The 144,179-nt window shown below is 38.5% G+C and overlaps 1 protein-coding gene across 1 annotated transcript; it reads left to right on the forward strand.

Annotated features, from left to right (window-relative positions):
• The first annotated feature begins 8,249 nt into the window (after positions 1-8,249).
• ntsr1 (neurotensin receptor 1 (high affinity)) lies at positions 8,250-74,463 on the forward strand. The gene is made up of 4 exons (XM_053317658.1): positions 8,250-9,015; positions 56,669-56,870; positions 65,098-65,182; positions 74,208-74,463. Exons 1-4 carry the CDS (start codon positions 8,341-8,343, stop codon positions 74,461-74,463), a joined length of 1,218 nt encoding a protein of 405 aa, XP_053173633.1. The 5' UTR covers positions 8,250-8,340.
• Positions 74,464-144,179: the final 69,716 nt, after the last annotated feature.

The raw sequence follows: 144,179 nt of genomic DNA on the forward strand, positions 1-144,179 counted from the left end.
TTCATTGATATTCTATCTGCAGCACCTGTTGATTTTAGGTCTGCTGAGGAGGACCAGTTTATTGAGATGACCTCTGACTGCACCCTGAGGCTGAGGTTTAAAGCTTAGACTCTTAGTGAATTCTGGTTTGGAGTGGAGAGGGAGTATCCACTCAGCGGGCAGTGTGCATTCTTCTTCCCTTTGCCACATCATATCTCTGTGAGATGGGCTTTTCAGCTGTTGCTTCACTGAAAACAAAATACAGCTCTCAGCTGAACATTGAGCATGACTTGAGAGTGGCAGTATCAAGCCTGCAACCCCGAATTGAAAAGACGTGCAATGCAAAACAGGCTCATTGCAGCCACTAATGCAGGGATAAGACTCATATGTTCACTTGCTCACCTGTCTTGCCAAATGCATTTCTCTTCTCAGATTGCAAAGTGGCACTTTTGTTTTCTCTATTTTTGAACTTGATACAAGTTATGACACAGCTGCACTTTTATTTTCTCTATTGTTGAACTTGGTTTAATTTGATGTTATTGAGTTAGAATTTCGATACAACATAATGTTACTTGATGTTACTTCAATAGATTTGAAAATGTTAAGCTTGGCGTATTTCATTAGCATTGTGTTGGGGTGATGGGGGCAAAGTGGGGAATGACGTTATGAATGATGATAAAGTTTGAGAACCACTGCACTAAACAAAGGAGATGATTGTGTGTTTCAGGACACGGAAGGAGGATCCTGCACCATTACACAAAAGAGGAGATATTGTGGAGCAAGTGCCTACTTTTAAGTCTTAAGCACACACATCTCCTAAGACCTCACATGGACGCATAACACGGTCGTCAAGTCGGCCTAAAACATGACTGGAACACAACTACCAGCACTTGAGGACTTGTACAAAAGTCACTGTCTTCGTAAGGCCACAAACATAATCAGGGACTCTTCCCACCCAGGACACTAACACTTCACCCTGATGCCCTCTGGAAGGCGATACAGGTCCATGAGATCTCGTACTTCCAAAATGCTTAACAGTTTTAATCCAAGTGCTATCAAAATTGGACTTTTTCCTCCATCTGTCATCAACCTTAGAGAGCTTTACAGCAATGAATTAACCAATTAATTAAGTACATAAATATTTCCTCCTAAACATGGGGGTGTTGCCCCTGATAACGAGAGCTCATAATTTTAAACATCCAAAATTGCTACACTATCTACTGGAATTAAACACACTATAAGGACTGATTATGCAAGCTAATACCATGTGCATTGGGTTCTCTGTATTTTAGAGGATTTCAGACTTTTGAGAGAAAAGAATCTGACACACACTGTCCATTCATGTTACAAAATCATTAAACTCACAAGTGGTCCTGTCCTACTTTCTAAACGCCACAGTCCATTCTCTCTTGAAAAAAAGCCTCATTTAAACTACAAATGAAGATAAATCACAGGCCAATTTGTAAGCTCCTTTTCTTGCCAAGGTCCATGAGGAGACTCATTGCTATCCGTTGATTGCTCTTAAGACTGTATGGTCCATCTGCAGAGATCACCTCAGCACTGAAACTGTTATAAATTAGCTTCATTTAGATGCTTTATTATGGTGATTCATCGCACTTAGTTCTGTTTGACCTCAGTGTTCAGTCTCTCAATCCATCTTGTAACCAATCATCTACTGTACTGTGCAGTCATTTTCAAGACATGTTGTCTAGATCCAGTTGCTATAGTTTAGTTCCATTGTATGCTTATTGTAGCTTTGGGTCATTGATGCACATCTAATATGATCTAATATGATGTTTTGCACTAATGGGACACATCTGGCATTATCTAATGCCTTGTACATTTAATGGGTAACAGCAAGATTAACATGCATGGTGACGTTGCTAATATAATATCCAGAATAAGGGGGGTTTAGTTCTCTAAACTTGTGCAGCAGACAACAGGAATTTAATACATGCTAATATTTCACTACACTACACTACAATATTTTTCTACTATGACAAGTCAAAATGTCAGCTGTGGAAAAGGTCTATTCAGTGCTGACGAGTAAGACTAAACCACATTATCTGGTCACAGGTTTTGAGCTTCATTAATTACTACCTCACTTGAGTTAAAATGAACAAATACGGTTTATTTCTTAACGGGACTATCACCAAGTTGTTGCTCTTTGTTAAATTTCAGATATCTCTGAGTTATTAGCAGTTCCACCAAACAGTGATGTCCACTCAGATCTGGACAAACCTGCATTAAGAGGTCATTTATGGGAATTGTACAAAAGTGCCATTGGAATAAGGTTCACTGCTCACCAGGTGCTGCTGAACTGATCAAAGACATTGCCAACATGACATACAGTATGTTGCTCCTTCCATGACCAGGTGAAGCTCAGAGTATCATCCCATCATAAATGTAATGAGTCTAACCAAGGCCCAGCTGATTGAAGTCTATAGCTGTGTCCCAATTCATTGGCTGCATCCTTTGAAGGACGCATTTGAAGGCCGATTACGTCACAATTCAAAGCCTCCTTCGAATGAACCCTTCAAATACGGCCTTCTTTTCCCTCTTTTTGGAGGATACACTGCTACTATCCTTCACGGCCTCCCATATCCCAAGATCCTTTGTGCGCCGATGCTCAATCCCGAAAAAAAATCGGCAGCCGACAGAGCCGCTTCTCCTCTTCCTGCAGAACAAGGAAGATTAAAAATATAATCAAAAATTGCTCTGGCTCCATCATTTTTTAAACTTTCTTTCTACTCTTTCACTTCTTTTTGTTCTTTCTCTCTTATGTGTGCAGAAGTACCTCCATGTTCCTGGCGAGGCTTTGGAGTCATTGAAGATCTATCCAACAATTAAAGCCCTCATCTTGAAGTACAAATCCATGGTGCATTCAAGTTCCCCTGTAAAGAAACTTTTTAGTCAGGGTGGACTTATTTTCTCCCCACATCATAACCAGATAACCAATGAACACTTTGAAAAGACTGTTGCTGCATTACAGAAGTAATATAAAGTACTTAGAATGTGTTACTTTAATCTTGTATACCTTGTAAACCTCTAATATATAATAGCCTGAAATATGTTACAAATGACATTTTAGGGCATGTATTCAATAATCTGTAGTGGTTTATATGTTTTAAAAGAAACCCAAAGGAGGCAGTAAGAGTCTTTTAAAAGATACTAGTGAGTTGCATTGTGGGAAATGTAGTATGGATGTTTTAGAGCATCTCAGACTGTGGTGCTTCAATTTTTTCTTTTTTTAAAGTGCCTGTTACGAGTAATCTGATTGTTAATTGTTCTTTTGTTCAGCACATACAGTATAAATATATACATTCAATACCATGTATGCAGTGATTTACAGTATCACAAACAACAGAACTGGGAAGTGTTTGGTTAACTAACTAAAATAACTTCTTTTTGTTTTATCTCAGTCAGTAATTGGGCTTTTTCTTCATTTATTTTTCCTTTCTTACTGGGCTTTCCCTCCAGAAGTGTACATTAAGTGTAAATGTACTGGGCTGAGTATGTTTGCTTTAAGCTGCAAAGGAAATGGCTGTAAATGAGGAATTCAGATTAGATAGCAGATCTTCAGTCTCTCGGCCAAAGAGCCATTCATCTCACATTGCTGCTGTCAGGTGGAAAACCAAGTGAAGGAATTCTCATTGTTTGTCACACGGTAGCTATATGTGGACTGTCCGAGCCATTTCCCAGCTGCTTAGTTTATAGATTATTTTTTGCCAGTATATATTTAATGATGCCAGGTTCATTTTTCTTCTGTTAGCTACAAACGCTGACAAATAAGAGCGCACACCAGCTGGAAAATGCCCATCCTGTTATTTCCTGGAGACAAAAGGAATTGGGTTGAAGTGTGTTTTATATAACACTGCCTGTGTATTCCCCCAAACATGCAGCAAATTACATTACAAATTACTTGAGGCACACAAAGAGAAGAGGTTCAACTTTAATACTGTATGACTTTCATTTTGAGTGACTAGTTGAATGCCTTTGTCTAGTTTGCAGCTGATGCATGATGGAGAGAAGTTTGTGTCATCAGCAGTTGTAACAAATACAATCAGATTAAGACTATTCATAACATCAGTACTTTCCAAATATGTGTTTTTATTTATAAGATGCATTCATGTGAAGGGGATATTCCTGAGCAGTTTCAGACTTACTTTAAAGCAAATTCACAGGTAAAGTTCTTACTCACTTCGTCAGTCTTCAGATCTTCATCCTCTTAAAGCTCTTACTTGCAGAAGTCAATTTTCAATAAGATTTAAAAATACTAAATTATGGAATAGCTCTTTCCACCTGACAACAAACTGTTCCTCTTTAAAAAGTTATAAAAGGAACATTTAACTGCTGTTTTGTAACTGCTTTTCTAGATGCATAGTCTATGTTTTATTAGTTTCACTCAGAGAGTCATATATCATGGCCAGATGTTGAGTTCAATGCCCTCCTCACAAACACACACATGTTGTTATTGTAGATATAAATATATGTATCGTAATTTGGTTTGCTCTCACATTTATGTGGTCATATTATTTTCTGTAACATTGTGAGATTTTAACTTTTTTTTTTTAGGTGGCAGCTTTAAATAATGATCATAACTTTATTTATATAGCACCTTTCAAAACAAAGTTACAAAGTGCTTTACAATAAAACAGATAATGCAAATAAAAGATCCAAGGTAAAAATGTAGACATATCCAATAGTTACGAAAAAAGCTGAGATTTAAAAGATGACACTGAGTTTAACTTGCAAACTAAACTAAACCAAACAAATGTGTGTTTAGGGATCCACAATAAGTTCAAGCCATGGCACTGACCATTCACTAATGAATGGAAATGTTCACAAATACTTCATATTTACATTTTTGAGATTGTTGCATGTATGTACAGATAACTGGTGTGTTTGTTTTAATTATTATGAAAGAAGCTTTGTCAACAAGATCAGCTGTGTCAGTTATGAGAACCTACATGTGTGTATATATATAATGAAATGTCAATGTTTGGAATGTTTATATATGTCAGTAACGGAGCAAACGCAGTACAATCAGTGAAGATGAATTAGGCTAAAATGAATAAATAAATAAAACTGTATGTATGTATTACATTCAGTGTAGAACATAGTGACTTACAGTAACATATATTGTTTGACCGGGTGCTCATGATGACTTACTGTATATTTTGATATAAAAGAAAGAAAAGTTTCCCACACAAAAATTCCACATGGATGTGCTGAAATGTTATATGTCTGAGCCTCTGAGGTTTTGATTGGAGGATGTGCAAATAAACTTCAAAATAAACTCATGTGACCCAATCCTCATATATGAGAAGATCTATGCCAACCCTGTCTCCTAGAAATGACCCTTTAAATACTACCGAACTGTGTTCCCAATCATGTTGTGATGACAAATGTAATCCCCAGCTGAGTTATGTATTTTTAAATGAATGTCGGGCTACATGTTTGTATCACATGTAAAATACAGAGCAGAGTCTGAGGTTCACATGCTGAGCTCTGTGTGATTAGGTTTAGGTAACAGCAGCACTGTGCTCCGTTTTTTCCTTAAATGTTAATAAACACTCTTTTTTTACTGTATTAAACCAAGATCATGATCTTTCCCTAACCTTGAAGATCCCCTCCAGATATGTAATAACATAAAACACACGGCATAGAACAGTAATGTGTGTCTGATGTATTCTCTTCCACAAAAAAGTATAATGACCACATTAAAATCCTTAAAAAGCCCTCTACTCCTTTCCCCTCTAAAAAATTCAGAATCTATAAATATGCAAATATATTTAATTTCAGAGGTTTAAGTGCTGGATAAAATGTCTCATACTTTACTGGAGTGTGTGTGTGTGTGTGTCTGTGTGTGTGTGTGTGTGTGTGTGTCCTGGAGGTTTTGAGTTTCCACATCACACTTGAGGAAGTTGCATTCTGGACCGTAACGGTGGCTTCCAAACTAGTGGTGACGTCACGAATCATGCATGGGAGTACACACCTCGTAAAATTAAGATTATTGGTGAGCTCAGAGAAAGTTTCCACTCGCAGCAGATGAATGTGCAAACAGCCAGCTAGTGTCACACGTTATGCCAGACATTCCTCACAGTGACGCTCAAACATTCAACTGTGAGAACAAGAAGAAAAACACTTTTTTGGGTCAAAAGGGTTCTTGTCAGGGTGCAGTCTGCTCCTCCTCCGTTCCTGGTGTTTCTGTGTGTCTCTGTGTCTCTCTTCAATTCTAATATTACTTTTGTTTTATTGCATTATTTAATATTGCCTTACTCTTACTTTATTGTTATTCTTATTCCTATTATTTTTTTTAAAACCCTGTCATTTAACATTTTATTCTTTCCTTTTATTCATTTGTAAGTTTTGTTGTATTGTTATATATTTATGTGTGTGTGTGTGACTGTGTGTGTGTGTGTGTGTGTGTGTGTGTGTGTGAGTGAGAGAGAGAGAGAGAGAGAGAGAGAGAGAGAGAGAGAGAGAGAGAGAAATCGATAGCTATAAATAAACCATAAATACCAAAATTATAATAATATACAATCATAACAATCACACAAAATAGAAGAATAGAAACAATTTTAGTTTATAAATATGAATACAATAAAGAATCAAATTATTATGAATTATAACATTACACATTTAAAAAAAGGAAATAATAGTAAATTGCACAAATCCTATATAACACAATTACACAAATACTATAGAATAACTCTTATAAATTGTGGTTTCTTTGGTAGTGTGCCTCATGTTTTATTTTTGCATCAGTAGACTACCGTACCAAATTAGGAGCTAGATTCCACGGCTCGTCCTACCTGCTCAGGGTTTCAGTAAAGAGACTGAAAGAATGTGACGTCTTCTATTGTTAACATGAAAAGTTTCACACTAAATGTAATACTGATCCTTTTTTTCTGGTGTGGCAGCAATAAACTTCCGTACTGGCATGCTGACAGATGTGCCATTCTGTAGATAAATGCAGCTAAAATAACTTCATACACATAAATCTATACAGGAAGCTTTTCAAAAGCAATTATTATTATTATTATCATAGGAAGATACATTTGCAAACACCATCTATTTCCCACAAATCACCATACTCATTTGTAAATTAGATTTTATGCGTGGATCATTAAACACACATTTGTCACTAATCTTCACATTAAAATGCCTCCATAATGACACAATGAGGAGAAAGATTTAAAAAGGACTCCCACACACTGTATGTGTATTTTACATTGTTTCATTTACTCTTTAATATACTTAAACAAGTGAATACATCAATTAATGTGTGAATACTTATTTTATATTGTCTTTTCATTTCTAACCTATCAGCTGACTCCCTTCTGAGGGAAGTGAATGAGATAAGGGAAAAACCATTAGTAAAAAACCACACATCCTGTCCCACAGTAAACATCATATTTAAAGGTAGTGCAGATGTACAGAACATCCACTTATCTCACTGGAACTCCTGGAAACTGTCCAAACTGTGACTTAGCTGACAGTTATTATAAGTAATGATATTCCTCTCTGTGACAGCCTATCAGCTGAACATACATTAAACTCTGTGTGGGCTCCGGGCCCCGGGCCGGAGACATGAGGAGATTTCCTACTTAAGAAGAATAGCATTTTCTCACAATCTGAAGAACATCATCATCATCATCAGGTTCTTGATGCTGTGCGTAATGACACGTAACACACACACACACACACACACACACACACGAGAACATGTGCCACACTGTGTTCAACTATCTGTACAGATGTGTGTGTGTGTGTGTGTGTGTGTGTGTGTGTGTGTGTGTGTCTTGCTATATTGGTCTCAGCAGTGGCAGCTGTGATAAAGCAACTATTAAAGTCACATTTCCTCTTGTCTGTCCAGTGGTTATATATTTCTCCTGAGTGAGCGTGGGTCCTCACACACAATCTTAACTGTGATCTTTAACACAATCACACAATCAGATTCTCTATAGTGGAGCTCCAGCTGTTGCCTTACATTATTCCTTTGCGCTTCTGTGTCTGTGTGAGAGGGGAACAAGGAATGAAAAAAACAGAATCTCTTAAGACAGCGTGCTTGGAATTAAATACTTGTGATAGTTTGATATGTTGGTCCTTCGTGTTATTTTTGGTTTCCAAGGTGAAACATGAACGGACTAAATAGAGAAAGCTCCACTCGTTGAATGACCGTGCGTCATCGCAGCGGCGCCAATAGCGAGCACGCCTCCTCCTGTCGTGCCAAATATAAAAGCTGCTCTCCTCCGACTTCCACACACATTTAACCTGTTTCGCTCAGGTTGACGTTGCAAATGAGAAACAGCTCATGTCACTCACTGTTTCTATGTGTCCATACATAAAGGAGTCATGGATTTAAACTTCACGCTCGCCGGGCGCGACTTGTCCGGTTTTGGCGCACTGGCGCAGAGACTTTTTGGGATTGGGAATAACTCACTTTTTCCATTTGAAAACACCACAGCTGTTTCTAAAACAGACGAGGAAGATTTGGAAGTGAACACGGATATTTATTCAAAGGTGATAGTCACGATTATCTATGTGGCTCTGTTCGCTGTGGGCTCTTTGGGGAACTCCATCACCCTGTACACCCTGCTGACCAAAAAGACCCTGCAGAACCTCCAGAGCACCGTTCACTACCACCTGGCCAGCCTCGCCGTTTCCGACCTGCTGATCCTCGTCCTCTCTATGCCCATTGAGCTCTACAACTTCATCTGGTTCCATCACCCATGGGTGTTCGGGGACGCGGTGTGCAGGGGTTACTACTTCCTCAGGGACAGCTGTTCTTACGCCACCGCGCTCAACATCGCCAGCCTGAGTGTGGAACGCTACATGGCCATCTGCCACCCGTTCAAAGCCAAGAGCATCATGTCCCGCAGCCGCACCAAGAAGCTCATCAGCGCCATGTGGCTGGCGTCCTTCGCTCTCGCCTCGCCGATGCTCTTCATCATGGGCCAGGCGCTGCGCAATGGCGAGAATATTTGCACCACTATCGTCTCCCCTGTGACCATGAAGACTGTGCTTCAGGTGGGTGTCAGACCAGTGTGTGTGTGTGTGTGTGTGTGTGTGTGTGTGTGGAGGCTTAACGCGCAAATATCGAGACAGTCGCTCTTTACGCACCTGAAAGGATGAAAAGGGGAGATATACATATAAGGATGGAGCCACCTTTCACATTTTAAGTGTCTGTTGGAGATTAAATCTTTTTCTTTCTTTAAGTTTTTAAAGTGCTTAATGCGCACTGGTGTGTTTGATTAAAAGGCTTTGCGCGCAAATGTCTCCAAAATGCGTTTTTGTGCACGTGGATACCTGTTGATTTTTAGTGGACTTTGTTAAAAAAAAAAAGGGGGGGGGGGGGGGGGGGGAGTAGACTCTAACAAAATATTGAGGCTTTCATTCAGAATAGTAATGTTGACAGCAGGTTGTCATTTCAGTCTTTCTACAAACAACAGGACGATTTTTTTATTCGCAAAACTGATCAATAACCATGCACTTGAAATGATCACATGTTCAGTTCTTAACTCTAAATCATTTCTTGATCTAATTAACACTGGAATATGAGGGAAAATATCAAAAAAGTGATCAAACCTGCATGCTGGGTGCCACAGGTGTGATGCTTGTTGGCTCAGTTACTGCGCATCGTTGGTGTTCATGTGCTGAAACAGTCATTCAGTTAGTGGTTAAGCGGAGTTTATGATGCATCATTTAAACCATTTGTCAAGCAAAACTGGCGTCGTTTGATGGTTCCAGCTTCTCAAACGTGAACATGTGTTGCTTTAGCTTTCTTTTTGCTTATTTTTTTCATCTTTATGATCTTTGAAAAAACCCAAAAGAGAAACCCTCTCCTCCTCACCAGCTTCCTCTGCTGCAAGATGAATGCAGATTTGTCCTAATCCAGACAAAGATGATAGCCTGAACCAATATTAATTAAAGTATTATCAGTTATATTGTATGCTTCAGTGTCGTAATACTGTCAAATATAATCACACCTTAACATTTGACCTGTGTTTTACAAACAGAATAAGAACATACTGTGTGCTATGTACAACTACTTGGACAGAAACAGTTGCAAGTTTGGAAAAGGGTAAAAAAAAAACATGTTTCTATTGTACAACAGACAGAATGTTCTTAATTAAGATACCTGTAAGTGATCAAAGAGATGAGATTGTGTATAAATTAAAAATGTGATACTTACTGTAGCTCTGTGACTCATGTGTGTTATATATTTATATAATAATGCTCAAGAGAGGAAGAAAGTGGGGGTTATTTGTATTATATGACTGAAATGTGCTGTACTATATCATCCAGTAGTCACTGTAACCCAAGATTGTTATCATTCAAAAATACGACAAACACTTATAATATTCATTAACAATGGTTTGCTTTTCTTTTTTTCTGAACATTTTTAAGATGTTCTTTATTCTTAACTCTTATGGACACTTTCTGATTCTTAAACTGCCAATCATATCCTGCCAGGATCTCACAGAGGTTTGATATTATTAGCATTCAGGAAGCTGCGCTCCCTAAAGCTTAAATAAAAATCTTTTTTTATCACTCATTTATGAAGCTTTGACCTAATGGTTTGTCATTTTATCAGTGTTACCAGATTGGCCTGCTGGGCTACTTCTTATTTAATTGAGTTGAGGGTTGTGATAATGTGAGCTGTTTTTTATCCCATTTGGGGAAAGATTCCAAAAACCATCCTCTTCTCTCATCCAGTATAGCTTGAGATTGTGTGTCAAGCTGAACACACTGAATCACTGCCAAAGAAAGAAAATGCCCAAATTCGATCTTTAAGTTATGGACAAAACAAGACACTTAAAGACATCACCTTGTACTTTGGGGAAGAGTTACAGCCAAACACTTTATGATATTTTATTGAAGCCTAACATAATTGACTGAATTAATGGATAGTGAAAATGACCGTTAGTTGCATCACTTGCTACTTTTATTAAAGACCATGTAAAATTAATTCAGACATTTTCTTCTAAACACATTAAATAGGTCATAAATGTATTTCTAAAAAAGACGTAAAAAGCATTTCAACCATTTAGATTTGAATTGTGGAGCTAGGCTTCACACACTGTGTTTCAAGATTTCTGTTGAGTTAGCCGCCAAGCTATCAACCGAGTTAGCTGTTGAGCTAGCAGCTGAGTCAGCAGCAGAAAGCTCTCAGAAGTAGAGTCCATGTTTCGGGTAGAGGTGGTGACTTTGATTGACAGGTGACACTTGGTAGGGGGCGGGGTTTCAGTGAACTCGGCGGGCACTCCCACAGTGTTTGGAAGCAGAGAAAGAGGCTGATTTTTACGCAATTTTTTTAATCATTCAAATTTGGCACTTTTCTGTGGTATGTCAAACTCAGAACATATTTTTTCATACTTTACACTGCTTTGTTAGTCCCATTTGACAACACTGGATCCCACATTTCTTTGTTTCTCATGTTTTTATTAACGGACAAAATGAATGAAGTTTTAGACATTTTACAGACCACACGATGAATCGATTCATTACAAAAATAATCATCAGTCAATAAATAATCATTAGCTGCAGCCCTATGTCCACGTGAAGGAGAAACATACTCTGAGTACAGCAGCTCCCTGTAAGTAAATAGGCTATTTCTCAAGGCTGTCCCCTCTGTCCCCACTACTCTCTAAGATATATGACATTGCTCTGCAGGTCGTAGGTCATATAAATGATTCGGGCCAATCTGTGAGGGCTTTACAATGCACATACTTGGCATTCAGTCAGAAGCCCAGGAGAGTTGTCCATGCCGTGAGAGAATAGGAAATGATTAAGGATAAATGTAAAGGGTTGTGTGGAAGTTCTGTCACTTCGGTGCAGCTTTACAGACACTTGGCACGAGACAAAAGCAGAAGTAGACGTGACATTAGCTTGACTTTTTTTAGAATCGCTATGATCATTATTATTTCCTCTGCGTCTGGGTTTACTCTCTCCTGCTTTTCGACACATGTTTTGTCTTTTGTTTGTCCTTCCACGCATGTCATTTTTCTTTTCTTCTCGTCTTCTCAGTGTTTTTCTTCCCTCTTCTATTCATCACTCCCGCATGACAATAACCATGTGAAGCATTGCCAAGGCTAACAGTTCTTATCTTCTAATGCTTTTGGTTTGGAGGCTATTGTCAGGCTCAGGCAAATAGTTTGTGTCAGTGAAGAAACATTTTCCCACAAGAGGTCATATGCCATAAAAATCACATCAGACTTTGTTAGTTTTTCCACTCGATGTAAAGACAAGATCAGCATGGGACAGTGGAGCCTGAGGGACATCATTTCACACACTTAGACCGCGCTGGCAAAGAGGAAACGATGAAATTGCTCCCATAACATTTCATAAGCTGGTGTGTTTGTGAAAATAGTGTGCCGTGTGTGTGTGTGTGTGTGTGTGTGTGTGTGTGTGTGCGCAAGATTCAGTGGATATCCTGCTGCTACGGAGAGTCCCCCGAACACTCTGCTGGCTGTTTTGACAACATTGAGTGACATTGAGTGGAGAGAAGGTGTGTCTATTTGTGTGGGGGAAAAAATTGAAGTGTAAGGGGGAAGACAGAGGGGAACACCTGTGGAGATCATTATGAGGAGAAAGGCAATAACACTGCCAGGAGAGGGGAGTTCAATTCCCCTCGCAGTTATTCGGAATAAAACTTGCAGCACTGTCTGTAAAACTTTATGCTAAATGGGAAACATAAATAATGCATAAATAATGCAGAACACCGTTTGAACCTCCTAAAACCTTTTAATTCCCAATGAAGTTAAATTGCTTTTTTTGCTTTTTCTTTTTTTGGCTGCAGCATACTTCACCTTATCAGTCATATATCCAAAAAAATGAAAGCCAAAAGGGAGAAATTCATATTTTATATTTATTAGTTTCATAATGGATGAACCTTTAATTAATAACCTTTATTTAATGAGGAGCAAGGTTATACATTTGAAGTCTGGGATGGCAAATCAAGTAGTGGAAGGCACTTTACCTAAGTAGTATTTATCAGAGCGGTAACTATACTGAAATCACATTTTCTTCAGTTTAGAAACGACGTGATTTTGTACTTCACTTCTATAGCGTTGAGGGGCTAACAAAGGATAATGAAGAATGTTAGGGGAAAAAACAGCAAAGACTGAGATACCCTGAGGTCTATAGTACAAAGGAAGAGCATTTTTCATTAGACCTCTTCTGTCATGGTAAAATGAATATCACTGGTGCTGCACTGTTGGTCGGATAAAAAAATCATTTGAATCGAACATGCCACTTTGGACATGGAAATGTATGAATCATTTAATCAAGGAAATAATCACAATCAGTGCTCTAAAGAATGATTTGCATACGCTACCAAAGAACAGTGCTAAATACTCGTGCACGTGTGTAAATTATCTACCAAGAGAAAGGAGGAGTGAATGAGGGAGGAAGAGAGAGAGAGAGGGGCTAAGGATTAACTGAGCAAGAGAGGATTTGTTTTTCATTTCTTCAAGGCTGCAGGATGTGAGTAAACTGAAAGAGAAGGGAACTCGCTGCGTTTGACAGTCAGCTCAGATATTTCCAGTACATTTACATTTCACATGCTGTGTGTTTAGCTGGCACTGCTGTGTGCACTTACCTTGGTCCGTATACCTGTGGGTCTGTTTGCTGTCAGTGCACTGAGTGGTCTCATGCTGTGCAGGAGCCTCTGCTTTAGTTGCATATGGTCATGTTGTCAAGGGCAGAAGGGTAAATTTGTACTGCCAAACAGGCTGAGACTATTTACATTAAGCCGGCTAGATTATAAAATGCTTTTCTGTGCAAAAACCTCATGCATCCTCAGCAGGAGTTTCAGCTCCTTTCTACAAATAACTCTGGCCAAATTAAAACGCCATTCCCTACTGGGCACAAGCACGGACGACAGAAAGGCAAGTCTGCCACAGAAATGATGTTCTATACTTCTACTATATGATTTTCGTTTCCATTCATTTCCAGCTTCCTGACATTTTGTGTATTGCAAGCAGATTACAGCAATTTCAGCCAATGAAAGGTGGTTGATAACTATGTTTTAAAAAGAACACTTGCATGAAGCCATCCGCCATCGTTGTGATTGTCATTGTGTTACTTCTTCCTCTACTTACAAAGCTCATTTTTCCCTATACCTGCTGTAAAGCCAAGCAGGTAGTGGCTGTTGAGGAAAAGTTCTTTTGTTGCTCCTTCTCTCCAAAAATGGAGAGAAGAAGCATTTATTTAGCTCAGTGTGTATGTGGTCTGATTCCGCCAGTGGTGAAAGAGAATGTTTTTCTATGTTTGTTACAAATGTATTTCGCTTCCTCTTAGTAAACAAAATTATTATTTTTTTGCCCATCTGAAAATTGTTGTTCATTTTGTGATACCACCTTATAACAGACATCAGTAACTACAGATAAATGAAGTTTGAGAGTGTGACAGCTATATTTTCACTAGGGATGGGAATCAAGAACCAGGTCCAGTTTAGAACCTGCTCCACATTGTCCGATCCATCGTGATCGTATGCCTCCGAGCTTATCAATTCCTCTTATCGATACCCAGGCATGTTGATGGAATAGAAAAGGTGGAACTCATCTGTGAGGGTAGAGCAGCACTGTTTACAGCGTGGACATGCTAACATTATCTTCAGCTATCTTGTATTTCATCTTCAAAAAGGGCAGCGGTTGTGAGAATGCTTTGATTTAATGACTAAATAATTGCCTTTGTGAGAGGAAAGTGAAGTGATACTGTGAACTTTCTACCCCGTCAATCAGCTAACATTAGCAGAGCGCAGCAGCTAACTCCAGCCGTAAAAAAACGAGACAGCTTACAGGGGTGATAGTGAAAAAAAATCCTGAGCCTGAACTTTTTTCGGGGGCAAGGGGCGGGGGCGGGGTCGGTTGGGGTCTGGCGATGACGTAACATAGGTTTAATTTTGACAAATTATTCAAACATTTAATAGTTTTTGTATGACCATTATAGATATGTTTTCATTTTTGCTTAATGGCTATAGTGTTATTCACAAAAACACAGATCATTTCCATCTTCGTATAGCACTTTAGATCGACTGGAACAAACTGGACACGTTGGGTTCTATGTAGAAATACATTCTAGGCTTGTGCTGTTGCAGTATAGTTATAATTGAGGTGGGAATTTAACCCCAATTCAACAATTCAACACTAGAATGTATTCCTGAAAACATGGTGAATGCTTTACCAACTTGAATGAATTCAAAGCTACATATGCAGCAGCCATACCAAGACAGGTCAGTAGGGGGCAATACTACTCCAAAGTACAGTAGTCCAAAGTACCATGTCTAAAATATAGGTGATTACCAAACAATGCTTTTACATGAAATGGCATACCTTTGTTTATAGACAACTATTGTGTAACAAATATTACACAATATGGTTTCAACAGTAGGACAAGAAAAATAACAATCGTTTTTTCTTTCATAAGTTTAATTCAGAAACTATTTACATTGAGCACACCATCCTAAATAAATATACTGTAAAAGACAAAGAATGAACGAAATTCTTTCAAAAACAAAACTGAAAAGGCAATGCAAAATACAAAATATGCAAACAAAAGTAGTGGTTAAAGATGCACTGTGTAGGATGTGGCCAGAATGGGTACTGTAACCAAGTTCTGCAGCTAAAAAAAACTATTTCTGGACATTCAAAATGGCAGACCACGGAGAAGAGCCCCCTTTTCATGCATGAAAATTGCAATTTTTCCAGTCATAATGAATACTTAGAATTTAGTGGTGGCGTTAAGTATTAAATGAAAAAGGTAACATTTGTAAATGGGCAGCATGAATACTGGAAAGTACAAAAAAATATTGCACGGTGCACCTTTAACAAATGACCATTTCTCCCATTTGGCTACTATTTCTTCTTTGAAGAAGATTCCTTGTCCTTGGAACTTTTCTTTTTCAATGTGTTTGAAGATGGCTTTGTCTGATAAAACAGAGAGAAAAGTCATGGTGCAGGTGGCGTGGCTTGTGTAGGGTTAGAGGTGGTGCCTTGGTTAGATGTGGTAGCTTGAGCAGAGGGGTTGTTTTGAGCAGTGGATGCTTGACCAGAGAGGGTGGTGGCAGGTGGCGTGGCTTGTGTGGGGTTAGAGGTGGTGGCTTGAGAGGTGATGGCTTGAACAGACGGGGTGTTTTGAGGAGAAGATGCTTGACCAGAGAGGGTGGTGGCTTGTGCGATGTGAGCTGGTGCAGATGTGGGTTGGGCTCTTTTCCTTTTCAAGGGCTGGGGAACAGAAGTGGCCGGTTGGTGAGAGGTGGTGGCTTGTTGGTGAGAGGTGGTGACTTGTGCGATGTGAGCTGGTGCAGATGTGGGTTGGGCTCGTTTCCTTTTCAGGGCCTGGGGAACAGAAGTGGCCGGTTGGTGAGAGGTGGTGGCTTGTTGGTGAGAGGTGGTGGCTTGTGCGATGTGAGCTGGTGCAGATGTGTGTTGGGCTCGTTTCCTTTTCAAGGGCTGGGGAACAGAAGTGGCCGGTTGGTGAGAGGTGGTGGCTTGTTGGTGAGAGATGGAGGCTTGTGTGGTGAGAGCCGGTGCAGATGTGGGTCTCTTTTTCCGAGCCTGTTGTACAAGTTTGCTTGCCTTTGAGGACAGCACCCTTGTTGCCACACTCAGCCTTTGCTGCTGTAGGGCATGTGCAGCATCTTTTTTTTCCTCAAATGTTGCTGATACCTCTGAAAGGAAGCTAGGCAGGATCGCCTCAACGACTGGTCGATGCTCATGGTGGAAGCAGTCCATTCCCTTGCCTTCAGTGTTGACTTGATCACTGCCAGGCCCTCATACGTCTCCACATTCATGGAGCACCTATCAGACTCCAGAATATCATCCATTAAATTGAAGGACCCTTCCACCAAGGGCCCTGTAAAAATGGAAAGAAGAGCCCTGACAAGCTTGGACAGGGTTGGGTACCGGACACCTGAACTGCCATCCCTCAACTTAAACACATGGATCCACTCGACACTGCTCCTCATTATAAGTTGGTAGTCGAAGCAGCATGTCCATGTCTGATTGATAGGTCCTGCATTCCTCCACAAGTTGGCCTAGGTCATCATGAGGGACCACATTAGGCAAGGCCTTCCCTAACGTGGTGAAAGCGCCAATGACACCATCAGACTGGATTAAGGAAGGCGTCAGAGCGGAGAGGGAGGTCAGTATGGTGTTACTCAGCGGAAGGTTTTTAAGCAAAAACTCTGCGCTCTTCATGTATCCCTCCCTGAGCGAGTCATAGACTTGCCCCACCCATACCTTCCTTTGCACCCGGGCTTTGTTCATGGCATTGAAGGAGAACTGTCCAACCGAGAGCTTCTGGTTGGGCAGCTGTGAATCTCTGGTGCGTACATCCAGCTTGATGATGTCCTGAGGAGTGAGGGGAATCGCCTTTGGTCTCATGAATTTGCTGAGGAGGTCTCTCGTGAGGGCCACCATCTCGACATGCAACAAATGCACCATTGGCTTTTCATGCTGAAGTTTTTTGACAAATTTCTGGAATGTCGGAAGAACCCCTGCAAATAGAAAAGACAAAACAAATTTAATTTCATCAATTAAAATTCCCAAATAATCTGAGTTATAATTTAACACAAGTATGCATTTCAAATTAGAGTATATAATTTCAGTCATTCTTTTTCACTTAAAGTGAGTAATATTGCCATCAAGTTAGCTACTGATGCTGTAGGAAAGGCTTTTCTATTTCATTTGCTAGATATTTGATCATATTCCAGTGGACTACAAAAATTTACTAACCTAAAATAAAGACATTTGAAGTGCAATAAGTCTGTGCACAAAATATACCTCTGTATAAGTCAATCATGACTTTCATTCGTTCAAACTCTGAAATCAGCACAGAGATGCGAGCCTTTCTGTCTTGGTTAGCCTGTGTTCCCGTTCGGGATGCTGCTGCCTGTTCTTTCTGGATAACTTCTACCCTGGCCTTCTCCTCAACTGTGAGCGCATGTCTCTCAAACACTTGATGAAGAAGCCTTCTGTAGTGTTCTCTCACACACACACACACACACACACACACACACACACACACACACAGCCTATTATCTTAACATACTTCTGCTTTGCTATATGCATTAGCTAACCATTAGAATAAACACTGTATGAACCTTAATACATCTGTGTTGCTATTATTATATTATTATTACTACAATTATTATTGCACATATTTATTATTACATGTATTACCTGCATCTGTGCTCTTCATTGGGGTCAAGGGTGTGATAGTAGTGCAACACAACAGCATCCAAAAGCTCATTCATCCTGTTACAGACCTCCAGCATTTGAAGAAATCGGTTGCTTATTGGCCTGATCAGGTTCTTTGGCGGAATATGCAACAAACGCTGATATTGGGAAAAAATCTCCTTCTGTTTGGGTGATTTTTCAATGTCATAAAAGACATCAGAGCATAAATCCTCCAATTCCGACCGAAAAGGGCTCAGGAGGGCTTTTGCTGCATTCGAGACCATATGTACCGTGTCACCCGAGACGTCAAGTAGATCTGGATTCTGCTTTCTCGCCAGAGTTTCCAGCCCTGCCCTTAGAGAGTAGAGAGAGTAGACAAGGCTATAGGCTACAGCCTCCAATCAAATGAGTCATTGTATTATATATATATATATATATATATATATATATATATTTAATGTTATGGCCTATTGTTGTTTTTGATCTAACTGTGAAGCACGTTGAGCAGCAGTCTTGTGTGAATTGTGCTATTATAGGCTATACAAATGCAATAGGCCTAATAAAAATAATTAGAACAAAAAGACTAATAATAATAATAATAATCCTACGTTATTATGCGATATTTTTGTTAAGTTATTATTAGGCCTACTATGAATCATTATTGTTACTGATGATTTAATAACAAGAACAGAAATAATAAACTAACCTTTTCCCCCTCATCACAGCACAATTGTCAAGTAACATACTTGTCACTTGTCTCCAGTCGAGGCCGTATGTGCGCAGGACGTCATTTAACTCTGCTGTTAACGCTTCTGCATTTGCGATGTTAATTATCCTACTGGCAAGATGCTGAGTCTTCACGCTCCCAGCATCCTCGTCAAAAAAACGGACAAGGACATTCATGATCTTGTCCATGTTTTTGTCTGTTGCCTCGTCAACATTAAGGGAAAACATACAATTCTTAAGTTTCTCAGACAGCTGGCGTTTAAATTCTGGGGCAATGCCGTGGGTGAGCAGATAGCTCGTATGCTGCCTTGAAATTGCCAGGTGTGACAGAGCGGCAAGGTCTTGTGCCAGCTTCTTACAGAGAGCCACGAGCGGCGGTGCAATTGTAAAAGACAGATCATGCTCAGCAATGAAGGAGCACAGTCGAACTTTTAAATTAGTCACTCGATCTGCCATCGAAGGCGGAATGTCCGCCGTAGCTGATGCTCCTGGTAAAAGGGTCGTATGCTGCACTGCTCTGGCAGCTGCTTTATGAGCGGGGTCTTTCTCGTGCCGAGTGAGAATTTTCTTGCTGCTTGTACCATCAGCTTCTTCGAGCACAACGTACAATAACACGCACCTGCTTGTCGAAGCTTTTGGCACCAGCTCGAGAAGGGCTTTCCATCACTCCCCACATCCTCAATCCATGCCCAACGCCATTTGTTCTTTATGGTTTTATCCAGGACTTTAACATCTTCTCCGGGCTTCATAAACCCCGTCATACTGGAAAACTTTGCGATGGTTTGACACGCTAACTAGCAATTGCAAACTACCAAAGCAATAGCAAGGTGCCTCACGCGCGGTGATATTGCGTGCTGAGTTTCTTTTTTTTTTTTCTAAACATCGGTTAACACTTACGACATTCTTCATATAACTTGTCTGCTTGCTGACATTTAAGTGTGTTAAGGTACTCATAAACAATGTTTAATAATGTATTAAAATTAGAAAGCCGTGAGGCAATTTTAAGCTGCAACAGGACTGTCTCTGACCCAAACAGCTTTTTCCCCCAACTACATGCCAGGAGTACTACTCGAGCAACCAACGTCTCTTATTGGCCAAGACAACCAAGACCCGCCCCGTCCTATTTCTGATTGGATTGAAGGGTTGCGATGCGCTTTACATGGTCTGCAGCACACAGCAAATGGAGCGGGGAAAGGGACTTTTCGTAACGTGGATCTGCGTTCTTTGATGGGATGGGGAAAGCTTTTTTTTTTTTTTAACAGAGCCACGCTACGCCGGATTTCCGGCGCGGCGCCGGACTGCTATCACCCCTGAGCTTACCAACACACACTGCAGCTTTAAACAACTCAACTCAAACCAACTCTGAGTCTCATCTCAACATCCCTGCAGCTGCTCAGCGTGTTGGACAGAGATGTGTTTTCCTCTGAAAGTGCATATAAACATAGAGATATGTAACATTAACATCAATAACAATGGAGCATCCCTAATTTTAACCCTGGAAAACGGGGGGAAAAGTCATGAAATCAGATTTGGTACTCTATGTTTGGAGGCTCTAAGCTAGGCTAGGGCATGTAAGCTAGGGTAGCTAGCTTTTAGCTGGCCTAGATTATCCGGTGTTAAATACTGCCTTGTTTATGTGATATAACACATTCAAGATTTTGTAGCATCAGAAAACTTTCACTTTCAGGAAACTGTATGGAAGAAGTTGGTAAATTAGTTTAATAGCTAGCTAGCATGTAACTCAATCCTGGCCAAATGTTAACTATGTTTGACTTTGAAACTTAAACTTTTGTGCTGAATTTAATAAAGTTACTTGTTGCTAACCTCTGAAATGATGACTCATTTAAGAGTTATTTTGCTATCAGACTGCATAAAGATGCTCATAACAAGACGGAATAAAGACTTCTGATAATGGCTTTAAAGCTAAAGTGAGAAGTCTGCTAAAGCTAACGTAACTCAACCCTGCATTGGCTTTTGCTTTGTATTCATCTTCAGATTCCAAAAGGCATCTGAGGTGGTAGGGCCGGACTTCCTCCCAGCGGTCTGAGGCTTTCTGCTGCCGAACAGACCATGATAATGCTGAACCTTTCTCAGGCTCAGCAGGACATGGACATGAGTCCAGTATGGCAGAAAGCCTCTCCATGTTTTGTTATACAAAGAGTACATGAATGATCCACAATGCATATCTAGTATTTTGATTTCAGAATAAATTATTGTATATTTTTCTAAATATTTCTTGAGGATTTAGCTGCACACTGGGTGATGGCAAGGAATCCTCTGCAGAAAGTTCTAAAACCTCAGTGCCCATGCCTGTAAACAGTACATGAGAGTTTGAGACATCACTGCACCATTAACTTTAAAAAAAAAAAAAAAAAACATATATATATTGATGAACCTTTCCTGAAATTGCAAAATGATACAATTTACTGTATGATTTTCAGTTTAATTTAGCAGCTGATTATTTCTTAAACTATTGGACTACTCTCCATAACTGTATTACATTGAGCTGTTGTTTCTCATAACAGTGATCTACTCTGACTTTGTACATAAACAAACCTTTTTGGCTAGTTTGGCTACTACAGCAGCCTGCATGGCCTCCATAGCCTCCACGTCTCCTTCTGGGCTTGCCACGTCCGTGGCAGACCCTTGGTGAGGCCCCTCTAAGTGCTAGTTTGCCATCCTTTGCAGCCTTCTGTTAAATCGATGATCTTGGTAGATTGAGTTGCTGAGGTACTGAGACATGAAATTATGGACAAAAGGATGTTAAAACCTTTGATCATGAATCAACCCAATGGCAAAGTGTCTTCCTTCTTGGCACTGGGGGTCATGGGGGTCAGGATAAAAGTGGGCCATTGTAAGTAAATATGGACGGAGGGACGGACAGATATACAGACAGATAGACAGACAGATAGATAGATAGATAGATAGATTGATAAAAGTGCCTTTGGGGTTCAATAGGGGCTGATTCAATCAGGGCTGAGTTGATGCTGCAAGGGGGGAAAAAAGAAAATTATTCATTAATAAAAATGAAAGAAATAAGTACTGAAACACGTCACAAATCACTCAAATAACAACATTACTTTTTCTTTTTTTTATTAATCTAGTTAGAGGAAGGACAATACACATTCATGGACATTTCTGTAAATGTGCCTGTATTAGCTAGGGGCTAATTTCCAACTCTGGCATGCTGTTCATCCTGCACATATAGACATAAGCAGCATTATAAAATAGACAACAGCTGCTAGCATAGACAACAAGGTCAGCAACGCCTGTAATTCATTATCTGTGTGTAATGAACCTCTATAGTCAAGGCTGATGTCGTTTGTTTACATCCGCTCTTGTTTTAGAAGTACAGTATATTTCCCATTCATTTTCTCATAATCCTTATATAATGAGTTTTATGCCTGGAATCAAGCCAGCTAAGAATCAGCTAAGAGATTAATCATGACCATAAAACGTTTTATTCAGGGCATTGTTTTTTTGAAAATGGAAAAAAGACAGCGATACAAGCCTGCATAGATTAATTATGTACATTAATAGAGTCTGCTAGTAAACCTGGAAGTCTGTTAGCATTTTTAGCACATCCGGGTCCCTTATCTAAAAGTCAATAAGGTATGTGGTTTACAAAAGCTTAAGCGGGTTTAAGGTTTTGTTCTATGAATCAATATTCTGTTAATACTCCTCAAACGTTTTCAGAAACATTTAGAGACTATTTATCTGTAAAACGAGAACGTTTTGGAACTGGCTGCCATGTTGCAGCAGCCTGAGCGGCAATTTCCATGGTAACAGCCAACTCCACCAATCAGAGACGTCGTCACACTTAAGTACTACACTTGTGTAGTGTAGTACTTCTCCGTGACATCGCGAATAAAACGTAGCGGTTTTCTTAAAACAACGTTTATCATATGGATTTGTGGCTTCTAAACGAACATACCGTTTATCATCGTTTTACACTTACACAGATAAACTGGCTATGCAAAACGGCGTTAGCTCCGGGGTGAACTCTAGGCTGTTAAAGCTGTTATGTGCGGTACTGTAAATTAAAAAACTAATTAATTGGATTGACTCGAGCCGTGACAATGTTGAGAAAAAAGTTGGCAAACTTTTCAAGTAAAGACGAGCACCATAGACTGACCTTGGATATGTCCTCCTCACTGTTTTGCTGCACTAGCAGACCAGTGTGCGCATGCGCAGCTCCAAACGAGCCTCTCCCTCTAAAATACATGGGTTTAAATTTTGTTCTGTCCAGCACGAAAAAAGTCGCCAAATCGTGCTCTGGGACAAGATTCAATACATTAAATTTCGTGATGATGAGCATGAAACAGTGAGATACCGTGTTGTGTATACAGATTCATTGCTGACATGGTGTTATTCAATTTGCAGTTTGAGTGCAGCTCAAGTCTGATAATTATCATTTTAATAATTTTTTTTTTCTTGGATTAAATTAATCAGATTAAGCTTGACTCAATACATCATTCAAAACTATGACTGTGCATATTTTTGCCTTAATATTCCCTCTGGGTTCTCTATCAGATGCATCAGTCCTGTGAATGGAGAGAGATGAGCTACAGCTGAAAAACATCCTTTCTTGGTTAGGTTTCCATTCAGAGGTCCTCCAAATGGTGGACTGTAAATAATCTTTCATTGTCATCATTCATAATTGTTATGGGAGCTTCTTGCTTCAATAAGTTTCATTATATTTGGACAAAATATCCTCATAACTCCAAATGGACAGTTTTGTTCTGGTGCAATGTATAACCTTTTAATGAATATTTTAACTTTTACCTAACTTTACATCACTTATATGAAATATATGGAATAATGAACAGCTCTGTAGCTTGATAAGACTGTAGTCATGAAGGTTGGTAGCTTATTTCTCATTGCAGCCTGAATAAAGCTAAAACTGCTCATAAATTCTTTTGTGTCCTGCTGTTCACATAGAGCATGTCCCTATCTGACTGGTGTTTCCTGAGGTGAGCCTGTTGGAGGTGATTTTTCTATTAACCTTTGACTTTCATCACCTGCCATTGCCTGAAGTTATGGACACTTGAGCTCAGATTTAACTGAAAAGGCTTTAGCTCCCTCTTGATTTGTGCCAAAATCAATCCCTCCTCTTTTCTTTTTTGCCACGAGGCACAGCAGACAATTTCCCACCAAAGTCGACCCGGCAGCACACGATGTATAATCCAGTGTATGGGGAGGAGCTGGCAGCAGATGTTGGTTATAGTAAATACACAAGTACAGTATGCTCTTGAAATGAACATAGTGGTGATTTATTGATTTGAAAGTGTTACATGTAGCACCTGTTTTTGAAAAAGAGGTGTTAAAGTCAATGTCAAGGAAACAGACTTTTGCTTGATTTTGTATCTTTTCTGCTGACAAAACTAGCTGGGATGTGGCCTTGTGCATTATGTATATTACCCCTATTCATCAGTCTAAAGCAGATGAGGCCTAATAACTGTCTAGTGAGTAAATAAACATATTAATAGCTTAAAACAACAACTCAGGGCCTCTACTAAAAGTCAGTCTTATATACATTAATGTATGTAGGGAGTGTTGGGAGTCTTCTTTTAAACATCCTTCCTGGCTGCAGTATATCCGGTTTGCCTTCTGTTTGGTTTTCCCTCTTCAAAGGAACCAGTGCAGTGTGGATAACTGGCAGAGCAGAAGTCTCTGTTGTGTTTACATCCTCTCTGCGGCAGTAGCTGAAGTGAGAGTGACAAATAGAGCTTCGACCTCACAGACAAAAAAAAAGATTCTGGAAAGTAAGAGGGAACATTTATGCAAAGTGCTGCACGTATGTAAACTATGCAGATCCTTAGTGAAGAGACAAACAACATAATGCACACAGAACAGATGATGCAATAACTACTGAATGCATAACTGAGCTGTACCAATAGAGAATTATCAGAAATCTGGATACTGCAGGGTCCATCTGTTGGTCATGAGTTCAATTACCTTCTTCCAGACTGAAATATTTCAACTGTTGGTTATATTGTCATGAAATTCTGTAAAAAGATGAAACTCATTGTACATGGTAAAAATTATTTGCATGCTGATGTTAGGCCTGTCACAATAATTACATTATCCACTTATTGTACAATAATTATCAACATTATCATGTCTATATATGAACTTATCATATAATACATGGACTCAGTATTGCCACACTTCACATTAGCAGCTAAGAGGCTATTCATGTCACATTGACTAAACAACTAGTGTCCTCCATTCCTCACTGTGTACGTCCAACAAAAGCAATTATTGAGACAGGCGTAGCTGGCGGTAGTATTTAGGCATTGCGCTACGCTTCTCGTCTCTATGACACTCCTTCCTCCTCCCATCCACCAATCCACAGTCTGCTTAGCTGGTCACATGAACTGATAGTTCATCCAGCTAAAAACATTCACACCCCAACCTCCTCCAAATCTATCTCCTTCCTCTTGTTCATTTATTTCCGAAAATACAACATCCATTTCCATTGTTACACGGACAACACCCAGCTCTACCTCTGCTCTAAACCCACCTCCACCTTCCCGCCCCCCTCCCCCTGTGTCTGTTTACAGGAAATTAAATCTTGGTTCTCCTCCAACTTTCTCAAACTCAACAGTGATGAAACTGAGGTCCTCCTCGTTGGTTCTAAATCCTCTCTCACTAACACTCCCAGTTCCACCATCTCCATTGACAACTCCTCTGTTTTCCCCTCCACTCAGGTTAAGAGCCTGGGTGTCGTCCTTGACAGCGCTTTGTCATTCCAGACCCACATTAATAATGTTACCCAGTCGGCCTACTTCCATCTTCTTCACAATATTAACCGCCTCCATCCATCCCTCACTTCCAACAGCCTGCCTCCTGGTCCACACTCTAGTCACATCCCGCCTAGACTACTGTAAGGCTGCGCCAAAATCCGATTTTCAGCCAATCTAGATTGGAACCACCTTTGGGAGGTAGTTTCAAATCTCATTTGGACAGATGTGTCTGAGTCTGAACAGCTCCAAACACTCATATCGGTTTTGACTGTTTGTGACGTCTCTCTACATCTCTACGCTACGTCACTCTATGCGACACCAGACCCGCTCTTATTCCAGTTGTTGTTGCTAGGTGATATCACTGGAGGCAACGGAGGACGTAAACATCAGACCATGGACAGGACCAAACCATATTCTTAATCTTTGGGGAGATGGCTCGGTTCAAGAGAAGCTTGAGGGTTTGTTGTTGGTGTCGTTGTCGCAGTTATATGACATCACACAATATACGCTAGATGACGCCTCCACTCCGATGACGTTGCCACAGCTGTTAGATTTTTCATTAATGTGGCCCAATCTGAACAGAGCCAAATCCGATTTTGACACTTGCTAAAAACAATGTGGACAGATTTGCCTGCAGTGTGAACGTAGCCTAACTCCCTCCTCTTCGGTCTCCCCCACAAGTCCATCCATAAGCTCCAACTGGTGCAGAACTCCATCCATCAATCATATCACTCCTGTTCTCTAAGAACTCCACTGGCTTCCTGTCAAATTTTGCATAGACTTTAAAATTCTGCTCCACACTTTCAAGGCCATCCACTACCTCGCCCTCCCCCAATACCTCTCTGACCTCCTCCACATCAACACTCCCTCCCGGACACTCAGATCAGCCTCCTCATCCTCACTGTGCCCTCTGTCCGTCTGTCCACCATGGGGTCCAGAGCCTTTTCAAACTTGGATACTCACTATAATTTGTCATCCACTACTGCAGATTTCAGATTTTATTTCAGATTTTATTGATATTTATATTATTGTGTCCTTTGAAATGTATTATTATCATCATTATTATTATTGTTATAAAAACTGACCAGAGCAAATGTTTGGGCAGCTGCAATATAACCTGAGCAGTCCACCTCTGTGCCCCTTTGTTCTATGTTAATCCAATCTTTTATTATTAACACTACAGTTAACTTTGTGAAACATTTATGAATGGTTAACTTGCTGAGTCACCTGTTTAGCAGCTCTGGATGTAGGCAAGGGATTGTTGATTCTTTTCTTTAAACATAGTAATAGTTTTGTCGAGCACACTAGACACTTTATGAAAATATGAAATGTAAGGAAATGATTCCTATTTTTAGATAAGGAGGATATGCTTATTTCCGTTACTGCTGTGTTCTTCTCTGGCTGCATAATCCCCTGACAAGCTCACTCACTGCTGCTTATTAGGCTTATTTTTATGAGCACATAGTTAATGATTGTATCAACACATTTTGAACAGCTCCTCTTCTCTCTCTCATGAAATCTGGCTGCAGGATAATAGACTGAAGAATTACAATATTAAAGAAATCTGATTTGTATGTCCTACTCACTGAACCAATTTTGTCTGTTTCCTCCCTCTTAATATTTATTGAAGTTGGTTCAAACACTGTTTCATGACTTATTTAAACCACAATTGTACATTCCAATCAATCAATTCACAAATCAAACCCCTTCTTCCTGTGAAAGAACAAGCAAACCATTTTTAAACTGTCGTTTAGCCTGGTGAAGACTGTTTGTCCTCTAGCTTGTCAGGAGCAGCTGGTTCTGTTGACAGAGATGTGAAGGCAGGTCAGAGTGAGCGTGGATTGATGGATAGAGCACTTCAGTCACACTTCAGAAGGCTTATATCCAACAGACAGATGTGAGACCGGTATCGATATTTGAATCTAAAGCGTATTTCTGAAAATGTCTAACTCTTCCTTTAAGAAGTAACTTCAATACAGCTCACATCTCACTTTCTATGTGGATTCCTACATTGATAACATGCACTTTAATGGCTGATGTGACTATTTGGTTCAGAATCTTTAGGTTTAACCCTTACATAGAGCTGGGTAATATACAGATATTATACTGATATCACGATATGAGATTAGATATCGTCTTAGATTTTGAATGTTGTAATAAGGTGATATGATAAGTGTCTTTTCCTGGTTTTAAAGGCTGCATTACAGTAGAATGATGTCATGAACTTACCAGACTGTTCTATTTGCTTTCTTCATTATATCCACATTACTGATGATTACAGTATTATTAAAAATCTCATTGTGTAAATATTTTGTGAAAGCACCAATAGTCATCCTTACAGTATTGTTTCAATATCGATATCGAGGTATTTGGTCAAATACAGTATATCGCAATATTTGATTCTGTCTATGTATTGACATTTGACAGCTGTAAAAACACCCCAAATGTTGTTATTTTACTCTGAAATGTAATGACTTTCCTAAAGTGGCCCAAAATGGACAAAATATTTTATATTAAAAATATTTTATGATGTTAAGTCTTAACATGAGATGTTTCAAATTTGTTTGTCCATTGAGGCTGTGCTGGGTCACATTTGAGCCGTATCTGTTGACATGTGTTTTAGTGAAATGAATAGTTAATAGTTTTAATAAGGATGTATTTTTATGATGTAGCAGTGAAGACTGATGACTTCCATAAAGTTCTGCTCATTTTACCTTTACATTAAATACATTTACATCATTATTGCTATGTTATATTTTCATGTCTTAGGTCAAATAGGACATGATATTGTGTGATAGCAGATGTTTAGTGGTGTAAAAGTTAAATAATACACTCTCTCTGCTCTCTGAAACATGAATCAAGGTCAGATCGACTATTGATGCTTTCTAAACACATCTTGGGTTCAAAATGTTATGAGGAGATTCTGAGGAGACATACTGTGAGGGTGTACAATATGAACAGTATGTACAACCATGCTACATATGTGGCTCATTATACTATAAATATTCGCTGCTTACACATTTGAAATATAAAACAGCTCAGGAGTGTTACTATGCTGAACAACACTATCTTCTTTAGTCTCTTTCATTTTACCTGTGTGGTGTGATGAATCCTTTGAGCCCAGCTGTTTGTTTGAGACACCAGTTGTATTTCTCCTTCTGTTATTTCTCTGACAAAGCTGATGCTCAAAGCACATAAACATGTCATTTCCAAAAAAAAATATATATTTTCCCTGGAATTCTTGTTCATTGCATACTTCACAATGTATGTTGCAAGTGGTGAAATGTGTGCAGAGAGCTTGTTTGTGCTTCTCGCTCTCTGCTGATGGGACAGATGAGACCAGACAGGAACCATCAGTGACTCTATCTGTGTGCAATCCTAAAGCACCACGTGACGCGTGGCTGGCGCAGAGACCGTTGTCTAAACATTGTCAGTCAATGCAAATATTTGGATTATTCCGTGCTGAAGATAGAGATGGATGTTTATTTAGATATGAAGAGCAATTATGAGAGCAGCGTGCTGGAGGAAAAGATAAATAGGCTCTCGACTGCAAACAGCATGCGTGCCCTCACTGAAATACAATTAGTTAATTAAGGGTAATGAAAGTTAATCAGGGGTAATAAAAGGGTACATTATTTTATGATAGGATGGTAGAATTTGAATTTATTTTACATAGAAAAATGATAAAACATGCTTTGTAATCTGAGCAGTAAATGAGCCAAAACAGTTTGTTCAAACAAATGTTATTCATCAGACACAAGAGGATATTTAAGACCGTTTTCATTTTAAAAGGACAGATTTTAGTTTTCTTTTTCAAGAATGTGTCATACCCTTCCTGTCCACTAAGTGCTCAGGCTCATTCTTTGCGTGCACATCTGTAACCTTTCACCTCATCAGGCCTGACCCTCTGCTTGCCTCCACATCTGCACATCACTACCTCATTAGTCTTTATGCACATCTCCACCTCGGCCACCAGAAACTCTTTAACATATATATATATATATATATATATATATATATATATATATATATATACATATGTAGAAAGAAGCATGAATCATCCAAAGCAATTAAAAGGTCATTTGGCTTTTAACACTAGAACCGGTTTTTCAATTGTACATTACTTTGTGTTAATAAAATATTCATGTCCTCCACCCTGTTGTGTTAAAAGTAGTGAAGATGAATCTAGATTTTTTTTTAAAGGGGCAACTTCCTATAACTGCCACAGGGTCAAATTAACCCATATATGACATGCATTTATTCCCATGTTAAGTCATAATTTAATTAGAAAGAGAGCAGAGGAGGATGACCTGCAAAACCTCCACCAAGTGTGTGAAGTGCAGGGAAGCTGTGTGTGTGTGTCAGTGTGCCTGTTTATAGTGTGTTTGAGGGACATGTATAATCAGAGGTGTTCAAATGAAGATGATTAAGGCTCCTCACAATGTTGTTTTTAGTTAGTAATAGTAGTAGTAATTATTAATTCATATTGTTTTGCCATGTTACCATTTATTGTAATTGTAATTTGTCTTCATGAAAGGAGCTAAATTCCTAAATGAATAATTGATTAGGTGAAATTGTGCATTTAACTTATTCATGTTGAACCTCTCCCATAAGTGCTATGGTTGTTTATTGTTATTATTATGGATCATTATTGTCCATTTGGGGGTAATTAAGCTATTTGAGTTTCCTTTATTATGATTTCCTTCTAATGGCCATTTCAGCCTGATTTATACTGAAGGTCATGCAAAAAAAGTAATAGTCTGAAAGATGATTATAAAACAAGAGGATCAAAACACAAGTAATGATTAAACCAGTGGTCTCCTGTAGAGCTACTGCCCTGCATGTTTCAGGTATCCCCCCCGCCCCCCACTCTATCACACCTGATTCTAATAATTAACTTGATATCAAGCAGCTGAAACTCATCAAAGGGCAAGGATGCTAGAAAGAGGAATCATGGGAAACACTTTGTCAGAGTGAAATGAGATGTCTGCTCCTCTTAAACATCATATGAAATCATCTCAGTTTTTGACAACAGCACAGCTAGACACCATGCAGTTTCTCTGGACCCCCCCCCCCCCCCTTCCCATTTTAAAACAATCCTGTGTCGCGCCTGAACGAATAATTGAATCAGTAAGTAAGACAGTGGTGATGAAGCTGCGGCTGATTCTCTGACTCTCAACCTGAGGCTGGTGCTGCTTCATTAATCAGCAAGATAACTATTGTGATGTGAGCCAGCTGACCATGATACATACTAATATTCAAGCTGCGCTCAACAGCGCTTTACTTTTTTTTAAAAGACAGGATCGCTTCAAGTTCACCTGAAGTTCTCACCACCAGCAGTAGAACAACTAGTGTTTGAAGACTCAAATACAAAAGACAGTCTGAGCTATTCATTAAGCCAACAGTAATAAATTATGTAAATAAAACAACACAATTACATGTGAAAGCTTTCGTATCCCACCAGGACTTTGTTTGTTTGAGTTTGAACTTGTAGTTCAGTCCCTGTTTTATTCTGAAATGTGTTTTATAACCCTGACTTCCTGTGTTTTTCCACCTTTGTTGTTTACCTCATGTGTTCCACCTGTGTCTCGTTTCATTCATCTCGTTGCATGCACAGCAATAAAGGCTTTTTTCCCTGCAGACCTGATTTTCCCTTCACTCTTTACAATTGGGTCCTCCTGCTCCACTCTCCATTGTGACAAATACAATCATTTTAATGTATTTCAGGCTTTTTTTAAGAGGGTCTTCCCATGTTTGGGCAACTCTAACTTCCACACTTCCCCCCACACTATGGTTCAGTTCCATTCCACTCCCACTCCCCCCACGCCCTCCACCAAAACTCACTCTGTTTATGGGGTCTGTCACATTAAGTGCTATTCCAAAGTCTTCAATCACCCAGTCTGCTTCCATGCTTGCTTATTCGCTACACTCCTCAAAAGTGCAGCAGCTTTTATTTATGTCCAAGACTTCCAGAATTCATATAAACTATACAATTCTTTTCATGTGCTTTAGATAAGAATAAAGACAAGTGGGAGCATTTCAGAAAGTGTTTTATAGGTTATAAACGCTCCAATGTAAGTGCAACATAATAGATACGACTACCTACTGCTGGTACATTCACATTAAATGGTGCCTTAAACATCTGTACCTTCTGGCAGATGTTTCTTGGTGCATTACAGCTGCTTGTAGATTAGTGAAACCATTAGCAGGACTGTGTATTGTGCCACCTACATGCATGAGACAAACAAAGCAGAGACCCACTCATTATGTTAAAAAACAAAACAAACAAAAAACCCTCCTCCAGAACTAGAAAAAGGGTGCTTTTAAAAAAAAAGAAATAGCTGTACAGTGTGTGCAGATCAATCCAACTACAGTGAATCCAGGATATGATTAGAATGGGTCATAACATATTTACTTTTGGTAAAACATTTCTGTTAATATTACAGGCTGAGCTTTTGTTTGGTATGCATTTTTAATCTCTTCTAGATATTTGGGATTAGTAGGACCTGATAAGTACAAAAACTAAGCATTGGCTTTGAAAATGAAGTAGTTAAAAATATATATGTATATATGTATATTGACAATGGGTTTATTCTACTGTATTACATAATTACTTCACCAGTGTATAACACTGTTTCTTTACATTTACGCCTTCTCTTTGCACGAACGATAAAATCCCAATGTCCTCAAAACAAGTACTTCCTGATTAGCGGTATCGTAGCTTGTTGCTATTGCTAAAATTTGTCAAATTTGTATAGCGTATCAAACTACAAACATTATTAAGTGTAAATAAACACGTTTCAGCCATAAAATCTGATCAGGTTTTGCACCTTGTTCACTTTCGTCCGTTGATCTCGTTTTTACACTGATTCATGTATTTGCTTCCACTAGGTGGCACAAAAAAGCTTGTTCTCTCTCAAAACCACTATCACAGATGCAATTGCAATCGACTTCTGTAAACTGTGCTCAATGCTCAGTATGTGTTGGTATGGTAGGAGTCTTACTGCTGCTGTCATATTCCTGCACTGTCTGCATGCATTGTTTTGACTTTCCTTCAATGTTCCATCACTGCAGTTTCAGTGCTGCTCATGTTTTACTACTGTACTTATGTGCATATTTCTCAGTGTGGCAAGTTCCTCCGTTGTCACTTTTTTGTGTGTTATGCACTTTATTATAATGTTCTGTACATTTTGTCCACTTCTGCATATGTCTAAAGCCCATATGCATATTCTTCTGCATATGTCTGTAGCCCAATGAACTATTAGAGCGCCCAGTATCATTTTACCAGGACTTACACACGTCTGTTATCTAACTGACATTCACGCTCTCTCTCCCTCTCCCTCCTTCAGTCGCTCACACACACACACACACACACACAGTCCTCTTAAACATCTTATTGATTTATGCAACCACCCTCCCAAATGCACAACCGGCTACTTATTGCACAGCACATATTTGATAGTAGATAAAAGAGGCGAGTTCATTCACACCCCTCAATCGGAAGATGTTAAGTTTTACGCCAATGTCAAACATTACTTGTTCGCCGTATGTGACATACACACAATACTTTCCACTTTTCCTTATAGTTTCATAAATGTAAATGTTTATTTTACAGCATGAGCTAAAAGACAGCAACAAAACAACCAAGTACCAGAAGCTATAACAGCTGACATGTGCATCTATTCAGGTAGCCCGGTCCTTCACAGGTGCTGATTTTCTCAGCGTAAACAAACACACAGTAAGCAATATAATCCCATCAAAAATAACACACATTGCACATATGTCAAAAAAGAGACAGGGCCAGAAGAATAGCAATAGAAAGTCCGAAAACCTTTTTTTCCTCTCTGTACATGTTAGAAAGAAATGAAGCTGGACACGATGTTGCTGGCTTCAGGTTCAGACTGTAATGAACGAGCCGTCAGCAACACGCCCCCTACAGGCAGAACTCAGAAGACCAGAACAATCAATCAAATCACATCTCTCTACTGCAATAATGGATTAAAGATAACTCAAACACCTGATAATTAAACCTGGAGAAATAAAGAACATTTTAGAATATTAGCGCATTTTCTCAAAACATCAAAGAAAGAAAATTAGAGTGAATTTTAACTGTTGTCGTAACCATTGTTTCTTTTAGTGCACATTTTTATATCCATTATACATACGTAGCTCTAGTTTCAGTGTTGTCTGATTTAATCTTAAATTGCTGCTGTAGAGGTAGTTTAGTAAAATATATTTTATACTAAATACTCCAAATCTCCTCCCTCCATAACTGCTGTCTTTGCTAGCCTAACTAGATGTCAACACAAATGAACAAATGTCCCGTTATTTCATTCAATGACGTTGATAATAACGATACTATGATTTAATTGGTGTGATGCCAAAGGGTGGGTGGGACACTGTCCTGACTAATCACAGGTGAGCAGTGTTGTGACAGTATAGCCTCACCAAGTTTTCACTGCTCATTCACCACCTAACATTTAGAGGGGGCGCTGTTACACATACAAAAGGCTCAATAATTAGAGAGGAGAAATGAGGAGACGACACAGGAGAGTTATGTAAATTGTTAAAATGACAATTACTGTCTGAAAAAAGTGAGGAATCCTGGCTTCCCTTGGCCTCCGGGAGAAAACGCCACTGCTTTGAAGTTGTCTCCTACCTCAAGACCACACTGTTGCTGTAGCATTTCTTTTCTATATTTTTGAAGTAGACATTGTGCTACCTCAGGCTCATTGCACAGAAAGAAATCTAAAGGTCAAAGTTCATTAAGTAACTTTCTTTGCATTCATTTGATCAAGATACACTGGTAAGAATTGCTTTACATTGTTAATATGGACTTAAAAACTGTTGTGAAATGCAAAATAATAGATTCTGAAACAACGTAATCGAGATTAACTATTGAAATTCAGCGATTAATCGTGATTTATTTTTAAATATTTGTTTGACAGCCTTAGTTAATATATTAAATGACAGATCAGTTCCTAACCAAAGCACATTTTCTACCAATTTTTAGTGTCACTTGTGACTGAATGAAAATGACTGCAATAGTTAATATTTATTGTTGAAAGTCCAACCTCTCTGATGCATGATGAAAGTAGTTTCAAGGTTTAATATGATACCTGAGTCATAGCGTTTCCTGCTATAAACAGACAGCAGATGCAGGGTCAGAGCAGTCCAATCACAGGTGTCCAATAAATCTGATGAAAGATCCCCACATCAGCTGGTGTATCCTTGCTCCTCAGAGAAGAAATAAGGGCATCGGAACGTCCTTCATGGTGGTGAAATGGGCTGGTTTCTGCATGACCATGAGAGTATTACCCAGTGTCTAGACGGCAAGCATGTCAGACGGGCTTTTTCATGTGCTCACGAAGCGCAACAGATACACTCTCATTTTAATCTATGCGGCTGTCTTCACAGGCTTGTGTCTCAGCCATGACCTGAAGAATTTATTCATGCTTCAAGTCTATTTATTATTTTTTATGGCCGTCACTACAATCATGTGTGTTTGGGCTCTGAGCGATTTTAATGAACTGGTGACCTACGTTCAACAACGCACCTGAACGCCTCCAGATGATGTGCTGTTCACGCTACACTTCCTGTTGAGATATATGCCGTTGAGGTGCATCGGTGTTGTTATTGCCATAGATCACTGCTTATTGACTGCCTCAAATATCCCATTTTTAAGAGTATGCCTGCAGTAAACCATAGACTGTATATAAGAAATGGACGTAACATCCGTGACGTCACCCATTGGTTTGTGGACTGCTGCTCGGAAGCCAATAGTATCGAATCTAGGCAGCGCCATCTTGAAAATTTCAGGTGCATGCTGGGAAAAAAAGAACACGGATTCTACTTATATGGGCATGAGACGGAGTCATGGACGGAAGTATGGGCGGGACCAACGGCGGAGCGGGGAGGCTGCGATTGGTTGCGAGGGCTGGATCTCAAGGACATTGGTCAATCAACCTGTCAATCACAACGTAGCCACCTAGCCTGCTTTATCGTCAAATATAAAATCAGAGAGGCCAACATTTCACAAATGAACACCAGACTGCATTGAAGAAGGCTTTAAACTAGCGATTGAGACCATAAACACATTTTGAAAACGTTTACTGAGGTTAGAAATCAAGTGAGAAGTTGGTGAATTCTCCATTGACTTGTATAGAGCCGGAAGTCTTTTTGAACACAAAACGATCGCCCCCTGGTGGCCTTTTGATAGAATGCAGCTCTAAATTACTTCCGCATTGGCTTCTTTTCAGAGGACAGGAACTCCCCGCCTGCAGTAAACAGAAACGGGCTCGGGGGTGAGACGCTGCAGAGCTCAAAGTTTATTATTTTATTGTTTAGTTTGTCTATTGGTCGAAGTTTCTAGCTTCATTCTCTCTGTAAGAAAAGCAGAGCAGATGCAAAAGTTCAAAAGAGAGAAGTTGCTGTCGTATCCACTTTAGACTAAAGAGAAACGCCTCTGCTCTCGCACCAATTTTCTCTGGGAGAGAAAGACGTCCTGCTGTTACTTGGAGCTTAACAGGTCTCCAATCTGTGTGATCACACCGAACACAATTCTGCACAAACTATGACTGTAGAAGTTATCAGAACTTAGAGAACCACAAGGACACCCATAAATATACACTATATACATATATGCCAAAAATATATACAATCAGAAATGTAAGAAGAGCAGAAAGCAACAATAATAATATAATACAAATAAAACGCCTCTGCTCTCGCACCAATTTTCTCTGGGAGAGAAAGACGTCCTGCTGTTACTTGGAGCTTAACAGGTCTCCAATCTGTGTGATCACACCGAGCAGATCTTGTAAGAAGCCAGAAAAATCTACTCTAATCAGAGTGAGAAAGGTTTTGAGTAAGCATGTCAGCGGTTGTTAATTGAACCTTCATTCTACCGACACAGAGGTTTACTTTTTGTCATATCTCACAGGTGCCTTATTCTATCACTCCAGATTTTCACAACTTTGTCAATCTGTTTGTTCCTAATGACTTCATATTGTTCTTGTGTCTGTTTGTGCTTTCTAAAAAATATATTGGGATCCTGGGGGACCCAAGTCAAAAACATCCAATTTCGCCTCTTCGTTTTAATATATGGAACTATCTATTGAGTTCATGGGTCCTAATTTAAAGTATTGCACAATATCAAGGGAGGTAGGGAAACTTCATCAGTCATTTTAAAGGCTTGGGGGAAAGATTGTAGTTGGGATAAAAGCTGCAATTTGTAAGAAGAAAGAAAAAAAATCATCTTCTTCTGTGTATAGATTGCATGTTCTCCTCCATGTCTAATTGGACTGCACATATAGCACTTTTCTAGCCTTTTCGGCCACTTAAACAGCTTCATGTCACATACACAGTGGCGGTTCTAGCTTGAATGAAGCCCTGGGTTAGACCCCCCCTCGAGTGCACAATCACCACCTCCAACATTGCCACAAGACAACGAACACAATTCTGCACAAACTATGACTGTAGAAGTTATCAGAACTTAGAGAACCACAAGGACACCCATAAATATACACTATATACATATATGCCAAAAATATATACAATCAGAAATGTAAGAAGAGCAGGAAGCAACAATAATAATATAATACAAATAAAATATAGAATAAATATTCTTAATAGCACAAATCCTTCTTACACAAATGGGAAAAGACACTGGAGAGAATCTAATTATTGCAGTATTGCACTTAGAACAGCAAACACACTGTTTAAACCATGCACAGATTGGTTTTGTATTACCTATATTTTTAGCCATTTCACACAACCCAGAAAAATAAAAATGTGCATGAACTATAGGCCTGTATTTATAATATTATGAATGAAATGTGCTGAGGAAAGTCGAGGTGTGACTGACTTTAGCCCACTAATTCCATTAGAGTATTGCTCTATTAAGCGGATCCCCCGTTCCCCCCTGCCCATTCCAGTAGAGAGACCCAGAGGTGAACTGCCCCTTAACTTCTGATTAATGGATGACTGCTCTACCTCCTGAGCCTCAGCCGCCCTATCAATGGATATATTTTCATTTTATACCATATGCAAATGAACTAACTTTCTTAAAATAATGATTATCTCTTTTTGAGATAACATTAACTACATAACTAATAACCTTTTTGAGAAGAAAAAGCTATGATGGTTGTTTGTTACCATATTCATTCTTAGTCAGTAGTCCTGTGGTAAAGATAGATAGATAGATAGATAGATAGATAGATAGATAGATAGATAGATAGATAGATAGATAGATAGATAGATAGGTAGGTAGGTAGGTAGATAGATAGATAGATAGATAGATAGATAGATAGATAGATAGATAGATAGATAGATAGATAGATAGATAGATAGATAGATCCTAAATAGAGAGGGTGTCGTTATTCAAATGATTCCCCACTTGACTTAGGAGGGGGAGGCAGATCTGAACAGCTTTTTGAATCCTGTTTTTTGACCTATAGGTGGCCCACAAGAAGCCGTCTTTTTACAGTTTGTGTGTTTAATAGCAACACAGCTTTTCATAATATGAGACCTTTTTAAACCATTTGCAGTAAATTACTTTTCTGCTCCTGACTGATAGAAAAATGAGGAATGCAGCTGTTTCATTGCCATTCCAACGACTGAATGTGTACAGAGAGAAATGGAAGAGTGACTCACAACAGACAATAGATATTATATAACTGTGGAGACCATGTATTTATGTTCAGGTAACATGATGGTAGCAAACAATTGTGAAGATTGTCCTTCAGGCTAAATGCTGCCATTGCTGAAATTGCATGAGGAAGCAATGTGACAGAATGACAGAAATGTGTGGTTTGAGATAATAAGGACATACAGTATGATGTTCTGGATATTCTGGTAAACAGTATCAATCATGTCAAAGAGACTGTAATTGAATATGAATGTAGATGTAGATTAAAACTGAATTTATGGAGAAGAAACCAAGTAAAAAAAATGTTGGTCGTTTGTCTGAGTTGTACAAACGATGATGAATAGCACCGAGCTGCCAATAATGCAACAGTGTGAGGAATTGATCGGTACACTTAATCAGAATTAGGAAATTGGCATACTCTTAGGAGGACATACTTTAATCTTTCCATCACTACTGCCAATATGTTTCTGGAACAGAATTGCAAAGGATCTTTCATTGTTTTCCAATCTCATACAGCGCCACATCAAATGACAGCATTTTTAATTGGTTATCTAGTCAACAAATGACAATGAGCTGCAGTACATTACCTCTCAAGGTTCATTGGGTTCTGCTGCTGTGTGACCACAAAGAGATGTCAGCCAATGTCTTAGATGTTCATTTTAAAGAATTTTCACCAATAAATTCCACACTGACTGGATTTATATCTGTGTGTGGGGGTGTTGAGGTGATTTCAACAATACCTGCACTGGTCATGGTCATTTTTCACGACCAACCCAGAAATAATTACAGCTGCAGTAAACTACTGTTTTTCAGCAAACTCACTGATCCCAATGTCATTTAACCAACGTCCTTGTATTTCAAATTCGATCTTTGAAGGTTTGTTTTGGTTTGGTTTTTTTTACAGAGGAAGAGCAGATTGTCCTTCCACTAATCACAAAGCATAGCTGAAGCAATTGGTGAATCACATCAGTTTTAGAGGTCCTAAACCAAAGTGTTAGATAAAGTGAAAATTTGACATGATGATAAAATGTTAAAAGGGACTTAAAGAATTTTCAGCTCTATATTTTGGACTCCATTAGAGTAGTTTTGCATGATTCACTGTCCAAAAACTGCTTATTTATCTAATACAGGCCCTTTGTGCAACCTTCGAGTTGAGACTTTCTTTGAGACAGGCTGGTTTGGATTCCCCTCCTGTCTGCCCCCGTCTCTAAAAGCCCACACAATCTTTTCGGAAAATACGACTTCATATAGCGACAATCTGGAATGATAAGTTTCAAAATTGGCACCTTAAAGAACCTCTAAATTGTCAAACGTTAAATGTGGTTTTCTAGTACAGATGAATTTTAATGACCTTCTATTCAGAGAGAAAGTAAATCCTTTTTTGTTGCTTTGCATCATTTGTACATATTTAGCGGCTGGATTGTTTGTTTTATATGTTTATTGCTGAAAGGTAGCGAGAAACAAACGTATGCTGAGCCTTTGGCTGAACTCAGAACTCAGCAGAGACTCCAGTTATTTCCCTCCAGTCTTCTTTATCCACTGTTCTCTGTGCATTTATGAAGCAGGTTCATTCTATTCTATCTGGGATTTGAATTCTTTTTTTTCCTTTTATCTTTTTTTTTTGTTCCAGTTGAAACATTTTCAACTTTCTCTCAGACACATCTTTGTATCAAGTCACGTCACACCCGGGGAATTATTTTCAATAACTTTGTTCACATTTTGTCTGAACACAGTTATACTGAGAGCAAATCTTTTATCTTGGAATTAGCCTGCAAAGTTATAACAGAGAGCAAGAATCTTCTCGTAGAAGAAAGTAGAGAGATTAGTGATGATGAAAAACAACTTTTCCAACAAGTTAAGAGCAAAGTCATTTATCTTATCGTTAACTCCAGTCATGATGCAGTAAGGTGACACAGCAAGGAGGTGGAACTTGTTTGGTCCTCCTTTTTTTTCTTTTTTTTTTTACATTTCAACCACTACAGTAATTGGCTTCAAGAAGAAAGTTAGAGACTTTATAACACATCCACGGTTTGCCTCCTAGTGGACATTTGTTACATTTGACACCACGCACTCTCTACTTGTGTTTCCTGTCTTTCCCAATTTAGAGACAGTCAAACAAAGGCAAAAAAGCTCCCCCCAAAAAAGAGACAATGACTTTGATTTTGATCCATACTGATAGCTCACATGCATGAAAGCAAGTCTGTTCATACTGACCAAACATCCACCATCTCCAGTGAGAGTGGTCAAACTCAGCAGCAGAGCCAGACACTGTAACATTACTGGCTCAGCCCCCCCCCCCACAAAAAAGCCTGATAAAATGGCCGATTGTGGCTCAGGAGGTAGAGTGGATTGGTGGTGAGATTTCAGAAACCCTTCAGTCCACATGTCAGTGTGTACTTGGGCGAGATACTTAACCCCAAAGTGCTCCCGATGGCTGTGCCAAGTGTTTGAATGGGTGAATGGGAGTAATGTAGTGTAAAAGCATTTTGAGTGGTCAAAAGACTAGAAAAGCGCTATATATAAATACTGTCCATTTACTTTATTTGATTCATTTCCCACAAATATGGAGAGGACTCAAATAAGCCTACATATAGGTCTGAGTTTAATTTATTTCAAAGTAGACTTTCACATGCCAGTGAATTTTTTTTTCTCCTCTTTCCTTTGTTATAAAAGGAAATAGCAATAAAATAATAAAACCGTTTTCTTTATTGTAGTTCTATTGTTTCATTAATGATAAGCTATAGTTTTTCTATTTATTTATTTATTTATTAACCTTTTATTTTACCTCGAAAGACCATTTACAATGCAGACGAGAAACATTACAGCAACACAACAACATGCAAAACAATATTAGGTAAAAGAAAAGAAAAGAAAGAAGGAAATAAAAGAAAAATAAACACAGTTAAACAAGATATGATGATGTTAGAAACCTTTACAGTCTAATAAAATGGTCTGAGATAAGGCTTTTGAACAGCTGTATTGATGGTAAATCAAATTTTACGGCCTTTCGCAGATTGTTCCATGTGCATTATATATTGTATAACTATATTTATTATAGGATTTTTTTATATGATGTATTTGGTAGGAGGGGGAAATGGCTCTTTTGATAGTAAAGGACTCAGACTCCTGCTCTAGAGTCTACATCCTATTTGGTATCTCACTATTGTCCAACTATCTTCCTCATTCTGGGAACCATAACACAACAAATGTTGAGGATGACAACTTTTCTCTCTTGCCACCTTAAAATAGGCAAAAACTGTCTGATGTTACTATTTTCAAGTTACATAACATACATAAGTAGGGTTGGACTTAGGCCTAAAGAGCATTTACTAATCTTTAAACCTACTTTTGTTATACTCTGCTGGAGTAGTGCTCACAGAATGATTAGCTGACTGCATATGCATTAGCTGCTACATTTGAATACCATAATAATCTGGGCTGCTTTAAATGCAAAGCAGGGATCCCCAACAATGCCAAGTCAATGTGTTCTTCAGAACTCTGAGTTGAATATCAGGCGAACAGAAGAACATTCATTCAAATGATATTAGAAAGCAGAGTAAGATAAAAACATTGGCACATCTTATTATCTTATGGTACTTAATTTGATCTACTCCTGTCCTCCATCCCTGGAAATGTCCTTCACTGAAAGAAGATATGAAACAAACAAAAAAAGTATTAAGATTTTTTTAAGATGCAAAAAGGTTTAATGTATGACTTATTCTCTTACATTCACTCCTACCTTCGCTCTCATTTACTCCTTTTGTTCTTCACTCCTTTCTTCTCAATACATTTTCATATCTTGCCCCTCTTCCTCACCTGCTTTCTTCTCGTTTTAACATATAATTTCCTGTTCTTTCATTCATTCTTTTTTCTCACTTTCTCTTTCACTTCACCCTATCTTCTCTTTCTCACTTCTCAAATCCACATTTCCACTCTGTCCTCTTCTTCACTCCTTGTCTCCTGGCTTCTCATCACACATTTTACTCCTCTTAACTTCTGTTTTTCAGTCTTTTCTCCCTCTCCTTGTCTCTCCTTCGCATATGTCCTTTTTTCCCTCCTTTATGTTCTTCATTTTCTCTTTCATTCCTTTCTTTTCTCGGTCCTTCTATCGGTGGAAACTGAAGAACTTTAAATGTCACAAATAACTATAAAAGCTTTGAGTAACTGGTATATTATTATCACCAGCACAGCCAAGACAGTCTAACATAACATTTGAGTTTTATAAAGTGCAAATAACTGTTTAAATAAAAACTAACAAGCCTTTACACCTACACATTTTCCTAAATATGTGTTTTTGATGTTTTCTGAAGCCTAGAAGCTACTAAAGTAAACAATACAAGACTTCTGGCCTGAATGCAAACACCAACACACTACAAACAAAGCTGTAGTCTATCTTGTTCATAAAAAGTAATAAATCTTAACAGTGCAAACACTGGCAGCTATTAAAGAGAGTGCGCACAACATATCCAGATACAGGTCAGCTTATTGGAAAATACTACCAACACGCAAATGGTAGACTACACAAATATGTGTGGACCTATCTCTGAAATTTAAAAAAATGTCTACAAAGTAAATATTTACCTTTATAGTCTATGACAGTGAAAGTAGACGGGCAGCAGAAATGTGAATTAAAACAATATAGTAGGCTACAAGTTATATATTGGTGTAGTTGTTTTTTAGCATCGTAAAACCATTTACACAGAAAAGGTTGTGAATTTGAATGGGATGATCTTGCTCTGTGCTACGTGATATTTTTCCCATCATTTCTACTAACTTCATTAAACAAACACTTTATTGATGAGCTTGTGAACATGAACCATTAAGTTATCATCTGTAGGCGGTGCTAGAATGTTGGTGCTCCTAGTATTAAGCATTTCCACTCTGTCCGCTGGTTTACTCTTTACCCCACTTCTTTACTGCCCTATGTGCACTCTTACTTCAACTTTTTTTTATAGTCCTACCTAACTGTCGTCCCTCCCTTCCTTCTCTCCCTTCCCCTCTCAATCTTTGCCCTCCTATTGTTGTCTGGGTCAGGGAGTTTTCTCTTGTTCTATTAACATGGCACCAACATAAGGCTGTAGCAACATGTTTCCAATTTAGCGAATGTGTCAGTAAAGTTATCAGGGTTTATGGAATCCAGATTGCCCTTCTCAACTGACATGATGGCTAGGTTGATGAGCCTGTTTTGGCCCATGATGGTCTTTGGCACAGTGTGAAGATGGCACAAGGCACTGGAGCTGCTGGCTAGAACATCAGAGCCCCTTAGAAGACAGCCTTCAGGGTGGGAAACATGCCCTAACTTGTTTTTTTCCATCCTTCTCTTAATGACACTTTTAGCCACTAGGAGTTCTGGCTTCAGTTAGATTTTATAATGAGTAGCAAGTCTTTTGAGGCCCTCTTGAGAAAGAAGGATCTCTGTGGTTGGGTTGAAGGCTTCAATACCTGTCATGAGCTCTTCTCCTACAAAGCCATCAAATATTTATTGTTTCTTCTTGGGACCAAAAGGGAACTAGATGTCATTTGCCTCACATAAGGTCATAGCCCTATTGAACACATCTTCACTACCAGAGTCTGTGCATAACTCTGTCATAGTTTGAATGACTGCTGTCTTGTACCGAACAGCTTTGCCCAACTCCAAACTTTCATCCTGTAGGTACCACTGTAGCCCTTTAGTTATGTTATAGGAAGTTGTAGGAAGTTTGGAAAACATCACCAGCCTGTAGAATGTCTTTGGCCTGCAGAGCTTTGACCTGATCCCTAAGGCCATGGATGTGTTCATGGTGCTGAGACATGTTAAAAATGCAGGACATCGACAGACCTCACATGGCACACCCATGTTGTTCTGGAGAGCTGCATGACTTCAGATGGTATTAATCCAAGTTGTTTCTGGATTTCTGCAAAGTTGTTGTGGTTCACTGAAAAATGTACACAATCTCCAGTAATTAATAGAATGTGGTAGCTTCAGGTGTAACTTTACATATGTACTGTAGCAAATGACTAGATTGAGTTCATGTGTATAGCAGTGCACACACACTGCTTCATGGTACTGTACTACTCTCTGAAGTGGGCTTGGACTTCCCCTACTGCTCCAGTCATGACTGATGCACCATCATAGGACTACAACATGCATTAGATCAAAGTAACTTCTGTAATGTAAGAAAACATCTTCTCACTATGCCCTCTTGCTTAACGAACTGCACAAAGACTGCAAGCTGTTCTGTGCGTCTTTCTCTGGCATCTGCCAACTCGGAATACATCTTTGAGATCTCAATTTGCTTGATCAGCAATTTAGAGATCTTAATTTGCTTGAGAGTGGTGGGTGGTATTAAAAGGGGGATTATTTTCTTGTAAAAATGGGTCAAATCGTGGAGCTTCATACATTCAGTAAATCTGCCTTGATTCTGACTACACTCCTGCTTTGCTGTCCTAAAGAGGTAGTCACTACCACAATGTGATGAAGGTATTGGTGACATGTGCTTGTAAAGCTCAGTCAGCATGCCATGGGTGTGCCATGGATATGTGGAGGGGCACTTATCTCATGCTCCCAGAAGGATTCCAAAGCCCTCTTCCAATTTGAAAACCTTGAGGACCCCCTGAGGGCATCTTATTGGTGCAAATGATCTGCCTTCCACATAGATGACATGAAAAGCACAATGTAGAGTCTCTGGCTACAAAGCATTTAAAGTACAAAGACTGCTTCAACCAACTCTTGTTAACCATGTTTTACTGAGCTCCAAACTGGCCGAAGGGGTATTGTGGAAGATAAAACTGCTTCAAGCCACTCTCTGGAGACCCTAGATCAGTAGATGCAGTTAATCCACCTGCTACCCCCTGCTGTAATGCCTGTCCCTCCTCTTCTCCATCTAACTCACCTGTGTCTCAAAATGAAAATGATCAAAGTAGCTAAAGTTAGCTAGCGAGCTGAACTTAGCTAACTTTAACTAGCTAACCAACAATCCATATTAAGCTAGAAACCCAACAAAACATCAAGCATCATGGGCCAAGACAATATGCCCTCTTGCTTTAGGAACTGCACAAAGACTGCAAGCTTTTCTGTGCGTCTTTCTCTGGCATCTGCCAACTTGGAGTACATCTTTGAGATCTCAATTTGCTTGATCAGCAATTTAGAGATCTTAATTTGCTTGAGAGTGGTGGGTGGTATTAAAAGGGGGATTATTTTCTTGTAAAAATGGGTCAAATTGTTTTTGGAGCTTCACACATTCAATAAATCTGCCTTGATTCTGACTACACTCCTGCTTTGCTGTACTAAAGAGGTAGTCACTGCCACAATGTCATGAAGGTACTGGTGACATGTCCTTGTAAAGCTCAGTCAGCGTGCCATGGACGTGCCATGGATATGTGGAGGGGCACTTATCTCAAGCTCCCAGAAGGATTCCAAAGCCCGCTTCCAATTTGAAAACCTGGAGGACCCCCTGAGGGCTCCTCAACCAACTCTTGTTAACCATGTTTTACTGAGCTCCAAACTGGCCAAAGGGGTATTGTGGAAGATAAAACTGCTTCAAGCCACTCTCTGGAGACCCTAGATCAGTAGATGCAGTTAATCCACCTGCTACCCCCTGCTGTAATGCCTGTCCCTCTTCTTCTCCAGCTAATTCACCTGTGTCTCAAAATGAAAATGATCAAAGTAGCTAAAGTTAGCTAGCGAGCTGAACTTAGCTAACTTTAACTAGCTAACCAACAATTGATATTAGGCTAGTAACCTCACCAACTCACGGCTACTAACGTAAGTGTTGCATGTTACAGGTGATGCAACTGAATAAAACATGACACACTTACCATAAAAATGTTAGGACGGACCTGTACATGGCAACATTTCCCCAGTAATAGAAGTTTTGCTCCATTGATTTGCCGGTCCAGACGGAGAGACTGAGGGGAAATGACATCAAGTTTAAGTTATTTTAAAAACTTAAACTTGATAAAACATTCAGGACTGGAACCTATACACAAAGAAACACAAGTAAATGTACAGGTTTGTCTGTTTTCCTTGCGTCCCAACTAACAAGCCTGAAACTGTTAACCAATAACATGTTTAACAGTGATTGAAATCAGCAGGTTATGAAAGCTTGGGCAAGAAATGGTTGCAAACATTTAGAGGTTGTCTGCCCTCTTCTCCAGTAATTGTTTGGTCTTGTGTTGCATCATTAAATGACATCTCATCAAAAAGGAGCCTGCACGTCGTGTCCCTACTGTATGTGTTAGTCATTATTCAATATAAATCACTCTTTCTCTAATCTTTATTTAAAAAAGCAGCAGCTGCCAGCAGTGTCTGTATATCAGTGTTGGAAATGTTTCTGGTGACTTCCACATAAATTCACTCTGTAGATCCATTTTAAGAACCTTGATATACTACCACATATTATTTCAAACAAAACACATTGTATTGTGGTCCTTGATAGCCACCAATTTAATTTTTTTTGGTGCCCACAAATAAAGTTGTTTGTAAAGATTCACCAATCGATTGGCCACCCATCAAAACCATCTGGTTTTCAGCTGATCGGCCATGACCAGTGTCTGGCTTCGATCTGTCTCATATATCCAATTTTTTTTGCTGGTCGGATATACACATTAAATGATATGAACTACAGCAGAGACTCACTGTTGACTAGTGTCATTATAGCACATCAGCCACAGTGAGTGGTAGGTTTAACAAGTTCAGTGGCACGCAGCCAGTGCTCATTTCCATCCCTATTATATGTGCATCCTGTTGCATTCAGGATCATCCAGGTTGTTGAGGTGATGCTGGTATGGAAACAAAACAAAACAAAGCATAAAAATAAAATGCGTTTCAATTTGTGGCTGTTCTTATGAGAAACTGGGAGAAGGTCTGTTTTTATTTCCCATTACCTTTAATGGATAATCCAGGTGAATGTTTTTGCTAGAAGGCAGAGAATGTAGGTAGCTAACATGGTTAGAAAAGCATTAGTCCTCTTTGTGTTTATGAGCAGCAGCTTACACTCCCCCCTTCAGTCAAATCATTTTTCTTGTTGCAGGCTCTCTGGGTTTACACCCACATAATAAAATCTGTGCAGAGCATATTATGTCTTATCTGCTGCTGTGTAGATAACACTTTATATTTTGGGGCCCTGTCACCAGCATTGAAAGGATAAGGCTGGTGATTTTTTTGTCGACAAATCTCATGTACAGAGCCTGACAAACAATGAATTGATCTACTTACAATGCGTGTATCCATGTTTGATATATCTTATTCCTCTGTGCGGTAAACCTCTGTTGTTGTCCAAAAACTGTGAAAAACACGTCCATGAGTCAAGCTGCTGCACCGGGTTACATGTTTCTTCATTATGAAAGGTCTAATAGGGACTAACAACAGTGTTCACATTTTCCGTCACCAGAGAGTAGTTCTGTTTACTGAACCTCTGGACTTTGTAGTAAAGGCCTTTGAGAAATTTACAATGCACTAATTTACAATGCACTAATACAAATAAAGGAGGTTTGTCAAAATAGCAAAGGATTGGTGGCAAAATCAATTCATTTCAATTGCCAAGATCAAGTGTTTTATGTCAAGGTAAACTTTGGTGGACGTTTATGCTTGATTTTGAGAACTTGAGAGTTCAAAACAGAGGACGATATCAAGGTTCATCATTCATGGTTTATAGACAGTTATCAGATGAGATATGATGACAAAAATACAGAGAGTTGAAACAAGCTGGTTACATTGTATAAAAGCAATATATGCGCAGTATTCTAGGTGTCTGGCTCATTTTAATATAAGAAATACTAACAAAAGAAGTGTATCCTGTTAACCCATTAATGCTCTGTTTTTTTTATTAAGTTCAGTGTTGTATTAATAGGGTAATATCCTTTTTCTTATTGTCACTATAGACCTGGAATGTCTTTAGGTATTAACCATTCACATCTTGTTGGGCATCCAGTTGAAAAATGCAACAAGAGGAGTGTTTTGTTCAACAGCACAGCTCTGTTGACAGGTTGACATTTTCTCACATCTAACTAATTAATGAAGCTGTCAATCAAACATGAGAGGATATGTATTTCTGTCACAGTTCGATATGGGTCGTAACTCTTCTCACCACCACTGAGAGGCTGAACAAACTCACCTGGAGACTCAATATTGCGCTATCTTTAAAGAGGTGTGGTAAGACATATGTGACAGTCAGGGTTATGTCTAAACAGATGTGTTGCTAGAAACTGAGCATCCCAACATATTTGCTTTGAAACTGGGGAAGTAAGACTACCCTAAAAAACAACCTGAGGCCATACAAGAGCATGGACATCTGGAGACCTGTATAATATTTAATGCCCAGAGCTAGGCAGTAGTTATTGAGTGCTCAGGTTGAGTGGGCGTTTCTTAGCACATCTGCTATTTTGGTTCACGTAGGTGCAGGAGTGCAAAGTGCAACAGGGTTGAGTATAGATGATGTGGCCTTGACCCATTTCCTCTATACTTACTGGTGATTAATAAATACACTCTCAGCCAGTCACATCACTGCTCTCATTGCTCTGAAACAACTGAGCCAATCACAGTGACAACAATGGCTCAACAAGAGCAAAGAAACTTCTGCAGGAACTCATGACAGATTGTGTGTGTGTGTGTGTTTTTTTTTTAATTATAAATGAGTATAATGATGATAGGAATAGATCATAAAAATGTTGGTGAAGCCATTTATGCTGATATGATACCATCAATTCAACACAGTTTTTATTGTATCTCATATCTCAGATGTTCACTTCATATCATAATTGATATGGCAACTTTTTATTTTTATTTTTACATAAAATATTTCAAGAATAAAATATGAAATGTCACTTTTTGGAAAGTTGGAAGTTTTGGAAATTGGAAAATGGGTAATAATGAACTGGATTTATGAGCCCATTTAATCCAGTGTCTGTCACATAAATGGACATGGACACATAATACCCTACTGAGTTATGATCAACCAGTCTAGTGTGTGTAGTTATAGTGTAACAGTATAGAGATGTCATATCCATACACTGTATTCACAACTGTTCTGAATAATTGGATACAGGACAAATGACAAAAAAAAATAAAGTAAAGCAGCATTTGGGAAGTATTTAATGGGTAATAGTAGGAGTGAGAAGGTCAACAGCTCTTAAGATAATAATTTTAAAACAGTGATATGATGCCACATTGATTTTTATGACCCTGTTGACCAGCTGTCTGCCATGAGCACTCAACAACTACCTAGCTACCTGGTTACTTACCTGAAATGGATGTGGTTGTTTATGTAGAAATAGGTTTAACTCACTGTTTGGGGTGTTATAAAGTGCAAAAATACATAGCTGACTACTTTTTTTAACATCAAAAATGAAACTGAGCTGTGTTTCTTCTTCCTACTGGCACTGTGTCCTGAGGGCCAAAGACAGCAGCTCATTGTGCAGTCAGCTCCTGGACTGAACCTGGCACTGCCCTCCAGCTCTACAGGTGCAGTTCAGAGGTAGAGTTCTCCCAGGAAAGAAAAGCACAGTCAAAACTTTCAATTTGGCCACAGCTCAACTCCAGCTGTCAAAATAGGCTCATGCTTATAGAATTAAGCATATAGTACCAGCCAAAAGTTTGGACATCTCCATGAACTTCAAATTCATGAAGAGGTCTCTGGCTGTAGACCTCCTTATGGGGACGCTTACAGTGGAGGCTGTTTAGAAGATGCAAGACATACACAGTTGTTTTCAACAGCCATACATAGCAGTGACTACATGAATGTGACTTCATGGGGTCCAATCCAGCTCACTAGATAACAATATATAAAATAAAAGATGCATGCAACAGTGTTATTTCCACCCTGATCAGAATACAGTTATCTGAAATAACAATGAATACTTATTGTGTTGTATTTAAATCATTCATATATTGAACATTGTGCAAAATGTTGTCAAGCAGCAGCTTCTGTGCAAAATAATCTGTAAAACAGACATAATATTGTTGAAACTGCACTCATTTTTCTTACGGCATCTCAGGTTGTTCATCTGTTTTGTAAATAGATGGTTTATTATAGTAAAACTGTAGTATATATATTATATTTTTGTATGTTATTATGCAATGGTTTTACTGGTCTGGCCCACTTAAGGCCCCACTTGAGGCCCCTTGAATTAAATGAGTTTGACACCCCTGGTTTAAAGTAATTAAATAAGACAATTCATGTTTAGTTAAAAATGTGGTATTTAAATGTGACAATTTATGGGAAACCTGGTAATGGTATTTATTCAATATTATTTGTATATGGACCATATACCAAAAAAAACAAAACAATGCCTAGTTATGTACAGGAGTGTTTTTTTTTTAAAGTTTCAGGAAAGTAAGCCACCCTGTGCTCTGTTGTTCATTGTAGTGATATTTGTGTGACAGATGGCAGGTGTTTCTTTCTTTTCTGTAACACTGCAGCATATTGTGATGTAAAATGTTCGGTTTGAAAGACACCTGCTTTGGTCTTTATCTGAAGCTTCCTCTACACAACAGTGACTGGAAAAAACTGTATTATCCAAAATATCCAAAAAAAAGTCTGTTCTGCTTCATACTGGTTTGCTGTTAAAATAGTTACTGTGTACATCTGACAGCTGATAGGGATTTATGCCGAAAGCGGTCATATTGACTTGTCTGTATTGCTTTTATTTTGGTGGCATTTCCTGTCCTAAATAGTCCTAGTACTATATACAGTACCAGTCAAAAGTTTGGACACAGCTTCCCATTCACATCGATGAGAAAGTGTGTCCAAACATTTAACTGGTACTGTATATAATTATCAATCAAAAAACATGTTTGGGGCACAAAATAGAGATGAAGTAAATAAATCAGCTGATAGCTTAGCTGGGACCTGTTGCACACCAGAACAGTCCAAACCAACACACACACACACACACACACACACACATGATGTGCTGATGATGATCCAGATAGTGCTAATGGCCAGGTTCCAGCAGTCAGTTACATTCATTACACACACGATTTCAGCCTCCAGAGGGTGTCACGGCTTATCATTATGTCCAACTAGAGGGTCAGGTTCAGTCAGAAATAGTAACCTCTTAATATGCTGACAGAAATAGCACAAAAACATGGCTCCTTAGTGTTTTGGAACAGTAATTAAAATATATTCATAGTTGTAAAAAGTAGTAGTAATTTGCTAGATCTGGTGTAATCATTTTTAGAATTGAATTGGCTGGTGTTTGTATAATAACATAATAATTATAATGATGTGGTTCATTTATATTATTCATATTATTCCCCTCACTGCCTTACTCTTTCTCTTTCTCCACCTCTCTCTCATAAACAGGGATGTTTCTGTCAGTAAGGTTATTGGTGTTGGCAGTGAGGGTGTGGGTGATGAGTTATTTATTGCAGTCACCTGTTGTTTATGCTAACAGTAATGACAACAATACAATTCCCCACTCATCAGAACCACTCATCAAAACCATACACATGTGCGAGGGCGTAGAGGAATGGTTTGTGGTGGGGGTTCTCTCTTCTTTTCTTTTTTTTTTTATCTCCAAAAACATGCTGAGGTGGTGGTAGTACTTGTTTTCAGCACAGCAAACAGCCTTCACTGATTTGGAAGCCTTGGTTTCCTTGAAAACATGTGATGTGACCTCATCTGAAAACATACATGGGTAATATAAAAAGCCTGTGGTCATCAAGAAGGGTGATATGCAATAAATAAAAGCTAAACAATGATAACAGCTCACACTTCAAAGCCATTCATAGTGTCAGTTTTACACTATAAATGTAAAAATTGTGGCTTGCAGTCTTCTAATTGCAATGGAGAAGCAGCCCATCAAAGATACAAATTAGAGCTGTTATGGATTCACACCATAGTTGCTGAATCCAAGATGCACCCAGAATCTGAAACTGAATGAATTTAAACTGCAGATTATATTAAAGTATGGAAATGTTTTTAATTTTACTAAGAAAATTAAACTTTTGAAGTTGGCTGGAAAAAATTGATTTTGATAAGTCAAGGGAACATGTTTTCCTCATCTGCAATGGAAGTTACGACTGTGCATGTGGTACACTTTTATTATTTTATTCGTCAAATTGATGGATTTATTCTTTAATTATTTGTTGGGCATTTTTTTTGCCTTTCTTAGTAGATAGTCAGTAGCAGAGAAGCCAAAAGGAAACGAGAGCGAGAGCGAGAGCGAGAGCGAGAGAGAGAGAGAGAAAGAGAGTGAGAGAGAGAGAGAGATGGGTATGACATGCAACAAAGGTTCCTTACTGGACTGGAACCAGGGACGTTGCTGGTACATGGCATGCATTGTAACCACTTGTCTACAGGACCCTCCACGTTTAAGGTCAGACTACTTTAAGCCCGCTAGACCCCTTTGTCGCCATTATAGGAAAGAAAATGGCTTGGCTAAATTATATAGATTCCAGTATTCTTTATTAGAGTAGATGGAATGCACTGGCACTGCATCACCTTGAAATATTGGCACTGGACTGCAGAATGATCTGGTATGAATGTAAGTGTCAGGCGAATGAGCTGGATCCTTCCAAAGCAGACTGTAATTTGCGGGAAACCAAAGTGAGCCGTGGCTCAGACTCAAGGGGCAGCACAGCAAAATAGCACATTTACCTCATGCATTAAGAAAATGACTGGCCTACTGATGCTTTCTCTAGAAGCACACGCCCTCACAGGACACTGTTCATCTAATTGGAAGCCTCTTTCATAAATCACTCAAGCAGCATATAGCCTGTTAATGAAAAAGCTAGAATTCTACCACATTAAGGTGATTCAAAATCCATAGTCCATCTAGTTGCATCTGTTCTTCTGCAATTTTGTCTTTTTTCTCCAAATACAAATAATTATGCTGGCTGAACAAACTGTCCTGTTTTGTACCTTTATCCTATGTTGTGTTTAATGACTAACTGGCACAGGGTGTCAAAATACTAGTAACTTGAAACCTTCAATCAGCTTTTACTGTACTTTGTGTTTAGTGCTAATCTATATTGCCAAATGTTTTCAGTGGAAAATAGCTAAAGCCTGTTCAAAAAGTTACTATATTGAATATCAGTCACATTAAGATTTTAAAAAATGTCCAGTCTATGAAAGTGTTTAGGTATTACAATTAAAAAGGAAATCAGCAGGATTGACATTATAGATTTGACCAGGATGAGTAAACCCCTTCCTCAGGGTCTAGGGGCTGCTCACCAGAAATCCAGTCTCTTAAACAGTTTAGGTATTAAAGAAAAGAAGTGTGTCTAAAGTGGGTTCATTGTTGTACCTCTCGTGCCCCCCACTCCAACATCCCGCACACACCCACACACACAGACTGTAGCTGTATAGATATATGTAATTTATTGTGATGGTAATATGTTCTTTGTTTTATTTATGTAATTTCTTTTGTGTGTGTTTTTTCAAGGTGTTTTTGTTGTTTTGTCCACATCTTTCAGACCCTCTGTTTTGTATTCACACCCTTCACTTCCCCCACATTTTCTTATGTTACAGCCTTATTCCAAATTCTCATTTTTCTCATCAATCTACACACAAAACCCCATAATGACAAAGCAAAGAAGTTTTTTTTGCAAATGTATTAAAAATAAAAAATTGAAATATCGCATGTACACAGGTATTCACACACTTTACTCTGTACTTTGTTGAGGCACCCTTGGCAGCGTTTACAGCCTCAAGTCTTCTTGGGTATTAAGCTAAAAGATTTAAACACCTGTATTTGAGGTATTTCTCCCATTATTCTCTGCAGATCCTCTCAAGCTCTGTCAGGTTAGATGGGGTGCCAAGCTTGTAGCTTCATACCTAAGAAGACTTGAGGCTGTAATCGCTGCCAAGGGTGCCTCAAGGCTGTAACAAAACAAAATTTGGGGCAAGTGAAGGGGTGTGAATACTTTCCAGATGACCTGTAAGCATAGAGGTTTCTGTGGTTATTTTTGCAACAGTCTGGTACTGATTACCAGCAGAACTGGCATATGTAATCATTAATAATCATTGTTTAAACATATCACAATATTTAGGCAAATTTACATATAAAACATTTGACACATTTCTTGTTAATTTTCTATATAGTGAAGATCTAAGATAGAAATGTTTGCACATCTAGCCTGTTTTTGGTAAGCTCGTATGTAGTGATATGATCCTAAAACCCCACAAACTAAATGGGATAATGAAGCTAAAAAAACACACACACACACACACACACACAAAAAAAAAGAAAATACACAAATAAAAAATACACACAATTCTTGTATGCATGCTTCCCTTCACACACCTGAAGCAAATCTTAATGTGTTCACTTAAACACTGATGTTCCCAGCAAAGTACCATGATGCTGAGCTCTTATGCCTCAACAACTCTGCACCCACAAATGGAGCAGGGTTTCCCATTGAAGTTCCCATTGAAAACATCTGAAACTCATTAAGTTCTAAACATTGTGATGTTCTTATCAGAGTTTTCACTGTCCACTCACTGCAAATCACTCACTTCCCACAGACAAGACAACTGCAACAGCAGTTAGTCGTAAATCTCCAGTGACAAGGAGATAAATTAGAAAAATAGGCTCTAGACATGCGATTAGAGTTATATATTGTACTCTGATGAAGCCTTGGCAGCAGTCAGTGAAGGGAACATTAAGTAGTTGTGGTGTGTCTACTGATACCTACATTTTAAGCCTTGTATGCATCAAAATGTCAAAATTAGTCATCTCAAAGTTTGTCAGACTTCTAATTTCACTGTTCCAGAGTCTTTCGTCCTTTTCCCCTCCTGTCATTCTTGTCTAATATTTCAATTTCCTTGCACTTCAGCCCTAATTATCCACATTATTCTGCCAGTTTTTGGCTGCTTTTCACCTTTTTTTTCTCCACCTAATCTGAGATTTTGTCTCACTCTGCAGTAAGGGCATGCCTTGTTGCTTTTTTTCTACTCTTCTTTTCAACTTTAATCAGTCATCAATGTCTAAGAAGCAGGGGACCCTCAGGAGTCAGCCAACCTGTTCATTAAATCCATTAACATTTTTCATCCGTGATTATCCCTTGGAAAAACAACAGTGCTGCATCCATGTGTGTGTGAGAGTGTGTGTGTGTGTGTGTGTGAGTATGTAGTAGGTGGAGAGGGAATGCTGTAGGGAAGATATACGTTAAAGCTGTTAAGGTTACCTTGATGAAGCGCATACCTTTACAAATGAGCTTTACACACATCCCTGCACGATTCCTCTTTTCACCAATCCTCTTTCTCTCATTGCTGTTCACATTTATACTCTGCAGTCACACAGTAGCTCCAGCAAGAAGTCTGCTGTCATAAATGATGTCTAGCAGCACATCCTCCCTCTCTTTCAACTTTGATCCTTTCAACTCTCACTCCATTCTTCTGACTCATTAATCCTCACCACTCAACTTTATTCTGGCTCTTTTATGTTCTATAAACAGCGAGGCGGCACAGTGTGCAGAAAATGATTCACGCAAAACTTTCCATTCCCAATTTGATCAAAGTCGCCACTCATAAAATGTAATTTTCGCCAAGTGTTTTGGAGTGGTTCTCAATGGAAGTTTTGAATTGTTAAAAAATGACAGGGAAGTCAATTCATCATTTCTTTGCCCAGGAAAACAAAGACAGAGCTAAGAGCTATTGCTTCCACTTAATTAACTCAATCAAAGAAAGACTGCACGACGTTGATTATAAAAAGGTTCACTCAGTTTGTTTTACTGCACCCTAATTTTCTGTCTTAGGCATGTGTCGTTGATATATCCTACTCTCACCCAATCCTCATTCACCTTGCTGCCCTTCCTCTCCTCTCTTCCTGTTTTCATACCCTTTACATCATCCCTCTCTCACTATAGTAGGTGTCTGTTTCATGTTTCCTTTTCAGATTCTCTTCGTACTTTCTCTCTTCTTAATGGATTTTCCATGATATTCGTCACATTGGTTGCTTTCACTGATTTGTTGTATTTGCATATAAATACAAGTTTGTTTTTGATATGACGATATTCATTCCAGTGACTGACTTCATGGAAAAAGCTGAAGTGAAAAGAGAGACAGAAATAGTTGGTTTTTAATTTCATTATGACAGAATCAAACATAGGGCTTGGCAAATTCTGCCTCGAGGATATATCAATATTTCCTCTTGAAATTAAACAATGTACTCGTTTGATCCTTTGTCACAGGTTGCATTTGAGTCAATTTTATCCTCGTTGACTTGACTCTTTTTGTAGCTTTAAGAGGTAAATATATTCTGTATGTCATGAAGGAAAAAAAGGAAATACATCTGATTTTTATGTTTTTTTACCCAGTAGATAATGTTTGTTATATCTCACCCAGGCTTGTAACCACTTATCTAGAAGGTCATTCTTAGGATGTGATATGTTTTACCTAACCTTCAGCTGTGTGTTAGCTCCAAAATCTAACCAATGTTTTGTCCCTGAACAGGTAAACGCTTTTCTGTCCTTTGTGGTACCCATGGTGGCCATATCAGTGCTGAACGGGGTCATAGCCAATCAACTGCTGCGTATGTTCCGTGAGGCAGAGCAAGACAACCGTGTCTGTATCATTGGCGGCAATCCCACCATGCTGAATGTCACTGTGGAGCCCAACCGTGCTCAGTCACTTCGCCATGGAGTTCTTGTTCTTCGTAAGTGAATACCCCCCCCCACTCCCACAACATACACACAAACCAACACATCAGGTTCAAGTCCAACTCATCCTCTTTGTAGATGGAGAGGACAGTTTCTACAACCAGTTTGTCAGGTTGTCTACAGTATGTGGCCTTTGTGCCTTCATTCAAAACACAAAATTCAGAGTGTTGGAACTTGCAGTGTCTTGACACTTCTCAAAACTTAACTCTAGCCCCATGACATATCAGGTGAATTATGGGTCCAATTTCTAGTTGCTCCTTTTACAGAACCTCTGACTTATAGTGTGTTGTGGTGTGCTACAAGTGTCTTACCATTTTGGGGAGATAAATTATTTGGGAACAAGGCCTATCACACAAGGAAGTTTAACCGTTTAGGGAGAAAAGGAAGACACCTGTGAATACTGCTAATTGTCAAATATGCTGATTCACTCCTCCTGAAATTCATGCCCATGATTAACTTAAGTTGTCATGGGGCGAGGAGTAAGGTTGATAAAATGTCATATGATTGTGAAAAATACCATTAATAATTTTCCAGAACCCTGGTTACGTCAGTGAGGTGACATCATCACAGTGACACAGCAAAAATCAACAGCATGTCTTCGCAAAATACATGTTATAAGTTAGCTAGCTAAGTTTCTTTGTACACTGGTTGGGTAAAACATATAAATAGATTAAATTTCCTTAAGACATTTTGACAATATTTGTCAAACATTTGACAATGTCTTGGTGTCAAATGAAGGAAATAAATGTATAAAGGAGTCATAACATCTGCTTACTAGCGAACAGTTAACAAGCTAGTTTGCTTAGTTGCTTATGGAACAACAAGCTCACATAGTTCATTCAAGAGACATCTGGTATTTATACTATGGACTCCTGTCTCATAACTATCTGGTTTTATAGGCTTATGTAACCCTTGTCAGTCAATCAATTGATGGTTTAACAAAGCAAGCTACAATAGGGTTTGTTTTGGACTCCCCTGTTTTCTGTTCTCTTTGCTAATTATCAGTGGAACAAACCTGGATGTCAAGGTTCACCAAAGTTGAATATGACACAAGAGATTTGCACACGTTTATTTTGGGGCCCCGCACATAAATCCACTTAACACTCCAATTCAGTGTATGTTGTTGAGTCTACACTTTATCAGCGATGTGGCAGGTGAAGCAGACAATACAGTCAGCATATTCTCCCATACATTCACACACTTAAAAGATGAGACTTTCACCTATCAACTTAGTTACTCCATCACACTGTAATCTGCACTTCACTCATTCCAACTGAGCACGTGTCACCAAAACCACCATATTTATCACTGTTATCTAGTCAGTGATGTATTGGTAGTCAGATGAGGGGGATCTCTGAGCTGCAGCTGGTAATCATCATAAGCCCAAACAACCAATGGTATAATTTAAAATGCTGATTTATCGTGTATATGTGTGTCTGTGTGTGTCCATGTGTCTTTTAAATTGTAATGAGGCACTTACAAAGACAGATTTTCTATTTATGTTTATATTTCCATCAAATCAAGAGACTCATGACATGAACTCTTACAGACAGGCACAAAAATTTGGAAAGAAAATTTGGGTTTCGGTCAAGTTAGGTCTCATTGGCTGGCCTTGGGTTAGTACTTTTACTTCAGCTGTCCTCTTTTTTTCCCCCCGGGTTATCCCAATTATAACATCGTAACAATTGTGGGGGCTCGTCTGGGATAAATCCATCGTAAAACAAGATCGGATCACTGAATTCTAGCTGCGGTAGTTTTTGTGTTGAGTATCGTCTGAGCACTACTTGATATGGTCATTGCATAATGTGTATTCTCAAAAACATTCTACCTATAGCCTATAAAACAGTGCTTTTTGACAGTTATTTGCAAGGTACCTTTATATGTGTCATCAAGCTAAACAGGCAACATAAACTCCATAAACATTGACTACGTCAGACTCAGGTCAGGTTCGGATATGGAAAATAGAACGTCTTTTGGTTTGGTCGAATTCAGTTTATGCAGCCCAAGCGCCACTCTGTCTTTCTATAATCATTCTATTCTCATTAGTCTGACCGATGTCATCATATTGCAGATTGAATTTAAAGCTTAATTGGATCAAAGTGGATGTAGGGGCCAGATTGGTCCAGTTTAGGTTCTAATATTTTCCAATTACAGCAGTTTTTTTACTGATATCTGTCCATATTTATACAGATGATGAGTAGTGTTGTACTTTAGCAACAATCCAATTGGTTTTATAATGTCAAGCCATTTTAAATACGGAAGAAAGAATTTTTAAGTGATTTCTAATGTAACCCTACCCTATCACATAGAGACAGAGTAATCTTCACTATAATGTGCCTCACGTTCTGTATTCATAAATTATGAAAGCAGACTGGGACGCTGTCCAGAATGGGGCAGATTAATTTCCTATTTTATCCTCTCCCAACCCCCTCTTAGTCTCTATAGATCTCTGTCATTCTCTAACTTGATTAGACTAGCTGTCCTACAAGTGCAAGTTTGTTTCATTAAAGATACAGATTTGAATGGCTCCCAACTTAATCAACTTTTATTTATCACTCTAAACTACTCTATGTAACCACATATCTAACCAATAGTAATTAAAGGTCTCCACAGTGAGTCATGGTTTCTAGGAATAGCCACAGATGTCAAGAAAATAGCTACCCCTCAGGCCCTTGCAGCTCTTTTTTTTCTTCACCACAAAGCTGTGGTCATCTAGTCTAGTATAGTATATTTGCCCAGCGGCTATCCAAAAGTTGTAGCAGCCAATAACTTTCTAACAGCTGATAATGTAATAATGTGCCAACAACGTAATAACATTTCTGAAGAAGTGTGACACTTTATATCCAATAAATGAAACTTAAATAAAGTGATATTTGTATATTATTACGTTATCGACACCAGTTATTACATTTGTAAAAAAAATGTTTTACCTAATCACATAATAACTTATGACATTATTGGCAAAAAGTTATTGCGTTATTGGTTCACAAATAATTACGTTATTGGCTAGTTATTACATTATCGGCTTTAACACATTAAAACATGCAATGTTATCGGACGTTATTATATTATTGGTCATTATTACATTATTGGCTGCTACAAGAGTCATGATTGATTCTCATTAGGTATATGAACCCACAACACACATGCATGCCAAAAATGTAATTGTAATAGAAAATAATTTTTTCATCATACTTCCAAGAACGTGGATCCCCATTGCTTCATGGCTGCAAACTACAGATGTTCCTTCCTACTGTGTACTTCACCTTAGATGCAAATAATAAGCTTTTGTATCTTGAGGATGCAGAGAGTTTGCCAAAGGACATAATGAAACCCCTGAACATAAACATAAAATCCCAGGCATTTTCTTTTCGTACATCATTTGGATCTTTATTGTTCAAAATTATGCGACAGCGTCACATATTCAAGACACAAACAAACACATTTCCCTCCTTATGTCTCCGGGCCAAACTCAACACTCAGACAAGACCTTCAGCTGTATATTAGGAGACAGCAGAGAATTTCTAATACATTTAAGGTCAGGTTTAATAACAGGAGGATGCTTGAGCATTTACATATTCTGCTCTTTTTCTGTAGCATTTGATTATGGACTTAAAAACTGAATATGATGAGTGGCGACTGGTTTCAGTAATTAAGTTGAAACAGTGAGGTGTTCGTTGATGCCTGCCCTTAAATCTGTCAGGCTTGCCAGGGTGTACTGTCTCCCTAATTTTGAAGACTGGACGAAGGAGTAAAATTCCCTCAGCATTTTAATGAGGGCATCCGTGTTGTATGATTGCAGGTCTATGTTTATTTTCATAGAAGAAAATCCATTGACATCTTGACTTCCCAATTTGTTTTGCAGTCTTATTGAGCTGGTGGTTTTTCTCAGATTGATCTTCCTCCAGTAGTTCTTGGATACCTTGAAGTTTTTCCATTTATTGTTCATTAGTTGCACCAAATGTTAAATTCCTCTATTGTTTAATTCAGAGTTGTTATGTCAAAGGTGTCCGGTAATACTGTGCAGTTATTAAAAGTTAATATGCAGCTTAAAGCCAGTCAGAATTGAGAATTTATTGTGGACATGGTATAGCAAACCTTTGAACTCACTAACTTTTGTTTAAACAAGAGACCAGTTTAATTTCTTGGTACAACTTAATAACTAACTTAAACTTCTCTCTGTTTTTTAGTTTTTTCCATGTGTGAGATAAAACTGGACACACAACATTATGATGTGAAATAGAACATTTAAATAAGATGCAGGGGAATGTTATCTACTAGATTGATAACAAAAGGTATAATGTAATGAAGTCAGCTTTGAATCATCACTCAGCATTCAAAATAAGATGTGTGTAGCCACTCATTCAGAGAACTGTGACAGCAGCAGGTGGGTCACCATTCTGTCAGTATTACTTTTTATGAGAAATGGTTGAGTGTGAGTGTGTATGATGACCAAATGACCAATTGATACCGACTGAGAGTGACAAATAGCAATGGGTAGTGAGCCATGGAAGGAGCTGCCATGTGGGAATAGACTCCAGACAAATGAGATCCCAGTCTGTCACTGAGCTATTGATGTACGTTGTAAGTGTAGTACAAACACACACACACATATACACACTCCTTAACACATTAGAAACCCATGCTGGCTCCGTCCTGTCCCATCGCTTCTTCTTTTTTAAGAGTTTCTGTGCATTTTTGCTGTATTTGTATCAGTTGATATTCTTTGATAGTTCAAGGCAGCAGACTGACAGACAATTACCCTTTTGAGCTGTGCTGACAGTACACAAGTAGAATAGAAACATAAAAAGAAAAGAAAATTACTTATACATTTTGGCAACATCATGGGTTGAGTTTGTCTTGACTGAAACCAAAGTGTCACTTGACACCCCTTTGCATTATCATTACCATTACCAATATTATTATATTATCATTATATCAGTGGTATAAAATTAAATTCAAATGACAATAATATCATTTATCGCGATTATTTCTAGGATATCCTAGATGTATATATTTTATAGGATATCCTATACATTGTGAATTATCTTTAGATACATGTTTCATGGTTAAAAGCGTTCAAGCCTGTGTCCAGGAAGCAGTTTATTATTTATAGCCTCTGTGTTCATGAATTTTAAGCTTGCAGCAGCGATGATGAATAGTCAAATTCTGGAAGGTTGTTGACTCTGCAGGAAATAATAAAAAATCTTGGATAATTTATTGTGCAGAGGTGACAGTTCATTCACAGATACTAACAAAGACACAGTCCAATACATACAAATGCATACATATACATGAGGGATTTGATTTATATATGTATGTACTCATTCAGAGAATTCATGCTGTTTTTATACAAACTTACACCTTGTAAAACTTCTTGAAGATACAGATTGGGTGCTGTGAATGACTAATCATATAACGTAGCCCACTGAGGAAGACAATGATGCAGATTTCACAGGCACACTGAGATACTGATGTGGAGACATGAACAATCGATAAAGTCATACTGGTTTCAAGATATTAAAATGTATTAAATGTCCCAACACCACTGCAGAGCTGTAAAACATGTTAAATTTAAGAATGGATAGCAAATTGAACTTTATTGAAGTTGAATCCATTATTCCAAAGTTAATATAACGTGGTGGGATGTGTGACGGTCGTGATGACATTGCTATCGACAGATGTGTTTCGACAGAAGGTACATGGAGGACTGAGCCCAGGTTGAAAACCAAACTGTTTGCAGGATAGTTTGATACAGTATACCACCCTGTCATCCAATCACAACTCTATGGATACTATTTTTTGAAAGAAATTCATGCAAGAAGACAAGAAATGGAAGAGGAAGAGAAAAGAGGAAAAAAGAAGTAAAGCACATAGAACACCTGGACTCATGCAGTTTGAATTGATTCATATTCTCAGCTCCCTGCAAAGCTCATTTTGTGTTATTTTTGGTGGTATAGATTTTTGTGTGTTATGTTGAAGTTGAGACACTGTAACAAATGTAGGTACTTACTCAGGATGTGAACAAATACAAATATATGATTGGGGTGTGAACAATGTACTCTGAATCTTTGTCACCTGATTGGCCAGTTTGTCATACCACTTCTCAGAGTCATGAATCAATAAAAGCTCATTGTGACTCATTCTTTGTAGCAGTAACAAGATCTCTGATAGCTTCTGTAACTCAATGTGATGTCTCATCAATTGCATTTCTTCCATTTGAGTTTACTTTCCATTCTAAGCACCTGCTATCAGGAGTTGCAAACTTAAAGTTAAACAATGATTACCCAATCCACCCATTCAAAGTTTTACATAACTCTAACTTTGCAGACTTGCTCAATACTTATATTGAGATGTTATAATAGAACACAGACATGCAACAATCTGCATACAGGGGAATTCACTATTTGATGGAGGACTAATACCCTCTATGAGAAATGTGCTAATGGCCAAAATTCCTTGGCCATTAGCACATTGAACTTGAATGTAGGCAGGGACGGTCTTTACACACTGTGGCAGTTCCAAAGACTCTTACAAATAAGATGAGAGTTTAAGTAAATGACAGCTAGCTCACATAACAGCTCTGTCTGTGTGTGTGTGTGTGTGTGTGTGTGTGTGTGTGTGTTTCCTCCTGATGAGCAGATGGCACCCTGCATTACTGTTTGAATGGGTTAACGTGACATGTAATGTAAAAAGCAAAAAAGCACTTTGAGTGGTCAAAAGACTAGAAAAGTGCTATATCTATATATATATATATATATATATACAGTCCATTTACCATTTAGATGGGTTCATAATGAAAGTGCAGAGAACACACATACAGCTCATTCAAAAAACAACTTTCATGTATTTTGCTTCTTTCACTCTAATATAAAAATGTAAGAATACAAATATTAATGTGACTCAGGCAGGTCTGAAACATGAATCATTCATGTCTGACTCTTACAATAATGTTCAGATCCAGGACTTCACAGAACCATCAGTACTGATGTTCTGTTTGTTGTCCACAGCTGGCTGTGTGTCACATCTGGCTGCAGCATCACACAGCAGCCATAAGCAGCATAAGTTCATCTCACACTGAGAAAGAGAATGTGCACATTTACGAGATGGCACAGCAGCAGATCTGACCATAATTAATGTATAGGGGTTCTGCTGCACATGTACACAGGTCAGCTGTTACACACAGGTTCAGGTTTATACGTGGGATTGTTTATAATAATGAAGCCCTTATGGATGAACCCTGAGGTGCTTTTGCCTATTCCCACAATTTTACTGCAAAAAACGTTTCCATTAAATTCTGGAGTGTTTTTTTTCTTCAACTTTCTAGCTGTAAATGGTTACAGAACTGTCTGAACTCTTAGCAGTCCTTCAACTCATCATGGATTCATGCTGGTGACTTCAAGCAGTGATGGTCTAGGACAGGCATGTCCAAAATATTCCATAAAGGGTTGTGTGCTTGCATGTTTTTGTTCCAACCAATCAAGAGCACACATGATTCATCCAAATCAACTGTCTGACGCCTGAGATCAGCTGATTAAATGAGTCAAGCCTGTTGTACTCGTGCTGGGTTGGAATGAAAACCTGCAGCCACATGAACCCTTTATGGAATAATGTGGATATCAATGGGAAACTGTGTTCAATACAGGAATAACCACATAAACTATTATTTATTTATTTTGAAAAACCATGAGGTAACCACACAACATGACATTCATCTAATGTTTAAGATTTTGATTGAGGTTTTCTTACTTTTTACTTCGGGACTCTACTCATTTTTTTCTTAAGGTATAGTTTTATTATTTGATGAATTAACCTTAAATAGGTTAAAATATCTTTACTAACTTTATTTTGTGTGCCATGTTTATGTATGAGGGGTACATTTTTTATATATATGATTTTTTATATACACAGATAATAGTAGTTTTGCATTACAGTTGTATCAATTTAACTCAAATACAATTTATAAACAGTTCATGTGTTCGTACACTGGAGCAATTTATGTCCATTGTCATTAGGTTGTTGAGCATGATTAGCTAACAGCACACTGTCACTGGTTCTTATGTCTAATCAGACACTTCTCTGTATTGTGTGCTCTGCAACACAATACAAACCTACACCTACATTTATAGTATTTGATAAGGTTAAACATTCACATTCACCTTCTGAACATTGTGCTGACTTCTTCTTGGTTCCTGATGTCATCTCTGTTTTCCTTTTATCCAGGAGCTGTGGTCATAGCCTTCGTGGTCTGCTGGCTGCCCTATCACGCTCGGCGCCTCATGTTTTCCTACATCTCCGAGTGGTCCGAGTGAGTAACGATTCCTCTCAGCCTCTAATGCGAAATGAACCTCTGAGTACTTTGCTCACTTGATCTCTACAGAAACATATAAAGTGTAGACACAAACACATATACACACACAGGTTGTCACACTGACACAACACAGAGGTGGACTTGCCGTCAAAATCCCGGTGGGCTGCTGCATCGGTGGACCTGTGGAGCATCAAAACAATTCGGAAAAGTTTTCCTGGCACTGTCTCTGTGTGTCTGTGATTTAGGGTGCCACCCAATGCTTCTACCCCCCATGGTGGGTCCCAGCAGATTAAACCAAGGCTAAATTTTGCTCCCAGTAGACCCCTGCACACACATATAAGGTCATCAGTTAAGAGCATCTGACAAAGAGGAGCAGGCAGATACATCTTCCTGATTAGATTGCCTTCATTTAACATTCTCATTCTCATACAGAGTATAGACAAACACAAACACACAGGCCTGCTTATGCATGATCATTCACACACACACACACACACACACACACACACACACACACACACACACACACACACACACTCAGGCACAAACCCATGGACACACACACACACATTGGCCATAGCCATCATTTATAGGGTCATTAGTTAAGAGCCTCTGACAAAGAGGAGCAGGACAGATACATCTTCCTGACTATACTCCAATCATTTAGCATTCTCATCCTGTCTCTATTTCTCTCTCTCTCTCTTAATCTCTCTCTCTCTCTCTCTCCTCTAACGGTTAGCAACGGTTTCCAAAGTATATATTGTTCTCCTAATTAAATCAAACAGACACCACTTCAGTAAATGGATGTCAGTCTTGAGAAAGCCTCTTTCCTCCACACTGAATGAAGGATGGACAAACTGTATTTGAATGGAGGGAACACACAAACATACAACCTCTGTACACAGTACTAGTTTAGTCAATAAATCTGGTTCAACTTCAAGTGTCATTAATGCAGGAGTAGGTTTACATAATGCTAAAAATGTAAGTATGACTAATTTGTTCCAAAGACTAATTTAAATTTCAATTAATTAGTTTTTCTTTATATGGAATATGGAGTGTGGTTGTAACAGAACTGTCTCAGTGGCTCACTCTTTCATACAGCGTGGGACAAACGTGACACTGAGTGTGGTGGAGCTTGACAAAGGCACACAGCAGGTGTTGTAATAACATGATTGCTTGGTTCTACTCTTTGAATAGCAGCAGTAGCATGAAAAGGGGGGAAAATCAATTATTGTTTATAGACTATAATTAATATAGATCAAACATATATAATAAGACTTGTATCAGTAGAAATTCACGTTCCCTCATCCACTACTGTTAAAAATTGTAAGGAAGAATCCAGATTAAAAACATTTATACCTATAACCACCACTGGCCAAAATTTTACCCGTATATGAAATGCATTCATTTCAGCTCGGAGTGCATGATCCGACATCTACGTCAATTCATAACTAAATTATAAAAGAGAACAGAGGAGAATAAGCTGCAACAAAACCTTTGCCAAATGCCTGAAGTGCAGGACAGCTGTGTGTGGAACATGTGCTGCATGTCTTCTCACAGTGTGTTTGAGTTGAGGGGAATGTATAATGTATGTATAATTAGCCTTTTTATGCCCGTTTGCTTACTCTATTTTCATGAATGGAACATCAAGAGAATCATATATTTGTTTTATAAATACAGTAGCCAGAGCCACATTTTGCTGTTCTAGTGTTAAATTAACTCCCACTAAGGTTAAAAAAGAACAGCTGATTCACAAATGCAAAAAATCCCCACATAAAACAAACTCATTTGTTGACTAATATTTAAAAATAGCATTAAGTTGGATCCTATTCTTCCCTTACGCCATGCTAACGTTAAAAAGCTTATTTAACAAATCTCTTAACGAAAGAGTAACGTTTATTTGCTGAGTAAAACTTGAACATTTCACTCTGTGTGACTTATTTTGTCTAACTTCTTTCACTAAACATTTTCATCTGTTACATTTGTTACTGTCTCAAACTAAAATGAGATTTACTGTAGATTGCGTAAAACACCAGAAAAATTAAAGTAACATTTTATGTTTCATCTGTTACTCTCTGATTCTGAGCAAAACAAGTTACATTAGTTGTAAATTGCTTGGATGAAAAGTGATTGTAATTTTAGCAGCAAGTTGGAGCCTATTTTTTCCCACACCTTGCTAACGTTAAAATGCTAATCTTAGTGACAAAAGTTTTTTTAATTATAAAAGAATAAAGCTTATTTGCTGAATAACACTTGACACCTTACTCTTCTTTTGTATTATTTCTTTCACTAAACATTTTCATCTGCTAACATCTGTTACTGTCTCAAACAAAAACGAGTTACATTAACCGTAAATTGTGTGAAACACCAGAGACGCACAAAAGTAACATTTTATCTGTTTTATCACCCTCTCATATGAGCCAAATCCAGTTACATTAACCATACATTTCATGGAACAAAAGTGACCCTCCTCATGCTATGGGTGAATCCTACTCTCTTTCCATTGGCTCACAGAGATGGACCCTCTTGACCCTGAGGCCACAAACATGTACGAGCAATTCTCTTTTCAAAATGGAAAATTATGCTCAATAGCTGAACCCAAGAAACCATAGAGCACAGTATCAGCATGACTGTCATAAGCAGCGTGAGTCAACTCTCCAGCATGATGAAAGGACAGCCTTCTTCAGTTTCTCTACATTCCAGCTGTAAAAGGGTTGTTATTTGGGAAGGCAGCAATGGAACAAGGTAGTCAGAGTCAGTTGGAAAGAGTATCACGAAAATTAGATTTCTCTCTCTCTCTCTCTCTCCTCTGCTCACCTGTGGAAATATCCTTAGCTATCAAATATGTTAGCCATTCCTGGAGACAGAAGACAGACAGAGCCAGCGAGGGAGTAGATGTGGTGTCTTCCCGTCTTGCTCACTAGTGGATCGTGACAGGTGTGACTGAACCAGCCTCCTGTCAGCAATAAGACACTCGTCCTGCATTGTGTCAGTTACCAATAAATGTCAAGTAAAAATGTGTGCATACAGGAGTGCTTGTATTTGAGACAATAATAGACACTTGAATCAGTGGTGCAAAATGTGGATATCAAGGAAAATACTGCACTTTCCAGAGCATTCAGGGCATTTTCACTGATTTTTTGCTAATTTTGTGCCAAGAAGCACCCAGCACAGATGGACTTGGATTGGGATTAGGAGGAATCAGTGAGTGTTGTGAAGGGCTGGGAGCAGTCACGACCCGTCAAATATGTTGCTTTTCTTTCCTGGTAACAGCTGATGAATTCACGGCAGCGACTTCGTTCCAGAGTCATTCTGACTCTTTTGTGCACAAAATACAGATTTTCCATATTTAAAAATGCTGCACCTGTGATTCACAGTTTGCCCAACATTGTGTGTAATTATAATTAAAAAATGCCTCCTGCTTGAGGGATTCTGATCAAAGACTAGCTCGCAGCTCATGTATCATCCTCCATTACATTAAAAGAAGCCACAGAATCACTTCAGTTATAGCCTATGCATATAAAAAGAAAAGGTCGTTTTCAATTCTATCCTTATTGTCTTTGTCAATCCCAGCCTCATTCATCTCTAGTGGTGTCCCTGCATTCAGACAGACACACACATCATTGACTTTCTGAAAACCTGTGACCCTTTGTCTATAGCCTACGATTCTAAGAGCAGAGAAAGATCAATACACCTGATACTAGTAACTGAAATGATGCGTGGGCTTATCTATACAATGCATTAGGATGTATTGATGTCTTGTGACTTCTGTGCTACAACCCTTTCTATTTAGTATTCAATCATCAATGCATTGCCTTTGCACATGACGTAATGCAATGTTCTCATACATCTAGATTACATATATATGCTGGTGATCCGTCGATGAATTGCTTTAAGTTAAACTGAAATAAATTAAAATTCATTTTTCCTCAGAAATCAATACATTTAACCAGAGTTGGTTTTGATTTGTGTATTTATATTACAAAATCTTAATTACCATAAAGATGATTAATTTTAGTGACAGCAGCCACTAGAATGAGGTTTGCAGTTGTATCTTGTTGAATAAAAGTAGATGTTTTGCATTAGTTGTACTGGTCGGAGCTACAAAATGTTTGTAAGGTCACTTTTATTCCAACCGGCTGTGGGCAATTATACTCAGTCATTGCTTCTCAGTCTTATCTAGCTTTCTTGGCATTACTCAGTGACTCTGTATGTTGGTTACACTGGTTTTTGCATCATGATTGGACTAATAAATAGAGTGTTGAGGTTACGGGACTACCTGTTGTTGTTGGTTTTGAAAGAATGGACATTTGCTATCACCACAATTGGACCAAAATGATAAAAAATGATATCTTATAAATACATATAATTGATATACAGCATTTAATTGAAGTTGTTCCATGGCCAGATCAGTGTTTTGAAGGAAAAACATCCTAAAAATGTGGAATATCATTACAAAGTCAATTAACGTTTCATTTTTTAGGCATTAAAACCTAGATCCTGAAAAAACATTATTAATTCTAAAACACCATAAGCTAGAGAGGGCCACACATACAACCCTCAATTTTTGTATAGCAGCATTTGTATCCATGAAATAGAGTATTGTTTGGAAATGTGTTGATATAATATATTTTAATGCTGTTTTTGATCATTTAAATGAAATTGCTAGCATATTTCGGGAGGTGCCATGGTATAATATGTGTAGTTTAATGTTGGTTTAGGGCCAAAAGTAGCTTTTTTTCATGTTTCAACCTAATCTTGAGGGTTTTTTGTTCCTGCTCTGCCTGAAGTTTGTTTTTCCCCCCATGTGATTATCCTCTACTTCAAGAGCACCTGTTTTTCTTGAGTTTTACACGATAAAGACAGTCCTCAGGCATACCACTTCTATTTTTCACTTCATTACTCTGTTGCTGTCTTGAATACTAACAATGTTCAAACCTCTTTTAAAATGAACTCATCACTTTGTTTGAAATATTGGACATTTACTAAAGACAAACAAAAAAAAATTCCTGTGGGAGAGTTTACCTCCATCTTCCGAAATGATGTTTTGTTTAAAAGAGAAACCCGCTCGCTAAAGTGTGTGATGGAGAAGGACAGTTTAAATGTGACAGAAGAAAGAGGGACTACTCAGATTTAAATGCAGGGGAGAGATGAGGAAAGAGGCTGCTGGACTGAATGTATGGATGAGGTATGTGTGGATGTCAGGAGGTGTGCTCCAGTAGCAAACACAGCACAGACTGGAGCCTGAGAACTGTGGATCGGACACACAATCCAGGCACAATAATTACACATAGGCACACAAAAATGAAGCCCATGAGCCAGAAGATCAATAACCTCTATCTCAGATTAGTTGGATTTCTGGTATAGAATTCTTATTTGAGAAGATCAACATGGCTGCTGTCAAAAAACATCAGTTTTAAACTACATTGAGCTTGTTTTGAGTACATTATATATGTATTTTAGCCTTAACTGGGGTTGCTGTGATATTAAAGTGGACTTCAGTGCAGACAGACAGGTCATATTGTGTATATCTTCCAGCCATCTGTGGCTTTATATTCAATCCTTTTTCTTATTATTACAGTAGAACTGCACAATGTTTGTCACCACAATGTGCTCATCTTTTATGTATCAACTTGTTTTTTTAAATCACTAGTGGACAAAGCCAGCTAGAGGTTCTGTGCTTATATTCAGTAACAGCACTCACACCATAGGCAGTCAATTGATTGATTGTTCTGGCAGTGCAAGAAACATCAACGTGTAGCGCACAGAATGACCAAAAACTCACCGAATTCAAAGTAGAGATCAAGTTTAAGCTTCTACTTTGAATTCTTTTACAGTGTTTCCAACTTCGATATCTGTGTTACACTGACTCGATTTGATTCCTTTCACACTCATGTTGTTGTCTTTTCTTTCATCTCGTTCTTCTTACTCTCTCTGTTCCCCTCCCACCTCTCGTCCCAATTTATGTAATCTTTATAGCCGTGAAGTGGCTCTCCTGCTGTGCAGCTTAATCCTCTTCTATGGCAATCTGAGGGACAGTTTCTGATCGGTCGGTTAAAAAAACACTGGTTTAAACTTCACTTGTGTGCTAGAGAAATAACCTTTCTCTCCAAAATCGTTTTTAAGAATACTTTGTAGAGTAATAACAGCGATTCCCGATGGCCAAATTAAACTGATGCTTCTCTTACAAACGATTTACACCCAGTTGCAGTGGAAGTCTCATTATGGTAGAAAAATCCGATTCTCTGTACCCCCCTCAGACAGCTGAAGCTTGGATTTGTACAATAAGGACACCAAAAGTCAATCTTATTCTACAGTCTGTTTAATTCCAGTTAAAACATTTTTTACTGTAGCTTTGGCAGAATTATTATAGAAAGACGCTGGCAGAGGTCTTTCAGTACAAACTTGGATGCTCTTCCACAATAGTTGATCTGTTAATAACATTGGAAGCATTTCTGGTTGTGAAAGAGCAAAAGCCTAAAATGAGCAATGACATCTTAAGGGAAGATTAGTGGTTTAGTGTAATACATGCTCACTAGCAATTAGTATGCACCAGGCATCACTCTCTCTGGTCTTCTGAGCCTGTCAATTCACATCAATTCTTAAAAGTATCTGCTCAGCGGAATAAAGCAAGACATCATTTCCACTCTTGTTTCATTGTGTGTTTAGTATTATAAGGGTTAGCCTCAGCCTTTTGGGGACCCAAGGTGAGATTAAGGGTCCCTGTTACCTCAAACTGGTGCAATAACAAGTTAACTGCTAACAGTAGCTTCCAAGCTGTCATTTTGCAAGACACGTTTTATTCAGGAGATGGATTCATCGACTCGTCTCATAACTGTCTGTACCTCTATATACCCAACAGACTATGCACATAGAAATGAATAAATAACAGTAAGCAGAGGGGGAAGTTATTGAGCTATTTTGTTTGCTTTATATTTGTACATTCACTGAGTAAATTATTTATTTGTTCTTTAAAAAGGATTGATGGATAATGCAAGCTAGAAAAAACCCTGTTTTGGACCAGGCAGCCAATCAAATGCATTGGTTGGGGGCCCACTAACCCCTCCTAACCCCCCCAAATATCAAATTTTATAAACACAAAAATGTACATACAATTTCATATTTGACAATGCTATGATGTCAAATTCAGTTAAATAAATAAATAAATATGTAAATGTCTGGTTACTGATAACACACTACTATGACAACTGTAGCATCCGAGCTAACTGCTGTAAACACGCTAGATCTAATCAATCACAATAATCGAGTGACAGAGCTTTCTAATTTGTCAGTATATGCTTGGTAACTTTGTTCCTAATGGGACAGTAAGTTCAGACAGTCATTAAGACATATAGAGAAACTCTGCTCGAAACAGTAATGTGCACAGAACCAGGGAGGGGCCTTTGAGGAAAAAAAAGAATCATTTGTGCTTTCTATTTAGTTAATTGTACTCTCCATCTAACTTTTTTGCCGGTCGGCTGAAAGTCAGCAAGAAAGTGATGAATAGTCAGTTACTGATCCAAGCCAAGTTTGATCCAAGGCAGTCAGGAAGTACATATATTATGTATTATATTCTCCTTAGTACAATCCATGGCACGTGTGTGTGTGTCTATGTGTGTGTGTTCACTCCAGGTACTCTGGCTTCCATGCAGATTAAGTTAATTGGTGACTCTAAATAGGTGTGAATGTGAGTGTGAATAGGTGTTTGTCTCTATATGTTTCTATATGCGTCCCTGTGATTGACAGAGTGTACCCTGCCTCTCGCTCAATGTCAGTTCAGCTGAGATTGGCTCCAGCTCTATACAAGTAGTATAGAAACTGGATGGATGTATAATACATCTACATTCAAAACACTGAAATTGAGCTATCCCATATTCTATGCTCTTACTATAAGGGAACTCCGAGATAACACAGTGTTTTGCTTAAAGTATATCCACAGATCTGAGTCCAATATTAAAATTAAATTAAAGTGATGCACTGTGAGGGTGTATGCTGGGTAAGAGAATTGAGAGCATGATTTACTAAATCGTAAGCATGAATTAGCTTTTTTTTTCATGGTCCCTCCCAGGCTCCATTAGTGTATGTCTGGGGAAAGAAATGACCACATTAAAATCCATCAAATATCACCTACTCCTTCTCCCTCATTAAAAATTCCAAAATCCATGAATATGTAATTATATAAGTTTAACTGCAGGACACAAGACATTTCTTTCCTAAAGTTCATTCTCAGTGTCTGTGCACTTGAGGCTTCAAGTTTCCAAATCACCTTTGTAAGTGAATACTGGACCATGATTGGCTTTCAAACTACTTACGATGTCACAAATTATGCTGGTAGGCCCCGCCCCTTAATATCTGATTTTCAATGAGCACAAAGAAACTTTCCATGTTGAGCAGATGAATGTGAAACAAACTCTGCACATACATTATACTGCACAGTGAAGCTCCAACATCCAACTTTAAACTGTGTGTGGGGGGGGGGTGTTTAAGAGATGAATTTATAACATCAACTCATTACTTTCTAGGAACCAGTCTTATTTTGTGGAGCTGTTTATACGACTGCAGACGTGCATTCAATAAAAATCAATGCTGCAAACAGCTAATAGGCTACATTATAGCGGATTTAACAAGCAAGTAAGGAGAAAACTACCCTTGTAGAATATTGAGTATTTTTGTAATTTGAAAAAAAATAAGTCAAAAATAGCACAACATGGTATATCTTTTAGGACCTGACTAATACTGGATTTTTGGGGCCGATGCCAATACCGATATTAAAAAATTCTGATATTTATATGCTGACCGATAATCTTTTATATACATATATAATATCAGCACATATCGGACAGAATAAACATCAAACAACATCAATACTGATATATCCCTGGCCAATATCAGCCGATAATATTGGTTGACCGATATATCAGTCTATTATACTATTCTATTATATTTTACATATACTATTTTTATTTTATTATACAAATGTGTCCAAATCAATGTGACAGTGACACCTGTGTTTCTCCCACAGCGGCATGTACGACTTCTACCACTACTTCTACATGCTGACCAACGTCCTGTTCTACGTCAGCTCGGCCATCAACCCCATCCTCTACAACCTGGTGTCAGCCAACTACCGTCAGATCTTTTTCTCCACGTTGCGTTACGTCTGTTTGCCCTGCCGCCGGACGCCTAGGAGGCACCCCCACCCCCTGACCCGCCACTCCATCAGCATCTCCAGCAACCACACCCTCTCCACCAACATGATCAAAGAGACGGTGTATTGATTGAATTGAACTGCAATGGAATACATTTTTAGTCTGAGTCTCTGACGTCATTAAAAGAAATTCTACTTGGAGACTGTATGATCCAGTGTTGGGTTCACCATTGTTGTCATGTGGGGTCATGTGACCAATCTGAGCACTGATTTAATTTCAGATACACATTTTACTATGTGTTACTGTTTGTTGAATGTTTATTAGATATTATCTGAGTTTGTGGAATCACAAAAAAACTAAATATGACAATGGAAGAACGACAAAGGGAAGAAAGGATGGACATGAATGGAATCTTTTAAAACAGTAACAGATATGTTAATGTTTTATACAGTACAGTATGTTTCTATACACATCGTTTGTTGGACTAATCATTCAGACTTGGTGCTGTACAGTGTAAATGACTGCCGTTTTTAGTGTTACATCCATTTTCTGAAACTCCTGAAAATACTTGCCCTCTGGCGATACTTTTACCATTACAAAGGTTCTGATGTAACCCACCTTTGTGCAATTTTAGCTCTGTGGATAAATCCGGCTTTGATGTCAGGAAAAAAAGAAGCTCTTTCATCGATCCAGGTTGCTTTCACAGCTGTATTGGTAGAATCTCTTCCATCATTGCCTCTCTTAGCATCAGCACAAGCAGCTTTATTAGCAAGACTTTTGTTGTACAGAAGGTATATCCAATAATGCTTAGACTCTGAAATGTGAATGTCTGTGGGATCTGTAAATAATGCAGACAGAGATTATATATATACATTCATAATAGCCTATAGAAAATGTGAGGTAAATGGGAAACAAGTCATTTTTGCTTTCCCACCAGCTGCTACTTTCACAAATTAGAGGCAGGGGAGTCTAACTACTGCTTTACAAGAAACACAAAGATGTGAAACAATCCGGAGTCTCCTTCAGTGCAGGCACACAATAAGTTGTTTTTCTCTATGAATTGCATTTTTCAAAGGCGAAGACGATGGAGCTTGTGCAAGAGGTCACTATTTTCTGACTGAGATGGCACTTTAATTCTATCTGCATCGTGGTCTTTTTCTGGTATAGACGTTTAACTCAGAGTTGATCTTTATATACATTTTCTTCCAGCCACAGTTAATTATATCAGCCCACTGCACTTTCCCAGTACCCCTGTGAATTTCGGTCCATATTCGATTCCTGACCTCACAATTTACATTCAATTGATCAATTATCTCAAGGCACTTTTCACATAGAGCAGGTCTAGACTGTACTCGTTAATTTAATTTAGAGAGACCCAACATTCCCACATGAGCCGCATTTGGCGACAGCAAGGAGAAAAACTCCACTTTAATGGGAAGAAACCTCAAGCACAACCGGACTCTAGATGACCATCTGCCTGTATCGGTTCATGCAATGACAACGTCTAGTTCCAACAAAGGAAGTAGTGTGCCTTTTATGTAGTGAGGCAGTCAGTAAGGGTTGAGATCGACGTTAAGGTGGTAGATTGGATTGTGTCACGTCATCCTGACATAGACCTGCAGTTGACAATTGGCTTTTCCAAACCATAATCAAGAGTTTTGGTTGCTTGTCCCAACCACAGCCTTTATTGTAGTTGACTTGTCATAACCATGATCCTTCCTCTGATCTATCGTAACCACACCCTAACCTGTTTTCATTGTCTAAAGGCCAGAGTTTGCTTGCAAGGAACTAGTTCATACAAGTCATCCAAACATATCTGAAGACATTCAGTGTCTTGTAATTGTTCTAAATTAAGAGGAGTGAATCATCGACGGGTGAGAACGATAATGGGGATACAGTCTTTTCTTGAATGCATATTGTTGCATTTGTTCATACAGACAAACAGTGACAGAATTACAGAGAATATCCAAAAATGCTGTTCTCACCACTCTGTCAATTACTGCATGAGGTCTGCATGATTGTCAGATTTTCAGAAAAAAGAACATTGTTAGACACAGACCCCCCCAATTCTAACAGTAAGGTGTTGGGGGCCTTAACCTTAACCATAATATACCATGCCAACTGTATCATAATTACCATTTGCAGACATTATACAATTTGCAGCCTTAGAAAAAAACACTGGGATTGGATGTAAATCAGCTCAATTGAATGTAACACTAGGTTTTGCAGAATCATCCAATATCAACTTTATTAGGCGATAGGATTCAGTGCACAGTTGGGGTACTACTTATTCATCGACAATAGTTGCACTACTTGTTGGTGAGGATCACGAAACTTTTTATTTGTTGTATTAGCTGCCGTGTAACTAGAAAGTCCGCCCTCCTATTGGAAAGGAAACTGGTATCGTACTCAAACTCGAGCAAGTTTTCCTGGTTGATCTTTGCCGACGACTTAATGCTTGTGTTGCCAGTTTTCAGAAGCATACATGTGCACAGTGAAGTAACGCTTCCTCCAGGTGTGGCCCCAACCAAACTGTAATTGTCTTTCTACTGCACAAGTCATTGCCTCTACTGTATGTCTTTCTGCCTCAATACAAACAAATGGGATTGACAGATCAGCAGGATTTAGACGTTTAATTCACGAAGGACCCAGGCTTAATTTATGCTGTTAGAGGAGCCTCTATACGTATATGCTGAAATCAATATCAGGCTTTGGTAATGATACAGTACTGAAGTCACAGCAGCGACATCATTCATTGTTTGTAACGCTCATGCTACTGAACTCCTACCAGTTAATTTTCAACTTGCAGCCTTTTATTTTGAAGTTGAAGGTTTTGCCAGTATACCATGAATGTATAGTTCCATTAAATACTATATTTGTCTTAACAGTGTTGCTCATGAAAGTGAGGACAAAAAATATAGTGCTTAGAGACAAGTAGTGTAATTTCACTTTGGCTATGGCATTACTGTATCATAATAAAGACACTGCAACCCCATTTTCAACACATATCACAGCAGTAAATTGCGAGAAAAAAAACCTTTGTGTTTCAATGATTGATCTTTTATTAAACAATGTACTTACTTAGTATTGGTGACTGTTACTAGTTGTGCTTTGTATTGGTTGATCAATCTCTGTACTTCTGTTGATTTGTACAGTATCTGTGTTGTTGCTGTTGAATCACACATGCGTCATTAGAATGTCATTCGGCTACACATCAGAAGCTCTGACCCACAGGTTCAGCCATCCTGAATGAAATACACAAAAATATATCTGTATATCTTTTTCATTTTTACAAACCATACAAACTGTAAATGCTTTCACATACTTGTTTCCTGTGGAATGTACAGACCTGTAAATGGATGTATAACACAACTTGTCTCAGTTTTATTGTATTTAAATCAAAAGGAATATTTTGTTTATTTTAATTGATGATTCACATCAGCTGTTTAAACTGTATATCACACATTTCTCAAACAGAATGTTATTTCATTTCATCATAAAAAAAATAATAAAAGAGAGAAGATATATATAATACAGTCACGCTGTTTACAGTATGTCTCTCTTCTGTCTTATTACACAGACTCCCTCACTGCTATGCAAGAATATACAAACAATAAAGGGTGCGCACACACACATACACACACACACACACACACACACACACACACAGACCACTTAGCAGCACACTGTTTGACCTTTTCTAAAGTACACTCATGACAATTAATAGCTGCAGGCTTTAAAAAAGAAATGTCACTCACTGAGCGCGTGTGTCCAGCACAGAGAGCCGCCGCCTTATAAAACAAGCCATGTGTCTTCCTTTAGATCTGAGGAACAGAACTGTCTTCCTGTGGGATGCAGAGGAATCAAACCAAACAGAGCATACAGTAAATATCAATGACTGCTTCTGATGTTTGCTTAGATACCACAAGGCGACTGGATATATAACATGCTGGCGGCTTTTCTTTGCTGGCTAGTGCAGAAACAGGCCCAGTCAACAACCGCCAACTTAAGTAATGGGGATTTACTAAGCCTGTTGCAAATGACTGTCAGGGTCAGCTGCAGGTCATGCGATATTCATGAAGTGCAGGGAAGTCAGATCTGATGCTGACTGTTTTGTGCATGTCTGAAAAGCAACAGAGCATAAATATGATGTTTTAGGGATTAATGGTAGAACTTTTAAACTCCTTATTAAGCAGGGAACCACAGTAAAGGAAAGGAAGTCTCACTTCAATTAGCAAGACTTATTAAGCCAGGCTTTTCCCTTCATCTTTTCTATTCCTCCTTGTTGGAATACACCAAATACATTATTCAGAAAAGCACAAACAGTGACTTTTTACAAATATTTATTCTCTACCTACCTGGCAGGTCTCTAATTGGACAATCAGTGGTTCAGTCTCCAGCTCCTCCAGTCCGCATGTCGCAGCAGGTGAAATACTGAACCCCAATTTGTTCTGGAGGGCTATGCCACTAGTGAGTGTGTGTTAAATTAGCCTCTGCCATTAGTGTGTGTATGTGAATTTGGTTCTTTCAGTGGTTAGAGGACTAGAAAGGTCTGATGTAAATGCAGTCCATTTATCATTTATTTCATAGTTATATTAGAAATGATTTGTTTTCAGGAAGAAAAAAAAAACAAGTCAAGGACTGGTAGTGTAATGATGTTACATCCCTCTCCTCTGCTCCATTCTGCGTCAGAATGCTCCTTAGCTAAATTATTTACTGATTAATTTATTGATTCAAGCAGTGTCAATAAAAAGAAAAACAGGATTGTTTCGCCTATTTCCACTTTTTTTTTTTACTTACTTTACTTTACCTACTAGAAAAAGCAGGAACACAGGAAAACAAATTAGTACAAAAATAAATAAATAAGGAGTCAAATTCAGCACTCCAGTCTCACTCTGTTTCTTTTATGCATTTTCTTGTTAGATCGGTTCATGTGCTTATATTTCAGAAATAGTTCCTCTTATGTGACCATACAGTGAGCACTGAGGCTGCATTTCAATTACAAATCCAAAATGCCTATTTCCATTTTATTCAGATATTGATTATATCAAATTAATTATTTTTACTGCCTTAACAAACATAGCTTGATGTACTAATTCAAGGCTCTCTGCTAATCCAGACCGCTCTAGGTGAGCTGTTCCTCATAAGTTGCCAAGGTGATTTATCCCTGTTAAAATTGAGCCAGTTTGGTAATACTAGGAAACCTGGGTTTAAGTAAATAGATAGAGATGTCAACACTCACAAATCACTCTGTATTACAACTTTAATGGTGCACAACAGCACAAGAAAAACAGATGCATGTCAGCCCTAGGCTTTCCTCAGCATAGCTGTCACAATTGTGGGTTGACCCTGGGACATCTGCAGGTGATTAAAACCAGCTGAAACACATCATTTCAACAGGCATCATAAACCACACAAAAAAGCAAGAAAAAACAGACAAAAAAATCCAAAACAATGCAAGGCGCCTGAGGAAATGTTCTTAATGATGTGGCTGTAACAACCTAACAATGACCTATTGCAAAAAGAAGAAAAAAGTCAAAGTCTACTATTATGATTCCATTTCTTGCAGCATCTCTACAAAAACAAAACTATCATATCAAGCATGTGCATAAATAGGAACAAACACCCCAAGGCAGCAAATTATGTTCAAAAACTAGTCAAAAAATATCAAAATAAGATGAAATATATCACTTTCTGTCATTATAACAGCTTGAAAAAGGTCATTATAATCACATCATATCACATGAGAATGTACAATAAAGCATGTGTGACAAACTGATTCACCAAATACATCATATATAAAAATACTATTAATAAGTCAGATGAGTGGCCAATACATTGAAAAAGTATGTCCATGCATCGACATTGATCATATGCAATATGATACATATATCAATAACTAATAAGTGGACTTATATCATGCCATAAGAGGCCCATCAGTGTACACACTCACAGCAGAAAATATGTGTGCAAACAAAGACCAATTTTGTACTTAACTCCCTGAAGAGCTGCAAATATATAACCTGACAAAATGAGTAACCAGCAAATGTATCTAAACATTTCCACATCACATTTCCTGTAATTGCAGTAGGCACTAGGCAGATAAGAGGCCCAAAGCTATACACACTAACAATGAAAAACATGTATGTGTAAACTTACTGTCTACAAAACCAGAGAATAAGTAACCAATAAATATGTCTCCAAAAAATAAGACCTTGTGTAATTGTGACCGTTATATGAGGCCCATAAGCCTGACAATAAAAATGCATATGTGCAAATTTGAAGAAAAAAAACAAATTAAAAAAGATACAAATGTATACATAAGAAAATGAGTAGCAAGCTGAGTCTTTATATATCTGATAGGAGGAGAGTCTCACATACAGCCATTGCAACCTGAGCTCAGCCAAAAGATAGCTGTCTATCATTTCTACTCATCTTGCTTTGTAGTACAGGCTCCTACAGTGTGGGGCAAACAGAACAGCACAGCATCTCACCAACAACACCGCAGCGAGAGACTTCTAAAGGAAGTGAACTTGGCTCCCTGAAATGAAAAACAGTGATCTTTTTTTTTTATGCATCGCTGAGTTCATGTTCTCTGTCCATCTCCATCCAGCTCTGCATCCTGGCGCTGCAGGTCAGGGTCCAGTTCTCTGACGGGACTGATGACTGAGGAGGTTTTAGAGTTTTAGAGGTAGCACTCCAATTTAAATTCATTTCATCATTTTTGTGGCTGACCTCAAACAGGTGAGAGGCTGTCCTGTTTACTGTTTACTCAAGTTCGTTGTGCCTGGAGAGGAAGTTGTGTGTGTGAGTGTGTGCATGTGTGAAGCTTGTGCACATGCCCATGCTTATCTGGAGCGGATGTGGGAGAGCTGCAGGAGAAGTGCTGTATATATATATATATATATATATATATATATATATATATATATATATATATATATATACAGCACTATATATATATATATATATATATGTGTATTATTGATTGATTATTTCTGCCTTTTCCAGATCACTAACTATCCCAGCTTTAATAAGAACCACAGAAGAAAACTGAGATGTGCTCTGCTGTATTGGCCGGCAGTTTGGACTTACTATTAATGAAGGCTTGTATTAGTTATTCATTAACTCCTAATTTAGGATAATAAAATACCAATCTTCTAACAAAATGAGTGTGATTGAAAGTTAAGCCAAAATTTAAGACAATGCCAAGACTTGTTTTGAGGTATCATTTGCCTTTTTTGTGGATTATTTCAGTTTTGGAGAAAGTTCTGAGATGTCCGATCATTAGTATGGTCAATACACTGAGCCAGTTTTTCAACAGGATGGACATCTCAAGAGGGAATTGATATGCTAAGTAAAGTATCATCTGTGTAGTTATGATAATGATCTTGTGGAAGTACGAGGAACATGAATAAACCAGGACCAAGAATTGAACTTTGTGGAACTTTAGCTCCAGCTTTTCTTCATTCCATTCAAGCTGAGACCAAAAAGCTCAAAGCTCCAGTAACACTTTGTTAGACCAACCCAAGTTTCAGCTTGTGGCTTTCATCAAGGTCATCATAAAGCACATTACAAACAGCATTTAAAGGTGCAGTGTGTACAATTTAATGGCATCTAGCAGAATGAACTTGAAATATCATATATTCATAAGTATGTTTTAATTAATGTATAATCACCTGAAAATAAGAATCGCTGTGTTTTCCTTAAAATGAGACTTTTATATCTACATAGGCAGCGGGTCCACTTCCACGAAGGCCGCCATGTTGCACCGCCATGTTTCTACAGTAGCCCAGAATGGACAAATCTAACACTACCTATGGAGAGGGGTTCTTTTTTGCATTTTTTGTGAGTTTCGCAGACACTCACAAAAAACACACTTAGAAGTGTGACGGTGAGATATATGAGGGCCACTAAGTCTTACAAACTGGTCCTTCAAACTGGGTAGTTAAAAAACAGAAAGGGTAACAAATTTAAAAAATCACATATAGATAGATAGATAGATAGATAGATAGATAGATAGATAGATAGATAGATAGATAGATAGATAGATAGATAGATAGATAGATAGATAGATAGATAGATAGATAGATAGATAGATAGATAGATAGATAGATAGATAGATAGATAGATACCGATTTTGTTTAGCATTCCCATCCCTGCAGCATACATACATAATCTAACAATAAAGTTGTTCTGTATACTACAAGTGTAGCTGGAGCTTTGACCTTTGTAGGCTTTTTTTTCCTTCTCCATGGCACCTTAAAAGTAGGAAGTCGTGCCAGAAACCTCTACTATGTACCATGTATTGTTTATTAGAATGACAGTGATAAAATGGCCATGTAGAAAAATGTAAAACTTGTATGTGACAATACATTTTATCAATTTAACTTCAAGTTTTCATTTAGCTTTTATTCTAAGGTCTTTCTCCATCCAGCCTGACAAAAAGGGAGCTTTGTTTTTAAGCTCTTTTGCAATGAGGAGCTGGATGTGGGTATAAATATTGCAATTCCCTCTCCTGTCCACTCTATTCCATCCTGCCAAATGGAAATTTACACACATGGCAGAACAGCTAACCAGTCAATATATTAGTTCTGAGAGGGAGAATGCTTTCTTAATGACCATCTGCAGAATGCAAGTATTAGCATTGGAATTGGTTTATAGACACTTAACTTGATGTGTCTAGACACCGGGAGAAGATCTTTCTATTACAGCCTCCAAAATAACTACTAATCAAAACATTTGGTGAAAAACAGCTCATTCTTTTTATAGTCGTGTTTTGCTTTTATCCCCTTCTTTTCCCTGTGCTCTAAAACACATTTTAATTAATTGTTAACCAAGTAAAGTTCATGTTGATATGGATCTACTGAAATGTGAACCACGTCACCCAGCATACATGTGCATCCTTATTCACATACTGGTACATGAAGCTACACTATAACAATCTGAGTAGGGCTGGGTTTAAAAAATGATGATACTAGTACCAATCCAAGTACTGTACCCTTAAAATGATACTGATACCAACTGAGTACTTCATTTAATACCCATCATTTGAATAGAAGTATAATGCAGAATACCACCACCACCAAGTGGGCCAATCACATGTCGTATGAAATCGAAGAATGCTTGCGTTGATTGGCTGTGAGCAAGTCCATACAAATAGTCATATTTCCTAGCTCTGGGTGCAAAAAGGGTTAGAGTTAGGGTCGATTGCTGGTATCGTTTGACAGGAGATGTTTCGATACTACTTGGTATCAAGTACTGATACCCGTCGCCTATGATTTAAAATTAGATGCAAGGCACTAGCTGACAAGAATGTCTGGCATTATTGTTGCTTGTTGCTCTGCTTATATCTGACCTTCATCATAGATTCCACCTGGCTCTCTGGAAATCATCAGGACTGGGGGAAATTGGAAAAGTGGATCAAAGCATTGGGGTGCTGGGAACAATCTGCGTCTTGAGTTGGATCATTAAGATTGGAGAAACATAATCCTTTTTATTCTTAGTCTGTCACTCACATGGCTGGTCCTACTCATCCGGCTCTGGGGAACACCTGAAAAGCTGCAGTTCAGTAGTGTTAGGTCTGCTGGTCACAATGAAAGGCTTGACAGTTTACAAAGCAGCCTTACAGGCAGAGAGCAGCGATGCACTTCCATTTGTTGGTGTGACGCTCTTGATGATGCATTACAGCCTTTGAGGCAGAGAGTGTTGTCACTCATTGAAACTAATCCATCTGAGCACTGCAGGAAATACACATTGAAAAGGAGCCATAACCCAAGCTTTTATAATCCTTTTCTCTCATTTAATTAATCTCAAGCGGTGAGTCAGCAAATTTTTATACCGTGTACTCATCATGTTTAAAAAAAAAAAAAAAGAAACCCAGGTGAGGTGAACCTAGCTGAAGTGTCATTTACTGTCAAAGGCATGCTCATTTGATGAGTAAGCAGTGAAAGCAGCTAAGTAAATTAATTGAAATGTCAGTTTAAACATAAGAGGAACTGAAATTTCAATTGAAGTTGAATCACTGGAGGAAGTGTGTGCACTGTGTATAGTTGAAAGCCAGTTGGTATGTAAGTAGTGAAAGGTATTTAAGTGACATTTCAGTTGTAGAGTAATAAATTGACGTGTCAGTCGATGTGTGGAGATGTAAAGTAGTTGAAATATCATGTGATAAGCAAAAGTAGTTGAATTAGAAACTATAAAAGACACAAGTTGAAATAAAGCAATGGAGACAGCTGTGAAGTCTACTCCCTTTTCTGCTTATTCTGCATCAATTATAGACTACTTCTTTCTGATTTCCTTGCAAGACAACATTGATCAGGTGGGGAGTATAAAACCCTCCTCAATCCCTGCAGATATTTTACCAACTTCTATGCATAAAAGTGTAAGTGGGTCGATTGGTCCACGTCTGGTCTCTATTATAAATAACCCTCTTCAATCAGCTTGTGTCTCAGTTATTTTAAACATGAACTTGTTCTCTACCTTTCTAAAAACTAACGGCCTGTATTCAAGTTGCCTTATATCTAAAAAAATTTGTTTAAATTGTTGCCAAACAGTTTATTGCTGTCTTGAATGCACACCACATTTGAGACAAATTTCAATCTGGTTCTGTCAGAAGTACTCCACCGACACAGCTCAGTGTATCAGGGTATACAATGACATAATGATGTCTTCTGATGTGGGTGAGTGCTGCTGGATCAGGCACACGGAGAAGGCCAGCAAAAGAGATAGATAGGGGCAGTCTACCAGCCCAAGAACCTATTTTGTGACACTCCATTGCCCCACCAATGCAGCAGCCCACTGGGATTTATCTTGGTTGCTTGGTCCCTACATGTCTGAAAATGCTGCTCTTTCCTGTAAGTGTTTCCCCAGGGTTCTGTCTGGGTCATTTATTATTTGCTTTATACTTCCCTTTGGTCATATTATTATTAGATAGGTTTTTCTTATCAATGTTTCACTGATGGTATCAGCAGTGTATCTCTTTTAAGCATGATGAGACCAATGAGGACTGAAAGGCTAACAACCAAGGCAAACTTTAACAATACGGAGGTAGGAGACAATAAAACACAGTAAGTAGCTGACAAAAAGACAATAACAATGAACAAACGACATCACATAAAAACATGTCTGTAGAAATTAGTTTTAAGAAGTGACTTAAAGGAAGTTACTGATTCTGCAAGCCTTATTTCCTCAGGCAGGTAATTCCAAAGCCTAGGGGCCTTAATGGCAAAAGCACAGCCACCTTTAGATTTCAGTCTTGACTTTTGAAAATCCAAAAAGGGCCCCACCTTAGGATCTAAGGCTTTAGGTTGACTCATATGGGGTCAACATTCCTTATATATTCTTAAAAGAACTATTAAAAAATCATCAAAATAATGGGCCCAACTGTATCAATGACTCAAAAAATGTCAGTTGAAGAGTAGAAAATGAGATGTCAGTTGGTATGTAAAGTTTGAAATGCCAGCATTGACAGCATTTAAATGTCAGGCAAACTATAAAATGAGAAGTTGAAGAGTAAAACTCCATCTAGGTGTGAGTTGACTTGTTAATGGGTGAAATCAGTTGAAGTGTAAGCTAACTGGAAGTCTAAAGTTGAAGAGTTGTTTAGATTCCCAACTATACATGACGCAACTTCTCATTGCTCCCATTTGAGTGCTTCAGCTGAGTGTTTGCTCAATTCAGACTGAATGAACATTTATTTCAAAATCTTCTCAAAACCTTACTTTGTTTTTCTTTATTGTTAACTCCTCCGTTGTGGCTATCAGCACAGCAATCTCTCAGTCTTCTAAAATATTCCACAGCATTGTTTTTCTCCAGCCTAAAGGAATAGTTCATAAACATTACCTAACAATAATGTATTGCCAGTCTATTGTATGACTCAAAAACCAAATATGTTCTCATTTTGCATACAGTTATGTAACTTTTAGACTTTTTATTCAGATGCAGCACAGTTTAGGTTGGAATATTAACGATCCTGTCAAACAGGACATTTTAAACAACATAACTATCGATGTAGAGTCCAACGAAAGGCTGCAAATTTTGACATTAATTGCATTGAGGGAAGCCAGCCACATGCCATATTTCTTGATTTACTTTTCATTTGCCTCACTAGTTCAGTGAGTGAGCCATAACTGTCCTTTCTCCTCCTCATCCTTATGGGTAGATTTCTTCACAGTGAGGGAAATGACACAGCCTGGCAGAAAACTTGCCTCTAACCCAGAGAGCAAGATGAATTTATTCAGGAAAACAGATATTTTGTGAGGAAAGCATGAAGGAGGGATGCAAAGACACAGGAAAACTCTGATAGCGACAGGAAAGATAGACAGATAAACTGAAAGGAAGAGAATGAGAGCGACAGGCAGAGTGAGTGAGAGAGCGATTTGGTCAAGCATATGAACAGCATGTTACTGCCCAGTCGCTGGAGGTAGGTAAACCAACACAGGAGGTATCCAAATCCAATCTGTGGGAATTTGCACAGCAAATTGTTTTAGAGCCAACACAGGAGCTTAGAGATGGCTTTCCCACAGGTTTTCATGAGGGAGCTGTCACTCTCATTAACTGCAGTCGGACAGAGGGGGGGAAGGCAGTCAGATAGAATGGCCGGGTCACGAACAAAAGACTCAGTAACATTCCCCTCTTACTTTCAATTCCGCTCATTTTAGTCGGCCCGCAAGGTTAACTTGAAGGGTTGGAAATGAATTTACATCTGCTGCAGAATATCAAATAAGAATGGATTGCTGCCTGAGTTGCTTTCTTATTGTCCTCTCAATCAATATATGATATGGCATTAAATTGCACTTCTTAAAAAAGTCTCAAAGAGCCTCCAACAAAGACGAGTGTTTGATTGTAAAAGAATTGTATTACATGGAGAGAATTAGTTTTTCCTGGATTCTCTTGAGCTTGTTTTTCACGTGCAGATCTGACGCATTTTGCTTCAAACTGTGCTGTATTGATCAGTTGCAGCAGCCTGGAGTCGCAGTCTGTTACTTTTTTATGGAAGTATTTGCAAGGTGTGTTTTTCTTCCTATTGCATATGCATGTAAGGAGGTTGATTATCTATTCTGCTGGGTTTACTAATGTGACGCAACGTGACACAACGTGTTGCGGAGGAAATGAAGCAAGACTTAGGTTTTTCTAAATGAACACAATATCTGATTACCGTAACACAAACAAATAGCGGATTTTGGTTTATTCATTAAATTTGAACTTGACTATCAATGAACTGTGAAATGACTGCAGGCTGCAAATAAACTTTTCTTTATTTCGATAAAAAGGCTCAAGTGAGTGTTCTGCTTTTGTATTGTATGTCACTTAATGGCCCTTTCCATAGCCAGGTAATAGTTAATCTCTGGAGTTTTAACCTATGTCAAAGTATAATATTAACATATGTCTTTCGATCAAGATCATATTGTCATTCCCTCTCTGAGCTAAGTGATCTGCTGCTGTAGAAATCCTGCTGCACAGTTCCCACGAGCTCTCCTTCACTGGCCATGTGCATTTAAAGGGCAGTCCAGAAGCTGCAGCATAGTATAGTAAATCAATGGAACTGGAGCACACGTTTGCAATATTCAATTTTCTTATTAGATCTGGCCCTCTGCATTTAAACAAAGTGGTATTAGACAAAATCATTAATTGAATATGAATACAGGAAGGTAGGGAAGAATCAAGAACACTCATTTTGCATTTGATGGTAGAAAAAAAGCACAGAAATTATTGTATGAATTTCGTCTGTGGCTCAGAAGGTAGAGCGGTCGTCCTCTAATTGGAAGATTGGCCAAATTGCTCCCGTTGCTGTGCCAATGGTGTTTGAATGAGAATGAATAATTAGCTTCCCGCTGATTAGCAGGTTGGCACCCTGTGTGGTACCTCCTGCTATCAGTATATGAATGTGTGTGAATGGGTGAATGAGATGTAAAGCGCTTTGAGTGGTCGTAACAACTAGAAAAGAGCTATATAAGTACAGTCCATTTACCATTTACCATTTAATTGGCTATGTTGTTCCCAATCTTTCACCCATTTTGCAAGCTTCATGTAAAATTGTATCATCACAATTGTTATCATTATTTTGGTTATTTGCTCCATCTTTATGCTGTAAATGTAAGAAAGGCCCTGTTTATACCTGGCATTAACATGCATCTCAGGTGATCCAATCACAACTAGACAGCTCTAAACACAGATATACAGGACCTCCAAGATGCATTGTGATCCAATCACTCCACCCACTTGCCAAGGTGGTTTGGGATACATAGTGTAACACCAATATGTCCTGATATATTGGTGAGGATGTAATACCTCATCAATGCAGAACTTGGCAGTTGTTTTGGTAAAAGTGTACCCAAGGTTAAAACAATGGAGCACAGATGTACCTGGTTGGAGTAATCTGAACAGCTGGAATATCTGGTTATTTGACCTGTACATGGCCCTTTGATCTTCTAGCAGAATTGATGTAGGCAGCAACGAAATCTGGACACAATTGGACAACTAGAGACACATAAGAAAGAAAGGTGGGAATGGTAATGCGTCTTGACTGTCCACTTGTGATCGGATCGCCTAAGACACATTAATGCCAGGTGTAAACAGGGCTATAAATTGTTGTCAGTGTCAATGCATAAAGTACATAAAGACCGGTTGTTTCTACAAGGCCTACTCTCTATTATAATAATATAGAGACTATGTTCCTTCCTTTCACTCCCTTCCAAATTACAAAATAATTTCATCCTGTACTCAGTTGCCATATTTTCTTTGATGGTCTGAATGAACGTCCAGAATGTGTCATCTGCCAGTTGTGATAATGTTGTGGGCTTGCATTGGATAGTAAACCAAGACAGGAAAAGTCATAAATGAGGGTGGAATTCATTAGGACAATGTCTATCCATTCCAAAAGGCAACTTAATACATCAACACCAGTGCTTGGAGTGGGTAGGCAGCTATTCTTACACATACCAGAACTTTCTTCTTGTGCACTGGCACTTCCACAAGCTGTCAGTACTCTTATCTGCTCTCACCCAGCAGGTTTTTTGGGTGACTCATGATAGCACTAACTAATGAATGATAGCCCTAATGCGCTGGCTCATATTGACGCTAGTAAATGAAGTGCAGAGGACTGTTTAGATCCCTTTCTTCTTAAACTTGCTGCTTCTTTTATGTCAGAAACCTTAATATACTTATGAAATCCTTATAACACAGAAAGCTACCCAAGTAATACCACTTCTAAAAGGGTTGGAATTGTGGTAAACAAGAAGAAAATAGCCTGGGGAGAGCCCTGCCTTTGTCTATTTAAGTTTATTTCGTGCCTCAAAAGTGAAGAATTTTAAGATACTAACACCAGAATGGGCACTCATTGTTTCCTTCTGCTCAGCTAAAGGAATACATCAGTGCTAAAGCTCAGCAGGTGACCTCTGGCTACGTTTGAAAAAGTTACTTTTTACTTTGTTGGGAAACTGAGACACATCCTCCTGAAACATCCTTTTGATGTCTCAACTGTGCAATAGCAGGTTCTTCCTCTTCCCATTCAGGATCAGACTCCATATATTGTCTTATGGCTTCAGCTGTAGCGATTACCCCAGGTAAAGATGCAGCATAAGGGAATTTGCATTATTCATTAGGTCAAATTCTGACTGGTTGGGAGTCACACCTCCAGCCAATCAGAGAAGGTGGTCATTGCATATATCAGCTAACACTGTGGATGCCACTCTACAGTTAGATTTGTACTAGAAGATCCTTTCAGAACACATCATTGCTTTCTCTCTTTATCAGAATGTTGGATGAAGGAGCCATGTTGATTTACAAAGGTCTTATATATAGGTTACTAGTTTCTCTATTCTCATTTTTGGGAATCTTATCAAACCCGTTCTGCAGACTAGCTTCACTTACAGGTTCCATCAGTATACCAAAAGTCAGCTTTCAGATATGCTCTTCCATTTTCAGAATAATACACAACAGATCGAAAAGCTCAATACTCTGGTGTCCGAGAAATCATTAAGGGCATAATTCATCTTAGTTATTATACTGTTGAATAATACTTAAATATGATTTCAATCAAAGTTTCAAATCCCACCCAGACCGTAGGAAATACAGAACAGGCTGAGTTCAGCGGTAATGCTGCAGTCTTTGATGCATTTGATATTTAAGCTCCACTAATTAGATTAGTTACAATCGATTAGTTTTAGGTTAAAATACATTTACATATACTTATAACTCTCTCACTCACACACACTCAAACACGCACGCACCAGTAATTCTACTTCACACATGCTACCTCCAATATCTATAATGATACATTTCAATTGTGTGTGTGTGTGTGTGTGTGTGTGTGTGTGTGTGTGTGTGTGTGTGTGTGTGTGTGTGTGTGTGTGTGTGCATAGATTAAATAATGCATGTAATAGTTTGAATTACAGTTTATACAAAGCCCATATTATTTATGCAACCATCCATAAAATCTCATTCTTGAGCAACATTTTCAATCTGTTGCCCTCTATGATGGGGTTATTCACTGGCTCAATAACAGCTCTCAGAGAAGCAGGAGTACCACAGTGCACTTTGTATATGTAAGGTAATTGAAATTGACTGCTGGATGAAAGGCATTTTTATACTCAGTGAACTGTGTCTTTTTATTGCAAATAGCAGGGGCACAGACATTTATAGCGTAAGGTAAGTCTGGACAACCTTATCTCAAAAAATGGATGCAACAGAAAGACTAATACATCAATGTGTATTCGATAATTTTTTAGCATAACCCAGGTGTTATTCAACAGGTTGTTTACCTGTGAAATTTAAATTCAGTGTTAGTCACTAAAATGCATTGGACGTATCCTTTTCATTCTCATTAAATATTTGCAAAACGCTGTAGACGTCTGCATTGTTAAAACAAGTTTACTTGATGAAAGTGTTCTTCTTCTGTGTCTTTGTTTGAGCAATGCTGCAGCATTGTGTATCGTGTCTAGATTAGCATAGAGACTCACAGAAAAGAAAGGCCTGGAATATGAAGTGTACTACAGATGCTCAATCTTGTTTTCAGTACTGATACTAGCATCCATAGAATCAATGAAAAACAAAAAAGGTTCATGCACCATAGTGATTGGACTAATAAGCAACAGTGATAACAGGGCCTAATGAAATAGGAGATCTAACCATATGGTCCCATGATAAGAACCTTATCACACCATGGTTTGGCAACCTGACTGCTCAGAACTGCAGGCTACTAAAAAGGACTGTGAAGACAGCTGCAAACTCATTGACACGGAACAACCACAACTTTACAACATTTACACAACTTGCTGCAAAAGGAAAACTCAAAACATCATTAAGGACACCAGCCTCCCTACTCATGTTCAGTTCTCGCTCCTTCCTTCTAAAAATCACCCATCTCAATAACAGCTGCTTTCCAGGTTGCTAAGCAGCTGATGCACACATATGCACTTTGTTGTTATTGTGTATAGAGCCCAACCTATACTGGATTTTTGGGGCTGATGCCGATACCAATATTAAGAAGCAATAAGATTCCAATATCGATATATTAGTCGATAATATTATATGTACAGAATTTATTTTTTTTAACACACATTTTTGGCAACAACCCCTCAAATATAATGAAGGCATGATATTTTACACTTTAACAATAAACTTTATTGTATAAAATGACATCAGTGCCCTAAAACAGTAAACTTCTCTGTGAATGTAATGATTAGAATTAGTTATGAATTTAAAGAAAAACATGCAAAACAAAAAAAACAACAACATATGCACATATTAAACTGGTCACCTATACATGAAATGCATATCACTTAAAAAATATATATATATCGGCACATATTGGACACATTCAACGATACCAATATATCTGTGATAGGCCAATATCAGCTGACAATATCGGTTGACTGACATATCGGTCAGGCTCTACTTGTGTACTTTATATTGAGTTTAAATATATACATTTGATTGAAATGTATACATACATGCGTCTAAAGTATTCACTCTTTTCTCCTGAGGCCTGTTTCAGAAAGTAGGTTTAGTGAAAACTCTGAGTTAGTTAACCCTGAGGTGAGGGAAACTCTGGTTTTTCAGTTTCACAAAGCCAGTTCAGCTTAACTCTGAGTCAGTTACCCTGGCAACATATTCCGTGAAACTAACCTGCTTGCTGGCAGTTGAAGTTGAAGCCTGCAGGCTGAAGGCAGTGGCAGACATGGCGTGTCCTTTTCTTGAAGAGCCAGTTGATGTCGAGGCGCAGATACTCCGCAGAAATCTCCGTTGGGAGAGGATTATTAGACCCCGATTAGACATTTTATCATTCAATTTCAAATTCAAGTCAATTTGATATATTTTAGGGTTTCCAGGTGTGATTGGCTGCATAGATGGCACTCACATTCCGATCATAGCTCCTTAAATGAATGAAGGAGATCTGTCCATAGCATTAATGTACAGGTAGGCCTAAATAGCCTTTAACATTCCAAATTAAATATACTTCACTATACAGCTAATTACTGTTCTCCACTGTGAAGATCATATGTGATGCAGCCCACATGATAAATAATGTGGAAGCGAAGTGGCCTGGGTCTGTGCATGACTCACGAGTGTTTCGTGAGTCTACACCGAGTGCCAGATTTGCCTGTGGTGAGTTTATATAGCCTACAGTATATAGCTATATTCTATGATCAATATTTTGTTTCCTCCTATTGCAACTGAAACATTAAACTGTATCTTGTATTATCATAGGAGAGCTTGATGGTTACCTACTTGGAGACAGAGGGTACCCCTGCCAGCGCTATCTGCTGACCCCTTACCCTGACCCTGACCCTGGCCCACAGCAACACTACAACTTGGCTCACTGTAGGACACGATCCAGAGTGGAGATGACCATCGGGATGCTCAAGGCCCGGTTCCAGTGTCTTCGTAGGCTCAGGGTCACCCCAGAAAGAGCTTGTTACATTACAGTGGCATGTGTGTTTCTCCACAACATTGCCACTATTAGAAGAGAACAATGTCCTACTCTCTTCCGGAATGATACAGATAGTAATCCTGACCCCCCTGCTGATGCACGAGATGGAAGAGCTGTCAGAGACATGATATGCATTAATCATTTCTAATTGACCCAAAAAACGACAATATGCCTCTCATTTTATGAGGTCTTCTTTATTTCCTAGAAGGACAAATGTTCAATGTTGTTAATCCTTTTTTGTTGAAACAATTAAAAATCATGTGGGCACATCACCCACCTTTAACTGATGGTCCAGCAGTTGTATTTCCATTTTTGTCTTGTTGATCTGCAGCCTTATATGTTCCATCTCTAGTTGTGATTTGTTGATTTGTGATTGTAAATATACCTTGTAGATTTGTTTCACAGGGAGCTATAGGAACATAAATGATGTTGAATTTCACAGTGCCATGTCATTGTAAGTTGTGGGTCAATGCTGAACAACATCTTACTGAGGTAAGCTGTGCTGTGGAGGTTGATGGACCTTCTTCCTCATTGTAATTTACAGCATTGCTCTGTTAGAGAAACAAGTTGCAAGTTGTATTGTGGAACAACACAAACTAAAACCAAAGTTTTTTTTTTTTTTAAAGAAAAAAAGTGTGAACCTCAACAGGCCTCTCTGCATCTTCCCTCTCTGTGGCAGCTGATAAGGTGTCTTCATCATCCTCCTGTAATGAAACAGAATGTTTATATTCTACCCATTATGACAAATCTGTGGAATATTGAGAGTACTTACAACATCATGGAGGTCTGTTATGGCTCCACGAGGCCGATTATGCCATCAGTAACTGGTAGAAGATGAAGATTAGATGGTTGATTACCCAGACAAGTGCCTCACCTAATTTTATTTTTTTTTTTTCTTACATCACAATTTTTCAAACTCTGAGTCACCTTAAAATAGGTTGATATCTGAAAGCAACAGCAGCCAATTACAAAGAACCATAGCCTACTGCTACAAGAAAAAGGGTGCCAAGTTGTGTCTAAGATGAATGGGTGGCCATTACTGAGAGAACACTAGAAAAAGGATTAATGTACATGCCATTCATTTGAATAACTTACCTCTTATGTAGGCCCCTGTGTCCTGGGGCATGGCTGGGTCCGATGAGCTCCACTCAGAGATGCCCTCAGCAATGGGTCGCCCACTATTCTGCCTGAGGGCCATCTCTTCTGCCTCTGTGAGAGGTGGTGGTGGTGGACCGCCACCTGTTTTGCAGGCTCAGCCTTTTTTCTGTTGGCTATAATGGAGGTCAAATTTAAATATATCCAGAAAACACAAATTTGGAGACTTGTAGGCTACTGTATGTATTAAAGGCATTTAGGTGTTGTTTTCATATAGACAATATTAAATACTGGCAGTGTTTCCCTAATGACTTAAATATATCTATCACATGTGGAATGTAGTCACTGAATGCTGTTTAATGAGGGCAGGCTAAACAACATCATGCTTGTACTTATTATACCTTACCTGTTTGAACTACATTTTTATATTTCATCTTCATCGTTCATCTTCATCGTTTCATCGTGCCTGTTGGGTTGCACCTGTGCGCACAAACACACATATGGAATATAATTGTTGAAAAAGTGGAGCATTCAAGACAAAACATTTCTTTTTTTCTCCAATTAATACTCACGCATTGACTTGGTCAGCAATTTTCTGCCATGCGAGCTTTTGCTGCTGCCACAGTATTGCTTTTTTTTATTAAATATATGCTTACTTTCTGCATATGCGGTCATTAATATTTCCAGCTCCACCGAGGAGAAGTAGGAGGATCGAGGCTTTTTATCACTTGTTGCCATGGTGAATCATGTTATCTGTGTGCCATTGATGAGGGCTTTTTATATATTCATGCACGGGCTTCACTCAGGGTTACCTTGACTCAGAGTTGATTGAACTGTGTTATCTGTTCTGAAACCGAAAACTCTAAGTTTGACAGCTCAGAGTTGGTCAACCTAGAGTTAAGGTTTTAACTCAGAGTTTGTTGAACGTGCTTTCTGAAACGGGCCCCTGAGGGGTATTGCACGAAACCAGGATAAGGGATTAAGCCGGGATATGTTAGTTATCCTGGCTGAATTTAGCCTCAAGTCGGTTGCATGAAAGCAGGTTAAATTTAACCCGGCCCAGTTACTATGGTGATTTATTCTCTGCAGCTAGCCTGCTCCAGACCAGGCTAACAACCAGGCTAAGATGATTCCCAGGGATTCATCTGGCAGTTCTACTGTCAATCTTGTGACAAATTAATGTGTTTTACAGCATGTCCATGGTCTTTCTAAATATGTTGATATAATAGACTATATTGTCGTTTCATTAAAGTCTGTTGACTGTTTAATTGCAACAGTCATTTTATAGTCATTCATGTGGTATCATTATTGTGTATAATGTACAGTAGATTTACTTTGTACTATTTACTAGCTGATACTCACAATGTTACTTGGCTGCTTCTGAGGCTGAGCAGCATCTGAGTCCTGTTACATGTTATTTTCTATTAGCACCAAATCACTGACTCCATATCCATTATTTGCTAAATGAACAAGACATTTCCACAAAATTGACATGATACCTCAAGCCTGGAGTCCAGCAACACTGTCTCCTCATCTGCAGAAGTGCATCCTGCAGCTAATTGACATGATACCTCAAGCCTGGAGTCCAGCAACACTGTCTCCTCATCTGCAGAAGTGCATCCTGCAGCTGCATATGTGCCCTCCCCCTGCCCTACACCTAATTATAATAATTGTTTGCACTTAATTATATTTCCTGAGTAGCATGCACTTTTACTTGCCACATTTAAATCAAAGTGTTTAATTTAATTTAAATCAAAACTATTGATTAGTGGGCTTGGACAGTAACTTCTTTAGTCCTTTAATTGTAATTTTAACAGTTCTAGTGGAGCACTGTTGTATTAATTGATTAATTGTACTTTTTTTTAAATGTATTTTTTGGGCTTTTTGCCTTTAATGTACAGGTTAGTAGAGAGAGACAGGAAAACTGGAGACAGAGAGGGGGCAATGACATGCAGGATAGGAATGCTTGGTGCGGGATTTGAATCAGGGTCGTCTGCAGCGTGGACTGTAGCCTCAACACATGGGGCGAGTGCTCTACCCACTGAGCTATACTTAGCCCATTAATTGGACATTAATTGCACTACTTACACATTGAGCCGGTTCGCGATTGTCTGCCAGGCTTTCCCCCTTTCCTTGATTACAGTGCTTTGTGCTTGTGTTGCCTTTTTTTCTTATAATTTCTTTAACCTCATCATGAAATTCCATCAGGAGCTGTTGTTCAGCGGCTGTGAAGAATGACGCGCAACACCTTTCCATTTTCCAATCTGTGATTCTGTGATCGATGCCATGGGTCTATTTGAGAATGCCGTGAACACGCACTTATCCCAACTATCTACACCTCGCTTGACATAGCCGCACCTTTTCATCCTGGCTCAGCAAACGTGCAACCGAATAAGCCAAGATGCTCCGGTCAGACTAGATCAAGCTGCGCTTGCTCAGTTATCCTGGATTTCTTTATTCTACTTTTGTGCAATACCCCTCTGGTCTCCTGGTAATTCAAATAATTCACACTTTTAGCATTGTCTTCTATTTTGGCTTAAGAACTATCTAATGTTTTAACATCCATGTGATTAAGTAATTACAGTTTTTCTTGATAATACACTCTAACTGCAACTATTAACTAACCATGACACCATCTACCAAAAGACAGACCGATTTCCCACAACTATAAACACTATTCCAATGTTTTCACTCATGTGGGCTCATTTAGAAAGAACTGGCATTCAGTATCATTAACCCAAGTCATCACAGCTGGAACCCAAATGACACAATTCCACAGGTGGAAACAGAGTCCAAATTGTTCACACACCAATCAGAACCACAGGACAGATGGATAACAGGGCCATAGTTCACTTCACTTGTTTTGGGACAATGAAGAAAGACCTGAGACAGAATTAATATGACTTATTTCTTTATATGTGTTTTGTTTTGTTTTTCTTCATTGATTGATCTACATTGATTTATAATGGTAAATACATGGAGATTATTATTTGACAGTTTTTTGACTGCTTACACACTGTAACTGAGACTATTAACTAAACATCCCAACCTATAAACCCAAAACTATAAACACGTTTCCCCTGTTTTCACACATGATTCAGATTTGTTGAGCTTTTTGTGAAAAAACCCTCACATATCACTGGCTGCACCATGTGCTCATTTAGAAAGCACTGCCGTTCAATAACATTAAGCCAAGTCCTCACAGCTGGAACCCCAATCACACAACTCAACAGGTGGAAACACTAAAAAGCAGAATTGTTCACATACCATTCAGAACCACAGGGTAAATAGATAAAAAGGGTCAGTTCACTTGTTTTGGAACAATGGATCCATAAAGACCTGAAGGTAGAGGAAGAGGACACAGGAGAGCAGGTGGAAGCGGAAGAGGAAGAGGAAGGGCAAGGACACAAATAGTTTCTGTTGACATTTGTGCAGCTGTTGTTGACCTTAGCACATCCCTTTTCCATGAGGGAAGCTGGGCAAAGAGAGCACCCGAATCTGAGCCACTTCACAGTAGCCTCTATAATTCTGGAATTTCACAGAGGAAAATAGGTAGGTGATTGATATACTGCTCTCTAGTGTAAGTTTGAAGTACTCTGTGCTGTTACAGCACATACTGTACATGTACTGTAGTTGTTTGCTCTATTGTGCTGTACCATATTGTACCATCTCACATACAGTTAATTTGGAGTTACTGTATGTTCCTATTTTGTAAAATAGATGGTTTACTGTAATCCCATCAGTACTCTAATTGAGACAGATGATGGCTATTTTCAGAAGAGCCAGAGATGGAAATCATGAATATCATTTGCTTGCATGAGGTAAATAGTAGAGTTATTGAGGATCAGGGACTATTCCAAAGTAGTGATACAGTCAGCATCTCAACAATTGACCGCATGAAGGAACAGGTTGAGGATGAATAAGGCCTATTGTGTCTCTTTTGAAAGGAGCACCGATAGAGTCAAAGACCATCATATGGAATACGTGTTTGACCAGCTGATGAAGCTTCAACCATCTCTGATATTGTAATTAAAAGACCTAAACACTAACATTAGGCAGTCACTTTGTTTTGGCTTGTGAATCAGCGTAGATTTCACTTTATAGTACTGATTTTATGCACACACAGTAAGTATGGTGACTTTGGAGGAATTGTTTTGGGTCTCCTTCCCAGGAGTTGTTAGATTTGTGCACTAGAGAGCAGAACATTATGAGATTGTTATTGGTGATAAGCATCAGAAAGAGCTGGTGTGAAGGTTGTTAAAGTCAAATGTAGTAGAAAAGAACATTGTAACTTAAGGTCTGCCAGATGTTTCTCCAGATAAGGTGTTTTTGCTCTTACCGACAACAGGTTTAACTTTTGACCAGAAAAAAAGAGTTGCTTCTATTACAACTTGAGCATGATGGATGTAAGTAAGAGCAGAGTTAGATAAAGACTTGGCTGTGGAGAGGATGCATCAGCAGAAAGTACAGACAAACATGACGCTGATTAAGTAAGGCAAGCTTTCAACTGATAGTAAAGAGGTCTCTTTGAGATGTCCTCTGATGATATTGATGTTTTTTGCCAAAGTCTTCTAAGCATGATCCCGGACAAGCTCCCAATTTGACAAGCCATGACAAAAAAACAGAGAGAGATGCAGGTTTCTGGCACAACTTCACCTACTTCCAACATGTGTGGAGAAGGGGCAAAAGTCTGAAGAAAGCTCCAGCTACAGTAGTGTAGAAGAACTTTATTAATAGACCAATGTGTTTCAGCTACCAGCCAATATGGGATACCAAATAGTTACAGTTTAGATTTCCACCATATTTTTCTGGTTCATGGACCAATTATAGTGTCACTCATGTCATGTATTTGATGCTCCCCTTGCATCCCTGCCTGCCGGGGACAATGACTGGCCTGAAGCCACATGACCAAATACCAAATCCACCCTGGTAGAAACCCATTGGCTGATACATATCTAGATGCTTGGTTATTTGTTATATATTCTTTTACCTTTTTATACTTTTTTTTCTGCTTTTTTAAATACCCGATTTAGCTACAACTATGTATTTGATACTGCTTGTAAAGTGATTTATTCAAAATAAAACAGAACAATGAACACACATCAAACTAAGTGTGTATTGTAATTTGACTACATGTACATACTCCCCTGTGTGAGTCCTGATTCTCAAAGCAGGGTCTGCCTTTTCCTTTTTTTTCTCACCTCTTCTCTTTCTCTCTACCTCTCTCTACCTCTGTGTGTACACTGTGCATGTCTTCCTCCTTCACATTCTATTCAGCAGTTTGTTGTTTTTTTCACTTACTTTCACACTTCTTTCCCATGGCTCCTGACACAACTTTCACAGTCCTACAACATCCAATTCTTACATTTTATATTTTATAACTATATAGTTTCAACCAATTCAGCATTTCTTCCTGCTTCATTTTAACAACCAAGGATATAGAAACCCTCTATGCACTTTCTCAATCTCCTTTTTCCCAGATTACTGCCACACTCAGCATGATTTACACTCCTGGGCCAGATGGCCTGGTTTGCCACATCTGTGATAATTGCCTCTTCTACGTAACATTATTACTTTATTTATTGTTGCTTAGGGAGACGGTGCTTCATAGTGTGATTTCTGTCTCAGCTGGACAGTTACCAGCAGGATATTTTTGCTTCAGATATGGAGTTTCAGCATCTTTTGGTGAATTTTAAGTTTTGACATCAGTTGGTGAGTTATTCACTGAGTCATGGTTAACCTCCTCTGTTCACTGACCACTATTCACACTCGCAACATTCACAGTGGATTGTGTTCTTACATTATATTGGCAGTGCCTTGATTCTGAAGTTATAAAGCATGACAGAACCCTCTTCCATTGGACACAGACTCACACAACTATGTTTCCATTATATCGAAATAAGCCTTTTTCATCCTGCTCAGAATTTCTTCCTGAGGGTCTAACTGCATTGAATTATGAATTTTGCATATGTCAGGTCTAAACCCGATGTTGGCCCAGAAAAACCTCCTCTCTAAGGGTAGTGTCCCAAATTGAAAATCCTCCCCCTCCAAGGGGGCTGAACAACTAACCTCCAACTTTTAATTTAACCCTGACATACTGTTCATATTCTAAGTATTCCTTTATAATTAGTCCCTATACCAAATTTTGAATTGCAAATGAGAGGTTTGACACTATTCACTTATAGAATAAAATATATTCACAATCACACGATATTATGATTTCCTCTCATCTGAAGCAAGACCTCATAAAAGCCATACTTATTTCTATTTATTTATTAAAATTTCAGGCCTAAAAAATGTAATTTAGGGTGTTTTTATTCCATTCAAATGTCAAAATGGGGTCAAATATGACCCAAACAGTATGTAAGGTTTAGCCTATTTTTCTCACTTGTTTTCTTTCACTTTTCTGCATTTTTAACTTAGTTCTGATGTCAATGCATGTTATGCACAATAGGCAAACTCTCCAGACACCGAAATCTGATCGCTTTCCGATATGAGACATCTCGAACTGCAGAAAAATATAGTTTTCTTTGATCAATAAAATGTATTTTGCTAGATTTCATCAGGTGGAGCACAGGATGAGTCAAGAAAGAAAGGAAAAACATTACTTTTCTACTCATCTAATGTTATGCCTTCAGTCATACTGAAATCCTGTGCCAATAAGCCAATTTGTTGTAGAAATCTTATGCTTACTGACAGTGTTGGGAAGGTTACTTTGGAAATGTAATTGGTTACAGATTACTAGTTACTTTATTCAAAATGTAATAAGTAATGTAACTTATTACATTTGATTACTTTCCTAATTTTCTAACCAATGTTTTCAGCTGTTAGGGTAAGTGTTCCCATTAAACACCAAAATCTAAGTTCAGCTGTTTTTCATGGATACTGACATGATTTATAAGAGAGATCATTTCTTATAAAGGAGATTTATCTCTCATTTAGTTCATGTAGATTTTGGAATATAAAATAAAGATGATTTAATTGGTACTGTGACTCCATTTAAGCCCATGTGTGCTCCATATAAGCCCATGTCATTTACTACAACATGTTAAAGGTCTGACTTCTAATGTAACCTTCTTTGTAATCATCAACACTTTCATAAGTAACTGTAATTTCATGTTTTTCTCAGTAACTGTAATGGTTTACCCTTACATTTACTTTCTAATTAAATTACATAACGCCGTTACATGTAACTAGTCTAATATCTGAGAGATATGGATGTCTTATGAGAAGACACACAAACTTAGGACAGTTGTCTGCTACCTCTCACTCTGTCCACATAAAGATTCCCGTGGAGCAGACAGCCTTGTTCTTATGTCACAACATGCACAGCCATTTTCATACTTTAACACCATCTGGCAACAGCCTCATGGAAAGACTTAAGAGTGTTACAATTTGACCTAAGAAAGGACAGCTGTCTGCCATTTCTCTGTCTGTTTAATTTTCACAATCCTACGTATGAAAATTCCTTCACAGTACAAGATGTGCCTTGTCATAAACACTCAGGGAACAGAGTCTCGGCAAGATGCCATGTTGATCCTTGTTTTCTCTGGAGGTTTCAGGAAGTGAAGTAACAATACAAGACACAGGAAGCTAATCTATCAGGAATAATTGCTGTCTTTTCGCTGTCTGATGAACTGACAAAACGTGCATATGCTTAGACACACAGGTTATTCATTCTCAAATAGAAGCTTCCTATCATCCCCTGAGGCAGTAATACAAGGTTAAAAAAACCCATAGAAAATATATATACACTGTGTAAATAATTCAACTCTTTTGGTATGAGCTGTAGTAGTAAATTTACATAGTTTACAGGTTTTACATGACACAGAAGTTGGGTGGCAAAGGTTTGGAAGAGCCATGTCATCGACTTTTTCGCTTCCAAATCATTACATTCACAATGCGTCTGTTGGAAAGAAGCTTTAAAGTTGCATCAACAAGAGAAAAATCTAGCAATTGTCTGTCAATACAGCCTCAAGTCCCGCTCAAACAACAGCTGAACCCAGACAGAACAGTGTGAGTAAGAATACAAAATGAGGGGAAAAGCAGCAGGTCATCCAAATTAAACAGCAACATACGTTTCTTTGTAATTGCCCTTCAGAGCAACACATAAAAGCGTTTTCTCATCTGATGCCACCGTTCACAGGACATTAGTCATCAGTGTGTTCTGTTATAATCACTGTTACAAAAATAAATGTTTTCTGAGCTCATGCTGCTATGCTTTTGGTAAGTTTAGACACACAAATGACTCGGTTAGGGAAACAGCATGAGACACATTGTTTGAGTTGAAATAATTAAGCTACAGAATATGTTACCCATCCTGTTATGTAAGCACAAGGTTACAGGTATGGCCTTTTTGTGCCAATTACAAAATAAAACTCTGGGGGTAAGCATACAAAAATGGCAGGATTTGACACTTGACAAAATAAACAAGCAAAACACACACAAATAATGTTTAAAGTATGAATAAATATGTGTTCTGAGTTTGACATTCCACAGAAACGTGTGTTGTTAACCACCCTGCCGACTTTGAATTTGAAAATCGCCAAATATATGAAATTAGGCTTCAAAGTTGTGTAAAAATCAGCCTCTTTCTCTGCTCCCAAACACTGTGGGAGTGCCTGCCAAGTTTGCTGAAACCAAGTGTCACCTTTCAATCAAAATCACCACCTCTACCAGAAACAACTTTTTTTTTTTTCATTTAAAAATGAGGTACGTCTTATACACCACTGACTGTCGAGGACAGTGTTTCTTCCCAGTCACTATCAAACTAGTGGCACAGGACATTAGGGAGGGAAGAAACTACCTCAAGCCATAACTCATGAATGTTCTTCCGATCTTAAATTTTCTTTTTCAAAAGTTACCTTGTTATTTTTCTACATCATTTTTAAAATCTCTGAACACATTTTTTTTAAATTCATCTGGTGCAATAAAAAAACCAAGAATTTAGCCTATCCACTCTCATGTAGCCAGAATCCATGGGAGGTCTAGGTCTCCCCAATTTCCAGCGAAATGTTGTGTCGTGGTCGATGTGGAGACAGGATTCTCGATGGATCCAAATTGAAGCCAGATAATAAAAAAAATGCAGATTTCTAATAATTATATCATACTATGCTAAAAAATGTATACTTACATTATGGAAAGATGAATCACCTCCTTCGTTTAGGATGTTTGTAGACCACCTTACAAAATGTTTTCTTTTAGAGAGACTCACATATAAGAAATATGGTCACAAATAAAAGTAAATTGAGAACATTAGTATAAACATGTGTCTATAAATGAATAACTACTGGTGCTACTGGTTCAAACACACCAGTCTTTAATAGAAAACTGTTTTTCCCAGCATGAGACCCCCCAAAAATATACTGCATCTTATACACCAGTGTAACTATTTTATTGTGTATTTGTATTTGCATGTATCTAAAACTGTATTTATATGTATTTACATGTAAACTGTATTTGTGCTGTATTTATCAAAGAGCACCAACAAAACATCTGTGTGTGTGTGTGTGTGTGTGAGTGTGTGTGTGTGTGAGAGAGTGTGTGAGAGAGAGAGAAAGAGATGAGAGACAGAAAAAGTGTGGGTTGTAAAATGTGATTACATATTTGGTTAGAATCCATTATTTAGTAATTACATAGCAGCAGAACAATATCCAGTAAGACATTTAAGCAGCACAGACTGTTCTCTTGGGCGATGTGGCATTTTTGAAACAAAGTGGTCTGAAATATTGTCATTTAAGGTTCAACACTAAAAGCAGAGATCAGTGGTTACCACGACGGCTGCCCCGTGAGGTCCTTCTATAGGCTACAGCCAAATCAGGGGTAATTGTGTACAGCACTACTAATCAGTCAGTCAATCTCTACAAGCGTAAACACATGTCACATCAATGGACGTAATTCATGGTGTTAACATGGCAGGAGCGAGAGAGCTGTCACAACAGCTCCTTGTAAAGTGACACCTAGTCAATAGCAACTTCCACCATCTGCCAGGCTGTGTGTGTTCGTCTGGCGCGTGTATTTTCTCGCACACCTTTTGTACTCGTGTTCTCTCAGCGAGTGGCAACGATAAAGACGTGAACGCAGGCTGGAAATGTTGAAAACTGGAGCGAAGGAAGAAAAGGGGGCTTGAAATCGATGAAGAAAGAAGGTACAAAGAGATAACAGGATCGAAACTCATCTAAAAGTTGGGTGTCCTGCGCCTATGTACTGTAACATTTAACTTGCAATGCAGTCCCTTCTATTCCTGCTCCAAAGAGATACAGCTTCTCTGTTTTACTAGTTTTTTTGTCACAGTCTGCTCTGCTCCTCCCCTGCTCTGCTGCTCAGCCACACCCCTCATCAGTCTAACAGCCTTCACCTGCTGCTCTCACCTGCTCACCATCTCCAATCAAGCCAGTATATGAGCAGCCTCACTCCACTCACTCTTTGCTTCCATGCCTGACTCTCCAGCACTTACTCCCGGATTGCTTACCTGTTATCGACCCGACTTGCCACTGACCACCGCCTCTCGTCTCAGTCCCGGTAAACCCACCAGCCTTCCTTCCCTGACCTCGAGTATTGCCTGTCTGTTTTCTGCTCCTCGTCTGCCTGTGGTTGGTTGGCACTGGGCCGGTTTCTGCTCATCAAGAAACCCACCTGATCAGCTTCACTTCTCCAGCGGGACTTCCATTAGCAGTGAGTCCCCCCCCCCCCTTACCTGCCATGCTCACCTGGACCTGGTTCTCTGCTGCCATCCTCTGACCTGCTGTGCTTATTCTGCTGAATAAAGACTGTTTCATACAAGTTCCTGGTTCTATTGGGTTCACTCCATACCCGTTACAGTTTTTAACATTTATTTTTTCTATATTGTGTTCTCTATCCTCTGCTGCCATACTGCATTTTACCTGATAACCTAATGCAGTGAAATAAGACTGGAAGATGCTTAGGGTAAGATTTACTAAGCATCTTGTTTTTTGCACGGATGTGACACATAGGGCCCTGAGCACATGTGCTGTATTTATCAAAGAGCTGCAGCAGGCTGGAGTCAGAGTGTGCGTGTCATTTTGTTGTGAGTGTTTGCATGGGGTGCCTCTCTCTCGATTATATATTTAAGGCAGGATTGCACGAAAATAAGAGATGTGTTAACAGAGGTTCATGATCTTTTTCCACTGGATTTACTGGTGAAGGTGAAGTTAAATACCTCTGAGGGCGGGGCTTAGACATAATGCAAATGGGATTTAAAGAGACACGAAGAAGCTTGAAGGAAAAAGAAGGAATTGAATGTTGAGTATTAGTTCCCTTGGAGAACCGAGGATGCACCCCAATGTATTTTTCCTAGTCTAGTAAAAAAAACAACAATTAAATAGGTTAATACATTTAAACTCGGCAGTTTTATGAATAACCCTCTGCCAAAAAACAAAATGATAGAGCGCACAGTGTTTATGGACCTCAGGTTGTCAGAGGCTATTTTGTGGATACATATCTATGCACAGAACTGAGTTTTTGAGTGGCATAAATCAAAACTCACTGTAATGATCCTCATGATACAACAGGTAAAATATTTTGATTCCCTAACCTGAATTAGAAATTTTATTTCACATGAAAATGTGTGGACAGAAGCATCAGATGGAGCTTAGGACACTTCCTGTGGACAGCTGCATTACTTAAAATTATTTAATTGTTGAACTTTTTAAAATTTAAATAATTATTGGTAGTAAGTTCCCTCTGATGTGCCATCCCCACATAAATTGATGTACAGTCCCTCTCTCAAATCAGAGACTGTTAACACATGTATAATTCCCGCGACCATGTGATGACTGCAGCTTTTTAATAAAAAACGACCCCACTAAAAAGAACTGACATTCTACACGTTGGAAAATGAATTGGAATCCAGAAGAATGAATTTCTGAACTCTATCATCAGATTATGCTCATGTGGATGATATTATTAGTAAAAATCTTCTTTAAAATTAAGCATGTTTTGGTTGTGATGGTTTGAGCAGATTTTTATCTCAAATGCAATTTTGCAGCAGAATTGCGCTGTGCTTCCCACTGACATGGGCGTGTGGCTCCACAGCTGTTCCTCATTGCAAACAGTTCACCTGGGCTCAATCAACGGCACTCAATTTAAAAACTCTAGTTTTCTAAAGTGTCCCTGTCAGTTTGTCTTCTTACCATGTGTGGGTCACCTGTGCTTGCTGCTTCCTTGTGTCAATCCTTTGGAAAGGCGGTCACTCTGCCGACTCTGCTAAAGCCTGTTTCATCATAATTCACAGATAAGGACAATTTCCTTCCACACTGCCAGCCGCCCACCCCCACCCCTCAACCTCCCAACCAACCAAGCTGGTAGATTGGTTGCTCCCTGTCTTCAATAAATCATTTGAACTTTTCATGCATCTGCTTTTGGATCCTGCTAACACAAACAATTTCACCATGTCATCCTATAAAGCCCTCCCAAGTGTGTGTGTGTGCAGTGCAGGTATTCCTTACGTTGTCATGGCATGGCATGGCTATGTTGTGGGGACTCACCTACCTTATGGGGACAAAAAGCAAGTTAGGATAAATAGGAAACAGTTCAGCACACTCGGCTCCATTTGAGTTATTTTAATCACCAGTGTTCATCAGGATGATTTGTCACACAAACATTTGCACTGATGGCCTTAGTCGACACAGGTGTGGCTTTTCAGGTCACATGTATTCCCAGTTACAGCAGACCATTAACACAAGACCTAAGCAAATATAATGAAGACCTGACATTATAAATACAGAAAATAGTCAGAAAATTAAGATGCTAAAGGAGATCCTGAAAAAGAATGCTGTAATACTTCAGAGGAAACATTTTAAATCAAACTTTAACCAGTAATGGAACAAAGGTCTTCAAATGATGGATCCAGAAATTCTCTCGCTGAAGCAAAAGGGTATCCAGGTTACCAACCTCTTCATGGCAGCATGACTTTTTCAGTACCTATAAATTTTAATGAGGGTATAAGTTGGTTCTTCAGAAAGTGGGCTGCAAGGGGAGAATTTGTATTACTACAACGGATAGTGCTACGATGTTCTGACGTGTGTTTTTGCCCCATGTAAGCTTTAGCGCAGGGGCATGTGATTAAATATGACACATTTGGTGGTGTGGTACATGATTATCACTTTAATAAGGAGGAGTTTTCCTGTATGTGGGTGTCTGAAAGACGGGCAGTAGGTGGAACTCCATAGGGACGATTGCTGTCAGCAATGGGGGCCAATGTGAGTTGTGATGGAATCTGGGGTCTGATTTGACGAGGTGATTCCTCAAATGTATTTTTCTTTCTTGAAGACAGTCAAAGGCTGGTCCTTAAAGACAGAGTGGAGTCAGATTGTAAATTATACCAGTGTTTTTGGTTATTTTCAATCTCCCTTGCTTGTTTTATATATTGTGCAGTGAAAATCACAGAATTTTTTGTTTTTACTTTTCCTTTCGAGTCCCCTGAATGTAAATGATTAATTTAAGGGGAAAGCTATGGTTTTAAAATTAAGGTAGGTTAAGGGTTTTGCTAAGGGTTAGGGCTTGATATAACTAGTCATCCCTGGTTTTTTACTTAAGTATTAACATTTAAATATATAAATATTGTTTTGTTCTAATGTAATCCTGTTTTAGCTTACTACATCATACATATGGACACAGCTCATGGGGAGTCCATATCAAAATAAAATACAAAAAAACAATATAAAAGGAGAGAGAATAAATAAACACAATATCTAAGAAAGACATGCAACATCTAAGTTAGACATGCAGCACCTTTTTATATTTACAATTTCAAGTATGCCTTACTTATACAAGAGAAATGCCATCTCAATGAACAATTTTGGATGAGCTTGCAGGAGTTTAAATGTCCTTAAACCAAATAAAGAGCTGGTCAGAGCTGCTAGCACTACCCTCAACTCTGTGGAAGCATCTAGGCTCCTACAAAGCAGATGTGTTAGTCCTGAGCAAGACTTGTGATGTACTTTAACCTATGACCCCACATGGTTCTGTAGATAGCTAATGCTTCTTGCCCTTGGAAGTAACACTTGGTTACTAGACTAAACAGACAACACTAACATACGAAGCTTATGTCAGAGCAAACAAAAACCCATTTTAAGCCATTTCTTACACTTTTGCTCATGCGTTTTTGGCTTTGGAAACAACTGAGCTCAATATCACTAAAGCCCTGTGGACATCATGTGGAGAAATCCAAAGCTTTACAAGCCTAATCCTAATCTATGATTTGGACGTGACTTTCTGGGGTGAGGGGTTCAGTGATTTGTCAATTCCTGGTGCAAGCATACATGGGTGAAAACAACTTTGATGACCATCATGGGTGGTGGAAAGCAGCTCTTGAAGTTCCACCCATCTGCTGATTTCAAGGTCTGACCTCATTTCCTTCCTCTTTCACATGTAAAGAATGTTGTAGGGACGGCTCACTATGTTACCAATCTAGCTAAAAGCTGCAGTAAAATACCCTTGAGACAGAGATCCTTTAACATAATTTCCTTTGTCAATCCAAAACTCTCAAGGACAGTCATGGTATGGGAATTGTCTGTTGTGGCTAATTGTGAACCCTCTTCAGATAATGTGTATTTACTCTACTGGGAGTGTCACATGGACATTCTCCTGGCGATTTTCCAGTAAGAGGCCTCAGCCTCACTTATCTCGGTAAGGATGTCGGCCAAGGACAGGTTTGACCTTTTGTAGCTAAGAACAGTGTTGTTAAACGCCCAAGTCCAACAACTAAACATGACCACCCTGCCTGCTGTTTCTCCAAAACATTCTCAGAGAAGCTACATTGAAAAAATAAGAATTTTGGTGTTTCAACTTTATTTAAAACATTTTAAAATGTGTCACAACCTGGCTCGAAGAAGATAGGGTTAGGGTTAGGGTTAGGGTTAAAGATGGAGACTTTTTTTTTTTACTAGGAAAAATAAATGCATTTAAATAAATTAAATGAATGTATATCAGTTCATCAGTGATGTAGTGTATGGGTGTGTTAATGTCTGTAGGTGTAAGACAAAACAAAAATCTAAATAACCAAAGTTCAAACAAACCCAGCAACTCGAAGAGGAGGGAGAGAGACGGAATGCTCAGAGCATTCACACCAATTCAGATGTTGGCCATGTCTCCTAATGAGCCACTTCCCAGATCCCAAGCAACCAATAACAAAATAAGTCGGAGGCCTTGGGGCCGTCACAGATGTCATACCAGGGGGGTATTCCAGAAAGCGGGTTATGTGAAAACTCAGAGATGAGGGAAACTGTTATCCGTTCCAGAAAGAGAGGTAACTTAAACTCTGAGTCAGTCACCATGGTAACTGACTCTGTGAACATAACCTGCTCGCTGGCAGGTTTTCTATAAGAAACCTTGAGTTTCTACCTGTCTCCTCCCACCTGAAGCAAACTGCTGAGACATGGGTTATCCGTTCATCTGCAATCCGATTGATATAGAATAATCTGATGAGCTGCAGCTGAGTGCCCAGGTGAACAGAGTTAACTGATGAGGTGGGTGTGGCTGATTAGCAGGGGCAGAGCAGGGGTGTGGTGAATGGAAAGTTAGCAGCAGCAGGAGAAGAGCAGAACACACTGTGACAATATGCAAAATATAGTCAAATGGCACAAAGTCATTCAATGTTCACATGTAAATCCAGAAGCCGCCAACCATAAGGGGGGAAATAATTATTTACATGTCCAGTAAGCCTCAAATACTCAGCATGGAGGAAGACTCACCCCAAATGTATAGAGTATATCTACTATAGAGTATAGAACAGTATGCATGTTGTTTTTTACACACGTTGTATTTATGATGGTTTTCCTGTGTTCACTGGTCAACTGAATAAAACATTTCAGATAACATGCAGCTGTAGTCTGTATTATTAATTATCCATCTATTGAGCAGTTTTAAAATAAAATTATAGCAACATAAATTTAGCTTGATTTATAAATGTAAAATGTATGTTTATTCAACAAGAATATTTGTGTTAGGTGAATCAAGAAATATATGCCATTGAAGGAATAATTGTATATTTATTAAGAATAATAAAGAAGGTAGAAATACATGACATTGATGGGAAAAATTGTTTATTAATTCAACATAAAAATCTGTGTTTGGTGAAGGTAGAAATACATCACATTCAAGCAAGAAGTTCTTTATTAGTCTCACAGTATTATCCTCATAAGGTGAACAAGAAGAGCCGAGTTGGCAGAACTTAAAAACTTTAGTTAAGTCAACAACAGCTGGAAAAAGTTGAGGAAACTCAAAAATCTCTTGCATCATGTTGCGTTTGTTTACGTTTTCTCGTCATTTTCTTTTTTACAGTGGGGTGACTCAATGTATCGGGGCTCCATTGATGATGGCTTTTTATAGTAATCGTGCACGCACTAAACTCAAAGTTAACATACTGAGAGTCGATTGAACTAATTCCGGTCAGCTGTTCTGGAACCGGATACTTAGAGTTTCCCATCTCAGAGTAAGTCAACTCAGAGTTCAGGGTTAGACTCAGACTACGTTTACACGTGCCCGGCTATTTTCATAAACGGACATTTCATCCTCTCCATTTACAAAAAGAACTGCATGCACACCAGTCCGTTTTCAGAATAGTTTCCGTTTACACTAACCCGTGTATATATGCTGTCAAGAGCAGCTCAAACCCACGTTAGCCAAACAGAATCCCGCATAGCAGCAACAACAACGTCACTTCATTCCTACACATAGTACAGCACCTGAGGGGTATTGTACAAAAGTAGAATAAAGAAATCCAGGATAACTAAGCAGGCGCAGCTTGATCTAGTCTGACCGGCACATCTTGGCTTAATCGGTTGCACGTTTGCTGAGCCAGGATGAAAAGGTGCGGCTATGTCAAGCCAGGTGTAGATAGTTGGGACCCACGGGATCGATCACAGAATCACAGATTGGAAAATGGAAAATTGTTGCGCGTCATTCTTCACGGCCGCTGAACAACAGCTCCTGATGGAATTTCATGATGAGGTTAAAGAAATTATAAGAAAAAAAGGCAACACAAGCACAAAGCACTGTAATTAAGGAAAGGGAGAAATCCTGGCAGACAATCGCGGACCGGCTCAATGCGTAAGTAGTGCAAAAATGTACAATTAATAGACAGTGGTCCACTAGAACTGTCATAATTACAATTAAAGGACTAAAGAAGTTACTGTCCAAGCCCACTAATCAACAGTTGTACACTTTGATTTAAATGTGGAAAGTAAAAGTGCATGCTACTCAGGAAATATAATTAAGTGCAAACAATTATCCACAGTGTGTGTCAATGTTATCTATTTAATCTGTTTTTCCTATGTTATGTGTTTTGTCTATTTCATTGATCTATCCTTCATAAAGAACAAACTTGTCTGGCCAGAAGAGGTCCTGGCAGCGAGTCAAAATTTTAAAAAAAAAACATTTTGCAAGCTGGTAAGTGACTTCAGTTTAGATTACAGTGAACAAATGAGGTGAATAGATTAGGTGTCTGACATATTCAATGTATGATTTGTAGCAGTAAAAAAAAACCCATACAACTGGCACAGGGGGGGGCAGCCCGCCAAGCCAGGATATGACCCCAGCAGAGGAGCTGACACTCCACCTTAACAAAGGGAGGCCAGTGATGGAGGGGACCCTGGGAGGGACTGTCACACACTGTGTCCCAGCAATGGACACTGACTGCTTCATACAAGGTATATAATGCAGCACTACTGCACATGAAAACAATCAAAAAATATATTACTGTCTGACTTTTCTTGCAGTGTCTGGGAACACAGTCACTCTACTGGAGCCACCAGAAGACGATCCGGTTAGTTCATTTTATTGAAATCACAGGCCTGGCATATCCTGTCAAAAATCCTAATAAAAGTTCTTGTATGTATACGGCAGGGGGAAGGCACATCTGTAGCTGCAGGATGCACTTCTGCAGATGAGAAGACAGTGTTGCTGGACTCCAGGCTTGAGGTATCATGTCAATTTGGTGGAAATGTCTTGCTCATTTAGCCCATAATGGATATGAAGTCAGTGATTTGGTGCTAATAGAAAATAACATGTAACAGGACCCAGATGCTGCTCAGTCTCAGAAGCAGCCAAGTAACATTGTGAGTACTGGCTAAAGTAAATCTACATTATGCACAAATCCTGCTGTGCTAATCAGCATTTCTTTTACAGAATTCACAAACTGTCAGGAGTCTGTACATCAAACATCTCGAGAGGCAAATCGAGCTGGCAGAGGTTAAAACCCAAGTAAAAAAGAGAGAGCTGAAAGACATGGAGCTTGATTCAGAAATGAAGCACAAGACCCTCAGGAAACTGGACCTGGAGATTGAAAAACTAGAGAGAGAAGTGAGTATGTCAGTGCACACTGTAACCATAACTGTGTATGCAGTGTATTAATTGTTCCTTGTGCCCTCTGTATTCCAGGTTCCAGACAAATGAGGACCGCAAAATAAAATAAAAACTTCAACTGGAAAACATTGTGATGTCCTCCCTCCTTCATGAGTGTGTTTAGTGAAGTGAAAACCACACACTGTGCTACCAATGCCAGACAAAATTCACATACACAGCAAAATGTAACTTATGATCTTTTATAGGTGACTTAAATCCAAAGCTAACTGAAAAAATGCTCAATGTAATGCTCTCTGACAAGCCTGCCATTTCTGTTGTCTGGAAAAATGGCAGCATTTTCCCATTCAACATCTCCTTTCTCAGGCATGCAGTGTTCTGCAGCACTGCACATGCTGCAACCAGATCACAGGCCCTGTCCGGGGAAACCCTCAGGTAATGCAGGCACTGAAATCTGGATTTAAGAAGGCCAAAGGTCATCTCGATTTGAGCCCTTGTCTTTGCATGACCATGGTTGTAGGCCTGCTGTGGTGAGGTTTGGGGGTCTGCAAGGGGAGTCAATAAGAAGGACTCACAGGCATAGCCTTCGTCTCCCAGCAGCACACCAGAGAATTCACCTGATGATGAAGCAAGATACAATTTATGAAACTACACAGCAGAGTTAAACGCTCATAATGTCCAAGGTGCTTACAAATAAGATGTGTGGCTTACCTTGTGAGAGTCTCTCATAAATTGGACTTGCACGAAAGACTGGAGTCATGGACTGAGCTAGGCCATTTTGCCTCTACATTGCTGATAGGCAGTCAGCATCATAGATCATCTGAAACATTAAGATGTAACCATTGAGGTCTATTAATTCATGCAAGTCACAGTAACCACAAACCATTCACCTGAACATTGATGCTGTGGAAGGATTTTCTGTTAATGAAGTCCCCCTCGTGTTCCCCTGATGGCAGAGTGTTGTCGTTCACTGAGTGATACATGTCGTTCGTTCGCAGTGAACGAATCACGAGTCACGTTCGCTCAGGCGTCAACAACAGTCCCTCCCCGCCCGCACGCTGGCTGCGTCGTTTGCTGCAGATTCACGAGGCAGATTCACGAGGCAGTTCCACTCCCGACCGGCATGCTCGCGGCTGAGCTCAACTGAACTGAGAAAGGAACGAATCAGTTCATGAAGTGATTCCATTCAGTTTGTCCACTCAGAAGATTTGTTCATGTGACCGACACAACACTAGTGTACAGTACAGCATATGAAGTGAGAATGAGGAACACAGTTGAACTCATGCCAGGGTGACTAAGAATGGAAAGAAAATAAAGGTTTAAATGAATAAATAAAATAAACGGCCTCATGAAAATCTTGTAAAGCCTGAAGAGATTGTGTAGATTGCTTTATTTGTACATTCTGAGATGGAGAAGATGTATTGTTTGATATAAGCTATGGTTTGTTTTTTGATAGAAAATTAGGATATGTGAATAAAAAATGAATTAATCAAATATTTCAACATAAAGAAAAGTTGGGGTAAATATGATTAGCAATACATCAGTTTACTCCACAGCTGTACAGTGTGTGTGAACAAGACCAGAACAAATGCATCAATGTCTTTTTTTTTTCAGTGAGTGCAGGTGTGATTAATAACACATATTGTTGTTGCCTTACACTTTCTATTTCAGGAGTTTCATACTGGGCATGCTCACTTTGTTTACTGCCTCACCTAAATGGAACTGACCATCTTCATTGTTAATGTTACTATTTTACTCTGTGCTTTTCCTGCTATGACAAGTCAAATATCTACTATGTAAAAAGGCTTATTCTTTACATTAATGCAGTAAGGAAGTAACTATAGTAACATGTCATGCAATAAAATGTGTTTCCATTATTACTATATGTTTCCTTAGTCTGTTGTTGGGTATGCTTACTGTTACTGCAAGTGGCAAAATGTTATAATCCTCAAGTGTGACAAGAATCATACATTCTACAACAAATCCCAAATATATGCCTCAAGATGTATTCACATTCCAGCAGCAGTCAGCTCAGTATTTACCACTCCAAAACCCCCCGATGCTGCAATACTAAACAGCTTCACCTTTTCTCATTCCAGGAACACATCCGACAAGTTGGCAGTTGATGTTGGCAGCAGTAGATTGCCGCATTACAGAAACTCAAGCAGTAACCCTGTAGCTCCACCAGCATGCCAATATTTCAGGTCACATTGTATACTGTTGGGTCTTGATAGAAGGTCAGTTTGTTATTGTGTCTGAACTTTCAGCACTGTTCTGCTACATACGCTGAGCTGCAGACATCCACACAAATCCATTCTAACACACCACATGCCAGACTGAACTCTGAAGCGGACTATTACTGTAACAAATTAAATTTAAACAGCAAACCACTAATTAATTGAGGATTTCAAACTTCAATTAAGAGACATTTTACAGTCTCTCTCTCTTTCACTCTTTCTCTGTGTGATGGGCTGCAGGTGAGCTGGGTTAATTAAATGATTATCTGTGAGTCTACAGGTGGTTCCAGGAAGCTGATTGGATAACGCTTGCAGTTTTTTTAGGCCAGCTTCCTCCAGCTCCAATGTGCTCTTCTCACTCCATTCCCAATCAGTCAATCTGTCAGTTGCAGGTTTTAGCACTTTAGTTTCTCATTAGTATGAGATTGTTTTTTTGTCTTTTTGTGTTGAGATAGCTTAGCTTTAGTTCTTATGTTTGCTGTTGTGCTATTAGCTCACCTTGTATGGATTTTAAATAAAACGCCTAAAAAGGGCTGCAAAAATGCATGGTTGCTATTGGTTCTTTGGAGCTGGGAAGAAGGGAGTAAGATCATGACTAACACTTGACATATATCCTTGAAATATAATCTTTATTTAACCCCTACAGTCAGCAAGTTTTATCCAAAAGGTGGTCTAAGATATTAGTATTGTGGGTGTTTCCAGATTTGTCTTAATTCCTGACATTTGTTCTCTGCTCATCTCCCTGTGAGGCAGACGTGAACCTGACATGCAGTGGAAGATGCATGTTGGTACTTTGAATTCTTCACCAGCTTTCAAGTGATTTTTCAAACGTCCTATTTCTTTATGTCTTTAATTCCCTCCAGGTGGCTGTCATGCAGGCTGTTTCTCTCTTGATTTGTGTTTGGGTCGTGATTTCTTTGTTATGATTAATTTTGACCTTCACAGAACACTATGTGGGAAGGCTTTTGTGGTAGTTAGTTACACACTTGTTATTCACACTGGCTTTATATCATGCCTGTCCTGCTTGTGTGTTTTTTAAAATTCATCAACCCTTTTTAGTGAAGTTCTCAGTTGTAAAAAGACACTTGAAATATTTGAAGACAGAAAGTCATGTTTGTACAATGTACCAACAGCAAATGATCAATCAGTCCAGTTTGCATTAAAGATCTAATTAAACTGGATTGTGTTTTATCATGCAGAGCTGAATCCTCTTTGATACAGATGGGATTCCTCCCTTCTGCTTTACCTGCTTCCAGATGGACATTTGAGGCCTGTACTACGAAGCTGGATTAACCTATCCAGGATCTCTCTCCGTTACCTGGGTTGACTTAACCAGATCCTCGCAGTCAAGGATAAGCGGTACTACGAAGCTGGTTATCAACTCGGTAAATCAACCCAGGGTTTTCCAATCTGGATCTCTGCGCGTTCACATAAAGGGGAGGTGTTTGCAGCGTCTGACCAATCACAAACATGCAGAAACCCTGCAGAGCAGCCTACTTTACCATGGAGGAGCAGACAATTATTCTTCAACAATATGAAGAATTCAAACACATCATCCAGACCAAAAGCAACTCTGATGCAGCAGCAAAAGCCAGGAAGGATTGCTGGCAGAAAATAGCTGACTCTGTTAATGTGTAAATTCATGAGATCATACAATATTAATAAATTTGACAATATAAGCGGACAGCACTCTGATCACACAATGTCACTTTATTACGGCACAGACGTTTGGGGCAGAGCGCTTCCTCAGTGCCCTTCCTTTCATAGCGACATTAAGTTAGTTTAATATTCAACATTCAAAATACAAACCTATTATGCGCTTCAACCATTTGAGTGAATGATTTCAAACCAACTGTATAACATACAGAATAATATCCCTCATGTGCCACAAGGCTTATTTTACAAATATATATTTTCGTCAATTTTTTACTATTACAATAAATAAATACAGTTATTATGCTCCCTGACCCTTTGATCTCAGGATGTCAAACCAACTGTATAATATACAGAATAATATCCCTCATGTGCCACAAGGCTTATTTTACAAATATATATTTTCGTCAATTTTTTACTATTACAATAAATAAATACAGTTATTATGCTCCCTGACCCTTTGATCTCAGGAAGTCAAACCTACAGAATAATATCCCCCACGTGCCTCAATGATTATTTTTTAAATATATATTTTGGCGAATTAAAAAATTGCATCTATCCCTAAAAACTCTTCCTAAGTGCTCCTCTCACGATCCGCGCACCAATGTTGACAGCCAGGATCTTTTAAGAATGGGCAGGTCATTTTCTAAGAGAGCTGATTGGTCAGGAGGTGGTGCTTTTGTACTCATTGATCTCTTATCCAGAACATAACCTGCTCCGGAGCAGGTTAGCCGTTCAGCATAAGTTACCATGGTGATTTACCCCGGTAAGAAGTGAACCAGCTTCGTAGTACGGAAAACCCAGAGTTAACCCTGAAGTTACCTCGATAAGAGAAAATCCAGCTTCGTAGTACAGGCCTCAGGTGTTATTGTATTAGTTTGTTGTCAGTTTCCTTCCTGACAGTCCAGACTTGGTTTCGTCTAGAGGGAATTTCTTCACTTGGAGAGGTGACAGCTAGGGTTTAAGTGGAGGAATAATCAATATATGTATTCAATAAAAAGATCATCTGCTCAAATGAGGACTGTATGTGGCTGACACAGGAGTAGCCCCAACCAGACACCACCATGCCTGTCAAAAATCTATATATTTAGTGTGTGTCTATACTAAACATAAAGGAAAACTTAAACAAACCTGGTTGGGTGAACACAATCCAAAAGAACCTCTAAAAGTCGCCCTATACACTCACATATAGTAACATGTGTGTACTTTACTGCAGTCTATTGATTGGTGATGATTCTACTTCATGTTTATTTTTGAGGATGTAGTGGGTGGTGGGCTTCTATTGAAAGTGTTTCTTCTGGTGCTTTTAATTTGATGGAGAAAAAATATAGGACACTTTTCAATTTAATGCACTCAATGACATCACTACCACCCACTGCAACCTGAATCATAAACACTAAGATTTTCACCTGTCTCACAATGTCAACAAAATTGTGAAATGTATAAGAGGAGTTTAGACATACATCAGCTCTGCATGATAAAACACAACACTCCCATTCTTTGATAATAAGGAATAAGGGTGGTGCATTGATGCAGCAGAGGTGCCACCACAGAGGATTCGACAAAACGATACATTGCATAAAAGGTTAAAGGGGCTCAACCCTTGCCTCAACACAACCCCATGTCATTTGGCATGGCACTGCTTTGACCAGTACCATACATGCAAGCACTACTTTGTGACATGAATGCTGTATTTGACTGTTTGCTTCTTGATAATTGTGACAAAAGGTAAAAACAGTTGCCAGCATAATAACTGCCACCGGTACCTCAAACACTGTTTCAGTGTGCTGATATCGTTTTTATAAAAATTAAGTTTATTCTTAAACTGTAAAATGTCATGTCTTTATAGCATATTATTGTCACAAGTGTTTGGTAACTACATTTGAAGGGGAAAAAAATCCTTATCCAGTACATATATTTGGTACATATAAGATTATCAGCCAACATATCGATCAGAATTTATTGACTCCCTAATATCGGTATCAGCATCAGCCCCAAAACTCCAGTATGGGTCAGTCAGGCCCTAGTACTGGTTAAAGTTAACACAGTATTGCATCCTTGCTATATTGACCTGCATTTGACACAATGTTGACCCAGTGATTTTTACTGTTTAGTTAAAGCTGCAGAGAGAGACAGAGATGAAAATTCATAGAAAGGCAGAGACAGACAAAAAGGCGGTGAGTATGAAATAAATCACAATCAAGCACAGTCAAATCTGAGTAACAACAGGCATACTAACTGTGTCGAGATTGAAATAATGCAAAGATTGGATAGACAGAGAGACAGATGGAAGAAGACTGATGAAACAATGGCCCATCAATCAGTTATAAAGGCCCATTCATGCCAAGTCTTGTCTAACCCTTGGATATGAAATACCTTGTTGACCTTCACTATTTCAGCCTGTCTCACATTCATATGGCATTAATGAGACTGCAACTAGATGTGATGGATTGTGTTGCACAGCTGTGTCTTCACAAACCAGGCTACACAATAAGCAAGTAAATAAAAAATCTGAGCAACAACATGGGATGACAACAAATGAGCGATAAAGAGAAGAAACATGCAGGGTGGCATCAATCAGGCTGCTGAATGAAAAATTAATGTTTGTATAAAGTGGGTGTTATTGTTGTATGTACACAAGCAGCGGTGGAGAGTCAATAATGGGACTCGAGCTGAGAAGCCTCCAGTTACAGTAAGAATTGGTTATCAGTCAGTCATAAAAATGGCCACAAACTCTTCAGAAGGCCTTTTTGAATAAAATATTTCGTATTTGGCTTTAATGAAAGTAGAAATCATTACCATGAGAATTTAAACCTTTTTCCTCAGCTTGTTATTTCTTCCTCAACAGAGAAAGAAGTGTTTAATACTGTATGAACAGATATGGACTCAGAATAGTAAGTAAATGGATCCCTTTCCATTTAGCCTGACTGATGATTACAGGCTTGTGCTTGAGCTGATGTTTTCAAGCACCATCAGGCGTGTGGCAGCTGAGACAAAGCACTGCTCCTATTTAAAGCTGCAATTTGTGCTGGAAAACGTGTAAAAAAATTGTACATTTCAGTATGGATTCTGAGCTTACTTATGTGTGTGCATGCCTATAAATATTTTCTACTGTTTTTTTTGTGTTTATATGATTAAGCACAGTTTTATCTGCAGACTTTTTGAGAATCACAGGCTTAAGCTGCAAGTAGCCTATGTGGTTCTGCATTTATTGTTAAGTGTCTGCTTGGATACATGAATGTATATAAAAAAAAAATATATACAAGACTGGATAAGAACCAGCAGGGGCCCTTCGGCACTGAGACACCCCTGCTGGGCTTTTGATTACTGCCAGCACTGTCCATTTTCTGCTAGTTGATTGATACAACCTAACCACAGTATACTGCAATCTGCTGACCAATCATCACTTCTCCAGCTGTCCAATTGAATTTTCTTGGAAGAAACTTATTTTATTCCAATTGGATAATGCTGATGTTGGGTGGAAACCTCTTAACTCCATATTTAATTTTGGACATACTAGGTTTCCAACAGTGACAAGTAGTGATCAACATCAAGAGAATGGGTCAAGTCATGTGTTGTTTTTTTTCCCCCTTCCATCATTAAGGGTTCATTTCTACTCAAGGACACCTGGGTACTTGCCCAGATTCCCCATATGGTAGATCTGGCCGTGAATATATGAATAATGAAGGTTGAACCTACAGCCAGTTGAATCATATATGCATAGTTCACAGTGAGAGGGTGGGCTTACATTTCAAATTCATGTGTCTGACGTGTTAAAATTCCCAAAAGAACACCCACATTCCACATATACAGGAATTTGATATACATACATTAGCTATGTGGATCCATTGAAACTTTGGTGGCCAGACTTCTATCTGCATTCAATTGTTTGTGCAGAAGTTTATTTTCACCTCTTTCCATGCAGAGATAGTAACATACTTCACACAAATGGATGGATGAAGCCAGTAATGAGCCTGGGCAGCACTGGCAGACCCAGCCAAGTTTGATACAATAAACAACAACATAGAAATAAATAAATATAAATTTGATTTATTGTTTACTTATTGTGTGTTTTGAGGTTGGAACTGTTGAGACAAGTTGTAGGAAGTCATTAGACTGTAATTGGTCCCTCTGGTTCTGACACACAGACCTTCCTGAGCTGTCAGCAGCCAACTAGCTAGCTGGATTTTCATGTGATGTAATGTTAACGCAACAACAACGGCTAAACACAAAGTTTTTTAATGTGTTATTCTTTTAAAAGTAAGAGTTGGGGAAGAAGAAACACCATTGCCTTCATCAACTGTAGACTCATTAGCCCACAGGTTAGCCATTCCACTTGCTCCCTGGTTGTATGAAGCTTTATCCCAGTCAGACAGATGCAGGTTTATCCACGATTTATGAACCATGTCTGAGCCAAATTTATAGGTATTTCTCTGCACAGGTAAATTAAGTTTTGGATAGCGTTCATGGTTGGAAGGACGCAGTTTTCTGTTAGATTTGAGCTGACCATGGTACTGAAGAAAAAATGGCTCTCTATGGTTAATGCACAAATTATATGTTACAAGTGTGATCTCTGTATGTGTGTCTGGATTCATGTTTATTTGCCACTTTTTCCACAGTTGATGAACTGTACTGTGCACTGTAGAGCAGCCAGTGAGTAAATGTATTATATTTTATGCTGGATGGAATATAAAAGACCACTTTTTGTCTATACTGTTGTGTGTAGCCTTTATAGACTGTTATGTTGGTTGAGTATGTTGAATAGGCTTTGTTTTGTTGTTTCACTGACGTTGTGAGAGAGAACAAAGTAAATGCATGTTCTTTTTTCTTTTTCTTTTCAGTCCATTTTTCTGGGAAGAGATTGCCCGCCCACTTTTGTATTAGCCCAACCATAATACAGTTTCCACCTACGCTACTGGTGAGGACACTCTGTCACTATAGAGCAGCAAGCACAATGTATTTTTATAAACAGGTATTACCAACTATGGAAGTATAAAGAAAACTGGGTACTATATTCTAAAAAGGCATCCCATTTATTCTGGTTCCGTGAGCTTCTGCTTTTGGTTCTTATAGAACATGCACACTAAAAACAACCAAATCTGATCATACAAAGACATATTTCAGGGTGTTTGTGATGCTCACAAAAATGTATTTATCATTTTACATCCTTTAGTTTGTAATTATTGTGTATGGGAGAATTTTTTCCTGCTAAATGTCAGAATAGCAGGATCATCACGTTGATCACATGCTTTACCAACTGTGGCTTCCAGGCCATGTTCTTGATGGTTTTGACAATAGACATTGAGAAATTGTATTAAACAAATATATGTGTGATCCACCCGAGTTATAAAATTAAGAAATATACAAAGAAAACAAAGGGTTAGGATGTCTTCTAAATATGAACTGACATTTGTGGAAAAATGGGGTTTTGGGATTTTGGAATGGTCAGAGTTCCCTGCTCTTCAGAACAGACTTTTTCCAATAACCACAGGGAACAGCTACTCAGAGGTGCCTGACCAATCTGTCACAATTTCTGCCTCAGTCCTGTTTATATTTTCTCCCTTACCCATTCTGCCTCTTCCCCTAGGTATATCTCAAATCTCTTATTTGATATTTCGTCGCTCCTCACTCGGACTGGAAGTCAATTTTGGTCCACCAGCCTTCAGGCCACCCCAAAGCACTTATATCTGCTCCAAGGAGCTAGGATAGAGGAGTGATGATCGGGGAGGAACCTCTGAGCAGCAATGAGTGAGAATATACAACAGCAGCCTTCACAGAAGTCTTCTACCAGCAGACACGGCCCTTTACTGGCAAACAGTTATTGACTGAATGCTGCTGATTGGATTGATCTGTGTTAACTGTCGATCTGATCAACAAAATAACCATAAACAACTTTATTAATTTATTAGTGTGGCAAGAGGGAGGGTGGTGGACGAGAGGTAGAAATGTAAATATTACTTAAATACCGTAAGTCACCAAAAGAGATCGACAATGCCACCTGTGGAATTTCACCCTATAGGAATTGTTAGATGTTACCATACCAACAACTAAAAGGCACCAGGGTTTGTTTTTACTAATAGGAGAGGCAGAAAACATGGTTCCAGTTTAAAGAAATTAAAAACTATAAAACATCATTCACACTAGGTTTAAAAGAGAAAACTAAGGGATCTTATCAGTGCTGAGGCTTACCAGTAGGGGGGGCATGAGTCGGAGAAGGGGTGTGAGGAATCCAAGAGGAAGAATATAAATCACATCAATCACATGTGACAATTCCACACACAAGGAAGGGAAACCACCACCTGGGATACCAGTGCCACCACCTTCAGCACCAACTGAAAAGTATAAATAAATACAGAATTAGTGGGGTTAAACAAAACATTAAGGTAATGGAGAGTCTGCCTGTCAGCAAGAAACACACACATTTATTTTACATAATTTATCATTACCATTCACATGTGTGGCTGACAGTTCTGTTGGGTTAGATATGAGTTACTTAACTTCCTTTTTTTCCTTCATGACATATTTAGCCTAATGGAAGGACACCCTAATCATATTCTGGATTATTCAACAGTTTAATGAATCCACTATCAGAATAGTAATAAATCCAGATGCAAATAATGAATAAATAAAATAAACCCATTCTGTCAGTAGTAATGGTTCCTGTGCCTCTGAGCAGGACACAGTATACATACAGAACGCAGCTTTTTATTCATGTGCAGGTGTTTGTTGAAAGTAACAGACACTGCTGCTCTGGTACATTTTATTAGCATCAGCACAGTACGCTGACACAAACTAAAGCTGCTACAGGTGTTAAATGGCTCATTTGAGATGAGCCAGTCCTGCACTGAATCAATCACCAGCAATACATGCTGGTTACATTTGTGTGTGATTTCATCCTGTCTCTAATGTAATGCATTGTGAGCAAGGATAATTTTAAGAGCCAGGCCCTGCAGCTGCTCTCCAATAACTGCAAAACCCAGGGAATGATGGGAAATGCCAGGCTATCACCTGATCAAACAGCTGATTGGCTCAGGCGTTGGAAACTCTTCCCATTATTGTTATTTTGTACTCTCCTAGTATTTGGACGGATTCATTTTAAGGCTTTGGCTACAGTGTTCTCATACATTTCATGCCAATAAAGCTCACTGAATTGAATTGAATTGAAACTTTTCACATTTTTAATTTATCAGTTAAAGAGACAGAAAACATTCAGTAACCAAATATGACAGATGGAAACAATATGAACATTATATAATCATGTAATTCTTGTCAGCATTATGAACACATATCATAAAACTTTTGGTAACAAGACAAGATTGTCCTCCACACATGTGAAGCTCTGACAGTATTTGCTGGACAAAGGATGTAAAGTCTATTTCTGTCCTGACTGGTGGTTTAATTTATTCCTTTATTTGTTTGCACATTACAAAATAAATTCTTAATAAAATATTTAACACAGTCATTTACATATGTTACAAAGCCTGCACCTGTATATACTCCACTGTACATGAATTGATAGTAAATCTACAAGCTTATACCTAGACCTATTCCATAGACACAATAAGCAGTATGAATAGATTTCATTTGAATTACTTTATTTCTGGAATGAGATGTGAATGAATATGATAAGTCAGCTGATTATTGTTTGAATTTCTATTTAAAATAACTTAATAGTGTTAGAGATGACATAATAAATGCTGTTTTGATGATTATAACGCTCCAGATCATTTTCATAGCCTAACCTGTCCCTACTGAGCAGATAACAGCTTGAGGAGATTAATCTGATAACATTTTATTAAATCAGGATCAGAACTAATGGGATGTAGCTATTTCTGTCACTTCCCTTATATTCTATGAAGGCTACTGGAAACTTAACTGCAGCTTTTTATCACCCCTCAACTTGAAAAAGATTGAAATTTCACCTGAAAGAAATGGGGTTTTTTTTCATCACTAATACACACACAAAAAAAAAGTTTTGTAAAGCAAACAGAGGAATGTTTTGCAGCATATATCCTGTACAGAGTAGGCATAAGAATTATAAATAAAAACATATACAGAGAACCAAAAAACCCACTCTTCATCAAATTAAAAGCACTAAAGTTTAAGGATCTGGTTTGACTACAAAACTTTTCAAATCATGTACATAGCTAAAAACCAACAGCTACCAAACTGTATCCAAGAGTTGTTTTTAAATGAGGGAAGATCCCAGAGGAATATCAGGCTGCGTTCACACTGCAGGCAAATCTGATTTTTAGGCCTGACTGTCCACACTGTTTTTAGCAAGTGTCCAAATCGGATTTGGCTCTGTTCAGACTGGGCCACATTAATGACCAATCTGACAGGTTGCCGTGGCAACGTTGTCAGAGCAGAGGCGTCATCTAACATGTATTGTGTGATGTCATATAATTGCGACAGCGACAGCAACAACAAACCCTCAAGCTTCATCTCCCCAAAGATTAATTCAGAATATGGTTTGGTCCTCTGTCCATGGACTGATGTTTACGTCCTCCGTTGCCTCCAGTGATATCAGCTAGCAACAACAACTGGAATAAGTCCTCCAGTGATATCACCTAGCAACAACAGCTGTAATAAGCGCGGGTCTGGTGTCTCATAGAGTGACGTAGCGTAGAGACGTAGAGAGACGTCACGGACAGTCAAAACCGATATGAGTGTTTGGAGCTGTTCAGACTCAGACACATCTGTCCAAATGAGATTTGAAACTACTAACTAACTAAACTTCCTATGTGAATGACACCATTGATTAACATGGGCGCCGAAAAGAAAGTAGCTCCACTCCTCAGCGCTTTGCAGCTAATCGCGGCGCTTCCGTGCGTGGTGTGAACCAGGCCTTAGTGTTCCAAAAACAGGACAAATTTAGAACTCCATGTAGAACACTGAATATAGACCTGACAATAGATACGGGTCAAATTTGACCCAGAACAGTCTCAATTGACAAAAATTTGAAAAAACCTATAGAAAAGGTATAACATTTTAAAATATTCAATTTTTTGCGCATTTTGGGCAATTTAGGAAAAGTCATCAAATTTCAGAGTAGAAGAAATCTTGTTTTTTTTTTTTTTTTATAGCTGTCAAATGTCAAAACAGGTCAAGTATGATCCGAATAGTATGTAAGGGTTAACTTGGTCGCATTAAAGAAATTCTGTGACTGTGTTATTGATGTTAAATTGAAAAGCAACTGTTCCAATTCTATTTATCTCTGTGTCCTAAGCTCATCGAGTTTCCTCTCTGCCTTTCCGCACTTTCCTCAAGTTAATGGTTGTGGAAGAAACGAGGAAAAGGAAAAACAAACAGAACACATCCAGGCAGCAGTGATTCAATCTCTATAAAGTGAATGGATTTCTGTACTTTTGTCATTTTTTCGTTGTACACAGGGAAGGCAGACGTTTCATTGAACTGGCAAAATAAAACCCCCTTCTTGGCTCTCAGCCCAGACAAATGCATAAATTCCCACACTTTCCTAAGAGGCTCTGTTCATTTCCCACAAAGTGAAGGTGTCATACATTCCAACTCTCCAATCCCTCTCTCACTGTAATTAGCAGATAACATTTTTAGCCAAAAACGTCAGCCAACCGTACCGTGATGTTTAAACTGCACAGTTGTTCATCCATAACATAAAAGCAGTGAAAAATGAAAGTCTGTGCATAATTTCTAATACTAACTCTCACTCACACTCACTCACACTCACACACACACACACACACACACACACATGCACACACACACACACACACACACACACACAAACTGTTATGTTTTATCTCAGTCATCTACCAATGAGCGTCACTCATGTGGACAACTTAATTATCTTTATCAGCGAGCCCTGTTGCTTCAATCTTTTTTAAAGTCTCAGCTGGTATGTCAAGATGTTTTACATATTAATTATAAGGTATGCTAATTATTCATTGTGGTTTCCTTCTCAAGTGCACTCAAGCATTGTGCCTCGATCAGAAGAAACTATTCAACTACATGAGAGTAGAATTAGAAAACTATAATACAGCATTGTTAAATACAAAGACATTTTCAGCTTATACTTAAGCTGGAGGGACTTTTGTCTCCCTCTTCTGGCAGTGAGAGTAACTACAAAAACACTGTTGACGTGCCAATGTCATAAGCTCAGCCAGTTCCTCCATCACTACTGTTGTGGATGTAAAACAGTGGATAAATAGTTTTGAGCATCACACAACCCCTACAAAATGATATGTTTATACCATCAGAATTTGATCCCTTTGGTCCAATAATCATGCAGCTCTTCTACACCTTCTAAACGTTATTTTATTCCCATTCAAGTTAGCAGAGAGCTAACCGGCCATCAGTAGTCTCTGCCCGTACACTTTTAGGAGTAGAGGATCCTCCAGGAATCTTTTTTGATAAGATTCCTCCAGGAACTAATTTTTAGTTACTTTCCATTAAGGAAGTTGCGGGTAAAAATTTTGGAGGTGGGAACTTTACAGGAACGTCTTCTCACTCTCCATTGCGGACCCAACAGACTCTGGAGGTGACGTAATCATTGTGCGACAATTTTGACCAAGATCTCACGGAGACAGCACCCCACCCAGGAAAGGTTCCTTGAATATTCCCAGAGATCCTTGAGGCTCTCATAATTGTAAGGGCATAGAGCAGTGGTCTCCAACCCTGCTCCTGGAGAGCTACTGCCCTTCATGTTTTAGGTATCTCCCCACTCTAAAACACCTGATTCTAATTATTAGCTTGTTATCAAGCAGCTGAAGCTTGTCAGGGCTTGATAATGATTTAATTATTAGAATCAGGTGTGTTAAAGTGGGGAGATACCTAAAACAAAAGTTAGTCAAAAGGAGCCTGACCATTCACCAGGTGGACAGAGTACATCTCCAAATGAATGCTAATGTTTCACCATGTCTTCTGAATGTGTAAAAGAGCCATCATATCAAATTAATTGATAATATGTCATTGTTGTTGTGTTTACAGCCTTTTGTGCTGCCCCTATATGGCCAAACAAGCGATCATTGTCAGTTTAAATTAGCAAAAATGTAACAGGCCAATGAAACTAATGGCAAAAGCTCAAATTTCAAAGTTCTAACTCATTCATGCAAAAAGTTTCAGAAAGTGATGTTTTCTCAGCCCAGTATCCTAGAAAAAAATAATGTTCACATTTGAATGACTGAATTTGCACCTCCTAAATCAGATATTTCAGAAAGTGAATGTTTCAAAAACACTGGCATTGGCCATTAAAAGTTCTGCTGTAAGCAATAACACATGTTGGGAATACATCCTTGCAGTTGTGGAAACAATATTTATCTTATTATTTTATAGGAACACATGTTCTGTTGACTAGTAAAACAGAGTTGCATGAACATATAAAAAGCTCTGTAGAACATCTGGTCAGATGTTTGGGCTAACACAGAACTAAAAATGAATGTACGCAAGGATGGAATGGAATGGAAACAAGACTGTGTGTGAGATAGAGAGAGGGGAACCACTTCATAATGTACAGTACCTCAAAGATCTGAAGACAGAAACCCAGTACACTCATACACGCATGGAATGGATTAGCTTCTCTGAATGATTGGAATTAGCACAGCCGATATAACGAAGTGGTAGTGATACTTGGCTCTCACAGTTTAAGCAAATGACATCAGAAGTAGCTGTTATGGGACTTTTATAAGTATGCACACACTTGAATGTAATTATCTGGGCATTGTCATTCATTGCTAATTAGAATTACACCACTTTCAAATTTCACTCAAGTGAACATGAGGCAAATGAAACTGAAAAAAAATTAAATGGAGTGTGGGTGGACAAGAGAATAGAAAAGATGAGCTACTGCATCTCAGATTGATTTGAACAATACAGGCTCTGAATTGAGTCCTTTAGGACATTTTAAAAAGTATAGAGTACAAATTAGCTTTTTTGTTATATACTTCTTGTTCAAAGAAGAACAAGAAGTATATTACTACAATATATATACAAATATTCAGATAAATATATAAATATAATAATATAATAATATAAATATATATAATATAAAACCATTTTTAGAACAAGGGAAACTAAACATTTATACTGCATGATTTTAGCATAAAGTGGGCATGGTTGTAAAGGAGAGGCTTGTGGGTAACCATAGAACCCATTTTCATTCAGATACCTTAAGGTGGTCAAGGAACTCCTTTGAAAATGGCCAGGCCATCCCACCAAAATTTAGCACAACTTTGGAGTTCACCCTTCCTAAAAAGCTATGGTTGGTACCAATGGACTTCAAAGGTTGTCTAGTTTCATATGATACCAGTATCATCAATGGTTCTCTAAAAATGACCAGATGTGAGTATTGTTTTAAGACAAACTTATTCTTAAAGACCTTATAGACACACCTTATAAAAATAGTTTTGTATATATTATTGTGTTTTATATTTTGTCATTAGGAATGACAATAAACATCTTGGATCTTGAATTTGTGATGTAATGATCTGAATTCAATCAAGACTACCTACCAGGATAATTTACAGATGTTATACATTCAAAAAGAAGAGTCTTGCGTCGTCTACATACACAATCTAGCCGTTTTACTCTACTGTACTCAGAACCATACCAGAAATTTGTGAGCTAAAGAAATTCTATTGGTTGGCTGATCCCAATTAGGACTATAATAAGTGTAAATTTATTGAACAATACGTCTATTTCATTACAGCTAAAGTTCATCTTCTCTTTGCTGCCTTTTCTTGGTGACATCTCTCTTAACCATGGACATGAGCTACAGTATTTGCAATTCAGAGAATGTTGCTGCTTGAAATCCAATGTACCTTAAACTATGGAAATTCACATTTATTCATGAACTGAGCTGAACCTAATCTACAATATGTGAATACAGAAGCAACTAAAACAGGCCACTGATGAAGTACTGTGGTATTATTCTCCATTTGCATAGCTGTCACGATTGCTTCAGCAATCAGGCAGGGACAAGTTACAGGTACTCAATGTCTAACAGTTCCATAAAGTCATCACTATTCTGCAGCTCATCTATGTGTATCAAGTACCCTCTGACTGACACCACTGTGCTTTGAGAATAAAGTCAAGCGATGGATGTTTCATTTCCCCTCTGGCATTAAATTCTAAATGCATCCACCTTTCCGTCTCTCAAAGATGCCTGGCACTCATTTCTGGCACTATGTATATTAGCTTATAAACTACTGATTTGCAAGTGTTTACTGGACATACTATGTCTGCAATGATAGTTTGTTGAAACTAAGCATGATTAACTCTTTTACAGATATCTATGTACAATTTACAGCATTTAGTTAAAAGTAGGAAAATATCTTTCATAGTTACATTTGGAAAAATTCAACTGAGGTGTGTTGATTTTACCATAATCGCAATCTTTCCTGAACATGATCCAAATGTTCTTGAAGCCTAAACATATTCAGCACATACAGCCACTCCAGCAACCTCCTTGTGACTCTTTGAGGACAAGAAAAACATTTTTAATGAACAGAATCCGCATAAAAGCCTTTAGTACATATAATAGAAGACAGATTGCTGCTGTAATATTTCTCATTTCAATCCTGAGTATGAAATAATTTATATTTTGGCCATATTACAAATACAGTTCAAGGTAACTCAAGACTTCCTCAGGACTTCTTGTGGGAGCAGTGCTGAAGTGGAAAAAACAGGACATTTCTTCAGCCCTAAGCAAGGTTTGTCCAATTAACATTTTCAATTGAATTCAACATCCTATATTTAGAATTTCAGTCCATGTTTCCAAGTTTTCCATTCAGTTTTCTCACAAATAATATGAATGGCATACCACACTTACATATGCAGGGCCAGTGAAACCCTGTCATGTTGTGAGGAAGCCTGACCAGAGTGGCTCAGGAAAGTGACAGGATTCAGACTCAGATGTAGAGGTTCCACAAGAATAGCTGCACCAAAACTGTGCTCCTGAATACATTTCAAAGTTGGACCTAAAAGAGTTGGATATTTTGCAAAAAACCTTTCATTTAATCTTCAGAATGGCCCAAATGAAAATGTAACATCATTAATGATCAAGAACAGAAGATGAAATACCATTGTGGTTTTCTTTTAAATCACAATAATTGGCTAGCTGTCAACTGCTAACTGCTACCTGCCACTGTTACCAACACTAAGGAGAAACAAAGGTTACGATATTGTAACCCTAGCTCTGATAGCACAGGCAGAGCCTTCTACTGGTCTCTATGGATACAACTCTCCTCCAGTCATCACAACATATTTGCCCACTAAACTCTGCATAAACAGCCCTCCTGAGGGTGATATATGTGTCAGTTGTTCAATGTCTGACGGTGTTTGTGCAACGTGTGTGTATTTAAATGTTGCTCAATGTTTAGTGGTGTTTGTACAGTGTGTGCGTATGTATATTGTTCAGTGTTTGGTGGTGTTTGGGCATGATGTTGACAGATTGTGAAAACGAATTTCCCCATGGGACAATAAAGGCTATCTATCCATCTATCTATCTATCTATAGCCGACCGATTGAGACTTGCTTATATATACATAGTAAATGACTAACGGTGAAATAAAATATAAAAAGTGATTAACATTGAAGGGTTCTGGTGCCTTGTGTAAATCATGGTAATTATATATCTTCATCTTGCCAGTTGACTGAATGTAAATGCAATATACAGGTGTCACCCTGGCTTCTTTGCCCACACCTTTACAAGAGGCCTATTCTCACCGTTAGGAACAGGCTGGAGGTTTCTGACACAACTTAATCTACTTCCAAGGTGGATGAAGAAGGGGGAAAAGTCAGAAGCAAGTCAAAACACTTCTAGTATAATAGAACTTAATAGACACACATTTCGGCTTGCGGTCTTCATCAGGGTCATCATAAAATACATTGATTTGCTGAAATGGGTAATGCTGCAATCTCAGACGAGCCCCCAAAATGTGTTTTATGATGACCCTGATGAAGGCCACAACCTGAAAAGCATTTGTCTATGCATAAAGTTGCTCTACACTACAAGTGTTGCTGGAACTTTGACTTTCTTCACAGTTTTATAGGAAACATGTAATGGCATATCGCTGATATATGTTGCAAAAAGCCAGAGTAGGCTTGTAATGGCCTTAGTCTCCCTGGCCTGACAAATACATCAAAAGAGCCAGGTTGACCAGCATTGCTGTTGCAGCCCTCCATCATATCACCCTGCAGCCTCAGTTGCTGTACTATCGAAGATCTGTGTTGTTCGTCAGGGTCGATAGCATTTTAATTTGTTCAGCAAGGCCCTCAATCTGATCTTAAACAGCACAGGAATTGGCATTTACCTCCATCTGTTTAGCTACAGCCAACATATCGACCATTGTAGCATGTGAGATTTCATTAAGATCCACACCAGGTGCTGCTATCTTGAATAAGGCAAAAGAAGTAAATTCAAGTTTAACTATACCTCCAGATTTCTGATGGATAAGTTTGACAAGTTTATGTATTTTGCTGCAGCAAGTTGCACTATGGATAAATGAAAGTACATACGTGTGTATAAGTTCATCTGTAAAAAAAAAAAAAAAAAAAAAAGATTATAATTATGTATTTAATGAACATATTTAATTTTTGATTTATGTATTCATGACATTTAAGCAATATATTATATCATTACTTATTTATTCTTTTATTTAAGCAAATTAGTTTAAACCCTTTTACAGTCCTATGAGCCAGAAACAAAGAAAGTTAGTCTTACTCTCTTGCATTTTCAAACATGAAAAAAAGAAAGTAAAGACTAAAATATCTGCCAGGAATTCTGTCAGTCAAACCACACTCCATCTCAATTTCTTTAATCTCGTTACTCTCAGACAGGGAAGGGGGATTAAGATTTTATCCTTTTGCCAATTCAAGGACTTCTGGCTGATGTTAAAATTCGTCATCTATTTTACACCCTGAAGCTACGGTTCATTCTTTGGCTATCAGCTCCTATCAAAAGTGCTGAGCTCCACTGCTCTCAAGAGTGTTCCTGCTTGATTCTCCAATGAGCTATATAGATTATGATGCAAGTTATCACCACCAAAACCAATTTTGTATACTGTATACTATAAGTGTATGTGCTTCTCTGGACTCAAAAGTCATTTTATATTTGACATGCCACATAAACAAAGCTAAAAAATAACCTTTAAAAAAATAAAAAACTTTTTTTTTTAAATATGTCGCCACCTTTTATACTTTTAGAGCCAGAATTAACCATGTTTGGCTAAGAAGGTGAGGCTGACATTAGCAATACCTGCTAGCTTGGTAAGTACAGTAGCTACATGATTAACTATGCTAGTGCTCATTCTAATATTTACAAGTGAAAAACAGGCTTTAAATAATTAAAACAAAATGTAATTACCAGAAAATTTAACAGCCTAATGCCTAAAGGGTCTTTTTGTACAACCAAACTCTGAACAAGACTTTTTCAGATGACCAAAATTAACCGAAAAGAAACCCATTATAATTAAAACTATTGAAAGTATGAAAGTATGAAAACATGGCTTTGTTAACTGCTAATTAGGACCATTTTTGTAAGAACCTATTATATAGCCTGCTCTGTTTAATACCACCATTGACTGATGACTCTTGACTAGGGACAACCAACCCTTGTTGCAACATTCATTTGTGCCACATTTTGGTACCCAAAGAGCAGATTGTGTTGTGAATTCAAATGTATATTGATTTCTTATGATGCTATCATAAAGCTTAGACTTTCATCTTTTCAACAGACATTGCCGTTACGATATATGCTTTACAACATAGCAAAGCATTTCTAGCAATTGGCTAGGCTAAAAATAAGTCTTACCTAGTCTGTTGCAGGCCATGTTTTGGCCTTCGTAATGACTCAAACACTTACAGCCACAGAAAAGTTTGATCTCATCTAGAACTGGAGCATCTGCAGATTAATTCCATACCAAATGCCCGCTGTGAGCACTGTAAATAAAAGCACCGCAAGCACAGACACACACACAAACGCACAACATGCACAAACAGCTGATCAAATAGAAGGCACCAAAACAAGAAAAAATCTACAACTACAAACAATAAACCTAATCAGTACACTGACAATGACTACAAGATAGCTGTCATAGTGATGTAGAGACAAAACAGCCTTAGAGACAAAGGTAGAAACAGAACAAAACAAGCAAGAGACAAAAAACAGCTGAGAAGGAAACAACTGATGTAGAGATGTACAAATGTAGAAACAGTTGGCGTAGAGATGTAAAAATGTAGAAACAGCTGGTGTAGTGGTGGAAAAACAAAACAGCAGTTGCTATGGTTGGGCCTTAGGGGGTATTAGTATATTCCTTAAAAATTATGAACTTGAAATTCTATGTAATGTGATGCCTGCAGCAGCCTATCACAGCCTTACTGAAAAGGACAGATGTAATAGGTCAACATACATCACCAGGCGACTTGAACTTAAATCCAGTGCTTTATTGATAAAATTATATATATTTAATTGGCTGCTTTAAATGAATGAAGACTGATGTGGCAGGCCTATCTGGTCGTATGTTTGCTGCTGATGGTTTTACAGGATGATAGTTGACGTGCATCTGCATACTGTATCCAATCTGATTTCATGTGCACCGATTGCTGTGCCTCCTGTTTGTCTCCTGTTTATTCACTGTGTGCTGGCTCCCCCATGGCATTCATATGCCCCCCTTAAGACTGAGGTCTGGCGATGGGTCTGTGCTCAGGGAATTGGGGACAGAGGTTTGGAAATGGTCACCCACCACAGTGCACAGTCTGGCTTGAAAAATACCTGCAAAGTGTACGAGACACTGAAATTACCAACTGAGAAATACACCTGAGTTAAAAGTAATGCATCTTCTCACATATACATACCAAAGAGAGCAAAGGTACAGCTTCCCAGCAGCAGGAGAGGGAGAGCTCAACAACTACCACAGCAGATCAGAGACCAAAAAGAAAAAGTTAAGTTAAACAGTTAATGAAATAAAGTTAAGCCAGCCCACCTTGACACACGTGCGTTTAAGAAGGGCTCAAAGCAAGGCAATATTACTGCAGGTCTGCAGCCAGGAGACAAGCAGACCATGCTGTGAAATAAAGGAGCAGAAGCAGATATAATACCATTGGCTTATGCTGTGAACGTGCAGTACAGGGAAATGGTAGAAACACACATCTTACACACACCAGTATGCCAAACTGTGTACAAATCAAGCACCACAAAGAGGCAGAAACATCCATCTAAAGAGCTTCACCTGCCTATATAGCGCTGATTTATATAGTGTGATAAGTGTGCCATTTTCAAAATACCTATAGCACTCTGAAATTGTTTCATTGTGATGTTAACATGGACTCTTTGGAGACTAACCTTGAGCTAAAGACATCCAAATGAACAGACATCAGGCATATCTTTACTTGAGTACATCTCACAGTTAAGATTCAAGAAACTTTACTCAACATGGCTCAAACAAAGGGAAAGATAGGCAAAGAACAACACTGTAAATTTTGACTCTGCATAAACTTAAAATAAAAGCCATTGAAACTTATGAAATGCTTATAATTGTACTTCAGTATACCATAGAAACATCTGACAAAGATCTAAAAACACTGAAGCAACAAACTTTGTGAAAACCTAAATTTGTGTCAGTCTTCAAACTTTTGGCAATGACTATATTGCTAAAATCTATTCTAACCATCTAAGACAAGAGTTTTATAAAGATTTCCCTAGAGCTCAAGTACATTCACTTCAACATTACACCGTACATCACTCAGTAGCTGTTTTAAAGATGTAATTTTATTCCGACTTGCTGTACTGCAAATGCATCTTTTTATATTACCATGTAAATGATTATAACACTTGAAAAGGCTCCATTACTATTCTCACTGTCTTGGTAAATACCTGATTGAGTGCAGTGACTCATCTGGTACATTTTGTAATTGCCTCTGTAATGAAGGTTTATTCACCTGATTATTCCCCCTTTTCAGTATCATGGTCATGGCTTAATTCACAGGGATAAATAATGAATGCCTTAATCATTTGTTACATGAACTGGATCATTTCAAACTTTGAAAATATGTCATTGAGCAACATATTTGTTCTTACAAAACCACAATATTATGCCTATGCTCGTTTCTTCTGGTAAACCTAGAGCACTGTGAGGCCAGAGAGGCATCTATTATATATTTACCCAAGTGTATAGACACATACATATCTGTATATATCTGTATGTAAAAAAATACTACGGCTAAAAGATGGATGTTTGTTTAAAATCAACAATTAACAGGTAAGGTGTTACTGGTATGGGAAATGGATTGGTTGATATTCTAATATAAAATTATAAATAAATTATAAAATCAGAGTAATAGACAGTATAAATGCTGGAAACAGCAGGACAGTCAGGCTGCACACCAATCCACCCTGACAGAATAAAACTAAATAGTACCTACAGGTCAGTGCCTTCAGTGTAGGTTTCAGATAGACCAGCAACTACACTCATCTCAGCAACATTTCAACATGTTAAAACTGATAACAACACTCCTCTTCTTAAGAAGGATATAACTTTGAAAAGTGCAGTATTCCTTTTCAAAATGGAAAAACCTTGACCTAATATTTCCTTTCAAAACGGACTAAATGTGAATAACTGGCATATATGACCAACAGTTCTTCTGCAGAAAAATGATCATGTCTGTTTTCTCTGGGAGGATTCGTGATCTTTCTGGGCTAATAGTGTCAGCTGTTGAGAACACCCTTTCAGATTGAGTGGAGGACACTTGAACACAAAAGTAGATGTGGGCAAGCTCAGAGAACAGTGGCAGAGTGTCTCTCTTCTGCCACCACCAAAGAACAAGGTCTGCTGAAACAGGTATAGGAGGCAGGCCTCTGTAGAGCTCAACTTCTTACACTCCTTGTGTTTTGAGGACCTTCCCTATGACCCTACCCTGCCTGACTTAATGCAGTGTCACTGTACGGTAGCAGTCCTGAGTCAGGCTTGTCAATCCATCTGTTGTGATGGCTGCCTTTGACACATTCTTTAGTTCAGATATTAAATTGTTCTTCTCAATACTGTACCAGGCAGGGATCAGGTGATTGGTTAGACTCTCTCTTGATGGGGGTTTGTACTTGGAGTTTAACATCTCAGTCATCTTGTGAATGAATAAGTTACATACTATACATACTGAGTAGTGTCAAATACATGGCATTCTTAGAATGTAAGACCATGTTGTGTCAAAAGGTGTTGAAGCATATTGCTTGGTGTCTTTCTTACTCAAAATTGCCATTTTACAAAAATTGCAAGTAGCACTGTTGTCGTGAATTTTGGTGAAACGTCGCCAAGCTTTCGATCGCTTGTTTCTTTCCGCCATCTTGCAAGAATCCAGAAGTACGAAGTCGCTGCTAGTGTCACTGTTTTATAATGCGCATGTGTCGGCATCACCCCTATGGTGAGGTTGGTTGTCACAAGTGCACAAGATGTATTTGACTGTTCATATCTTCTGAACTGAATCGGCTTAAGAGGAGTAAGCTTTATTCCTACCTGACACTTTACACTTCAATTACACATTAAAAAGGAATCTATTCAGGTTACAGTTTATTCAAAGAACTACCAACCCCATTCTCCCCTACATACAAGTGTTTGTAGTAGACATATGTAACTTGAACTTAGGAACAGGCCTTGAATTTCAAGTCCAAGTCAAGGCGGTTTTCTTTAAATATAACTTAACCATTCATACAGCTTAACCCATTCAGAGTTCTGATCCCAGTGAGCTGTGTACAAAAAAGAGTTTAAGCACACAAAACAGTGAGTAAAAGTGAGTATTTGAGACTAGCGAACACAGCAGTGGATTCAATTAACCTTCAGGAGAAATTCTATGAGGCACAGTCAAGTCTAACAATCACAGTTTTTAAAAGGAAATACATTTGAATAAACCTTTTTCCACAGTCAGTCTCATAAGAGAGGTTCCAGTCTAATACAATAGACTGGAACACATGGAAATATGTGCCTCTCTATGTGTTCGAAGCTCGCTCACTGGCTATGTTAAAGGAAAACTACTCCTTGTGTAGATAATTTGATTCATCATACCACTCATTGTGTAGATCATTTGATTTACCATACTGTGTGTGTTTGTGTGTGTTGTCTCTCAAACCACAGTGAATTCCAGACTAAATCAGCAAACAGGGAAAAATGCTGACTTTCCATATACCTTCCTTTAAGACAGACACCACATCCCACATACACTGACATCTAACAGCAGCAAGTTATTATGTAGGTGTCAGCTTTGGTATATGTATTGTTTGTATGTATGGTATGTGTTAGGTCTTAATGGATTTACTGTATGCATGTTTCATTGAACTCTAATATATCATGATCACCTTCACCGCTACCAGCTGTGTGTCGGGAGGAGCGGGTTCAGGTGGAGGATGTTTGTGCTCTTTAATGCTTCATATTCATTCTTCCATAGATCTCTGGAACTGTGTGGTTCCAGCTGAACTGCTTTTTCTGACAGAACGTACAGAAGCACTCACATTAAGGAAAAAAACACATGCTTATTGCTCAGATAAAGAGGTAAATCTTGTTTTTTTTCGTGCGTTCACATTTCCTTCTATTTGAAACAGACTTTGATCTCAGAATTGTAAGATCAGCATCGTTTTTAACTCAGAGCTGACAGCTTTGCTTAAACAGTCTACATCGGAAAAAGAGCAAACGTGGCAAGTTACTTTATCTCTTATTCACTATTTTTCACAGTTATGTCATAATTATCTTTGATTTAACTTATTGCATTGGTAGATATTTTTTACTGGTTACAAGAGAATTCAATTACCAAGCAATAATGTTCTCATTTTTGAAAAGTATGAAAAGGGGTAGGTGGTGATTTTACATCCATTGAAATAAACTAGTTTAGACTTAAAAACTAGTTTAACTGACTTACTAGTTTCACTGTGACTTACTAGTAAACTAGTAAGTCACAGTGAAATGTTTTGAACCTCAATTGTCTGAGTGATGCATGGATTTAGTTTCAGGACCTCATAGATGCTGAAATAGTCAGTTTTGCTGTGGTCAAAAATAGTAAAAGGTGAAAACAACACCATGATAAAAGTTTAATTATTTAAATATAGTCAGATTTGTTGCACAGTAGTAGAATGACAGCAGGCTGAGAAAGCAATGCAGAGATATCATTTAGTCCAAGTCTACCAATTGATTAGTAGTAGCAGTATTTTACACAGTAATCCACTGACTTACCCATAACCAACGCAGAGACTTAAGAAAGAATGTAATATGTTCATATCAAGAGCTTTTATTGTAATACCAGAGAACGAGATTCTTGCTGGCTTTCTATTGTTGCTATGGTGGTTGTTATGGACACTGCTATCACTGAACACCACGTAATTGCATTGCATGTAACTGTTTGATAACTGTTTTTTCAATAAGGAACATCGATTTTTGAGTGCCCCAGGGATTCAATGTCTATAATGAATAACAAACCAAACACTATACACATTCACTGTATGAAGATTATGAAAATAAAATGCTAGAAATGTTATCAAGACATATTTCAATGCCCAAATGATTTTAAAATATTGCATTTTCCACTGTGATGGCAGTGTTGTAGCAGGCTTGACAGTCATGTGATGTGGCTAATAGAAAAGTATAAGTCAAAACAAAAAAAAAAGATGGCACCTCAAAATTCTTGAGACATTGTGAAACTAACATGTTTCATGCTATAGACCAATGTAACTATTACACATTTTGATGTAAGACTGGGTTGCAAGCAGGAATAATGCAACAAGGCAAAGACATCAGGTAGAGAATAACAAGTAACCAAGAAGAGAGAAAATGGACAGCTGGGGAGGGACAGTCAGAGTATAGAGGCCAGAGAAACTGACGGAAATATTTAATACTCAGAGATGAAAATTTCCAACTTCTGTGACCTTTATTTAATGGAATACACAGACAGCAGCTAGATGAAGATGTCGAGCGGAGCTACAGATTTATACCTCTTTATCCAGACAAGATGACAGATGTGAGGAGTGAATGTGAGTCCACAGAGGAACAAGGAGCACCTTATGATTTAAAAGCAAAGCAAAGGGCCAGACACTGACATGGAATAGAGGGACAGCTCTTGGTTATAGTCAACACATAGATCATTGCTTCAGCCTGGAGCTGCACTACTGATAGATCCATGGAAGAATTTATGCTCCTTTGTGTGATTTCCTGCCTCTCAGGTGACTAATATCAACAAAGGAGAGGGGGGAAAAAAGAGCAGGTGTGTTTTCGCATACCATCTAATCTCTAGTTCGTATCTCTATATCTTATGGCTACAGTCTTTTCACTGCTTTACGTTTGATTGGATCTCTTAACAGAAGCAAGGCTTATCATGTCACAGTGTCAGTGAAACTAGCTGCAAACGAGGATGTATAAAGACAGAGCAGAAAAGACTGTGAGAACCTCGTAGCTTGTGGAACAAAGACCCAGTGTTGTCATGAAAATGATACAATGCAAAGATCATATTTTTATGATCCTATAATCTACTTATTATTGATTATTGACTAATTGAGTAATAAGACGATGCTTTATTTTGAATGAACACAAATCAAATGAATAATAAAATGAACTGCTGCTTCCCTTGTGCAAAAACAAATGTATTAATATTAGTAATGTAAAATTTGAACAGTAGAAAACATACATTTCATACAACATACATTTCAGCCACAAATTGTTATATTGTTCAGGATAACCTGCCTAGTGGCGAGTTATTGTTACTACATCTAACACTACTACTACTACAGTCTACAGTTAGCTGAGTTTGCAGCTGAGTTAGCAGAAGAAAGCTAGCGTCCATGTTTCAGGTCACGGTGGTGATTTTGATTGACAGATGACACTTGACTTCACTGATTTTTACACAACTTTGAAGCCTAATTTTATATATTTGGCGATTTTTTTAATCATTCAAATTTGGCAGGGTGGTTAACAACACACTTTTCTGTGGTATGCCAAACTCAGAACACATTTATTCTTACTTTACACAGACTTTAAGTAAAAGTTCAAAGTGTATTTCCTCAAATAAAAGATGGTAGTTAATTAAAGCAGTGTCTCCAATAACAGCCAAGGGCATGGTCAACATAGACAAATAAAGACCAGCCTAAGGAACAGGCCAGGAAAAACAAAGATGAATAAACTCCTGATCCTTGTTATAATATCTGCATTCTAGGTGAGAATAATGTACATTTTCACCACTTTAATTTAATAAATTTATCAATTTAACACTAGAACCACCACGTTTTTCAGTTGTACATTATTATTAAGTTTTAATAAAATATTCATGTCTCCCAGTCTTTGACTTTCCCTAAAATAATGTTGTGTAGCACCCCTATTGTTAAAGTAATGAAGATGAATCCAGATTAAAAACACTTATACCTATAACCACCACCGGATAAATATATGAAATGCGTTTATTTCCATGTGGTTCATGTTTAAACATTTTAAGTTGCTAGGCAACGCCATTCGTAGATGTGTGTGATGTGACAACTGTCGAGTCATAATTTAATTATAAAGAGAGCGGAGGAGAATGACCTGCAAAACCTTCACCAAGTGCCTGAAGTGCAGGAAAGCTGTGTGTGTGGAAAATGCGGTAATGGTGCTGAATGTTTGCTCAGTGTGTTTGAGTTGAGGGACATCAAGGGTATATGTTCAAAAGATGATTTAGCCTACTCACAATATTCAGTGTGTGTAAAGCAATACGTTTTCTTAAAGATACTTAGATTATAAAACAGTAAGACCAAAACACAAGTGATGATTAAACAAACTCTGTTTTCACAAAGTAATATCTAAAGTCACAAACAATGTCTTAATATAATGCCAGATTACATTTTTTAGTATTATAAATGTGGTAGCCAGAGCCACAGGTAAATTGTACCTGTTGGTGCTTTTAGGTATATAGTGACCCCTGCTGATTCTAGGAATAATCACGCTGTTTTCACTCAAAGCCGACACTCACAGAGAGGGGAATGGGATGGATGAGATACAACATTGTTTAAATACGGACATAATGGGACACATTTTAATAATAATGATGGCAGCGATATTACATGAGCATGGGTAACCAGGGGAACTTGGCTCAAGCACTAAAATTATTGTTCTGCATATCAGACTAAATGGATTGGCAGTAATGCTGTAACAAAAATTAAACAGAGCAAACAGAAGCAGATCGGAAACAGGAAGGCTTCATAGTAAAATATGAACAAATATAATTATTAAAAAAGAGGGAATTAGAAATAACTCTCTTTAATATAGGCCTGCTTCTAATAAAGACCTGGTGCCCTCTGCAGTTGAGGTAAATACATGCCTGGGATGCATTTGGAAATATTAAATTATTAATAGTGAAGCATCAGTGTTAGAGCAGCATGTTACTGTTGTAGCTGCTGGAGGTGGAGCTAGTTTACACTACTTTATATACAGTTAGCTAGTTTACACTACTTTATATACAGTTAGCTAGTTGACACTGCTTTATATACAGTTAGCTAGTTTATACTACTTTACATACAGTTAGCTAGTTTACACTACTTTATATACAGTTAGCTAGTTTATACTACTTTATATACAGTTAGCTAGTTTACACTACTTTATATACAGTTAGCTAGTTTACACTACTTTATATACAGTTAGCTGATTACACTACTTTATATAGAGTTAGCTAGTTTAGTCCAGTGGTTCCCAACCTAGGGGTCGGGCCCCCCCAAAGGGTCAGCAGATAAATGTGAGGGCTGGTGAGATGATTAATGGGAGAGGAAAGAAGAAAAAACAAAGTTCTGATACACAAATGTGTTTTCAGTTTTAGACTTTTTCTTCTTATCAAATTTCAGTCTGAAAGTTTCAGCAGTAAGAAAAGAACTGAACACAAATATCACTTTGTTTTTTTTATTTATTTTTTCTCCGATTGTTACAGAAGTGACAAAGGAAAGTGTGAGAGAATCATGTTATCAGTACGTCTAGGTGACACAAACAGCCAACAACATTCAGGCCATGACGCATGTGTTAAATGCGCCTACACACACACACACGCACACACGCACAACTATGACATATGCAACATCAATTATTATCACTGCTGTGTTTTGAAAACAGCTCTTATATCTTGTCAAACTCAGTTGAGAAAAATGGCCATGAGAGTTTAAAAGAGAAGACACACACACACATACACACACCAGAAAACCTGAGACGATTGAACTTCTGTGCTGCCCAAGCAATTGATAGCTGCAGAAAGGAGCTGAAGAAAGGTGAGCGTTGAGATAAATGACAGAGGGTGATTATCACTCGGCTGGGAGTATAAGCATAACCCCTTCAACTGAATAAGACCTTTATGCTTACATGACCCCTCTGGTTTAGTTCACACACACACACGCGCACACACACACACACACACACACACACACACACACACACACACACACACACACACACACACACACACACACACACACACACACACACACACACACACGTACGTTCCCCATTAAGCTCTACTTTCAACTCATTAGCAATTAAGCCCAATGTTGAGGTGTGTTCAGGGACACTTAGCGAAATAAAACCTTTTTTTGGACGTCGCCATGGAAACTGATCAAGTCCTCCAACCCTTGGATCTAAGCGAACATTTTTTGCGACATCAAACATAGAAAGGCAGACTGCGAGACACACATTGATCACAATCATTTTGAAGGTTAACATGGTTACAGAATCACATACTTTTTTTTTTCATTTTTAAAACTACTTATTATCCACTTTTCTGTTGAATTGCTGTCCTTATTTTCACTTTGAAGTGGTTCATCTCGCTGTATAAATGTAGTATTGTATAAAGAAAAGCTTGTCAAGGTTATGCTGACGTTATCTGGTAGGCAGCAATAATAGGACGTTTGCCTCCTAGTATATTTTTGTTCAAAGAACACAGTCTCCTGTTTTACATTTAGGCTTGCAAAGCTGGTATAATGTAAGTATATCACATTATGAGTGCAGAGACGTCACAAAGTGCTTCAGAGATGCAATAACGACATAGTAATAACACGGTAAAAACAGAGTTACATAGAAAATGAAAAATGAACAAATTGATCTTTAGCTGCTCACAGATCTTGAGTTCAAAGGGAAAAAGTTCCAAAGTACAGAAGCCGCAACGTCAAAAGAACCGTCTCCTTTAGTTTTAAGCCTGGATCAAGGAACAACCAGCAAACCCTGATCAGAGGACCTAAGAGACCTGCTGGTGACGTAGGGTTGCAATAGATGTCTAATGTAGGCAGGAGCCTGACCATGTATAGACCTCTACTGGTGATCACAAGAACTTTGAGTTGGATTCTGAGTTTAATATGGACCCTGTGAAGAGCATTGAGAGTCAGTGTCACATGAGACCTTTTGGAGGACCTGGTTAAGAGTTTAGCAGCAGCATTTTGAACCACTTGTAAATGATCCAGCGATGTTTTACTGATGCAAAATGAAGTTGAAGTAGTCAAGACAGAAGGATATAAAAGCATGAATTAACATTTCCATCTCTGCTTGAGACACAATGAGAATGAGCTTTGCAATGTTGTTCAGCTGGAACAAACAAAGAGCGAATCAGACACTTGTTATGTTGACCCAGTGTCAGAGCCTGGTTCATGGTGACACCTAGATATTTAA

Source organism: Scomber japonicus, chromosome 4 (genome assembly GCF_027409825.1).
Source record: "Scomber japonicus isolate fScoJap1 chromosome 4, fScoJap1.pri, whole genome shotgun sequence".
NCBI classification, from domain to species: Eukaryota; Metazoa; Chordata; class Actinopteri; order Scombriformes; family Scombridae; genus Scomber; species Scomber japonicus.

Bases quoted from the DNA above. Each gene is read 5' to 3' on its own strand.
- ntsr1 (XM_053317658.1), top strand. From the start codon at position 8,341: ATGGATTTAAACTTCACGCTCGCCGGGCGCGACTTGTCCGGTTTTGGC. The intron at 9,016-56,668 runs GTGGGTGTCAGA...GTCCCTGAACAG, and splicing joins CCATGAAGACTGTGCTTCAG to GTAAACGCTTTTCTGTCCTT. The intron at 56,871-65,097 runs GTAAGTGAATAC...CCTTTTATCCAG, and splicing joins CCATGGAGTTCTTGTTCTTC to GAGCTGTGGTCATAGCCTTC.